At 38.6% G+C, this 144,179-nt stretch overlaps 3 protein-coding genes and 1 long non-coding RNA gene across 8 annotated transcripts; 1 reads left to right on the top strand and 3 right to left on the bottom strand.

Annotated features, from left to right (window-relative positions):
• The first annotated feature begins 782 nt into the window (after positions 1-782).
• LOC143172400 (uncharacterized) lies at positions 783-16,310 on the top strand. The gene is made up of 4 exons (XR_012997344.1): positions 783-935; positions 1,528-1,669; positions 9,891-10,120; positions 13,758-16,310. It is a non-coding gene; the product is annotated as an uncharacterized LOC143172400 (long non-coding RNA).
• A 5,831-nt stretch (positions 16,311-22,141) lies between these two features.
• Positions 22,142-38,461, bottom strand: ISOC1 (isochorismatase domain containing 1). Its single transcript, XM_076361820.1, has 5 exons — positions 38,116-38,461; positions 28,569-28,688; positions 28,194-28,397; positions 27,690-27,806; positions 22,142-23,630 (listed from the first exon to the last, which is right to left on the bottom strand). Exons 1-5 carry the CDS (start codon positions 38,413-38,415, stop codon positions 23,484-23,486), a joined length of 888 nt encoding a protein of 295 aa, XP_076217935.1. The 5' UTR covers positions 38,416-38,461; the 3' UTR covers positions 22,142-23,483.
• A 19,700-nt stretch (positions 38,462-58,161) lies between these two features.
• On the bottom strand, positions 58,162-96,244 carry SLC27A6 (solute carrier family 27 member 6). Of its 2 annotated transcripts, XM_076361937.1 has the most exons (10): positions 95,505-96,244; positions 86,647-86,853; positions 84,372-84,530; positions 83,213-83,337; positions 72,027-72,221; positions 64,520-64,610; positions 63,578-63,776; positions 62,886-62,983; positions 60,517-60,647; positions 58,162-58,400 (listed from the first exon to the last, which is right to left on the bottom strand). In XM_076361937.1, exons 1-10 carry the CDS (start codon positions 96,016-96,018, stop codon positions 58,224-58,226), a joined length of 1,896 nt encoding a protein of 631 aa, XP_076218052.1. In that variant the 5' UTR covers positions 96,019-96,244; the 3' UTR covers positions 58,162-58,223. The 2 variants fall into 2 exon arrangements, with proteins under 2 accessions (XP_076218052.1, XP_076218053.1); XM_076361938.1 differs by lacking the exon at positions 64,520-64,610 and having other exon boundaries at positions 63,679-63,776.
• A 19,535-nt stretch (positions 96,245-115,779) lies between these two features.
• Positions 115,780-137,996, bottom strand: LOC143172334 (long-chain fatty acid transport protein 6-like). 4 transcript variants are annotated; one of them, XM_076361641.1, is made up of 13 exons: positions 137,706-137,996; positions 137,075-137,115; positions 133,830-133,937; positions 132,829-133,307; positions 132,126-132,338; positions 131,155-131,313; positions 129,333-129,457; positions 125,752-125,946; positions 124,250-124,340; positions 121,823-121,889; positions 121,341-121,438; positions 119,416-119,546; positions 115,780-116,518 (listed from the first exon to the last, which is right to left on the bottom strand). In XM_076361641.1, the coding sequence occupies exons 3-13, from the start codon at positions 133,910-133,912 to the stop codon at positions 116,342-116,344; spliced, it is 1,818 nt and encodes a 605-aa protein (XP_076217756.1). In that variant the 5' UTR covers positions 133,913-133,937; positions 137,075-137,115; positions 137,706-137,996; the 3' UTR covers positions 115,780-116,341. The 4 variants fall into 4 exon arrangements, with proteins under 4 accessions (XP_076217756.1, XP_076217752.1, XP_076217753.1 ...); XM_076361637.1 differs by having other exon boundaries at positions 121,823-122,021; XM_076361638.1 differs by lacking the exon at positions 133,830-133,937 and having other exon boundaries at positions 121,823-122,021.
• Positions 137,997-144,179: the final 6,183 nt, after the last annotated feature.

A 144,179-nucleotide genomic window follows, 5' to 3' on the forward strand; every position in this document is an offset into this window, starting at 1 on the left:
CGCAGAGGGGGGGAAAGAAAGGAACCAAAATCCCCCCACCATTTAATTTCTACAAACGATTAAAAGTTCTGCTGAATAACTTCGTTTTCCAATTTGAGGAAAGAGTATTGCTGTGATCCAGTCGGTTGGCCCTAACTTGCTTATTCCCGAGGAAAGCGCAAAAAAAAGCAAGCGGGTAGAAGCGAAGCGGTTCCACCACCAGTGTTGCAGCACCACCTCTTGTCAGTGCGCGGCTGCACAGGCGGGGTGGTCGAGCTTTGACTCGTGCAAAAAGAAGCACTGCGGTTGTAGTAAGAGTATTTTTATTCTCTCAGTCGCACCCCCAAACCGAGTTCGCTGTAGTTTGGTTCTCCAGAAAATGTTGCTCAACTGTTTTACAATAATCAGAGGCAAAAAAAAGATAGATAACATTCCAGCTGTTATTTAATATTAATCCATTCTATATTAGTTCGTTGATATTTATTAAAATATTCTGTAATATTCAGAATAGCGGGAAATAAACTCCTTATAGGTGCGCCGTAATTTGTTTATTGTTACCTTTTAACGTGACTCCTGAATGAATCTTCGCTTTGACACTGTGGCCGACGGCAGCATTACGGAGAGTGTTGAAAGAGAGAGGATTTTGAAAAGGGTAGGCGAAGGGCAGGGAAATAGAACCCTTCCGTCGGCGGTTCAGTGGAGGCTCCGGAGGCTGCCCGGGAGGTGGGGTAAGGGAGGGGAGGCGGCCCCGGGCGCTGCCCGCGGCGGCAGCCGGGCCTCCCCCGCCCCGGCAGGGGCTGGGGCCGCCCGGCCGCTCCCGGCGGCAGCGGCGGTGGCTGGAGCCCTCCCGAAACGCTGTCAGCCCTGTCGCGTCCCAGGGCGCGCCCGTGGAAATCCCGTCCCAGGACAGCCATGTTGCTCATCGTGAGACTTGAGCATCCCTCTCAAATGCTGTGGTAGGTGATTTGATTTCGATCGTGTGACATTCGCATGTCCAGTTGTGTTTTGGGGAGGGAGGTTACCTAGCCTTGAAAGATGAGCATCCCTCTGAAGGCCAATTGGATGAGCCTGAAAGCACAGTATTCACCTGGAAAAGTTAATGAAGTGTTTATGTTTTGTTTGGTTAAATTTGTACTTAAAAACAAGAAGAGAGAAAGCGAAATTGTCTCGGATTACATGAAAATGAACGTAGTCTCTACATTATATACTCTCTGCTAGTATTCTCTCCTAGTACTTCCGTGGAGAGACTACCATTAGCCCACCCTAAGCCACGTAGAATCAGGGATCAGTATCTCGAACCTTTGGAAACTCGGGTTCAAGTCCCGACAGAGACATGCAGGAAAGGGAATTGTGCCAAAGACAGTGGGACTCAATGTGAAAGGCTCTGCCACCTCCTCCACTTCGTGGAACTAATTAAAAAAAAAAAAATTGCCAAAAAATTTGAGATGAGGTGGGGAGCTGTTTCTAGCTGACTGAAATTCTATTCCTCTTGGAAAGTATTATGCACAGAAGCACACACCTGTCAAGATATTTCTGCTTTTCCTCCAGAAAATAAACCTTGCCAATTACAGACCTCTGAGGAGAGAGTGACACACAGTGAGGAAGAAGAAAAGGCAACATGGATGCCCACTCCTGCCCCTTCTGCTTATTCTTGAGAAGGTGCTTGATATTCCATGGGCTTTCTGACAAGGTGGGATTTCTACTTCATTGATTGCACAGTTTTTATAGGAAAGAATTTCTTACCTTTCTCAAAAAATCAGTATAAAATGAAACTATGAACTTCTTAAATGCATCTGGGCAAGCTGGTTGCCTGTGATAATTAATAAGTGGTTCCTTGTCAGATCAGGGAATGGGAAAGCAGCTTATATCAATCCAACTCAATAATTGCACATCTTAAAGGGAACACAATTTTTTTTTTTTTTTAAAGATATGCCAGTCTGTAAAGGAAAAAAAAATACAGAAACACGCAGTTCTTAAGAATCCATGCTACCCTTACAAAGCAGTTTTGAAAGATTTCCCATGTTTACCTGGCCAAAACAGGACTGTTTTGATGAAGTATGTTAATTTGTTCATCACTTCTCATCTTTACTAGCAAATCATATCCCATCCTGTTCTTCCTAACTCTAATCTTACCAGCCGCTCTTAAAATAATTTTTCTCTCATACCATTTCATTTCTGAATGTTTTTATGAGCATCTACAAGCTTTCTGCCCCAACTTCCAGACTTCTCTCCAAAAATCTGGGTTTAAATGTACGTTCTTCTCACTCCTACAATTACTCCATCAACATATTCCATGCCGTGGTTTTGCTTTTTTAATTCTTTAATCCTGCGCATATCCTCTGTCTGCTGGACTACCATAGAGATGTCTTTTCAATCAAACACTTACCACGGAGACTGTCACTGAAGGAAGACATGTTGTATAAGTTGTTGCGTAAGGCACTTTATTTCAAAAAGACGTCTTCCAGATAATATTTGCTTCTTGGAAACTGTCATGTTTGGGAGTTTTTTAAATACATTTGAAATATAAATTCATAGTTCAGGGACCATGTCTTTCTCTAAGTTTTAAAACTTGTTCAGCCCTGTGTTCTCAGTAGTAAGAAAAGCAAATCAATAAGAGTGGGCACCAAAATGTGTCTCTTCACAGGTTCTTTTTATAGTAAAAGAAGGTTGCTTTTAGGGAAAAAAGTGCCTTATATAATACTACAGTAAAGTAATGAGAAAATGCATGTAAGTAACCTGTGCTGTGTAAGTAAAATAACCTGAAAAACCTGTGTAAGTTGACAGCTTACTGAATAAACTTAATAAATCTGTAAGGACAAGGGCCAACTGAAGAATGGCAGAAACACCTTACTAGATCCATTGAGTGGGCAACGAAACACAAGGTGAATGAAAGCCAGTGTTGGTAACAACAAGGTGATGTATACCGGCAAAACCAATCCCAGCTCCACTTACAAAAAGGGAGGCTCAGAAGTGACCATTACCACTCCTGGAGTAGGACCTTGGGGCCACAAATTCGGTGAAAGCATTATCTTCTGCTCAGGGCTCAAAACAAGCAAATAAAACAGAAAACATTATGGTGCCATCATATAAAGCCCTGGTTCACTGCCTCTTCGAACACTGTATGCAGTTCTGGATCCCTCATTCCAAGCAGAATACATTAATGCTGAAAAAGGTTCAAGAGGCAGTAACAGTGATCAAAGGCATGGAGCAGCTTCTGTGTGAGGAACTCTGGAGCAGTTTAGGATGCTTCAGATGGGAAAAGGGACATTTGGGGATGAGGGAATGTCACAGATGTCTAGAAAAATCAAGACAGCCTAGAGAGCATGCCTATGGAACTGCTGTTTACTGTCCTTTCTGATACAAGAAGTGGCTGGCAGCAAATAAAACAGGAAGAGAAGAGTTCGAAACCATGCAAGGAGGTGGTTCTTCCTGGTACAGAAGGAAATAAGAGAAGGACTTTTTTGATGCTATAATTTATGCAGTGTGAAAGGAAATTTGAACAAGCACTTGGAGGAAAATCTACTGAAGCTTTAATAAAGACAGAAAATCACATCCACCCCAGGAAATCCATTAAGCTGAGGAAAGCTGAAGATGGGGAAAGTACAACAAACACATACCTTGTTCTTATTCTTTTCTTGGCCTCCTAAGCATCTGTTTATGGCCACTGTTGGAGACTGGCTACCTTGCCCAGATAGACCGGTGGTCTGGCTTTGTACAGAATATTTTTATATTCTGTCTATGGGTCGGTAGATGCTACTACCAAAGTCCTACTGCTCCACCATGCCTTTAGGATATACATGCAGAAGAGAGAGTTCAAACTGAAGGTTTCCTTCCTCTCATAAACCAGGAGATACTTTCCTATCTGAACACTTTCTCACCCCACTTAACCGCGCAGAAGTGCAACTGATGTGGTTTTTTTTGTTAAGAAATAAACACACCTTCCTGTTTTCACTTTCAAGCAAGGATATTATCTAGTGCATTGGCAAGTGCTCTACTGTCTTACATGTTATAGCTGGCACATTGCATTTTGGATTACAAATGAAAAGTTTGTAAGCTTTTGTAAGATGTAAAATGAAAAACTGAAAAACTACAGGTTTCTAAAAAGTGACAGAAAGAACCTGGAAAGGATTTGAATTCAAGATTAAAAGAGAGTTTTAGAAGCTGGAATATGAGTTTCATCACCCAGTTCAGGGGGGTTGGGGTGTATGGAAATAACATTTCTTAAACTTAGCAGAAGTAGATCATACTGAGGCATGTATTAAGATGGGAAAGCAGCTTATTTTATACTCTCATCAAGTAGACGTGTTTGCTTACATTTTTTGCAGTGTTCAATATTTAATATAATTAAATGATGTAGAAAGAGTCTTCTCATGAGGGAAAGAGAGATATATATCATTCTCAGGATACTAAATCCCCAAACCTTTGATGCCGTGTATGAAACATATGGATTAAACAGACTTTCTAGTCTTTTCTGGTGATTGACTCTTCCTGATAAATGAGCAAAAGTGAAAGATCTTAGTAAAGACTGAGAATGTAAATCTGTGCTTATACACAATCCAACAGAATAATGAAATCAGGCATTTTGTAGGTTTTCCATTTGTTTTTTAGTGGGGTAGAAGAGTCTGGTAGGGTTTTCTTCCTCTGAGCACTTTGGTAGAGGTCACAGTTACACTCTTAAGACAGATCGTTCAGCATATAGTGAGATCTAGCTTAATATCAAACCTTCTTTAGAAAGTAGGTAAATATTCCTCATACATTTGTGCTTTGTACAACACGAAATGGGTTTATTCTTACGTTCTTGCAAGCACCAGCACACTCTTTTGCCAGAAGCCTTCACTGGGAGGTGACCTACTTTTTCTGAAGAGCAGCGCCCATCTTCCACTTCCCAATTTAAATGAAATTCATTATCAGATTCTACTACAGCAACTCTTTTTCTGACAGGTTACAATAATTGTGCATGTATTAAATTGGATCTTGGCTTACAAATGAAGAACAAATAGCTCTCTAAAGGAGACAGAAACTGAAAAGTAGCAGAACTCAAGATAAACTTATGAAATACCCCTAAGACCTCCCACGCCTTTAACTGCATTCCTTAGCAGACCCTTGAAACCCCCCTGAAAAACTGCAGTTCTTATTTCAGTGTAACATATAGCCAGTTACTGAATAAAAATAACCACCTTCTGGATATATTTCTCCTGAAACAAAAGAAGTATCAGACTATTACTGGAAGAGTATGCATCGAGTTTAATAGAAATTATTCAAAAACCAAAGCCAAGGAAAGTTTGGTTAACTTTGTGCCAATGAGTCCTTGGTAGTTACCATTAGAAAACTATTAATAATACAAAGCAGCAATAATCAATGTTCAAATATTTCTATGCTCTGTTATCTCATATTAGCAAAAATATACTTCTAATTTATAGTTTCCATTCTTTGGCCATTGAAGACCATGTGATTCGCATCAGTCCCTCATAACACTGCCTCTTTGTCATGTGTGCCTTTCGTTTAAACAGAACCCCAGAGCTCTCTTGCTGAAAACATTCAGGTATTTGACTTAACCTATATCAAGAAGTCATACCAGAGAAGGGGCAAGACAAAGCTCTTACTTACTGGAATAAGATATATCTGAGTGAAATAGCTTCTCACCCAACAGAAGCTCTGCAAATGCAAAATTTAAGTGTACTCAGTATCTCTAGCTAAATTTGGGGGATAATTTAAGCCTCTTTAAATGTAAAAATTAATTTTTTGCAGCAGAGTTTGCAAACAAAATTTTACTTCAAATCACTTTTTTACCAAAACTGGTAGAGGAAGGGTTAGAACACTCCCCTTTGAGCAACACTCGGAGAAAACATCCCCTAGACTCCTTTTTGCACCATTTCCCTCTTTCTGTGCTAGAAAATCCCTCCTAGGCTTCTGTCTGATTCATCTGTGTCACCGTGAAAGTATGGATAAGGCTTGTATTTCTTTTTTTCCTAGACAACATTAAAAGAGGAATTGCTGTCGCAGTGTGGATGGCCTGACCCTTGGCAGTGATTGCAAAGGAAATACGTACTGTAGGACCTAATGCCCAAAAGTCAAAACCATGGCAGACAGGCAGCTGACAGTACAAGGTACACTGCTAGTCAGGTCTCTTGTTCAACAGAGACCAGATACATAAATACAGATTGCACAACACACATTAAAAATGTCATGCCTTAAAGGATTTGTGGTATCTGATTGTTTCCCACAAACCTTTAGCACTCTCACAAGAACCCAAGCATAGTTGGCACCAGTCTATCAATTCAGGCACTATTCAAATGGAAAAACTTTAGACACCTTTGATACTCATTCTGAAAACACAGAGGAAGTAATCATCAAGGCAGTTTCATAAGAGTACTTGTTTTTATAGGCTAGCTTTTTCTTTAGGGGATGTCTCTATAGGGTCAGTAAGCCATGGTACACAAGTAGAATACTTATTTTAAATTGTTATCAAGGTTTTATTATCTGAAATACAGAGAGAAATCAAGGTGTTTCACATTTCTCCAGCCTGTGTTTACCAACACAGTAGACTGACTTCATCTTAGCAATGCATGTGTTGTTTACTACCAGTATTTCTTTGCTAGGTTAAAAGTTAAATGCTTCTCGGCTATATTTCCTTGTAACAAATTTCTCAGAAAGAACCTCAGCAATTTACTAGTGAAGGCCAAGCATGGTGGTAAGAAAAAGCAATTTTTTTCTGACTTTTTTTATTTCCAATATACAATAGGAAAAAGAGTACCTTTTTTTTTAAAAAAAAAGTCCTTGCAGAAACCCAAATCAGCACAAGATTATAGATAGAGCTCCTAAAAAATCTAAAAGTAAGATTTTCTCCAAAGATTAATCAAATCCTATTCCTTCAAATGAAGATGTGCTACCAGATTCTCCACCTTTTCTCAGGGGAAAAAAATATTAAAATATTCTAACATTACAGAGCAGAATTTAAGGACTGGACTTCTCTACATGTAGTCACTGTTTGATTGTGGATCCACTAGTCCTTAATCATAGAATATCAGAAATTATACTATTACATCAAAACCACTTGTGTTTTGATTACTGTATCTGACGTCAAAGCTCTGAATCTGGCCTTTTTGGCAGGGTCAGCTAAAAAGATGCCCAAACTGAGCTCCTAATGAGAACATCCAGAAATCACACTGGTTCATATGTAAATACAGATGCTTTGTAAGCCTGGGCTGGTTCTGCCTCTGAGGGTTAAATATATCCTGTAAAAGCATTGTCCTCTGAATCAAAATTTAGCTCTGAAGCATTGCCTGATTTAACTGTCTTGTACTTTGCTCCATCTCCTAACCTTTTCAGCATCTAATGTTTTCCAAAGTACCGCACGTGTCTGTTTCCACAGTGCTTGCTCTACCATTCACATGGTTACTAATTAACTTATGAGTGGAGTTAAAGGATTATCCTGAGACAAGACACTTTCGAGGCACTTGTGATTTTATTAACTGACTGCAGTCTTCCTTTGAGTATCATAATCCAACTGTAGTTAAGTATGCAGCTCTGAGCATGGGTTTTTTTACTTCAGTGTGTGAGGAATTGCTTTCTGATTGTCCAGTATATATATAGATTTCACTGTATCACAGCAACTGTTTGTTGAAGTAACTTCCGTTATCTTATTTTTAAGCACATAACACCCGCTTTTTAGACATGTGGGCAGCCTAGGTTTTCTTTATGAAGAGAACATCAAATGCTCATTAAATCTTAATGTCAAACCCTGTGCATTACAGACACAGCACGTACAATCCTTACAATTAAAGGATGTTCCTTAAATTGTTGTTTATGACCACTCCATCTGAATTTGGAGACATAACATTACTTAACAACTTGTTGAGCATCTATTAATCCGTGGTTTTGAAATCCCTGAGAGCACTGTCAATCAATGTCAATATATTGATAAAAAGAAATATCACCCTTAAATTCAAGAAGTTACGGTAAGCGAGTTGCAATGACTAACCGGAGCATTAACACAGTTGTTTGGTAGTGAGTTCAAGTGACTGTTTACAAAGTAATGAGCAGAATAACAAAACTGGGATCATGAGTCCTCCCTCCATTACCATATTTATCCGTATTTTGTGAAGTGGTAACCTCATGGCTACTGGCCTGCTAAACTGTGACTTAAACACAACAGCCATCTCTCCCGTATTAACTCCTCACATGCTCCCTCTGTCTGTGCTGTGGAAGCTGGCAATAGGGGCAACTGTGCATTCCTTGGTTTGCTTCTGCTATCCAATGCCCTTAAAAGATCATGTTTTCTTCAGGGTCAACACCAAAGCAGACCTCATGCAGCCTGGTGCGTATCTATGTCTTCCAGCTGCTACGCATCTGACTCGCAAGTATCTCCCCTATGTTGCTCCCTAGTGAAGAGAGTCAGAATGAGCTATTGTTAAAATCAGACTATGTGGACTCACATTTTCCTTGCTGTCACATTTTCCAATCTGTTGTGCTTCTGCAAAGTCAGTGGAAAATACTGTCATCCTCCGCGAGACCACAAAAGTCGCATTAGTTTGGAGGCTGCAGGCTACAATTGTGCAGAGAGGGTGAACTACTGTGAAGCACTGAGCTGTAAATTGTCCCCAGACTGTCTGCTGTCGTAGTGATACATGTAGTGTAATGCCGTGTTAGAACAGAACAAAGATGTCGTGAACTTGAACAGGATACGGAAAACAGAATGTGTGTGCATTTAAACATAAGATTTATAACAGACATTGAGGTTTTTAAAAGGTACTAAAGGCCATATCATTAAGTTGTTAAGAAGTAATTGTTATCACTCTCAAGATACTGTAATTGAAAGCTAAGCAATGCTAATGGGACCATCAATCATGCAAGTTAAGAGCAAACTACACCAGGGATGTGCAGCATCAAGGTCTTTGTGCAAAAAGCTATGGAGTTAAATGAATAATCTGTAAGTTGTTGGCATACTTGTGGAGGGACACTGGCTTCTGTTGCTGAGACGTTCTAGAAGTCATAAAACACTATGAAATGTCAGCAAAACTCCATAGTTAAGGCATGTGAGTGTGTGTGTGTGCTTGTGCGTGTGGTTGGGGGGATTTAAAAATAGAAGACATCGGAGTTTATATTTAATCTTGAACACTCAGAGGTTTCAATTCAGGACTGCCACAAGAAATAGTTTTAGCACTAAAGCAAGCTTTACCTATGCCAAGTATGCAAGGAAGTTAAGAATGAATGGAAAGAATAAATTAACTTTACACTTTCCTATGTGATAAACTACACTTGTCATGAGAAGTCCCAGAGAAACCCTAGTACTTACTGGAAGTGCTTAGACCTGAAATTTAATTGGCTTGCTTTAATATGACTGAAGCCACATTCTGCTGAAAATGAACACTTTTATCTAAGACGTCACAATGTGATACCTTGATTTTATGATTACATCTAAGATGTTTCTATTTCTATATGAAAAAATCAAAGATGTATAACTCTACAAAAAGTACCCCAGAGTCAGCATCATTGTAATGTTATGGGACAGAACATATTCAATATAATTCATTGTTATTCTTGTTGAAATACAGCTTTACTTTCAAAGATAACATTGTTAAACATAAAGATCCTAATTGAAATATTAATTAAAAGTCTTCATTACAAAGCAAGCACCAACCAAGCAAGCAAACTCTCTCCTCCTTTTATCTCAGATGCTTATAAAATAGAAGAAAAATTGAATGGAACAGAACTGTTTTCTGTTTTCCTGCATAGGCCTATAGGTACTAACGTGACTGAATTTGTCAAATGTCATTGTACTTTAATGATATACTTCAGTCTTTTATCAACCTTGCCAGTTTAACCCAGTTTTTCCAGTCTATAATTTCCTGTCATGCAGACATTTTTTCCCCAGGTTGAATATTTATTAATTTCCATTCTCTTCTTTTCAGACAACAGTAAAGGATGTCAAGAGACTCAATCATTAGTAATCAGTAATGGGACAGTATGGAGGAACTAATGGTAGACTTACTAGAGCTAATCACCCTGGGAAAAGGAAAGCATTACCACCTCCTTTTGCCATCGTTACTTGCTTTCTCACAAGCAAAGATGAGAGATCGCAATGCAAGAAGTCATTTGCCTGCACTACTACGTGGGTGTTCAAGGGCATGTGAGTTGGAAGGTAAAAGGCAATTTGTTGTCAAATTCCTTGTGTTTGGTACTTGCTTTCTGTATGTACAGTATGTTGTAAATGTCTGATTACTGAACTGGTTTTGTTAGGCTATGTGATGAAGCTTGTCTCCACACCCACCAAGGAGCACAGAGCGACGATGGCAGGAGGGGGACCCCAAATAATACCCTGCCCTGGCTGCTCCCAGGCCCACCCCAGGGCCACCAGCCCATCAAAGGCTCATCGCACAAGCCCTGAGGAGCCCAGGGGCAGGATGGCAGGTGGGAACCCAAATCAAGGGCTCCTGAGGACCGAGCAACCTTGCCATGGCCCTCCCAGGGCTGTCCCAGGAGAGCCCCAGCCCACACCCAGCATGAAACCCACCACCAGCAGCCATCGGGAGCACCCCCAGGTCACACTTCCAACTGAGGGGGGTTGCTGCCCAGGGCTGGGGGACACGTTGTGGGTGCAGGGGAAGAGCAGCTTGGGATCCCATAGGATTTATTATGGAACGTTTGGGGAGGAACCAAAGGTGTGAAAAAGGGGTTGAGGTGATCTGGGGAGGAACGGGAGTGGGAAAATGAGGGGCAAGGGGGCAAAAAGGGCTGGTGGCAGGTAAGTAGTTGGCTGGTGGGTACGCTTGTCAGCCATGCCTGCACCTGGCCAGTGCAGCCTGTCATGGCTGCTCGCCACAATCCTTCCTCACTCTGTCACCAACAGCTCTGTGTGTGTGTGTGCGCGTGCGTGCGCACATGTGTATGTGCACACTTGTGCCCATGTGTGTGCACACATATGGGGTCTGAGTGCAGCGGCTGGGGTCAGAGGGTGGGTGGGAGCCTGTGTCCGTGGTGCAGCGACCACAGTGGGTGTGGGTGTGTGAGTGAGTGTGCAAGTGCCAGCAATGATCGCACCAGACGGGGTGCCAGGCTGGTGAAGTGGCCAGGAGTAAGTGCGTGTGGGGGTCTCTGAGGGCGAGAGCGCAAGGGGTTTGTCTATGGGGACAGGGGAGTCCCAGCCAGCTCTGTGTGCATGCGTATGTGTGTGCATGCGTATGTGTGTGTATGTGTGTGCAACAGTCTGTCGCAGCAGCTGGCGTGGGGCTGCAGCCTCAGGGATTGTATGTCCCGGTGCCAGCAACTAGGCAGACTGGGATCCAGGGGCAGCTGCTGGTCAGGCTGAGGGTCTAGGCCGGCTGCCAGAGGGACCCACCTCGTCCATACATGTGTGTATTTTGTCACTTGTGGACCCCCACCCTGCTCCGCTGGAGAGGGGAGCAGGATGAGGCCTTCGGTGCTGCCTGTGTCCGTGTGAGTGCTCTGGGTGTCTGTATGATCCGTGTGTCCGGACACATGTATAGGTACATACACGGTGTATACATGTGCTCCGTATGCGTCTGCCTGCTGGGAATGCGTCCCCAGCCTCGCTGCGGGTTGGACCTGGGGACATGGAGCCGAGCAGCCCCGCCTCTCCCAGGCACTTGGATCCAGCAGGATATACTGTCCTGCAACCTATATATATATTTTTAAAAAGTGATAATAGAATTATTTCTGTGTAAACCGATTAATGACTTATCTATCCATAGAGAAACAAAAGCTTATTTATAAGTTTAATATTTATTCAAGGATAAATCTCAAGCCTATTAGGGGACTTGGATTCAGCTCCTGGACTGATTTTTTTCTCATAAAAGTCTTATAGCTTGTTGGTAGTTTTGTCTGAAACAGCACTGGCTGAGGGCTACAGTCTTGACCTACTGCTGATCTCAGTGCAACTGTGAGAAGGCCTGCCAGGCTCAGCTGGTCTGTGCAGACACAAAGTGCTCATCTCCATGAAGTGGCAAATATTCAGAGTTTGTCTCACCATTTAAATTTTAACCAGCTCCCTACTATTGGAAGCAACTATATCTTATATTCCTGTTTATTTACAGGATTTGATGTGCAGGTTACACATGCAGATTCCATCTGAAACTAGTCAGGGTTTGTGCCGCTATTTCCACTGGAGGAATATTTCAGAAACACATTCTTCTGATGATTTGCAATTGTCTTTAATTTCCAGTCTGAAGCCACTCCTGGCTGATCTATTTTTCTTTTGTGATTATAACTCTTAAGCTCTGATTTTTTTTTTTCCCTAGCATTTATTTCCCGATGCTCATATAGAGAGCAAATATATCCTTTCATTCCACTAGTTTAAAGAAGCCTACCGTTGAAAAATTATGTTCACACTGCATATTTGGCCTGTGCCCGAGACTCCTAAATTTTTACTGCATCCAAAATAACACACAGCCAGGCACCAGCCTCTCAGTTTGAAAATAACAGCTAACAACTGGGAAGCAGTAAGGAAAAGTTTTCTAAGCTGTCTCTCAGCTGTGACTGACTGAGCTCTCCATTTTAATACAGTTAAACCTAGCCAGACTGGACCCTTTACCATACTGCTGCATGTAAGAAAGAAATAATGCCTGTCCACCAATTTCCTGGGTTTCCTTTTCACTGATGCTTGAATAATATCGATCCTTTTCAAGGATGGGATCAAATGCAGTGTGGTAATGCACAGGTGACCTTTCTGTCTCACACAGCAGCAATAGGTAGCATTCTGTACAGAAGAGTTTACTCTATCAGGTATTGAAAAAGACTAAAAGTATAATCAAGTCTTTGCAAGGCTGCATGTAACAATGAAAAGAATGCAACTATCACTTTCAGAAAAAATGCTTTTGGTATTAATAATAATTACTAAACATTAATTATTATTCTGGTGGTGAGAATGTGCTTGCCTCTGTTTATCCCACACATTATTCAGACAAGTAAGGATTATTTACTCTCCCTAGGAAAAAAAGAAAAAGCTATATGTAATTTAATATAAACTGTGGAAGCACTGGAAGATCTCAAGGATTTGTGATGAGCAGTAGTAGAGTATTTTAGCTTGCTTTATGGAACATACGGTGAAACTATTGCATCCCATGAAACTGTTAATCTCTTTGTAATCAATGGGATTATTCATGAGTTTATCAGATCATTAACCTAAATAAACTGGGATCATAATCTGGATTCCAGAATATAATCTGCAAAGAAGCTAAGTATCAGCCTAGCTACGTCCAGCAGTTTCAATGGGATGTAAGTGGCCAACAGGGAGACATATTAACTGCCTCTTAGTTGCGGAACAAAAGATGACATGAAAAGAAGTCTACTTTAATAATACAGACATATACTTCTGAAAGGGCAAAGATTATCAAAAACATTTACTTGTGTGCATATGCCGGTAATAGACTTAGAATACTGATGACCTAGACAGGAACAGTCCAAAACTGAGTAGTTTGAAATATCCCATGTTTGTTAAACTACTGGTTGAATTTTTTAAAGCATCTAAATGAAGTGACTTTCCTCATCTGTAAAGTGGAGATTTTCAATAAGTTCTGGTATGTATTTGGACTCAAGTTACACTTGAAAATACTATCCTAATTATCTTTCACAACACTTATTCTATTAGTATTCAGAAACAGTGTTGTGGTGTGTGGTAAAGCAATAGGATGCTCTCCCATACTTTACCTGAATGCCTGCAAAAACCCTGCTGGGAAGAATTAGTCTCTGTGCACAATCACATTTTGTTTCCAAAATACCTTTTCATGCCCTCTGAAATTTTTTGTTTGTTTTTATTCCAGGAAAGAGTAATCCCTTATTGTTCCCTACACACACAAAGAAAAGAGAAGACGCATTCATGGAAAGTATTTATGGGGGCAGGGGGTTGCATCAGGCACCAACAATATTACAATGGGGTTTCATTAAGAACATTTATTTTGTGTGAATATCACTGTAAAGTCACCTTTACTTCATACCTTTTCCTCACTTCACAACAATTTCCTTCTGTGGACAAATTAGTCAAGTATGTAAGTAGTGCATTACACTGCTAATGCCTGTAAGACACCACTGGTACTTGGCTTTGAATCCTGCACTGCCCTTGTTCTACTCTATCTGATGTACACTTGCATATCCTGGATTTCCGACACTCAATGACAAAATTCCATTTAAGATTTAAAATATGAAATAAATAAGAATATAATACCAGAACTTCTTACCATTTCTATGCCAATAGATACTTTTAAGTTTTGGCTACAACAATTTCCACTGTGTATACTTGTTCCACCTGACCAGAAATGACAGCATTTCCTCTTTTGCGTATCACCGAAGTTTTGAAGGAGCTTAAAGTAGTGCAATACAATAAAAATCTGGTGCCGCACTTGACCCCCGAAATTCCACTTTGCCAGCAGATCCCATTTGGGAGCAGAACACATTTTTTTCAAACGTAGAATGTCAAGATGTAAGCAATGCATTTAGCAGTCATCTCCTGTGTATTATCTTGGGAGACCAGACAACAAGAGAACTTTTAGAACAATAAGAGGCTGAACAAATTCAGCCCCTAACCATCTTTTTCTATAGGCATATAATCCAGAGAGGCCCCATTGCTGACTCTTCTCAGTCAGCAGGATATGAGCTGTGTCATTTCAGAAGCTGCTCAGATGTCATAGCTTGGTCCACTTTACGCGGCATCTGTCTCAGACACACTTCTGCACCAGCGGCCGGACCAGAGCTACCTCAGAGCTCGCTGGCTCAGCTGTGCAGCACTGGTGCCTCTCGCCATGCTGTCAGCAAGTACATCATGTAAAGCTGCGATAGCCTGTGACAGCCCAGACCCGAGCGCCCAGGGATTGGGCAATCCGTCTGTCTCAAATCACAGCTGACCTTTGTGACTCTCGTTGGTATGCCAGTATAAAAGTGTACTGAAGGCACATGTTGAGAAAATTTGAAGTTTCTATTCAAAACTGGTGATGTTAAAAAACATGATCTAAACTCTAGTTGGAGCCCAAGTTATAAATGATGCAGAAATTATTTCCTGAATAATGGAAATTATTGATGATGAGCAATAGAAATACAGATGATCTAGTTGAGCTAACCTAGCTTGGAGAAAAAAGAGTCACCTTCAAAGGCTTATTTAAACCACCTTCAAATTATTGTACCTTCATTGCTACAATGTATATCCCTGCAGGGTGTTGTGTTTTGTTTTGTAACACACCCTAAACAGTTTCTTCTGCAATGCATTACAAGAAATACTTTCTATCATCACTCTTTGCATGCTTAGAACAGGTTTTTCACAGAGGAAATTACTTTAGCACAGCACTTCACCTTCTGTTAGTCAGTGTTCCACTAGGACTGCATAGATTTTAGTTAATGAATAATGTGGAACACAGCTACTGCCACATCTCTTACCATATGCAAAGTATGAAATAGAGAGGTTTTCTAATATGAAAATATATTTTTATAAGGAGACCACATTAGCTATCCTCACCAGAAAATCCACTATGTAAACCTGCTATATGTTACCCAATTGTTTTAAACTAATAATAATAGAAACATAATTTTTAATATTCAGAAATTAAAAAATATACTAAAATATGCCACTCTGAAAGAAATGATGACACTATTTATAGGAGAAATCATGTTTCATGGATATATGATTAAGGACAAGCATTTAATAGAATACAGTGACCCTTGCAAATCATGGCTTTTTAGGAAAATTGTCTAACCCTATCTCATTTTATAGACTGGAGCTTGGTAAATCTTCAATATTTCTCTAGTGTGGGACTTTGAATTGTCATGCACTGCTGGTTGCAACCCCTCCTGCAGATTGCTTGAGTATCCTCCTGGGTACTCATTAAAATAAAATAACTGTCTGAAACAATAAAACTGCTCTTCTTTAGTTTTTCAGTTTCAGCCTTTTGCTCGACCTCCACGTAATTGTGAGAGGAGATGTTTATCACTGAGGCAGGAAGAGTGGTTCCTTAGCAGACTTTAGCCTCTCTTCCCTTTAATGTTGCCCCAGTAGAGAGAAACACATCTAAGCATTCAACTACTTCTGCTTCCTAGGAGGAAATCTACTATTTTGCTCTCACAGGCTTCTTGCAATGTTTCCCTAGAGTGACTGATACAGTGCATTGCGAAGGTCTGTCTCCTGGAGCTGGCAAAGCCTGCTCTGAGCCTTTGGATGGTCCTGGCACTGATACTTCTTGTCACAGCCACCCATGGACACTGTCAAGTAGCTTACTATACTAGAGCAGGTTTACGATATATACTATTCAATGGTAACAGCAATGGCATGGATTCACGGCCTGAATCTGACCATGATGCAGATTAAATCAGATTCTTCTTCCTTTCCTGTTGTGCTTTAAGCAAAACCCTTCTACTTCTAACTTTGGGAGAGGAGGGGTGATTGTCAAAGTGGGGGAGGCAGGGGGAAGGATAAATCCTTAACTTTAGAGATACACTTTTCATTCTCAGTTTGCATCTGAAGTATATCCCACCTAGTTTCGTAACAGCAGACACTTCCTGTCAGCTCCTTGACACGGCAGGATACCAAATTCCTTTTTATTGTATGAAAACTTAAAACTTATTCCATCTAATACCTATTTGCAGCAGGCTACTCAGAATCCACCTCATCATTACTCACAGTTAATCAGTGTGTCAGGACTTACCAGAGAAACCAGAGCAGGGTGGAATTAGCAGCACCATCAGAGCCGGCTGCATCAGTCCCAGCAGAGCGCAGAACCCCGTCCTGGGCTTCAGCTCCATGCTACTACGCCAGAGCTCAGTAAACAGCTCATTTCCAATCAAACACAGAGACCGACAGCCTGGCCTGTTGAATCAAACAGTAAGACTCCCATATAGTATACCAGAGTGAGATTTTACCTTTTTAACTATTTACTTACCTTGGCATTTTTAATATACTAATCCTTGCACTAGAAGTTGCAGAAATACAAGTTACAATCTCTACAAAAGATTCTCTTTTGTGTAAGGAAACTTTATACAGCAACATAATAGTCTATTCTACCTGGTTAGCATGGTCTTAACAGATTATGAGTAATACATCTCCTGTGATGTGTTTTTCTAGTAATTTTAGTAATTTTAGTGAAACTGCTCATTTTAATCATACTTACCAGCCCAAACACGTCTATTAAACACTAATAGAACTGTGAGGGTACTTTATGTTATTTAGGGCATGGGATTCACAAGTGATGGCACCTTGAGTATTGAGTCAGTAGGCACCAAAAACATAAATCTATATTTACCATGTTTCAGTGATAACACTTTACTGTATGGCATTGTTAACCCAATTTTAGATTGCCTTTCTCCTGTAAGGGTCTTGAAATAGCCTTAAAGTTGCTGGCAGATGACAGGGTAATCCTTTGATTTCTTGGATAAATGGATTTTGACTAGGAAGACCCAGCAGGGTTACTCAACATGACAAATGCTCCAAGATTTTCAGTGCCTTGGTACACATATACCAAAACTAAACAATGCCACTATACATACACACACACACACAAAAAGATAATGTCTGAAAGGACTCTAAGTTTGTCTTTTTAAGTTAGCCAGAGACATAAAGTGGAAACACTGATGCCATAAATTGGGTAAACACTCCGATGAACAGTTAGCTTATTCCCTGGTTCTTCCCATCAGCAATGTTTCCTACTTTATGACTTGGGAGGAAATCTGGATGGAGTCTTCCCTGTCTGCAATACCTCAGTTCAAATCCCATTGAAATTACTAAGATACCCAATGAAATCTTTCAGTTCTGGATCAAAACCTGAAGGCCAGAATGTCTAATGTGTTTTATTGGGACACAAATAACACAAACAGGTACATATTGGAACCTCAAAATAATGGCAGCATTACACTTTATTTTAATAAGCTCCTACAAACTATGGAAACAACGTGGTAGCTGAACACCTGCTTTTCCAGATGCCTGAACAATATTTTAAAATCCAGCTTCAAGAGGTCAGCTAAACTAAGGTTTTATCAAGAGCTTTGTGAACCTGAACGGGCAAATCTTTCTGAAAAAATAGTTCAAATATTCTCATTTGGATTAATTGCAAATGTCTGCTTCCCTGTGGCAGCACAGCGAGAGGCTGTGGATTTTGGCTCAATCTAAAAATCCAGCCCTCTTGCTTTGGGGCGAGATGAGCGGCACCAACTTAGTTCTAACTTGCTTAATTACGGGTATACAAAGATCTTCTAGCTGTAAAAATCCATGTCCTAGACAGGTAAAATCATTCCAATTATGATGAGCTATCTTTGTTTTCAGAAAGCTTTTAGTTTGTCCAAGTCTCCGTTGTACATATTCCTGCTCTTGAAACCACAGTGCAGGTAACAGTTCATACCTGCCTCGGGGATGTCAGTGCCGAGTATGTGGTTATCTTCAGTCTTTGCTCCAACACCTTCCCCTTCTTTTTTATTTTGATAGCAGAATATTTACCCTTCCAGTTAGCAATTTTTGCAATACTCAGTGTCCTGGTTTCGGCAGGGATAGAGTTAATTTCCTTCGTAGTAGCTGGTACAGTGCTGTGTTCTGGATTTAGGAGAACAATGTTGGTAACACACCGATGTTCTAGTTGTTGCTAGGTAGTGCTTACACTAGTCAAGGGCTTTTCAGCTTCCCATGCCCTGCCAGCGAGAAGCTGGGAGGGGGCACAGCCAGGACAGCTGACCCAAACTGGCCAAAGGGACATTCCATACCATGTGACGTCATGCTCAGTACATAAACTGGGGGAAAGCTGGCCGGGGGGGCCGCTGCTCGGGGACTGGCTGGGCATCGGTCGGTGGGTGGTGAGCAACTGCATTGTGCATCACTTGCTTTGTGTATTATTATTATTACTTTACTATCATTATTATTATTAGGATTTTATTTTATTTCAATTATTAAACTGTCTTTATCTCAACCCACGAGTTTTCTCACTTCTACTCTTCTGATTCTCTCCCCCATCCCACCGGGGGAGGGAGGGGGAAGTGAGAGAGCGGCTGTGTAGCGCTCAGTTGCCGACTGAGGTTAAACCACGACACAGAGCCAAAAAGCTGCTTTTTGGACAGCTGTAAAGTAATGAAAACAAGGTAAAAACAGTCCAGGAAGGGAATAAAGTGCACAGCAAGACAGAGGCAAGGACTGCTGTGACCTACTCAGTTTTTGCAAACTTAAGGTATGAATTCTATGTTCATAAGTGTTCCAGCTTCTTAACATCCCCATGGAAAAAGAAAAACAGTAATAATTAGAAAACAAATTTTCTTTCCCATTTTGCCTTTGTACTTCACCATCTATTCTCTATTAACTGCTCTCTTCATTTGTTTGCTCAATCTTCTCTCTTGAGCAGATAAAAGGGTTTCATTAAAGCAAAGCCTAATGCTGTCAGTAGCAGGAAAGCTGCCAACCCTGGCGGTTTTAGTAAGTCTATTGAGCTGACCTAAGCATGCTAATACTTAATAAATTCCTTCTATTCACAGCAGTACTTTGCAAATATTCCTTTATCTCATATGAAAAACTAAGTTATGCAATTCAAATGAGTAATGAAAGACCAGACCCCACTCTCTACCTTATCTTTATCTCTCTCTCTCTCTCTAGCTCTGTCCCAAGAGAAGCAGCAGCATACTATCAATCATAACCTCTGCTGTACCAGAAGCACTTCTTGAGATTACAGAAAGGTCTAACAGCTTCATGAAAGTATTCCATTCAGAGACTAAGAAGAAACCAGCACTGAATAATCAAACCAGAACTTTTTTTTCAAGGATTTCCTGCCATAGCCCATATGCAGAGCAGATGTTCTAAACCTATCTGAAGGACATCTGTTACACCCATCTAGTATAGTTTATCTCTAATTTATTCCCAGAAGGGAAAAAAAAAACCAGATTCTAGAAATCACTGACATCTTCTGTCTCTGCCATAGCACTTAATATGGTAGAAAATACTCTGAAGTAAACTACATAACACTACTAGTTGGCATCACCGCTTATCAAAGTAAAAGTCTTTATCCTCCTTAATATCATTTGCCTTTCTTCAGGGCTCCACAGCTCCAGCTATTACTTCATGTTTAATTGAAACAAAGTTTTTAAAGCAACAAAGCATTGAAAGTTCATCTCTTACATAGCAGAACATATCTGTACCAGTAGAAGAGTTTCAGTTCAACAAAAATCTTGACCAAAAAAATCTATGAGGCTTCTAAAAGAAAAAACAAGAGTGCTCACATCAAAAAGAGAAGATTGATCTAAATTCTTCTCTCCTGAAAAATTAATGTCATTGTTCAGGTAATGTAATAAATATGGGGGGGCATGAGGGAGAGGGCACTATCCTGATGTCTAATAGGAAACTTAAATAAATCATGCTGCTTATTGAGTAAATGCACATTTGCCTGAGAACTACTGTCAGGCAAGTGCAGGAATGATGGTGAAGCAGTCCCATGGCATCATTTCTCCAGCCATTTGTGATGACCGTAACAGAAAACATTGGCTAGCAACAGCTGATTTTTGCATTCATTCCCCGTTTTCAGGTTTTGCAAAGGGTACTGGAGACGTTACTTGGTTTAGTTCATACAAAATTATCATATAGGTGGAAAAATAATAACAGGACCATGGTTCTGTGAATAGACAGGATCATATTTTAAACTCAAAACCCAAACTGTCCCAGTAAGAAAAAAAGCACTCATCTTTGTAAGGGTTTAGTAGATAGAAACTAATCACGCACATGCCTGTTATTATATTTAGTGTAGAATTTATACACCAGCTACTCTAGTGAGGCTAACAACACATCAGCAACTTTGCACCTACCAAGGAAAATAAACCAGCCTTCTCCATCAAGAACTGTCTTTCTGCTTCCCCAAGGAAAGAGAAATTATGCCGAAGCCACCTACAGCAGGTGGCAATTGTGTTGCTTACCCATAGCTGTGGTGAAGCCTTCAAATAAAGGACAGCTTGACACTTAGACAGTGATGAATTAGGCTTCCTCACAATCACCTGAGTATACTCCTAAGCAATTCTCCTCCGTGTTACTTCATTAATTTATTTCATATCCTTGCAGGGCAAAACAGTACTTACACTAGATAATGCAACAGCCTGCAGACCTCTTCTCACACAGCTCAGTTCTGCTGTTCTACTGCATGGGAACACCACTTGTCAGAGAACAGGAAATACAGATGAGTGAGAGCACGAAGAAGCAAAGGAAATTCTCTCCTGTGAATAAACTTACTTTATGTAAGAGAAATATGGCAACACTTTTTCTATTCTTTTTAAATAAACACACTTATCTCATCTGAATGATCCATGTGATGCTGATTAACACACCCATCTAATGAAGGAGAAAGACTTCAATCATGCTGCCCCTAAATTCACATCTAAGAGCTCAGTTTTATAGCATAACACTGGGTATTTCTGCAGTCTTATTTTTTAAGCTTATGGAAAAAAAACACAAATTAAGGACCTTGACAAAAATCTAGTTTGCCACAGAAGGCTATGCAAATACAAAAAAAAAAAAAAAATCATCACAGAGAGTATCAATGTATTTTAGAGATTTTTCCCTAGTGCCATCTTGCTACCAAATGATTCCTTGTGGTAAAAACCTTAACTAGGAAAGGACTGTGTGCAAAGTAACTTGTGACATCTGTCCTCCAATTTATGTTTGTATAAAAATCATAAATTTTTAGTTTATTTAATTTACAATTATCTCTTAAAAACCCATGTATTTGTTATTGAGGAAATTGATATTGTTCCAAAAATAAACACGTGTAAAAAAAACTGTTATCATTTTTCCTTCAATTACTAACTCTAGGTACCATCAACACATAAAGAAAACAAACTATTATTTCATAAGAAATTTATAGTATTTTTGTGCACAGCTGTTGATTTATGTAAGTGGTCTTTGTACTGCTAGGCAATGTGATTAATATACCAGAAAAGAAGGTAAAAAGTAGGTCAGTGATATAGGACAATGGTTCTTCCACTCAACTTGCCTCCCTGCCTCCAACTTGAAGTATAACATTCATTCCTCATTTTTTGGAGCACTAAATAACACTGTAACTGGATGCAGAAGACAGAATTATTAGACATTATCCACCCTTGATCTTTATACAAAATTCCCATGACATCTATAGAAATTCCACAGCTGCACAAAACAGAATAAGGTCCATGGCAAACACAGCTTTCAGGATTTGCTCTTCAGTAAATATCACAAGCGTAAGAGAGACAGCAAATGTTAACATTTATTTGTTTTGAACATATAAAGGTTATAACTTTCTGAAACAATTCTTCTAGAGCCATCTTGTGGGGAAAATAAGCAATTTAAAACAATACATGTACTATAATTGGTTTTCTACCAAAAAGATCAGTGTTCAGTATGACGTCTTCTAGTACTCTTTTAAAAAAAATAAATGTCTCAGTCACACTGTAAACTTTATACAACATTGTTTAAACCACTGGAATATGAAGGAAGAGTGCCTTTATGACAATCATGTGTTAAAAGATTGGTTCTAGATAGAAAATATATATAACATTAAGTTAAAGATGCTATTTTTCTGAAGAATGCTTTTAGGCCAGATTCCATTCAACCTCCATCCAACTGCAGCCCACAAAAAAAGCACAAAAACCTAGAGAAGTTGAGGTTTCTTTCAAAGCTCGCTTGGCCAAATGAGTAAATCAGATGGAATTATTCAGTCTAACTAAAATGGGGTAAAGAACCCCAAAATAAATCTAAATACAGCAGTAGATTCAGCACTCGAAGCTGAAAAGCTTTTGTTCTTTAACATCCTTAGCATTGACAATTTATTTAAAGTTTTGGTAATCGTCTGCTAGTTCTGAAGGACTTTACACCAGTTGTTTATAAAGAACTCACTACATGACAGTTTTCTGTTTGTCTACACTTAAGTGAAGTACAGGGTTGGGCAATTTCAGAATAATCGAAAGTCATGATGCAGGCTTCAGCTACCTAGAGCAATCAAACATCAGCTGCTGCTTGATCTTTGTGTCTTGTCTACGAAGCAAAGCACTTAAATTTTATCCTAGAGAAGAAAAGTGCACATGTAGTCCATATATCTTACTCAGTTTTAACTTATGCCCTATTAAAATACTTCATTTACGTAGAACATTAAAGCGTATCACATCACATTTATCCAATACGTAATTATCTTCTATTAATACAAAAGTAAAACAGAACATCACAGAACGCTTTTACAAAGTGCACAATCAAGAAGCGTCACAGAAATATGCACTTTTTGGAGCTGTTACAATCAGTGTATAGTACAGACTAGCAGGCACCTCTGTTAATTTTTTTTTTAAATAAATAAGGAAATTTGACAACAAAAGGGTTCTATGGTACCCAAAGCCTCTGACAGCTGTAACTAAACAGAACATACTGGCACCCAGATGTATAACCAGACAATTTTGCTAAGGCAAGCACGAGTATGTCAATTTTTAATTTTACACTTCTACAAAACTTTGACTGAAAGAAGGTGTACATGTGTGCTTACAGCTTTCCTTCCTCCTTAAAGATGACAATAAGATCTGCTTCCTCCACATCCTCTTTAAACTTTGGAAAGGAGCCCTGACTCAGGGGCACTCGCCTTAATGAGATTTTGGATTTCTTTGAATTTTGGATGTTCTTTATCAGCTACCAGCTGCAGCAATATAGCTTCGCTAGTAGTAACTATAATTCCAGTACGAGCAAGACGCTGAAAGAGAAAAGAGCAGAGAGAGAACAACGTGAGATACTTGCAAATGTGAACGAGTATACATTTTGTAAAAAAGATGGATGGCATTTTTAAAAATGTCTCCCATTAACAAAAGTATTGCCAATTCCATTCCAGCATTTCTTAGCAGTGCCATTTATAAAGCTAGGATTAAATTTGAGTGGTTTTAGACTTTACTGAGGAAAAAGGCTGCCCTGGATGACAAATAAGGCTTCCTACTTGGACTGGATTCTTTCCCCATGTCAGATTTAATATGTAGAAGACCCACCCCCTCTTATATTAACAACTCTTTCCCCTTGCATGGTCCCAAGCATAGCTTTCTTCACTCTCATGCAGATTTGAAAGGCCTGGGGAAAAAGAAAATAGCAAGGTCCAAGCTAAAGGTGTTAAGCAAGAAACTTAATTGTAACAATTTCTCTTTCAGGGCTTGTTATGTACTAGTACTTTGGTCTTTGGACTACATAGCGCGCTAGTACTAACAATCTCAGGAGACAGAACGAAAAGCTCCGCTACAGACCTTAGAAATCATACTGGCACAACAGCAGCTCCTTTTAAGCAACATCTCATTACAGCCTCAGTAACTCCCAAGTTAGTTCTCACAGGCTACAGAATAAAAAGCATCGCTGCACAGAAAGCAAACCTAAAAGAGGTCTGCTATATCTTTTAAGTGTACAACTAAACAGAGCAATGCCTCATGTAGCCCAAGCCACAGGACTTACTGCAAAGTTTCTGGACTTTCAAGACTGTGGTTGTTGCCTACGTAGCAAAGTTATCTTTTGTATAAATAAATAAATAAATAAATAAATAAAGGCTGACCACCCCCTGCCCCCCATCAGCTTTCCAGCAATCGTACAGATGCTTTGGCAGTAAAACTCTTCATGGATCCAGCTTTCCCTCCACCATCTGCTACTCAGCTGCATGCTCCACCAAATCTAATGGGGTCCTGAATGAGCTAAGGGAGGGCAAGAGGCAGAAAATAGAGATACATATGGCTTCAGACAGGTTTCAATTGTAGTTACTAAAGGAAAGAGAAGCTCCAAACTTTCTAGGGCAGACACAGATGCCTGCTGTTTAGTTGTTCAATTACAAAGCAATTGATCAGGGAAAGTTACTAATTTTAGGGACCAGTAAAGTATATGTAATTACAGTCTGTAGAATGATAAACTAACTAGGATAGATTTACTCAGGTCAATGCTTCCTGCTTGCAATAATGGCAGCAAGCCTTGCGATATTTTTAAGTTGAAACAAAGCTTCCCCAGCTCTCCTACTCTGTACAACAACACATTCGTTTAAACCACATACACATAAAAGAGAGAAAAATAGGAAAATCAAAATGAAATATTATGGCAATGTTTTCAAGATGTACTTCTCCAAGAATACTAAGTTTTTGCTTTTAACTAGTATGGATGACAGAAAAAACAGACTGTTAAAGAACCTTGCCTTCTGAGAAATGTTGATTGAAAAAAGAGAATGTCTTCTCTTCAGAAGCAAAACATACCATAACATGTCGAAGAGGCTGGCATTGGCTTATACTCTACTTCTAGGAATAAGTATAATTTATATAGTTTTGAGATTGGTAGGAATTAAGAGATGCATGTGCTAAGCATACTGGATGATTTTCAAGGAAAGGGAAAGGAAACGTTTTCTTAGAACATAGTCTTCCAGATGAAGGAAAGCAGCAAAAGCGTGCTGCATCCACACTGCAGGAACAAGTAGAACAGATGTAGAACAGAAAAGAAATTCAGCAGGAACAGACTAAGATGGCTCAATCCAAGACCAAGCAGTGACACAAGGCATCTTCAGCCGATAGGGCAAAGATTAAGAACAGCCACAACCTTGGCCATTTGGGTTGAATTATTTCATCAATGGAAATTTTGGGGTTTTTTTGGTTTCTGGGGGTTTTTTTGATTGCAAGTTTTTGCCTGCTGTCACTCTTAAGCGCACAACAGAAGTGGAGACAGTGACTCTTTAGGGTCATTCAGGAAGACATGAATGCTTTGGCTATGAATTAATTCAAACTGTACTTCCTAGTACACCTGTTCAGATATTTGCATGTTTGTCACCAGCACCATCAAAACACATGCTATGTGGAGAACTGAAGGGGCAGGTGGGACGAGATGGGATTTATTTGAGGTTGCTGAGGAAGCTAGTTGTTATCACTGCAAGGTCACTCTTTATCATCCTTGAAAGGTCACTGTGAACAGAGGAGGGCTGTGTTACTGCGAAAAGGTAAATGTTACACCCAGCTTCCCAGAAAGGTAAGGAGAATGATCCAGGGAACCCAGATGAATGAACCTCACCTCAGCTCAAGAGGTATGGAGCAAGTTTGCACAAGAGACAATGTCATACTAATTAAAACCATGACTAGGAACTGTCAGCTGTATGGTGAGACTAAAGCAGGATTACCTAATGCTTTGGTATTTTACCAGCTTCCCCAAGAAACGTATCGCCATGGTCAATCAGGATTACTGACATACCCAGTCAGTACATATGTCCCTTTCTACCGGTCTCCTGCTCACAAGCATGCCCACCTCGTGCCTGCTCTAGCCCACTGCCCTCAGTAGCATTTTTAAGAGAGGCTCTACAGCACAAAAAGGAGACAATGCTGGCATGCACAGCCACAGAGGAGGAGGAGGAGGAGTTACTGCTATATAACTGGCTGGCTCATCACTGCCAGCCAGCAAACATTCCCTGAATCATATTTTAATGATGACTACTCAAGGGACCACAGCAAAACATTTTCTTTGTGCTTGGTGAGAAAACATTGCAAAGACATACTAAAAAGTTACCTAAAACTGACAAATTTGCCTGGATTACAGCTTTTGCAACCAACTTTTGGTCATCTTTTAAGATGACCAATACCTTTTTGATTAGAAAGAAAATCAAAGCTAGCTAGTCACTGCTTTAACCTCTATTAGGCTAAACCAACTTCTACACCTGCAGACACAGTGTAGGTGATAATAAAATGTACAAAGACGCACAGAATAAGGCAAACAGATTTCAGTTTTTCTGTATTTATTCTGTCTGCTACTGCTGCTGCACCACATTGACTTGGGAAGTCCATGACTTCAGTCATTCCTGCACCCTGTGTGCGTCACTATGCTTTACATGACAGATGATATTAAACTTCCACTTAATCAAGTCATGGGTTTCATCAAACGCTATGTACTGGTGATTTCCCTTTAGCCTTTAATTCTCTTATTAATGAGAAACAGAAGAAATTAAAAGTCTTCTCCAAATCTATGAAAAAAGTATAAAATGCTGTAGTTATTACTAGTTTCAACTTCCAAATAATTGTTAGGGCCTGAGGCAAAAATTGCAATACTTAATGTATATATCAGGTTTTTATTTCCAACAGTGATGCCTGTAGGCAAGTTAGAGTACACTATCAAAAAATCGTTTGCATGAATTTGCTACCACATAGTTGTATGTGCTTTTAAATCTTCTTGTTACATTTATCTTCACTTTCTTAACATTTAGTTAGACTAAGCTCCTAGAAGGGCGGGGGGTGGGGGGAAGTCTTTATTATAATCACAGAGTCTTGAGATTAAGCTTTAATTTGCACTGATGAGGAAGAGCAGAGGGAGGGACAGACATACAAGGAGGAGCTTTGAACAGGATCACTTACTATATTCCATTGCATTTCAAGGAATTTCAACATCAGAACAAATACTCTTTGGAACAACAAAACCAAAAGCTCTGTAGCACTTTTACTCTGCTGTAGAGATAACACTCCATAAGAAAATATCCTAAAATGCTAATGGTTATATAAAGTAATGTAGATTGCACGAAACAATCATTTTTAAAAATCCAAGTGTCCCAAACTGGGTTCCACATATTAAATCATAATTTAGGGAGGAATAATAAGGCAGTAATCCTTCTCCATCCTGGAAGCTATTCTGAGAATCAGAGCATTCACCTCTTCTCAAGTCTGCATTTGTCCACTGCTTACTGTCCTTAGAAATTCCTTGTTAGCTTACAATAAGCAGGGAAATTAACATACAGACCCAAGGTGGAGAAAGCCTTGACTAAGAAACTTACCTCAAGAGCAAACATTCTGTCCATCATACTTCTCGATGAGGTGGCATCAGCTACGATATGAACTTCCAGACCTCTGCCGATTAATTCCAATGCTGTTTGCTGGATGCAGACATGAGTCTACAGGGGAGAAATCAAAGGCAAAAAACCCGTGAACCCATTATTATAAAGCATGAGTAGCACAATGCCAAATTAGAGTACATAATTAATTAGGGTTCAAACATGTATTTTTCTACCCCTGACATTACTAGGGAACTCAACGTGGGTTTTAAATGCCAACCAAACTTGATATAAGAGCCTGTAGTTTACAAATATCTCATTTCAAATTTTATTATGAGATAATATCAAGGACAAATAACACAAGAATAATTTAATCTGTAGAGGATATCTGAGCTCTAAGCAATATAAACTGATTTTTTTTTTTTTAATTACAGAAAGCAATGCTTAATACTATTGTGGCCCAACAGACATTACCATAAAACAGTACAAAAATGGCAAGGCACATACTTCTACTCCGAACAGGACAACGCTGCGGACTCCAGGGATCTCTGCTAATGCTGCTTCGACTTCTGGCAAGACCATTGAAAATTTTGTTTTGGGAAGCACAAGTTTAGCTCCTGTTAAATCAATTTCTTGCACAGTGCTGCCAAGACCTTTGGGATACTGTTCAGTTACAATAACTGGAATTCCTAAGAGCCGTGCACCTTGGAGCTGCAAGGGGGCAGGGAGGAAAGCATACAAGAAAAGAAATTATTAAAGAACGGTAACAGCAAAGACATTGTTACTACCAGAAACTGAATAACCAGTAAACTGGCTGTGCATACAGTAATAAATTACATGTGTGATCAAAACTCACTACAAGAAAAAAAGCAAAAACCATACCAGTCGTTGGCCCACGCTGATGATATCACCGAAGTACTTGATGGCAGGCCGGAATCGCTCTTGCATATCACAACAGAAAAACACAGTGCTTGAGGGTGTCAGGTTGCCCAAAGTAGTCATCTGAAAAACAAAGTAATGTTTTCAGTGGCAGTGAAGACCCTTTCAGAAAAGCAGCAGAATGAGAAAAAGTCTGCAGCGCCTCTGCCAGGTAACAGCTTTATGTTACTTTAAGTCAAAACGGGAGAAAGGTTTTTCAAGCCTGATTTTGGTTTGTTTCTAAATTCAAATGAATGGCTGATACTGAGCAGTATAGTACAGTCATCAATAGGTGATAAAGATTTTATTAGGTGGGAGGCACAAGTTAGTGTAAATGTACACGGAAACTTCTGAACTCTGAAGGAGGGTGGAGGAGCATACTGCCTGAAGTACTGTAAAAAAAAATAAAAAGTACCAATAGCAAAATTACATTTCTCAAATTCATTTTTAAATCCACAACTCTTGGAACTGACATAAAATCAGGATAAATTAAAGTTAAAAAAAGGTCAGACTTCCACTTGCTTTCAATACTGTATGTACACATATTTTCAATAGTTTCATTGTGTAGTTTGTCTATGACATCTTTTAGCACAAGTCTGGTGAAAGTCCAAAGGCTAGAACGAAAGCAGAGAAGCTTGTCAGTATTATGACCAGAAACCGAACTGAATACATTTTAATGATAAAAATAATCTCCCAGAGTTTCCCTCATACAGGCTACCAAGTGGGGTAGAAGGGGGTGGGGGGGTGGGGGGGGGTGGTGGTGGTGTAAGAAAAAAATAAATCAAAGACTGTATTTTCTTACACTTTGAAAGAGTGCTTTGTATTTGTATGAAATTACTTGCACTACGTGCAGAAGCAAAGGATAAGGCTTCAGCTGGAGGCTACAGGGAAAGAAAGCAGCTACATACTATCATTTACTTGTAAGGCAACTCAAGAGAAATTACATCCATTCAGGAGCTTTTCAGCAGACTGACAAATCAAATCGAATAAACTGCTCTGGGAGGTAGCCATTAATTGTAAACACTTCATTTTCTGCAAACTGAGGTTGTGATGTTTTAAACTAAAACAAAATTACAAAATCTGTAAAATAGTATATTTTGGAAGAGCAGGGATGTACTGGGTTTATGTGGCAAGGTTTTGGTAGAGGGGGGAGGCTGCAGGGGTGGCTTTTGCGAGAAGATGCCAGAAGCTGCCCCATGTCAGACAGGGCCAGTGCCAGCTGGCTCCAAGATGGATGCGCTGCTGACCAAAGCTGAGCCCATCAGTGATGCTGGTGGTGCCTCTGGGATAACATATTTAAGAAAGGGTAAAAACCCCACTGTGCAACAGCAGCTGGAAGAGAGGAGTGAGAACGTGCGAGAGAACCAACGATGCAGACAACAAGGTCAGTAAGAAGGAGAGGGAGGAGGTGTTCCAGGCGCCAGAGCAGAGATTCCCCTGCAGCCCGTGGTGAAGACCATGGTGAGGCAGGCTGTCCCCCTGCAGCCCACGGAGGTCCATGGTGGAGCAGTTATCCACCTACAGCTCACAGAAGAGGACCCCATGCCGGAGGCAGGTGGATGCACCCGAAGGAGGCTGTGACCCTGTGGAGAGCCTGCACTGGAGCAAGCTCCCAGCAGGACCTGTGACCCCATGAAGAGGAGCCCACACTGGAGCAGGTCTTCTGGTAGGACTTGTGACCACGCAGAGGACCCTCGCTACAGCAGTCCATTCCTGAAGGACTGCACCCTGTGGAAAGGACCCATGCTGGAGCAGTTTGTGAAGGACTGCAGCCCGTGGGAAGGACCCACACTAGAGAAGTTTGGGAAGGACTATCTTCCGTGGGAGGGACCCCATGCTGGAGCAGGGGAAGAGTGTGAGGCGGAAGGAATGGCAGAGACCAAGTGTTATGAACTGACCGCAAACCCCATTCCCCGTCGCCCCGTGCCACTGGAGGGGAGGAGGTAGATAAGTCAGAAATGAAGCTGAGCCTGGGAAGAAGTGAGGGGTGGGGGCAAGGTGTTTTTAACACTTGTTCTTATTTCTCATTATTCTACTCTGTTATTGATTGGCAATAAATTAAATTAATTTCCCCAAGTCGAGTCTGTTTTGCCTGTGACAATAATTGGTAAGTGATCTCCCTGTCCTTACCTTGACCCACAAGCTTTCTGTCATATTTTCTCCCCCTGCCCTGTTGAGGAGGGGGAGTGATGGAGCAGCTTGGTGGGCACCTGGCAGCCAGTCAAGGTCAACTCGCCTCAAGGGAATCAGGAATCCTTAAATATTAGTTCCAAATCTTTCATTGATTCACCACATATGTCCTGAGTAAACCACTTTTGATCTCAATTTCCAAGGCTAAAAAACTTCAGTAAAGGCCACACGCAATCGTACGGAATGGCCTGTTCAAACTGTTGTGAAAATTACTTGTATGCTACAATTGTAAACACCAAATTCCCACACCTCTCAGATTCAGTACACCACTATTGCCAAAACAGCAAATGTTCAAAACAGCAAACGTTCATACCAACAGTTCCTCCAGTCCTCGTGGGCAAAATGGCAATACCATTAATACAAGCAGTTACGAAGGCAAATGCAGTAATAACCGTAAAGCAGATGCTCTAACACTGGACCCACTGATGCCACAGGAAGACAGAAGAGCATCACAACAGGCATCAGGGAAATCTTTTTCACTAGGAAGGTACACTTGCACTGAAACTGGTTACCATGGATGGTGGGATCTCCATTCTTGAGGTTTTCAGCATTCAGCAAAGCGACAGCTGATTTGATCAAGAATTGGCTTTGCGTGGGAGTTAGGGAAGGCAGCCTTTAGATATCTCTTGCAAATCCCAGACACTTCTGTGATTCTACACCATGTAATAAATGAGGCCTGGGACCAAGAATGCTTGAAAATAAAATTAAATATTGAATAACTGCCTTGTTCTTGAACACCATCCATGTATGTGCTAGAACAATTCAGAAGCCAGTTGGTAGGAAGTACTAACGTACAATTCAACACCACAGTGAGCACCTACTGTGACCCGTTCTAACTCTGGCACTTACTACCATCAGAGCAGAGCTGCAAGCATCTGAGAGAGCAGAATTCAGGCTTTTCATGACAGGTTGAAGAAACAAGGTGAAATAAGATGCAGTTCAAAATGGAAGCAACAAAGGTAGAAATAATTCCTACGCTAAGGTAGAAATAATGAACTATGCAAATAAAAGATGAGGGAGAGTTCAAGGGATGATTTTGAGGTTAAAATGCACCTCAGGAGTCTAAGTATCATCAATTATGAAAAGAGCAAATAGCACACTGGATACAAATAGTGTACAAATTGAACAGGGCCTGCAAGGGCAGTGAATTGACTGATCTTCTTTGAGGCTCTACTAGTGCTGAGAAGTATTATGGGCAGAGAAATACTACTGTTATAGTAGTATTGGGTGCCTCACTGTAGACTGCAATTTGAAAAGCACCACACAGAGAGCAATAAAAATGATTTGAATTGCAGGAGGAAAGATTGAAAGTATTTAGAATACGGGAGGGGAGAGGAAGGACTAAAGGGAGACCAGGTCTGAGTCTTGAGGTGTGGTAATAGGTGTTTGTGCATGGTTATTCATGTGAAGAAGGATGGTAATGCTCTGGCGTTTCAAATCCACCATGGACAGAACTGGAAATAACACTCTTAAATGGCAACAAAGGAGCTGTGGGTGAGAAAACACTGCAAGGTAAAGATAACAGAGCTGTGGGATGGATTGTATAGGAGCTCAGTAAATTTGTATCCAGTATGCTATTTGCTCTTTTCATAATTGATGATACTTAGACTCCTGAGGTGCATTTTAACCTCAAAATCATCCCTTGAACTCTCCCTCATCTTTTATTTGCATAGTTCATTATTTCTACCTTAGCATAGGAATTATTTCTACCTTTGTTGCTTCCATTTTGAACTGCATCTTATTTCACCTTGTTTCTTCAACCTGTCATGAAAAGCCTGAATTCTGCTCTCTCAGATGCTTGCAGGTCCTCCCAGCTTGACACCTTCTGCAAAAACAGTATTCACCCTAAGTTTTGGCAATGACATGGATGACGGAATATTTACAAACAGTGGATTCGCAACAGATCTTATAGAGCCCCATTCAGTATTATTCTGATTCGATAGTGAAGCACGGAAGAAAACCAAATGCCTTTCCAGCCAGGGAGCATCCTCATTACAAACTTCCACTGAATCCGTAATCCCATGTGTTTATGACAAACATCACAGGGAGCCGGAGCAAAAGCCTTATATCTGCTTTCCTCTATTATCAAGTTGGTTTAATATGATTTAATTTAGGCTTTCAGTTTAATACGAGTGGCACTCTAAAATAAAGTTGGGTCAACTATATATTTCCTAAATAAAAGCTTTGACAAAATCTAACACAAATAATTCCTATATTGATTTTCATATTTCTTTCTGATTAACTTGCAGTCTGAATCGAACCATGCAACACGTGGCAGAACAAGAAGAAACCAGAAGAAATAGATGGCAAGATCAAAAAAATCAACACTTGCTGGTGTTACTTGGAATAGCAGATGTGGGAAGGACAGAGTGCAGCAGAAAGCAGTTTGAAATTAAGTTTCATAAATAGTAGCTAATGCAGTCCATAAATAAATTCACAGAAGTATCTGCTATGTATAAAGGAAAGTTTCCCTTTACTGGTTCTTCAGTGTGCCATGTAAGTCCTTACCACTCACTTGCTCTCAAAGCCGTCCTCCCCTTCCACAGCCACACCTCATCTGGGACATGGGACACCTCCACCTCACACATCCCCTGACAGTGAAAACCACGACTGCCCACACCGCTCCAGCACCGCACCCTACCAGTGAGCTGGGGTGGGGGCAAACCTGCACCCAAACATCAAACCCTGGGCTGGCACGCCAGCACCTGTTTGCTTTCACTCCAAGGAGAGGCAGGCTGGGCAAGGATGGTGAGCCACTGCAGCCACACAGTACGGGTCCGAATCCACCCTGAATATAACATCTACTCAGCCATGATATCATTAAACAACCTAAATTTAAAAGCAAAAAAACCCCAACCCCAAATCACCTGAAGTTCTCACACACAGTACACAAGCTTTTCCATTTGTTTTGCTTCACCCCTCTCAGTTAGTCACCAGGACTTTTTTCCCTCCAGCTGAAAGTTATCCACAGCACAACCAGAATAGGTATGTCAGATGGACACGTAACCTGATGCAGCTCTTTCACCCAGCTAGAGAAGTCATCTCTAGGACCTTGTCCAGACCAGGATTTAAAGGTATGCTGTCACGAGTTACATACAGCTTTAAATCCTACTCTAGAAAAGGCCTAGGTGGAAAAGGACAGGTGTTTTTTCACATCTGTTTAATCTCTGCTGATTGTTATTAATCATACAAAATGTGACTGTGATGAAGTACTGTTAATTACAGAATCAGCTTTACAAAAATATTCACATATACTGGCTCTTTATCTGTACTTTCCCTGTTGAAACTTCAGGGAACCATTACACATACAAAATGCTATTTCCCTCCAGTATTTGTAATGAACAAGAAAATGGAAGCAGAGAAATAACCCTATGCGACATAACTAGTCACCTCATAAATCTCTTGCCAAGGTTACCCACTAAAAAGGCAGAGCGGAGGACCTTGCAGTCTTGGTATTTCAAGGATGGCATAAAAAGACAACAACGAAAAGAAGCTGACTATCATATTTTCTTCTCCTTTATTTCTAAAAGGCAATCTGTAAGATTCAGTTTTACTTTGCTGCTTATCTTTCAAAGGAAAAAAAAATTAAGAAATCCAGTTTAATGTATTTCAAGGTAAAAATAGGTTATAAGTGTTTCAACTTAGGAATGTAAATATTTATTTTATGCTAAGCCAAAGTGCAGCCTTTTATATGCAATTCAGCATTTAAAGAGGACAGATTTAAATAAGCACATGATGTACATATAATTAAGACAGTAAAAAATTCTTCATCAAAATCCAAAATGATCAAAATGCTTGCTGCAGAGTAATGATACACAAACAAGGAGTCTGGATTTGAAGAAACCTCTCAATATTTTCAGTCCTTTTTTTTCCTTCTTTAAGGTTCCAAGTGCTGCCTTTTTTAAAAAATTTAGTTAGAAACATTGTATCTAATTGTAGCACTAATGTATCAGAATTTATAATTGCACCTTTTAAAAAAGCCCAACAAACAACTCCCCTCACCTGACTGATATCCTACAATTTATGCTTTGGCTTTTCCTGGTCTTCAGAAAATGCACTTAGGCCCCTGAGTTAATGTTACTTCTATTTCCAAAGCATCTGAATGTAGCAATACTATATACATGTGAAATGAGTGAAAATCTTGTATAAATAGTTCTATTTTATTTACGTTATCTTTCAGCAACAATTAAGTATTATTCTGCAAGCAGCTTTCTGCAAGAAAGACACACCTGAGACGTCAACATGTCTTTTAAAAAACCACCCTGAAGTAGAGCTGCTTTATGCAATGATTTCAACAATAATTTTACCCTTTTAGTTCTAGCATCTTCAGGTTACAAGTTTGTAAACACAGAGCACAAGTACTGCTGAAGAGAAGTCACCTTGAAGTTATGACAGCAACAGTGAAATAGCCTCTCTCAGGCATATATTCGAATGCTGCCTGAAGTCCTCTATTACACAGCTGTAACGAGCATAGCTGTCTTGTTTTCTGGTACCTCCAAAGTGTCCTTCCTTACTGCTTCTCTCCTCCAAAGGCAGCTACAACAGTTACCGCAAAACACAATAGTTTTAGTAGCACTTTTTGACTGCATTTAGAGCTAGAAGAGGTTGAAGTGGTCCTGCATTCCCCCACCCCGACTATAAATACTATTGTTAAAACTTTTAAAACATGTAAATCCATGAAAAGCAGATGGCTCCTTTCTGCTAGTACTCAGTCCCTGAAGCTGCAAGCAAATGCCCTCCTCACCAGTTGGGAGAGGCCAAAGGAAAAGTCCCTCCTCACTGCAAGTCTGTGGTTGAGGAGTTTCAAGAGCGGCAGCCAGGCTGAACATCAGGGTTTACTGCATCCCACCAGCCTGCCTAACACTGGGTGGCCATTAAAAGTTCAAGTGGCTGTTTTGCGCCAGGACAGCTAAACTAAACAAACGTACATATGTGAGCACAGTACAAAGGCATGAATACCACTGGAGAGCAAATGTCCCTGTACAGATTGAGCCTTGAATTGAGCTGTGTGGAGTTGCTTTCCGAGGGCAGCATATGGTGATTTCTCTGCGAGATTACCGCCCCCCTCAACTGCAGGGACAGGAAACTGAAACAGCCCAAACACCATTTGATGCTGACATTTCTTGAGCTACTGCAACAAAAGGCGTCCTTCCATGACAGGAATCAAAATGGGAGGATATTGTTCCAGAGCTCATGGGCGCTACCACCCTAGGGGTTAAAATGCCATCCCTAACTAAATGCATACATATATTCTATAAAGCACGCACATAAAAATACTGAAATTACTGTGTAGGATACGGATGCTAGTATCTGTGAATCTTAATTTTAAACAAAGTATATCTTTCCAAATATGCAAGTCTAATCACATCAGTGAGCAAAGGTTGTCCCTCTTGAAAGACATGTTCAAAATGGTATTTCAACTGACTATGCCACGTGCAGAGTTGACAAACCTGTCATGTGTAACCGCAGATAAAACATCGTGGGGGGGACAGAGAAGGTCACACAATAGTGGCAGTGCATGAACCAACATAGAGAAAGAAAGTACAATCTTTCCATCAGTAAATCCTAAAGGTCTTAAAAAGCGCAGCTGTGACTGTATCAGACCAAATGTTCCCCAAACAAGTGATCTCTGAGCCGGTGGCTTAAGGCAAGCTGACTGACATCATTGTGATATCTCCAGCTCATTCTCAGCTGCTGAAGCACATCAAGGAGGCAACTAAAATAATAATCAAGTACCATCCTTTTCATATCAACAGTTGCTGTTGTCACAGAATTGCAACAGTATCGGTGAAAGCAGCTAATCAATTAGACAATTCATGCATTAAATATTGGTTCATCCTGAATACCTGCAGTCAAAGCTGCATAGTGCATCTGCACCCTGGGAATGACGAATCCTTCCATGTCTCAACAGTGACCTTTTACACCGAGATGTACGTCCTGCTACGAATGCTTGGGCTGCGTTTATGGTTTCAGTGCAGAAGCCATCTGCAAAAGAGTCTTTGCAGAGCCATGATCTGCACGCACAAGTAAGAAACAAAATTCTGACCTGCACCACTGTTACACACCCAGATTACAAAAATTCTGTTTTTAAAATCCTTGCTTGAATTAACACTCATACTAACTCTTTTTGCAAGTTGGAGAGACTACCCTTTCCAGTTTCTCCGGCTGGGCCCCCATCCATTCTGTTTCCAACACATGAAGGAGAAAGGTTTTAAACTGAATACGATGAGTGACAAATGACGAAATGAATAATAAATGACAAAATAAGTTATTAAACTAGTTTGGTCTTCTTAACCACTCTTTCCATACATAGGGATAAGGAAAGGACAAAGGACTGCAAAGGCATCCTTGATGTACAGTCTAAGCGAACAGGCCACCTTGAGAGTTTACGGGTCCAAGACACTACAATTAAGCAGCGTTTACCAACAGTGTGAATTAGGCCGTTTCTGGAAACATAAAGAGAAGACGAGCAATGTTTCAGTTTTTATGACATCACTTTTTCAACTTATTAGTAATGTTGGCTCCACAAACTAAGACTTCTTAATTATAAATTAAGCAGAATGTTCTGAATGAAAACAATAACTATGTGATTTTTTTTTTTTTTTTTTTTTTACTTCTTTGATGCTGGAGAAAGGAAAAAGCAATTTCGCTTTGAGTGTAACTATTACAGCACGACTGGCATGAATCTCCAGTGTGCATAAAGATATCTTGGTATGAAACACACGTACCATTATCTGTCTGGCAGTCTGGTTTCCTCGTTTACGACCACAAAACTAGTGAGTTATGAACCTATGAACCAGAAAGAGCTTTTTGGGGCAAGAAGGGATACCGAAATCCTAGGGACCTACAAGCCATGAGACCGAGCTTTGGCAAACCCTCTTTACCGGCACCCTTTGAGTTTCCACCTAGCAGCCTTACCTCCGGTTAAGGCTGGGTAGCACCAGACGCCTGTTTTAAAGGAGAAGTATTGATTATTTCAGCCACCAGGCTATTTTCCCATTCATGGGGCCAAGTAAGTTCTGACTCACTGAAGGCAAAGCCCGATTACCAAATGCATGTGGCGCGGAGCGCACCTGCCTCCCCGCCTTAGTAAAACAAAAGTTTCCACGGAGAAGTAAGTCAACGCGGGCTTGCGGGGTTCTGCCCACGGCTCCAGCCCGCTCCGGGTTCCCCCGGCCGCCGCCGCCCCCCCCAAGTCACTGCCGCTTCTCCCCGGAAGGGTCCGGGGGAGGCCGGGCAGCCGCAGCCGGCGGCGGGACGGGCTGCCCGCCCACACACACACACCTGTGGCGGCCGGCGCTGCCCTGCCGTCGGGTCTCACCTGTATCTGCAGCGGCACCAGGCGCACCTTGCAGCGCTCGCTGACCAGGAAGCCCTTGGGCAGGTCTATGTACTGGCTCCACTCCTCGGCAAAGAGCTGCACCACGAACTTGCGGTGCATGTCTATCTGGTCCCCGTAGAGGCTGAGGAACTTCTGGATCAGCAGCTCGTAGCCGGCGCCGTGGGGCACGCTGGAGGGCCGCGCGAAGACGGAGAAGCAGAAGAGGACCGGTACCGAGCCGCCGCCCGCCGGCGAGCAGCCCCCGCCGCCCGGAGCAGCGGCCGCCTCCACCGCCGCCATCTTCAGGGGCAGCCGCGCCGAACCCAGCTAGCTCGCTGCGGCCGGCGCCGCCGCTCCTCCTCCTGCCGCCTCCTCCCCGCGGCCGGGCGGGCGGTGTCGGCGGCCCCCAATCCCGGCTGCGACTGCTCCTGCTCCTCCCCCCCGCCATGGGGCCCGGCCCTGCCCCGCGAGCCCTCGAGGGTGGGCGCGACTCCGGGGCGCGACGCCGGGGCGCTTCCGCCGGGCGGGCCCCGGCTCTCCGGCCGGCGCGGCCGCCTCTCCTCCTTGGAGGGCGGGTGCTTCCCCCTCAGGCGGACGGCGGGAGGAGCAGCCCCTCGCCCAAACGTCTGCCCTCGTCCGGGCCGACGGGGAGAGCCCGAGTCCCCCAAAGAGGGGCAGGCGGTGGCAGGCATGGGCGCCTTCCGCTGGGGCGGCCCCGTCGTGGCCTCGGCGCGGCCGGCAGGCAGGTCGTCCCTCGCCGGCGCGGACCCCCACCGCCGCCGAGTTGGCGGCAGAGCCCGCTGCGGTGAAGGGGCGGGGGCGTGGTGCCGGGAGCCGCGGCGCCCCGTCGGGCAGGCGCGGCGGCGGGGAGCGGCGCACCGAGTGGGGAAGGCGGCCCTGGCGGCGCGGCCGGCAGGGAGGGAAGGAGGGAGGGCTGCCGGGCGGCGTGCCGGTCCGCGGCGGGGACGGGCGCGGCCGCGCCCCGCAGAAGCTGGGGAGGAACCTGTTGATAGAGCCTGAAAAATGCCCGGTTTCTTTCAAGCATGATCCAGCCCGATCTTAGGTCTAGATGGGGAACAGTTTTAGCTCTCCCGGTGCCGAAACCGGTTGTAGAGTTTAACACGAGGCTTTCTTCAGAAACGTCAGTTTCTGAACAGCGGGAGGTGCCTGAGCTGCTGCACGCCAAGGCTCTGAACCTGCAATTGCATCCACAGATGAGGAGAAGTGAGCAGGATGCAACGCAGTGCATCCCCAGCTTCGTGTTCTCTACAAAATTTCCGGATTCATTAGCCTTTTTTGGTTTTGTTTGTTTGTTTTTTTGCCAGGACTGACTGGCAGCTGGAAATGTTGCCCATATTTTTGCCATAATTACCAAATTTTCGGTTGTACTTCAGTGTGCTTGGGGGAAAGGATCTGAGTAGTGTGTTACACTCACAGAAAGAAAATACTCTCCGTTAAAACCAAGTGAATGTTTTCATGTGCTATCCAATGCAGTGACACCACCACCATCAAGGTTAACGGATGTCTGCCTGGCTAAATACCAACAAGCCAAAACTCAAAGTCATTCTTGTGCTTTACTGATGTCGGAAATCTGGAGCTGTCATGTTAAATGACAATATTATATTTTCCCTAGATTTTTTCTTTTCCAGAAAATACATTGCTGATATGAATTGATTTAAAACTTGCAAGCGTGAGGAGCCTTTCACAATTACATATTTACACACTTGTGTACTCACTAGGCACTGAAGCAGCCTGAACTGATTATTTTATACACTACCCAAGAAGCAAATGTGCAATGGCTTCTGCATATTACAGGGAAAACATACAAATTTTATTGTGTCTAGACAGAAATTACACAAAGTAAGATTTTAAAAGGACTCAACTGCAAGTCTAAAATATACGTTAATTCTGCCTTTTACTGCCAGTGAATTCAGTGGATTCATACAGAGTTTGCACCTTCTTTCCAAAGGAGGTAGCGTCAATCTGTTTGTATTCAGTCTAGCAGAACATATCTCTCTGATTAAAAAATACTTTTTAAGGAGTGAAAACGCAAGAGATCCTGTCCATCTGGGCTCTGTTTAAACATTTGATCCCATCCCATGTGTGATGATATTTAGCTAGGAAAAAAAGCAATTTTCACCTCTAGAAATACATATATGAGTGTTCAGTGAAGTACATACAACTCTATTCCACCTGCCAATTATAAAAATATCCAGCAGCCAGGGTTCAGGGCTTATTTTAATTATTTGTCCATGCTTACTGTTCTGCTGATTTAATTTATGAATATAGCCGGTCATTAATGCTGTTACAGTAGAGGCATACAGGGTGAACAATTTTATGGCCCAGTCATTAGCTGACTTGAATCGGTTCCAGTTTTCCAAAAGAAAGGGTGACAAATTGAATACTTAGTGAATTCTATTTATTTTCTGTGACTTAAATTGGTTTCCAGTTCTTAATTGGTACTTTATTTTAATTGAGTGCGGTTCTAGAATTCAATATAATTTTAAAACATAGCATGGGTAGTGGTTTTGTTGATTAATGGTGTCTGAAATGGGCTTCCTTTTTCCATTATAGCAAGATAGGGCTATCTGTATTAACAAAATACACCACAGCAAGTTCCTACCTTTCTACAATTGCTGTCTACAATGAATACATTTGAATACAAATTACTCAGTTATTATGCAGAATACATAACTGATATTTTAGTAAGTTGGCCAGATTCAAGCTTATTTAAATAACAGAAAAAAATTTGCTAACAGGGTTAGATTTATGCAATGGTAAGGAAGCAGTACTCGGAGCCATCCAAAATCTGGACGAGGAGGGGCTCCTCTAATACAGCTGACCACTGCCCCCCCTCAATCTCAGGTCAAGGAACAAACAGGGAGATGGAGCCAGACATGCAGAGCAGGGGCTGCTCCTCCCTCCCTCCCTGTCCAAGGTCTCGCAGGCAGAGGAGCACAACCGCCGGATTCCTGCGCACGTATGAAGGTAAAGGCTGGTAGCTGCTTTCTTCACCATACAACCCATCTGTCCTTACCAAGTGACACCTAACCTTGGCCTTTATCTGCATCTTAACTCCGCTCGTATCCTACTATACCACCTTGGATCTTTTTGCATTTCGAATTCTCTCTCTTCCCCCAGCAACTCCACAGTCAGTCTTTTCACATGTAGTTTAATTTTTCCTCTGAAAGCACTTAAGTCGTCTTGAGTAGCTGCCTGTGCTTGGATGGTACTGTCCCATAGAGGAAGACATTTCTGATGGAAGCAGATCTAAGACTACGAATTTCTCCTCCCACAACTCTGGTTATCTTCAGTTTTCAAAGTATCACCCTGAGACACAAACTCATGAGGGAACACTTTTCAAGCATCACCAGCTGGATGTAAGTTAGATTCACTGACCTTTCATGTGTCTTTTAATCATACAGCTCCTGTGGCAGTGGCAGATGAGGCTGCTTTTAATTAAGTTGCAGAGGTGTGGCACCATCACAAATATGAGGCCCTAGCCCACCTAGAAAATCCAGCATAGCATTTTTTGCTTCACAGGGAGAAAAGAGGGTATGATGTGCTATACAGGGAAAATGTCCAATGATCCACATTACATTGGCATAAAACAAAGATGTACTTTTTACCCAGTTTGAACAGCAGAAGTGTGTAAGAGCATTTGTAACACATCTTTTTGGCACTTCACATTGCAAGTAATGTGTGATCGGTCCTCATACACAATAAAGAAAAATATAACTTCTACTAGAAAGTCAGTGTTACTGATCTCCAACCATGTTTTTTTAAGATGCTGCCAGTCTCACACTTAGAAGCTCAGCGCATGCCAAAGTCATAAAAAAGGGCGTATAATCACAGCGAATACTTCTCTTGGGTGGTACATAAAACAGCACACTATAAAGAAATTTATTGAAAACTACTGAAGTATCAAAGATTTTAAGTGAAGGCCAAATTTCCTTAGCCCAATTCTGAAACATTTCTGTCTACATCAAGTCTTCCTACTAACAAGTCCATTGGCATTCCGCTCGGACACAAGGCTCTGCCTGCCACATGGGACCTTCCTTTCCTGCAGCGGAACTGAACAAGGTCATCTGATCTGTAGCCTCTGGAAAGCATCTTTTTGTTTGTTTGTTTATTTTCAGCAGTTAAGAAGCACTTAGATCAAGAGCTAAGATGGATAAGGTGAGAGAGATGGAAGCTTCTGCTATGTCCACTTTAAAAATAGAGGCATGCATTAGGTTTCAGATCGAAGGTTGACATTCAGGGCATTAAAATATAAACTTCTTAGTATGTAAAGAGAAAAGTTTTGTAACTTTGTAACAGTTTTGTAAGACAAAACCAGTTCAGTATACTAACTTTTGGATGAGGGTTTATCAATTTCTCAATTCAAAGTTTCAGAAGTATGTTTTCTGCCTGATTCATTTCACTTGTTTATTTCAGTCTGCCTGAAAGCCTATTATATGGTCATCTTCTGTAGAACAAAACACAATGTTGAACTGAATCTACTAGAATTATACACTCCCTAAAGTACTCCGTTGAAAATTACAGTACAGTCATGTATAGAGTAAGCCTTAGAGAAAAATATTTACTGCTCTGGTGATGCCCCCTCTATCAGTGAGAAAAATGTGAACGGTGAGGCATGTCCTGCAGTTAACAGTTTTGTGCTTTCAAAGTCCAAAGTGAGCGGGTAGCTTTAAAATCGGAGAGAGCTGACAGATTTCTTATGGTTCAAAATCCTTTTTGGCATAGCAACTGCCTGAAACTTACACATCTGCAATAGGAAGGAAGTCAAGGAAAAGGGAACAGCCATACTACTGTACTTCATAAACTGGCATGCATAAATACACTGCCTTTGTGCAGTTTCATTCATTTTCTATTATTTCAGTGTTACTCAGTTCCCCTGTGATATTTCAGAATTATTTTCATCTCATGTCCAAACTGCTGCTTTTATTCTCTATGAGAGCATGTCAGAGATGACATTGCTAAAGCAATAGTGTTACCACATAAACCTTTGTTGGATCTTGCATCTTGTCCTGCAAACCTGTATTAAGCTACCTCGTTTTAGTAATGTAACCACATTATCAGGCAGCTCAGCACAGATAGCTTAGTTTTGCAGTCTTGGCTTTGCAGTCCCAGCTGAACTCTCTGTTGACTTTAGTATAGCTGGCTAGATCTGCATTGTATTTTAAAACTACCCTTGACGCTGGGCTTACAGCCAGATTTACTTGCTATCTATGCTACATACCTGAGATAATGTCCATTGCACTGGCTCTGTAGTAATTCTGCTGATACTGCTGGGGGGAGGACTTTGCAGGTGCATACCTTGCACTTCAGAGTCATGCCAACTGCAGTGTGGACTTGCCTCATACTTGTCACAGCCACTTCTATTTATCTCATCCGCAGGAACACTGTATTAACATCACACAAAATCCTTTCTAAGAGACGTCTATATTTCTGCTGCAGTTACCTATAATGGTAATCTGTGTATGGAGTGGTGGAGTCTTTGGGCATTCTGGATGTCAAATTGACCCTGAGATCAGACAACCCAACGTTGCCCATGTGTGAGCTAATTAGCTTACAATTGTGTTGATGCTGTATGTTCAAATGACAGATAGGTTTTTGCAGCAGTATGGATAGAAATAGGTGTGGCTGGCAAAGAGCTCCTGGAATTTCCTGGAAGAATAAAAACACTCTTCACCTGGTTGGTTTTGCTTCCTTGCAAGCTTTGGAAATGAGTTAATACTAATAATGTTTTTAGCTTTACTTCTACTGTCATCTGCCAATTTTATCAAGAATTATCAATTATCAAACTATTTTATTTCTTTGTTTTTAAGTTTGCCCACTACATAATGATACCTCAAAGTAAAAAGTGCATTATTGGGACAAATCTCTGACCAACATCTGATTTTGCAGCTTGATAGGTGTTTTAAAGCTCCACTGTTAATAATCAATTCAATACCATGTCACTTAGGCTGTATTTTGATATCGTAAATTCCTTTCCTGTATAACAGCAGTTGGAACAGGATAGTAAAATGTGACAATAGTAACCATATTGATAAAATATACAAATATTAAAAAAAAAAAAAGCTTACTCACTGAATAATCGTATAATTGGTTTCACTGTGATATGTGAAAATAAAATGTCTGCAATCTTTTTTCAGATGTGGTAGCCCTCACATTTCTACCGATATTAATAATTGCATCCTTCTTCATTACTGGCATTAAATGTGGTATGGTAATTCTGTTAAAGCACATACTTAATGATCTGATTATCTTTTACCTTTGTCTGAATCACAAAGTACAACAGACAAAGTTGTCAACATTTAGCAATTATTTCTTCAAGATAAGTATTGCCGCCATATCTTTTCAGGGCACAGAATTACTTGGAATTACACCAGCTGTTGGTCCAAAATTTCAGCTGTTTCCTTTTGAGACAGTTTTATTACCAAAAATTTTTTTTATTGCTAATGTAAATGTACAAACATATGCTTTGCCAGTGAGACAGAATCTCACCAAATAGGAGAGGGCTTTTTTCATACCCTGGCTTCAGGCTGGCTAATGACAGTGGTAGAGACGTTAAGTTGTACCTGGTTGAATCTGTTTTGTTAACTGAAGGTTCATGAACCTGAAAACTTACAGCATTTCCTTTATGATATAATTGATCTGCATTTTTTGCAGTCACTCTTCCATCATCTGTATATGCATCAGGTTTTGTGGGTTATTTAAGGTTTCTACTTAATTTTTCCTTTGAATCAATAAAGTTTGGTCACATGGGGCACCAGTTGCCAAGATGAAGACAGTTTTGAGTGTTGTCTGTACTGTGCCTTTTGCTTGACCCACAGTTTATTTTTATGTCTTTGATGACTTGCACATTTTTGGATCAAATAAGCATTAGTCACAAGCTACTCTTGAAAGAATTCTCTGTGCAAGTCCTTCTTTGGATTGTGTAGTTTCTCTCCAGTTCAGGAGAACTCTTCTAGTTCCTGTAATTCTGTCATATATTCAGAAGTCACTTAATTTGTTTTTTTTATTTTGTTTATAAGGCAGAAATGTTTTATAAACTGTTGCATTTGTGGGATCTGTAGAGTTTCCACAATCTCAAAAAACCTTTTGCGTTCATACTTGGAAGAGTTCATACACTACCCAGCAGGCATGTCATGGTTTAACCCCAGTCGGCAACTGAGCACCATGCAGCCGCTCGCTCACCCTGCGCCCCCCCGGTGGGATGGGGGAGAGAATTGGAAGAGTAAAAGTAAGAAAACTTGTGGGTTGAGATAAAAACAGTTTAATAATTGAAATATAATAATAATAATAATAGTAGTAGTAGTAGTAGTAGTAGTAGTAGTAGTAGTAGTAGTAATGAAAAGGAAAACAACAAAACCCAGGAACTGCTCACCTCCTGCTGACCGATGCCCAGCCAATCCCCAAGCAGCAATCGCCCCCTGGCCAACTCCCCCCCCAATTTATATGCTGAGCATGACGTCACATGGTATGGAATGTCCCTTTGGCCAGTTTGGGTCAGCTGTCCTGGCTGTGCCCCCTCCCAGCTTCTCGCTGGCAGGGCATGAGAAGCTGAAAAGCCCTTGACTAGTGTAAGCACTGCTTAGCCATAACTAAAACATCGGTGTGTTATCAACATTATTCTCCTCCTAAATCCAGAACACAGCACTGTACCAGCTACTGGGAAGAAAATTAATTCTATCCCAGCTGAAACCAGGACAAGGCAATATCTTTTCATCTAGTCACATGTCTAAAGTGGTACCTTTTTCTCTTCATTCATGCTGTTAGCAGTTATGGATCTTTCCAGTTTGTCTAATTGGTTGGACAAAGATCTAGGGAGCTATTGGCCAAGTCTAGGTTCCCCAAGTAACCAGGTTTTTCAAAGTTCGAACATTTTTTCTTCCACAAATGAGCTATTTATTCACGAATGAGTGGCTGCCAGTTCAGCTTGCTTCCCAATTTTGTTGCCATCTCTGCCGTTACACTCTGCTTTGTTGACTTCATGCTTTGGTATCCTGTCTTTGTCCCCAGCTATTGTGGCTCTTGCTTTTTTGCACAATAGCTGTAATAAATTTATACATGTGTGTTCATATTACTAATATCTTATAGTACACACTTGATGTAATGTTATATATATATAGCTGATTGTAGCTGTGGTAGGATGGGCAAGATTTTCTGAGCAGTCGTTTGTGTGGAATGTGCAAGCCATGAACACATAGAAGTTCACCCATGACTCGCAGAGGTGCTAAAGCATCACCCTGGAGGAGGGGCTTCCCCCATCAGGAGGAAGGATTGCAGAGAGAGCAGGTCCCATTTAGGGGTGGAAGAGAAGAGTTATGGTGAGATGCCTGGCTCCTTGCAGAAGGACTGGCCTTTCCCCATCAGTACACTGTGGTAGCCTTTTCCACACTGGAAGATGTACATTGTGCTTGAGGACTTTTGGTAGGATGTGACACTTCTTCCACAAATGGGAGTAGTTCAATTTTTTGAACTGTACTGTCTGGTTTGTTCTTTGTAACTGATGTGCATGGAATCACAAATGCTATTCATTTTCTCAGACGATCACTATTTTATTATGTTAAGGCCTACTTTGCTTCTAATTGTAAACTGTGTGACCTTTTTGTAATAACTAAAGCAGCAGTTTACATTTACTGATAAAAAAGGAAAGCATTTGATGCATTTTAATAGTCAGGACAATAAAACACTTCTTCAGCTATCAACGATGAGTTGAAATCATCTCTGTTGTCATATTTGGAGAACAGAACTGAGCTTGCAGTAACTGTCCTTTTTCTCTCCTGTTTTACATAGTCCTTAGCTCCTTGAAGATATTAAATTCAGCCAATGGCAGTATTTAAATTGAAAGAAGCCTCAAGGAATAGTAACTAACATTATTTTTCTTAATGCACCTGTCTTTATGGGCTGTAAAACCCTCTGAGCTGTCTGTTTCAGGATCCTTGAAATAACTGAACGCGTGTGAAGGGTTTGCTCTGTAGAAGTGGGCTATGCCACTGGGGAAATATTGCCTGGGAACTGGGGGTGGTGGCAAGCCAGCCGGAGGCAATGCTTTCACCATCAAGGACACGGTCCTGCAGCTGTCAGACCAGAAAAGCAGTGTAGTTCAGGAACAGCCAAGTCTCTAGCGATGAGGAAGATCCAAGGTCAAGCCAGGAAAGCTGGGACAGCAGGTCAGGGTTAGGATCAGCAAGGTATCTGGGTTCTGGGCTTAGTGATACCCGTAACATAGCTCAAAGGCCTGAGGTTAGAAGCAGCTCCCTGGCAAAGGCGGGAAGGGCCCTGGCAAGGCACCTTGCAGCTCTTCCCCCGTAGCCTGGTGCAAGCCCTGGCGGCTGCAGTGTGCCAGGGCTGGCTGCCAGCACAGGCAGCCAGACCCCCGGGGGGGCAGCTTGCGGAGCCTGTTGGTGCACACAGGGTTTTGGCACAAGGTCTGTAGCTCTGTAGCATGAAGTATGATGCCTAGCTTCGGCAGATATATCATCAGGTGAACAAATCAGCCTTTAACCTTTAAAAATACGAATAGATTATTTAGAGCTAAACTCTGTAGTATTAATTTAAATACAACAGAATTCTTGCCCTGTCTGCTCCTTTCTCCATGTGAATAGCTACCTGAATCAACAAGGTGCTTCTATCACATTTTGCCTTTGCAGTTTCTTTTGACATGCTTTTCTCTTTGGCATGTTTTCTGACCTACGTTGGCAAGTGTAGTTCCACTCTTAGGAGGTGTATTAGCAAACTGTAACACAGGGGAAACTATTAGAGATTTTTAAGGAGAAAAGAAATATCTTCTGTCTGCTCTTTCACTGTCAGCATTCATCTCCATTGTATCTATTTTTAAATCAATCACCCCAGTCCTCAGTTTCCCAGTTCTAAATATTTTATTTTGAGGATGTAATTTACTAACTCAAGAGCTCTTTCAAAAGCTTTCTAACTTGATTACTGTCATTTGGAACATCTGCTTGACAAACTTCTGCATTAGCAGCAGCTGCTGAATGAAATGTGGTTTTCGTTCCTCAGGAGATTCGTAGGTTTAATTCCAGGAATCATTAATCCATGAGTGATTTTGCATTAACTAAAGAATTATCCCCTGCCTCCTGTTTCCTTAAAATTAACAACTTTTTTTTTTTTTCTTAATGGAAAAACAGAATATAAGAGAAAGAAGAGGTCCAGAGCACAGATATTTTTAGCTAGAATCTATTGTCAGTATCTTTGAGAGACCCGAATGAATAGCCTCATTGTCACTCCAGGTCTGGTGACACCTGCACAATTAATAGATTATATTCATAACAGCAAAGCTGAGTGGCAGTTGACCCATTTTGCAAACAAATACATAAATGTGTCTGACACATTTAGTTGTTACAAAACTATTTCTTGAGTCAGGCTTTAGTGCTGTAGCATCCAAAGAAAAGCAAAAGATGAAAAAAGGCTGAAGCAAGAAAAAAAGGTGCTTCTACTTTTCCTTAAAGTTCTTTGTCTTTTGGGGGATTTCTACTACTAGGAGTAGGGTTTGTGTGACTATTTGTTCAATGATGGGCTGTAAAATGAATAGTTGTTGAAAGCTAGGGCTAAAAAATCAGTAATTTGAACAGGGTTTTATTAATAAAGAATGATGCAATGGAATAGGCAGGGCCAAAACTATTCCCTGTGCATTTTCAGTGGTTTCAACTGAATGGCACTGGCAGTGTTACTAAGAGTTTCACTAGCTGAAATCCTTTCCCTTTTTCCTAATAATCCTTGGGGGTTACTTCAAAGTGGAATGACCATATGCATTATTTGGGGTTTAGAAAAGGAAAGGGAAAGCAGAACTCCAGTGCCGACCGCAGGATTATGGCTTTGAGCTGTCTGTGTTGCTAGGTGCAATGTCCTATCCTCTCCAAGAATTCACAGTGAGAGAAGCTCTGTGATGACCAGCAGCTGCCAGATGTGTGAATTAGCAGTTGTAATACAAATTCTAATTGTTCAGAAAAACTTGTAGTAAGATGAAAAAAACCTGCAGTTTTGGAAACTGGACATAAATTTTTCAAATAACTGCTTCTGGGTGACTCCAAGCTTAATGTCACAGCAAATATATAATTCTCTTGCAGCTCAAGAAACATCCATGTAGAACTATTTTTTTCAACAGAATGACATCAAAACGAGTCATACATTTGTGTTTTAATATTTTATTAAATGCAGCAGGCCCTATGCTATCTAGCGTATTGCTTCAGTTGATTTCACTGTACAGTTTCAAGGTCCTACAGGCTCCTATACTGAGGATACCTAACAGCTTTATTTATTAAACAGAGACAGGATGGTGGTGACACAAGGCAAGATACTGCGATTTATGGGATGCAGAAAGAATGATTTCCATTTAAATTCTCCAGATAACTGAATATACAGGTTCTGAATTTAATTTTGGGAATTGCTAACAGAACATGTACAGTGCGGCTAACATGAAGGTAATCGTCACCCAGTGCCTGGCTGTGTAACTAGAGACTCATCTGAAAAAGCTACTGGTGATTCACTGATGGTCCTCATTCAGTCCTGGAAACTGTTTCCCTCTAGAAACAGTTTTTAGAAACTCCTTTTCTGACACTGGTCTTTGTCTACCAAATGCAAGGCAGAGATTATCTTAACTAGGTCACATGTTGTCTAAGAAGAACAATACTTGTACTGAATATCATATAGAGACGTTCAAGGAAAACACAGACTATAGGATCAACATTTTCGTTAGGGAGGGCTTCTTTTAATTTAATGCTATGAGCTAGCTGAACAAAGTGAGTGATCTCAAAAATGTTTGGCAATATTTTGCTTTCTTCTACGCCACATTTCTCTAAAGAAATTTAGTTTTAATATAGCACAAGAGGAAGCCAAAAGGTCTTTAAAAATAATCCGTATATCTGGAGAAAACTTACTACCTCAAGCTAGTTCAGAACATACCTAACAAATGGCATAGGGACTCCTCATTGTAGCAGAGATATGCCAGTATAAAAACGGACTAAGACAATGGTGAGTCACACAATGTAATTTTGAACTATGGATTTCCCAACAAAACCAGTTTGTTAATGGCAGATTACAGGTATTTGGGTAGATGTAAGCTTCTCTTCAGAAAAATTGGATTTTTGTGGCCAGCAAAATGGAAATGGAGTCATATTGCTTATACTCCAAAAGAGGTTTTCCTCGTCTTATGACAGAATATGTTACTGCAGTGATATAGGACTGATTACAATGCTTTCACATGCCATCAATAAATAGTTTCCTCTCCTATCTTTAATTATAAGTCTAATGAAATGCTTGGATAGAAACTGAGCTGAATACATATGTCTATCTTTTTGCTGGCAATCTGTAGAATTACAAGCATTTGCAAAAAAATTGGTTTTGTGTAATTCCAGGAGAGAGCTCAAATACCTCTGTGCTCCCAGCAAATGAGAATTAGATTCCTACGTGCTGGCAGGAGACGGATTTAAAACGTAATCCTCCTCTCACTGTTCTCCACTAGTCGATTTAGGCAGTTCTTGCTCTCTGAGCTGACTTTTGTGGATCCTGTTCTCAGGCATATAACTCTTCCCTTACATTTTTAAGGCGCTGTCATCCAACATGATGTCTGTGAATTTCACTCAGCATTTGAGCTCTTGAGCTAGGCACTGAAACAATGCCTGTAGCAACTCTGTTTCCTTCAGCTATTCAGCTTCAAAGATGAGCAACATTTGCTCCTAAGCATGATGGCTTCAAATGAAGCAGAAACTTAGATATCTCTTGGGTTTTTATATATGTATATTTTTTTATATATATATCGTAAAGTAAAGATATATATATATAAAATAAAGAGATATATATGTAAAGATAGAGATATGGTTAAAACAATAAAAAAGATGATAAAGGTGGAAGGTTATAAGTGGAAGGGCTCCAAGTAGTAGGACTTCAAAATGTGCCGCACCCTTGGAATTTAATCCAGACTTTTCCAAAATGATAGCCTCTTAGTCTCTTTCTATCTAGGTTTTTGATTTGGATTATTACAGAAATAAGGATCCACTTACAAATCTGGAGTACAGTCCAAATTTTCATAGCTAGTTTTGATTCTTGTTTTTTTAAAGAATTTTCACAGGCTAAGGACTTTCTTATGAAACCTTACATAGCCAGGAGTAAGTGCTAGCCTCTACCAGAAAATGGTAAGGGGTTTGAAACCTTCTCTTTCTTCCCTGTATCTCACTCTATCTGATTGGCTTAATCACCTCCAGTTCCATAAATTGCAGTGGCTAATTTGGGATATACCGTGTTTACTGCCAATCTGCAGTTTCTTTAACAACTTTATTTTTAAAAATGTAGGAAAGGTATCAGAAGTTTGCACCATGAAATGCAGATAATGGAGATATTTAAGAGGTGTCTTTTTCAGCTACACACATGGTGTTCATTTAATTAGAAACACAATAGAATTATACACCAGAAGTATTGAATTTCATTGTAATCTTAGTGAAGTAGAAAGCAATCTACAGTTCCTGCATGCTGTTTTTTAGAAGCTGACAGACATAAATACCTTTTAATTTTAAAGCTCTACTTTGGCATTTGAATGAATGACATCATTAGCTTTTTGCGCATCCACTAAAGATGATAGCTGGTAGTTTTCCTTGATAAAAAAGTTAAATGTCAGAAGACAATTTTGATGTTCATGTCAGTTTTTCTGTCTATGAATATTCTTAACTTACTGAGAAATCTTATCATTCAAAAGTAACTGAAATATAGACCTGAGAGGGCTCTTATTTACTAACACAAATGTGTATGTGTAGCATCCTGTTCCTACATACCTTTAGGACAAGAAGATGGTAGAATGAGCTAATGCTCAGGCATCTGCTCTCCAGAGATCTCTGTTCAAATCAATGCTTTTACAATACCAGTAAAAATGAATCCTCACACATGGAGAATATAGTTTGGCACAAATTAATTCCTCTTCACAGTTTGCTCATGAGCTAGGACTGGTATAGCACAGGTGCCTGAGCAGGAAAAGCTGTGTAGAAAAGCATGTCCAGTGGAAAAAAAAAAAAAAAAAGCAGTAGTATAGGTCAAGTCTTTTACTATTAAAGTGCAGTCCACTCAGTGGAGAAAACCATTAGCATATAATAGAAGACAGGTGTGTTAATACATTGTTAGAAAAGTACTGCAAGGTGTCTAGTAGCAATGAATTTGGAAAAAAAACTGGTTTGGAAATACCTGGGTAGCTAGGCAAGTGTTTAATTATCTCATAGCTACCTGTATTTTATCTAATTATGTTGGCATTCAATACCATTTTTTAAAATTAGTATGGTTATGTCCTGCGTTTGGAGAAAAATTAAGTATTCACCAGATTTTCAAAGGCAGCTACCTGGTAAAGACTGTGTGTTTAATTTCTGTGCTTTCAGTGAGGCCATGAACCTAACTAGTCAACTTTTTTTAAAAAACCCGAGTACATTTTCACATATCCAGTATAAAAATGTGTCCAGATTACTAAAGTCAGTACTCATTATTGGGTCCCACAGAATTCCCATGTAACATGACCAGTTTCAGCATTAGTATGTTCTGTTCCTAACTTACTATTACCAATTTTTAAAAAAATTAAGAATGCAAGTATAGTTTGTTATTAGCAAGGAGAAAAGAATGAATGAGAAAGGAAGAATAAAAAGAAAATTGAATGGAAATTGTGCTAATCACTACAACATGCTTTTTCTTGAATGACAAGTAACACTCCAGTTGGCATAACTCACAAAGTCATCAGTCAGTTTCTCTGCCATCTATCATTCCGTACAGGCACCTTTTGCTCTTTACACTTGTATTTGTTTAGGTTGAGTAACTTTAATCAGAAAATATTATCTTAATGTCCATGAACACTTTCATTTTTAAAACTGTAAAGATCTGCACCTGTATATAACCATCTGATTAACTACTGTTAACACAAATAGTGTTGATGTCAGAGTTTGCCAATTACAGATAACCTTCCATGTAAACTAGATTAAATGAGCTTGTCTGGTTTGGAAACCTGTGAGTATATTTTGGCCACATATAGTTAACAAAGATGCACAAATACCTGGCAAGAACAGATGAGTAATGAATTTTACCAGACAAATAACTCTATACCAAAATAACTTCTCTGGTTTTGGATCAAATCTGCTTTTTTAGACAGTATTTTAAAACCAAAGATATCTCCTTCCATACAGTAAGCACTGTAAAAGACTGACAACTCTGTTTATCTGTACTCAGCAGGTTGCACTGAATGAGCAGGACTCTTTTCATGTTAGAATTCCCATCAAGGCATTTACTCCTTTCTTGCAAAATATGCTTCAAATAATTGAGTACTCAGTACTCAACTTGCTATAATTTTTGTTTGTTTGGTTTTTGTTGGTTTCTGTTTTGTTTTGGTTTTTTTGTTATTTAAGTGAACCGAGCCATTTAGTTGAGTTCTAAATGCAGAACCACCACGAACAGAAACTTACCAGGCTTGGCCAGTCCTATACTGGTAACACTGTCCATACATACCTGCAAGAACTATTAGTTTTGTCAGCATAGCAGTATCAGTTACTTGAAGAAAGGGAGACAACAACAAGAAGTAGTGTTTTTTTGCCAATCTAAGTGCCCTTTTTATAATTAAGAATTATTTCTGTATATGGTACAGCTAACATAATGCAAAACCCCCCACTTCTAATGCAGGACTATGTAATAACAGGAACTATGCAAACCTCATGGTGCCAGGAACAGCTCCAGGTGGAAACAGGTCAGTGTATCTCCTGCTGCAAGGCAGCAATGAAGACTGCTTTGTTATATTGCAAAAGCAATTCCTGACTGTTTGATTTGAATGGTGTCTGATGCAGTCTTTGGAGAAACTGAATGAAGACTATTTTGGTAAAAGATTCGCAGACTGTGGAGAACTTGCGGATTTGTTAGTGACACGGGAATTTCATTTCACACTCATAATGACCTAGTTTATTTAAAACTAGCATTGCCATCTACATCATATATTCTATTTGTCTAATTAAGGGTATAAGGTGTAAGGTATTATGTCCTGAATACCAGGACACAGTCTGATGATCTTCTGATGTAACCCTTATGGCGAAATTAATTATCAGACTATACTGTCAGTTATTGACAGTACTGCTAATAATATACACCACATTAAATTTATTCCTAAAATTACTCCTATTCATGTGCAACTTACTTTGGCTGTCTGCTGAATCTTTGCATCTAATTTTACTGTAAATAGCATTTTTTGAGATAGTCAAATTCTAAACAGAAGGACATTATTTCATTGAAATCAGTTTTGACCTAATGAATAAATTTCGTAAATGCTGGTATGTGTCTTGTAATTTCTGCTGTGTGTGAGAATGCACATCAGATTACTAGTTGCATTGTTAGCTGGGGACAGGCTACTAAAAATGAATCATCACTTTTTTTTTTTAGTAGAGGGTCTTTTTTGTCTTTCTTCCCATAGCCATCCAGTATTTTTTAATTTTAAAAATGCAAACAAGACTGCTCCTTCCTTTACCTCTTTTTTCCTCCACAAAAGAAAAAAAATGCAAAGCCAACAGTAGAAGATGTTTCCTGTATGTCGTCTGCAGGGAATTTGTGGGTCAATCGAAATACATTCTTTATGGCAGCTGTTACAGGTATGGGAATGCTGGTGGGAGTGTGAGGGACAGTTTAGATGCTTCGTCTCTTGAAAAGCTGTATCTACCTGATTTGGGTGAGGAGGATAAAATTCAGGCCATGATCTGCTTAGGGACTTTGTATTTTTTTACCGTCTCCTGGGGATCCTGAGAAAGATTTATGAAAACTAATCCAGACTATAACTGTATTAACTGTACCAGATTCACTAGGACAAGTGAATGGATATGTGCTTACCCTTGCAGAATTTTATCTTCCCTAAATGATAATTCCAATCTCTTTTTTTTAAAATAAACATTTCTTTCATCATTGACCATCCCCAGTTGCAGAGGAAAACTTAAGATATATACGCTAAATCTCTAAAGTAATTACCTTCATTTATTTTAATCTCTCTCTCTCTTCTTTTTTTTTTAATACATGAGGTTAGCAGTGCAGCTCTCCATCCACACCCCAGCCACCCTCAGCTGCTTCTTTACCCCTGCTACGTGAAATGAAACTTCCCAGGCAAATACTGGGGTATAATTTTGCAGGGACACTCAAGCCCTCAGCCCTCAGCCATTCCACATGTTGATCTGGGTATGAGGGTAGGAAACAAACAGGTTGGTACAAATATTCTCTCATTCTGAAAGGAAGGCCCTTCCTGGTGTTTGACACGAACATCATTATCATTCAGCCTAACTTCAGTGCCAGTTTAACGATTTACATATCCATGGGAAATGTGACATTTTGCTGCAACATGCTTCAGTGCGTCTGCTGGCACCTAACCTGCTGGCTAAAAGAAAGAAAACTACTGGATTGAAAATAATACACTGTTTCCCCCTTAGGAAATACAGAGCCTGTGATTCTGTAGATTTTCCCTTTATTATTTTCTTGATGTCATAAGCATCCTATCTCTTGAGATGGTGCATGGGACAGGGCTCTTTTACTAGCCTTTGAAAACAGGCAGGTTGCCCAGGCTGTCTTCATTACACTAAGGAATACAGGGGAGTAGCTGGAATTCTGTATTTCTCTAGTGGTCACAGCTGGGAAACAAACACCTGTAGGCTGCTCATGCCAGCTAAGTTAGAAGAGTCCTGCTGCTGCTGCTGAAAGAAACCGCAGAGCTCAGAAACACCAACTGGCTGCCCTAGTAGTGGACAGAGCACGGAAGTTAGCACACATGCATTTTTCTTCCTCTAATGCTCTCTCCGCCCTAACCACTCCACACAGAAACAATCTATCTTCTTCGTCTTAGATACTTCACAAAATAAGCCACCAAATGGTGACACTCACGAACAGGGTTTTGCTTCCTTTTTTTTTTAAAAATGGAAAAGTATTTACTTGTTTCCTTATCTTCTTTTTCATGTTTTTTTTTCCCTCTCATTTCTCTTGCATCTAAATGGTAGAACCTTTTCACTAGTCATAAATAGTATCAAATATTGTAAAGCAAAATAAATCAAAAAAGTGGTAAATCTGATACCAAAGCTAAGCATTTGATTTCATTATATTCATTTATAATCTACTACAAGATTAAACATGCTACTGTGGATCTCAGGGTACATTTTTTTTTTTTATTAAAAAAATGTGTTATTTGCCATAGGAACTGCATAATTTTTACTGTTGTAATAAAAGAAAAGGGATCCTGAAGTATATTCAGCACACACTTATGGTAAGACGGGTGTAAGAGATCAAATAGTTTTGTTTTCAACAACCAATCCTTTGCTCAAAATTATAACTTGACTTGCAAAGTTGGGTTTAACTTTATGGTAAATACTTGATTCTTAAATTTGCAGTTCTTGACTAGGAAAGTGCAACTATCTGCAGAACAGAGCAATGGTACTTCCATCTGTTTGAATAAGCAGCACCTCCCCCCCACCCCAGCTTTCTGTTATTGACAGCCATTTTGGGAACTACATAAAGAAACAAATATAAAAAGTGGCACTGCTCAGGAAGTGCTAGACTGTAGTGACCCCTTCCATTATTAAAGACCCAGCAGTCTTCTCCTTTCCCCATTAGGTACTTAACAATTACATTAAACATCTACCATAAAGCATGATGTTGGTGTAAGTATTGTTTGGTCTTGCTGCTTTGTAAATTGCAAAATTGCAAACTTGTTTATTTCTACTGGCAGTCCCATAAAGAATATGGTATTCAGAAATATAAGCAAGCTATGAATTATGAATCTTCATATATTTTTTACTGCATCCTTGGTTTGGATTTTTAAGGAAAATCAATGAAAGTGGTAATCAGAGAATCAAAAGTTTACACAAGTTCTAACGTCTTGTTAGATGAACAAAGTAGAAAGAAACAAGAATAAGATAGTTAATTTTTTAAGTGTGTTACATCCTACTCTTTTATGAGAGTCTGGTTTCATACCACAGTTATGACAGAAGAGAGACTTACGATGCCCAGAGTTGAAGAGAGTCGCCCTTTCAGTATTCTATGATACTGCTTCTGGCTAATCAAAGCTGGCCTCACGATCCATTAGAGGAGGACACTGCGCAAGTACTGTATCAAAACAGACTTTACGCAACCAGACTTAAATCAAACTAAGACAGTACGGAATTTGGTTTAAATATTCTTATACTTTATTTTAAAACTTTTAAAAAGCAATGCATTAGAACATATGATTTAGAGTTTTAAAATGTCTGCTATATTTTATACTCATAAGAATCTCTGGCAGTCATTAATAAGAGTAAGGAAGCTATTTGTTAGTCAATATGCATGACAAAGTGCTGTAATAATTCTTTTTATGCAATATAACCAATTTTCACCATTAAGTGTGCACATTTTCTCTGCCTATTGTTGATCTGCTGCTAAACATTTCACAAAAGTTTGCTCTGCCTTCAGAATTTGGCACTCCAAACAGCCAGTTTAACAAATGAAAGAGCATGGATTATGACAAAAAATCTCAGCAGTGATGTTAGTATAAAACTCTTTGTTTTGGGTTTGTTTGGAGGGCTTTCTTCTGCTTCACTGTTTTTCATCTTATGTTCCATCAGAAAAGTCCTCTGCAGAAGAGTTGTTTTTTCTTCCAACCACTGTCAAGTCTTCATTTCTTAAAATATATATTCAGAAGTATATATGAAATGTAAACTACATTAAAAAAAAAGATGTTACTGGCATATTTTCTCTCTCGAGAAACAACTTGTGTCACAATATCTTTATATGTTGAATCTTTTTTTACTATGTTTCATACCACATATCATTCATGTTCCTTTAGTACTAAGAAAAATGATCAGACTCAGCATTTATATTCCAAAATTAAGATAAAATAGATTTCTGTCATGTTTTACAGGTCACTTACTTAGAAATTGGTCTGAAGAGGTAAAAAATGATTAGTGAACAATAATGATCAAGTGAGGAAAGATACAAGACATACCTGAACGTAAATATCAACTATATAAAATATTATTCTGGATAACTATGTATAAATACTGGTAATTAGTGTTACTGTTTTCTCATATGGTAGCTCATATAGACTGTCCCTTAATAGCCTATTATTAGGTTAATTAAAGTTTCATTTTCCCAGATAAGATCATCTCATGTACTTCTTTGGTTAACAAGACATATGCTTTCTTAGAATTATCTAAAAAATAAAGAGGATCAGTAATTGTAGATGGATTAAAACCTTCATCAACCAGTCGAAATTTTTGTTGTTTGAATGTTCCAGTCATTTCCATTTTTTCCTATAGAAGAGAGAAAGATCTATTATTCAATAGAAGAGCTTATTTTCTTTTGCTCACGTTCATGTTTGTTTTTGAAAATCTTACCTGATGTAAGGTTAATACTATTTATTCTCATTACGCTGGAAAACTAGAACTTTTGTGCTGCTATGGACAAACACCCAGAGATACAGCGGAAAAAAATTACAGCCCATTGCTTTCTGCATCACTGTGCAGTGTCTCATCACAGTGTCTCATTTGGCCTAACCCCAGCCTGCCTGCGACAATCCAGCTTCTTCATTTGTGCACATTATAAAACTAGACATCATAAAGAATCTGAGAGTAAAAACTGTCATTATCAAGAACTTATTATAAAAACTGTCATTATCAAGAACTTCTTACTGATAAAACTCAGTAAATTCTCTATATCTATGATTATTGTCACCTTAAATAAAGGGTTGAAAGAACCACATACTAAATCAGCCATACTCATACTCAGCCAGGTCCAAATAAAGGTGGATCTTTATCATACATTTTATAATGTTTTCAAGCTTCTTTTCAGTGTCACTGTATTCCTTGGAAAAAGTAGTGGGAGGCATCTCTTGTGAACATCTTTTCTCTATCCTCCCCACCTCTTCTCAGCCCCACTTTATGACCTCTCTTCCATTATCTTTACATTTTTATGTATATGCAAACAATCTCCAAAAACTAAAAATTAAGTACTATCTCCAACAACTCAGAGAGCTATTGTATCTACTCCAGATCTACCTCCAGATTGTATCTACCTGCTTTGGTTGGTCTAAGAAACATTCTGACATCTTCTAAAGTATGATTAGATGTCAGATCAAGCTCAATAGGTTTTTAATTTTTTCCCTTGAAGTTCCACCCACTACCTTATTTCTTGGTTAACGACAGCAGTACCAACAGCAATTCATCTGTAATGTAGGCATTTAAATTCTAATCGAAGTTCCAGATACTTGATATCCAGGCTATGTCCAAGATTCAGATTCCTTCTGCCCAGCATAAAGGCTTTTTTGTACATCTGTAGAGCAATAAATCTAGACTAGGTTCTCATCATTTCATAAACTGACTGTTGCAACATTCTCAAGTCTAATCTTGCTTGCTCGTATCAGAATGCTGCTGCAAAAGGTATCTTCCTGGACTTAGGAGATAGATAAATATACATATATTTCAATTTCAAGGTCCTTCATAGCCTTTTCCTTTCCCCCCCTTTATTTTGAATCAGTATTCAATCTCTGATTGGCCCAGGGAACAAACTTCCATAATTTAACTTCTCTTTTCAAACAATGATTATTTTTTTCATCCCCTCCTCAGACTTAGGAGACTTCCTTCATAAACATCTTCAAAAACATTTTTCTGTTTGCCTTTGTCATGGTGTTTTCAAAACACTTACCAGAAATGAAGATGCTCATCAGACTTCATTTATCATGATGATCAGTATTGTATGTTTTCTATACTCTCCCATTTTTTCTAGCCATATGTAGTCCATTGTATTACATTTACGTTTTTAATGCTTTGGGGGAGAGACTATTTTTTTTCCCAAATTGGACAGTTACTACAGCAAAGTACTAGTACACAAATAGGGATGACTTTGATGACTATGGTGGTGACAATAGTAACGTACATTTTTAATTCACCTTTTCAATTTACCTACTACCTTTTCAAATGCTTTAACTTTTGTCATTATGTTACACAGCAAATAACATTTCATTTATTGTGCACCATCAGTGTCTCCTGCTTTAGCTCTACTTCTCCCTTCTCTCATTTCCACTGAATAAAATGGATTTTGGATTATTTTCTCCAGATGCAATTGTTCACATTTTACTAATCTGAATCTTTTTGTTTTCCCATGTTCATGCTTCTAATCTCCCTAAATCCTTTTGTATGATCTCTATCCTTACTTATTTACACAATCCCTCCCGTTTTAACATAATCTGCAAATTTTATTTACTTTTTCTGTAATTCCTTTCCCAGAACTCCATTAATGAAGACAGCAAATAGGACCAGTTCTAAAACTAATCAAGTGACATATGAACAAGTACTTTCTGTTATTCATTTAGCCATCTCTGTGTTCAAATGATGTAGATGTTTGTACACACTGTGCAATAATGCAGCTTACCTGGACTCTTAAAAAAAGAGGACAAGCATAACTTGGTAGATAGGTCACTACTTGCTTATACATTTGCTCCAAGTCTAATGATGTATTCTGCTTTAAAATAAGAGAGGCCATTCCTGCTCTTCCTTCATGATCTGAGGGAAAGGAAGTAAGATAAGAATTTTGAAACATGAATAAAGTTGACATTTTAGTGATGAACCTTACAAAAAAGAATTGTAGTGCATTAATAAACTGGCAGTCATATATCATCTTCCGAGTTTCAGTAAAGCTGGAAGATTACATTCATATTTTATATTGTATTACATACATTTGAGGATCACTCATGTGATCAATTAAACAATAATGCTGTAAATGAGTTTGGCACGTAAAAGTAAATGGAGTCCCATGCTCAGTATTAATCAATAAATGTGGATAAACATCAACACCATTCCTCTCTCAAAAACAAGAGTGCTGAGCCTCTTTGCCAGATTAGCCAATTATATCTTCTCTTCAGTTTTAGCCTTTCTCTCTTGCCAGCATCTTCTCTCAAAACTATGGATCTGAATGTTGTTAACAGAGAGAGATATATTAAAAGTTCTTACTGCCTTGTCTGCAAAGGGAGAGCACTGTGGGTCTATGAGAAAGACCAAAATGGGTAAAATATAAAAGCAATGAACTTCAGCAATCAAAAATAACTGCACACTTTAACCATCAGCTAGTAATAACAGCAGAGACATTCTGCCAATCTTCTGTCTCCTTTCCATTTTTTTTTTGCTAATGCCACAAAATCTGTGAGAAACTTGATTTATTTATGTTTAAGTGCAATTATCAAGACAGTCGCATAAACTGGGTAGGAATCTGCAGGTAAATGTTGTATAAGAAATGAGACGGAATCATATTTTTGAGTCTGATTTTCAGTCAGTCTTCTTTATTATGATCTTTCTTGTGTGGCTTTAAACTAGAGGTAAGTGACACCTTTTTCACATTTTAAACTCTTATAATTTTGTGGTGGGTTCACTCTAGCCAACAACTAAACATCCAGCCAGCTTCTCACTCACTCCCTTCTCCCATGGGATGGGACGGGAATAGAAGGAAAGCAAGACTCATGTATAAAGATAACGGAAGTTTAATAAGGAAAGCAAAAGCTCTATGCACAAGCAAAGCAAAACCAGGACTTCATTCACTACTTCCCATCATCAGACAGATGTCCAACTACTTCCTGCAGGGCAGGCCCTCACTCAGCACATGCAGTGGTTGCTTGGGAAGACAAATGCCATAACCACAAACATCTCACCCTCTTCCCTTCTCCAAGCTTTTATTACTCAGCATGTCATCATATGATATGGAATATCCCTTTGGTCAGTTTGGGCCCGCTGTCCCATCTACATCTGCTCCCAACTTCTTGCCCGCCCCCAGCATACTCGCTGCAGGGAGGAAGCCTTGATACTGTGCAAGCTTCGTTCAGCGATAGCCAGATGTTGGTAAGTTATCAACACTGTTTTAGCCACCAATGCAAAGCACAGCACCATACGGACTCCTGTAAAGAAACTTATCTCTATCCCAGCCAGACTTAGTACACATTTTAAAAAAAGATTTAGCTTGAATGGGAATCAAGCCCAGATGATCTCATGAAAATTAACAAAAAAAATTATTAAAAAGAGATTAATGTATCTTCTTTCTTAATAATTTTTTTCTCTTCATTTTCTTCTTCACCTTGTCCTTTGTTTTATAATATATCTGTTTACAGATGGTTTATTAGGCTAAATGAAAAGTGAAATAAGACAGAATAATGTCTTCATACATTTTCCTTTAGAGTTACTTTCTTACCTTGTTGACATTTTATTTTGACACATTGTAAGGGACGAGGCCCACGTGGCTGTGCTGTAAGCACAGACAATGCCCCAGGGAAAGCTCCAGAAGCCAGCCATGGGGAGGGGCCCGGTGTCACTCTCCTTAACTGACTAATGTCTCAACCACTCCTGGAGCTGGGGTAAGAGAAGACTCTAGAAACCTTGGGCTGGAGCCAATACATGGGGGCGCGTGGGAGCCCCCTTGGGGCACTCTCCACACTGACACCCCCCGTTGGCGGGGTAATTAATAATTAATTAATTAATTATTAATTAATACTTTAATTTAGATTATGTAGCTATCACAAATTCATGAAAGATAACTTTTCAAAAATACACATCACTGCATACACATAAAAATGCATGATTCACTGGCTCATTCACAATCTGGTGGTATTTTCATTATCTACATCTACATTTTAACTACGTATTAAACAGATGACTCAATCAGAAGTGATTCATAGGTTAAAAACATGGAATAAAAGAGTTATGAGGGTTGACAACTAACTTAGGGGAAGAAAAACATACAGCTAAAGCTTCTTTTACCTGGCACAGATACACCATACACATTTGTTTCTTGTATGAAGTCCAACATTACAATGACATCGGAAACTTCTGTAGTTGCAACATTCTCCCCTTTCCATCTAAAATGTGAAAAAATTTAATCCCATGAAAACGTATGGACACCTCCTCTTTAAAAAACATTAATAGGAACTCCACTCATTTCCACTAACAACACCTCAAATTTTTTCCCACTTGTCACGTTGGTATATTGATCTGATCACCAGAAGACAACGCTTGCAATTCAAATGGTACTGGATATTAGCTATCACTATAAAGCACAATGAAAGCTTATCATAATCTGATAAAATGGCTTTCAAAATTTTGACGTATCTAAACGTATCAAATGTGACCAGTCTTTACTATATGATACATTTTTCTCCACTTCAGTATCCAACTTCCTTGCTTGCAGCAAAACCATCACTAGTTACTATGCTTATTGGAATGACTGTTCAAAGAGCTGTAATTCTGACAAAACATTCTGGAAACGAGCTATCCAGCTCCATGGGAACACTTTTTACAAAATTAAGCCCCTATCATCCACTTCAAGATCATAAACTACATCACAATAGTAATAAACTGAACACTTCTGGTTGAAAACAAATAGAACAGTATTATTCTATTCTGCATGTCCATGTTTTTTAATGAAGAAATGTGAAAAGAAACAATTATTATACCTGAAGGTATCTCCAATCCTGTCCCAAAAATAAAGAAAATTCTCATGGTCTTGAACCATTAGATCTCCAGTATTAAAATAAAGATCTCCCTTATTAAATACCTCACAGAGTAATTTCTTTTCTGTGTGTCTCTTATTGCCAGCGTAACCAAAGAAGGGGTTCTTCGCATTGACTTTGGAAATGAGAAGACCAGCCTCACCTATACAGAGAAGTTGAAAGAATGTAAACCTAAGGTATCATTGCACATTTCCTGTACTTTACATTAATATTAATTTGCTACATACAATTTTACAAGACCAGGAACCAAGCTCCCTGTTAAAGCTGTCTGCCTGACCTTTGAAATGAGTTTTTCTTGCTTCAGCTTCCAGGCATTAATTACAGCTGTTACCTTCCTACAATACAACTGAGATGCTTCAGTATCTGATAAACACTTTGAAAATAGGTATGATCAAGAGATACTAGATATTTGATAAGTATTTTGAAGACAGCTATAATCAAGCAACCTCTTTTAAAAAAAAAAAAGAATTGATAAGCTTAATGACTAACTTAGTCAGGAACACTTAATCTCTCACCAAAAAGCATTTGCTCTAATCCACCAGTCTTTCTTGTAGATCTCTTAGGCAACCATCTCACTATGTTAACCTCCTTTAAAAAATACAGATGTCATTATCTACATATTCAGAGATAATATCACATCATCACTTTTGAACATTGCTCTTCTGTGAATATGTCCAAGGATCTCCTCAGTTCTTCTGGTGTCAGCATTGGTATGTTTAATAATGTTCTGTCTTAGATCAAAAATCATATTGCTTTTGTCAAGGCAAAGAGTAATAGTTGATGTTGGCATAGTACAGTAACACAACAGCAAGGCTTCTTAAAAAAATTCTCGAGTATTTGTATTACAATCAAAAGGCCATTATATCCTATGAAATACATACTTACCTTTCTTAACTTTTTCACACCAACCATGCTTATTTCTAATTGGTTCATCTTTTTGGAAATCATACTTGATTAAATCAAATGGGAAAAAAAGCTAAAAAAGGGAAAAAGGGTCATCAGTTATTCATCTACACAGTGACATCTGGTGGCAGCAAATATAAGCAAAGAAACCTTTACTCCAGTCTTGCTTATCTAAAAGAAGAATGTAGTTTCATTTAAAACTGAAAATACTCTGTATGTAAACTTACACCATTTCCTGGAGGTAAGCAACATCAAAACATTTTTATAATCTTGTAACTTTCAAAAATACTTGGTGAAGACATAAAGCCATAATTTTGTTAATTTTCTTACAAATAAGTTATGGGATCCATATATCAGTTGAAAAGCCTACATAAGTCAGGATAATACAAGCGTATCTGGAATTTAACTGACATTTAATGGTGGTGGCTATTATGAAAAGTGTTCTTGGGGTCTTCTGGCACCTAAAACAACTGGCAAAGCAAAGGCCTAAATCTCCTTACAAAGGGAAACCTACTTCCTGTTGGGCTTTACTCTTGCTTAACTAGCCTCAGTTCTTCCCTCAAGTTTTCTCAGGCTGGTGTATGGTGGAAAGTCTTATCGTGAGCACCAGCAGAAGGAGACGTACTCCCATGTCATTTGACATGGTTGTGTAGCTGTGCATGTTCCACAGTTATGTCAGAGTTAGTTCTGCATTTTTCCAAAATACTGTGAACCCTTGAGTCCTGACACTGCCGACCTAACTGACCTCCTAGTTATGTTTTACAACTAACCTTCCTCTTGTGTAAGGACCACAGAGAATGTGGCTCTGAGTAAGCTGAAGGAGAGGGCAAGATACTCTTATCAAAACTAGAAATTGCAATACTTTTTTTTCTCCAATATACAGGGTCTGATTCTTATTTCACTTCATTTTTCTACTGTGATATAAATCCAAATTAGACCTTTGAGAGACATTGACAGATGTCATATGCCTGATACTATATGGACCACTGTGTTTGCAGTTATTATCCTGAGGCTTCAGTTTGTCCAGCTTGGGATTCTGATTTCCCTTTTCATAAAGAAGTGTATCAGAAATCTATTTAACAACTAGTCAAACCAAAGATATACAGTTATCTTCTCCTGGAGAAATCTTGGCAAGCAGAGAAAACAATTTTAAAAACATATGAACATACACCTCCACTCTTCACAGTAAAGAAATGCAATATAATTTAAGGATGGTATTATGAAAGCGACTGAAGTAAAGGGTAGGATGCTAAAACATAAACCCCTTTGCTCTTCTGCAACTAATTTGGATGAAGAGTTGCATAATTATTTTATCCTAACTTGAAACGTTGCTGTAGCTATATCACATCATTTTGTTTTCAAGAAAGTCTGAATAAATACCAGCTTGAATCAAACATCAAGCACACAATTTCAGCCTCATATGGACAAACTTGTTTCACCAAGTCTTTTCAATGTTCACCACTGTGTTTTCCTTCTACCTTAGGCCTGAAACAAAAAGGTATTTTTAACAGTTGATCAAAGGAACAAGGTCATAGCGTGCAAAATCAAGTCATGAACTAAGGAATGGACACTTTTTGAATAAAGCGAAGCGGGTTTTTTTTAATAACTACAGACTACAGCATTTATCAAAGTCAAGAATTTGAGAGCCAAAAAGTTCAACTTAATTAGAATAAAGAATTGTATTATTCTTGATGAACAGAATGGGAGGTATTCATAATAAACACAAGTAATTTTTTCTTAGAGTCTTTTGGCTGTCTACGTTTAACTGCTGTTCTTTTTCACTTTCTTTTTTACATTTATATTTGCTACTTTAATAAGTTTCATATGACAGACCAAATGCAATGAATAATATAAATAATAATGGTATAAAATGAAATGTTATTCTGCTTTTTCTGTGTTTGATTAGAACAGTGGTGTGCCCTGTTCAGTTCCATTTTTATCTGTTCATTCCCTCAGAGCTCAATAGCTGTATCTTGTCAACATATTAGTCTGCATGACTAATGTATGCATTATTTTAAGCTGTTATAAATACTCAGAAACTTTAATTTAGTATCCGAGATCATCTAAAAATTGTTGAGACTTTTACTATTTATGTTGCTGCATACATCTTTTAGTGCCTGCAACTTTAGAGTATTAACTATGACTATTCCAGTTAGCTTTTTGAAATAATAGTCATGCAAATACATAATTACAAGGAAAAAAACCCACATATTGCATTAGACATGCATAATGGAACTATGCCAATATACATTCTGTGCAAACAGCTTTCTTTTCGTATTAAATACTAGAAAATGAAAGCTCCAGAGCAAAGCATTTAGTGTGGGTACAGGCCTACATTTGTTTTATCTCATTATTTAAAATTTATTGGAAAAGAGGGCCTGAGCTGTTGAAGCATTACCATATGATTTTCACAGAGTACTGCATGCAGGATTCATCATTTTAATCTACATTTTACTCGCTAAAGCACCACATAAATGTACCAAACAAAAAGCATCCTTTATCTAGCTGAAACTTAAAATGAGTTAAACTGCAGCATTATTGTCTGTTACTATGCTGCCTGGATGTTATCTAATAACAGCATCGCACACCCGTCTTTTTTTTTTAATTGACTGGAAATATGTGAGTTTAAATATTGTTTTCAAAATAGTTTTGAAATTCCTAAAGTTTCAACTTATAGTGAATGCTCACAGAACCTTCATCAGAGAAAAAAGATCACAAGCTATTGCTTTTTATTTAATTATTTGTTTTAGAGATGAGATATTGTTGAATTCTGTAGGACAATATATGTTTATAAAACAAAGCATTACATTTAATAGATTTAGTTCTAAGCATCTTAAAAAAGTGAAATGTAAGGAAAAAAAAATTCTGGAGCATAGTATTGTCATATCTTGTAAGTGTTTTAAAAATATACTTGTAATGCCTTCTTTATGCTGTAAAGAGTAGATGTATAGGTCCTCTGCACAGTTTTGTTAGCCAAAGTAAACAAAGCCAAGAAAAAAACCTTTTAAAGCAGTGCTTGATATTAATTGATTACCACATATTATAATAGAATACTTTGGAATACACTTGAAGTACCTTAGATTATTTTAGCTCAAAACTAGTCAAAAGAGCAGAAACAACACTAATTTTCATTGGCCAATGAACTTAAGAGCTTCCATTGCTTGGATTAACACATGCCAACATTCCTCCTGTGAATCCAGTTTTCCAGGGTCTTAAGATTTGCTTACACCTAACTTTGTTTACTTTTAAACTAAAAAGTATCACTTCTGCCACTTAAGTTCTATGACTGTATGAAAAAAGTGCATAATACTAATTCTGTGTTGCTGTGTGAAAGACAAAATATTTTATATGTTGAAATGATTTATGATTTGTTATAAGATTTAAATGTTTCTCAGCTCAAAGCTGATTTTGATCCATACAGTTTTGAGCAAAAGAGATTTAGATTCCTGTAATAGTTGGAATACTTATGCTTAAAATAATGAAAAAATACATTTATAAATAAAGTTTGGAATATTTTTTTTACATGTTGTTTTTTCAGATGGACTTGCCATGGGTCATTTTTAGCCCTTCTTACAAGCTTCCTTGGATCTCATCAGTCTCACTCTCCCATTGCATGTTCTCTGCCATCACTCAGAATTTATTTCAGTGTAAGAAAGCGATTTTTATATATATTTGATAGACACAACTGAGAGTCTTACAGATTTTTCCCATATCACATGTATATACACACACATAATATATGTCATATATAATAAAATTAATCATTAATATTAACCACATACATAAGTATGCCAGATGTAAATATTAAACAGTAATTCATTATATTACTATGTTAATCTATACACTATCTTCTTTGTAAAACATTTTTAGTTTTACCAGCTAAAAAGCCATTCAGAGGCTTCTACTTTCTGTTCATGGACTCTAAATGAACATCCTTATTGAAGGATTTATTCATATACCACAGTGATGCTTTCAAGCGCATGAACCAGTCCCTCTTATATAAAGAGTATAGCGTGAAAATAAACAAGTGCAAACAAGAGCACTGCTTCGAGTTAACATCTCACACACAGTGGCTTCTTGGATGTCTGGCAACTGCTATAACATTCATCTGTTTCTTCCTATTAACTTGTGTCTTCCAAATTATTTATGAAAATAAATGTGTTATGTAGAACCTTAATATTTATCACAAGTATTTGACCCCAACCCTTGGCAGTGACTGACAGAAAAGTTACTTTGCTCATTCTGAGAGCTCAAATTGTCTTTTAAAGCTGTAACTTTTGTCTGCATTCCACCTTTAGAAACTGTGCCATTGCCATTACCTACAACAGAAATGCATTCCTATTTCTTTTCCTTTTTCCTTGCTAAAAATATTATACTTTGAACCTATCTGCTATTATTCCCACTATACTCTCAATATCTGTAGGTATAGGTTTTCATACTGCATTTACTTCATTCCAACTGTGCAATTATGCCAGTAGAAAGAAAGTTTCTTCCCTCTCCTTTACTGTATCATCACATATATGAACACACAAGCCTCTTTTCCCCTTTCTCAGTTCTCTTTCTTTGTATTCCTAGTTTAAGAAATGGATGTTTAGGAAATCCCTAGAGAGTATGTCTAAGGGTATCTCCTCATATCGTCCCATGTGTCAAGAGAATAATGAAAAACCTCCTGATGGAGCTTTGGAGTAGTCTCTGAAACCTTGATTTGGAAGAGATTTGGGGCAGTTCTATTTCCACATAAAATGCGTCATATAATCCACCCACTGACCTGGCTAGACATACCATGCCTGTGTAACCAAGACGAGGTAGTTTGTCTCTGCACTGAATCTGGTTTTCAGTGACAACCTTTATTCTTCCCTCAAACTCTACAGTCATAGAATGCCAAATGTATATACACTGGGGGAAGGGCTGGGAGCCAATACACCTCAAGCCCCTTGGAGAATGGTAGTAGCTAAATACTGAGTCTGCTCACAAATAATGTGCTTTAGCTACTTTCCTTATGACAGAAACTATGGAAATAACTGAAGACTTGACTTACTGTAGATTTATTTCTAGGGAAAAAAGAGTATTGAAAAAGACAGAATAAAATTGATTTCAAGCCAAGCCAAATGGAATGAATGGCTTTTTCCAGTTCATAAAATATCTTACGGTCTTTCTATATTCATACTGAGTAAGCAAGGGGACAATCCATAATTATCTTAGCAGACTATACTGATGTTTCCATAGACCATAACAGTTCCAACTTGGAATAGTATATAAATTATAGAAAAGATGTCTAATGAGATCAAGTATTCAGTCAGAACTGCGTTTATTTTTTAATTGCAGTTTGCATGAGCTATTTTTTCTCCTAATCTGCAGTGACTAACTCAAATTGTAAGTCCAATCATTAAAGAGGAAAAAGTAGCATGTTTCATGTGCAAAAAACCCCAAAATACTAATCTTCCTTTTGGAAACACAAACAACATGTTATTGACATATGAAGTGCCACTATTAATACATGCAAACCCCCCACACTACTTGTTTAAAAATACAGATAATTAAATCAATAAATAGGTAGTTTCAAGTCTAATCCTTTATCTGCTGTGACCTTTACATGGTATTTCCAAAAGGTTAATGACTTATGACAAAACTCTGTCAAAAGTTCTGAAATACTGAAAACAAGTTTACTCAGGTTTGAAACAAATGCAAAATTTCGTAAGATTGGGAAAAAAAAGGTTTAAAATAATTGAAGCATGTGGCTTTGAAGAGTCTGAAACAAAAGTTAACATCAGCTGTAAGGTTCCTGGTTCATCTACGACTCCCTAAATTCCAGATTCCTGATTTCCTGTCGTGGATCTGTACCCTTATAGAGACTTCCATCAGCACCAGATGTCCGCCATGCATACTACAGAGCATCAGTCATGTAGAACAGAGAATCAGCAGAGTCAGTCTGCTTAAATTCCCGAGCCCTCAACAGTTTCTGAAAAACACACTAGCTCTTGTGGTGTTTTTCTGAGTGTTTCCAGGTTCCTCCCTGCAGTCTGGGTTCCTATCCCAGAAGGGAAGAATTCCTCTGGCCCCAAGTTGTGAAGTAGTCTGCGGTGATGATAATTTTTTTTTTGAAGTTGTGGACCCTGGAACATACACTGCCTAGAAACCTATTTGCACATCATCAGAAGATACTTCTGATTTATTTCCAAACAATATTTTTACATCTTTCTCTGAAAAAAAGTTTTGTCAGGACATTTTACTCCTCAGGAGCACAAATGCCACTTAAGTCAGCAGGATTTGTATAGATACATAGATAGGTATCCCAGTATAGATAGGTATCTCAATTAATTTGCACATTCTAGGCAATGTGTGTAGTCCTATTTATTTCAAGAAGAGTAAAAATTGGCATAAATAACAGCATAATGTTAAATATCTATTCTCCTTGCTACAAAGCCTTGCTAAATAATCTTTCATATTATTAGCTAAAGCTTGGGACACATGTTACTTAATGATGTCTCAAACCATTTAAGAGATGGCATTAATAGGACCCAAAGGGAAAAATCTATCTGTGAATTTTAAGCGGAAATAAATTCTTCATTTACTCGGAAGGATGAAGTAAAAGCCACCATGTTTGATATAAACAATATGTATTCTTCTTCCCCAAGACATATAACTTCCATTGTCAAAGCTGATGAAATACAAAACAGAGACTATCAAATAAGCAGTGAAAAAAAATGTTTGTTTTTTCTAGTTTTAGTAACCTAGAACAAACCAAATAAATATAGCAGACTTGGTAGATAAAGGGGCATAGAATTTTGAAATTGATATCCTTGGCAAGTATTATCTGTCACAATTACTCAACAGTGATTATATTTGTATTGTATTATCTTTGACATTTCTGAATAATGATACAGACTAGATGTAGAGTAGTTCAATTGAGTTATATATGTTTAATTGCATCTAGGTATAAAATATCTCTTAAAGTTGTATCTGCCTATATTTTAATCTGCCTACTTTATTTTAATTACTATTAATTCCCATTTATGCCAAATATTTACATGGTAATGTGCAATACAGATATACTCTTTTAAAACAGCTCTAAATATAATCTGTAGAACACTAAGTCAGAACAGGACACTTGTATGTTTATTTCACAGATGATGATTTCATAGGTATTAAATCCGACTTCCTCTTTTGTCCTTTAATATAGTAGAGATTTGAAATCATACTCGGAACCTATTCAAAACTGTCAGAAGAGAGGCAAGGCCTTTCTGACTCTTATGAACTTAAAGAAAAATCTAAGTGTTACTGCTGAAAGTATAACTGGGTTGGGTGCTAAGCTCTATCTGCAATACTTTGGCAGCCAGGATTTTACAGAGGCTCAATTAAACTTGCAATAACTAAGTTAGAAAACTTACCTTGGACTTATGACTGCAGCCCCATGTCCTGTGGTCAAACTGAGAAACACATTTACCTTCAGCACTCCCTTTTACAAAGTACAATGTAAATAAATAATCACCTTATAAAAGAAATTGGTGCGTCCAACAGATCCAATTTTTCCTGTGTGGTTCATGAAACAAATGTTTCCTTCAGTAGCACCATAAAACTCACAGATCTTAACAGCACCAAATCTGTCTAAAAATTCTCTCCATACATCATTTCTTACTCCATTTCCAACTGCTAGTCGGACTTTGTGATTTTTCTCTCCTTCCTTCTGTTAAAAAAAGAAAAAAATAATTTAAAATAATATACTGATAACTGCGTTTGATTGTTGCATAAATTGTGGGGAAAAGGTACCTTCCTTAAATACATCAAGTATAAACAACAACAAAAAAAAGAAAAACAACAATTAAGAAGTTAAAGCTGGCATAGCTCACCTACGGCTACAATGTAGCAAACTGCAATCAAAAACCTATTATCTTGTCGCACAAGCAAATTATTTCCTGAATAATGGCTACAATAATTTATATAAATGCTTCCATATTTTAGAAGTTGTATCGTCTCAGTCTGTTTCCTCTCAGAGGAATTAGAAAACTGGGAAGAACAGAGAAAGGCAGGAATTATTTCTGTCAAGGGATTAAAGTCAGCAGAGATTTATAGTTACTTTCTTGTGTCTTCAGACTGATTATAAGAAACAATGAGATTTCACACACTTGTAATATCTGTTCATTCCCACACATTGCGTATGAGTCATCTTCTGTATTTCTTTCAATATTAAGACTTGCAAGGTTTTGTTCAAGGTTACTTGGAATACATTATTTCTTGGTGGTCTTGAGTCTTTACTGTTGCCAACTCCCATGTTTTATTACAAGAAACACAGTAGTACATGTTCATCCAGTTCAGTGAGACTCTCTAATTTTATGAATACATTCCCAAACCTTGAGATTGCATGGAGCACCTTTAAAATACAGATTGAAGTTGAAGAATCAGAAGGCAAAAGATCTAAAATGTTGTGGGTTTTTTTTTTTTTTAATTTCACCTATTTTAATAGAAGACTCCCTTTTTATTCATTGCAGGTGGCAATACAGAATGCCCTAGAAGTGAGACAGCACGAAATAGATAGAGGTACAGTTTGTTACCACATACCTTTAGAACTGCATAGCACTCTGGTACTGCAACACAGTCTGTATATACCTCTATATATGTACACTTATACAAATGTATACAAACACCTCTCTATATACATATGCACATATATGCACGTATTCACACTTTTTATATATATGTGTGTGTGTATACATATACACACATCCACATACCTATGCTAAATGAAGTAGATAGTCCCCATTTTCTGTTCTTCTATTCTAGTTTCCTTTTCCCCTCCCAACTCTAATCCAATATGAATTCGGTATATCTTCAGAGTGAAAATCCATTTTAGCACCTTTAATCTGGCATAAAAGCACAGCAAATTATTTCTGTGGAGAGATCTGGTCAGCTGACTGAAACAATAATCTTTAAATATCGTGGATGTTAAAAACAGTGAAGCTTCTACTGAGTACATAGACAGCAGTATTCCTCAGAGGCTTATGTCTTGGCCAAATTAAATTTTTCATGAGCATCATGAATTCTCACTTCTGTAACAAAAACTGCAAGCACAGTGAAATTTTAAGGTCCTCCTCTAAATCACAAAGACTGACCAAGTTTTTTTCTTCCCTTTTCAAAACCAGTAACTCTCTAGAAAGATAAAAAATTCCTTTATTGAGCTTCAGAGTCTTTCTTCTGGAAATTAAGTCCTCTTGAATTATTCAGCAAGGAACTCACCTATTTCACTAGATGCAGGTAGCTCTTGGCAGATTACAGTCTGAGGCATTATCCTGCTATTTTACCTCAAAACTACATCACTCACCAGCCTCCCTCGGTCACTAACCATTCTGTTTTTACAACCCAGTTCTTCCCTTTTCCCTTCTCCTCTCTTACGTTACTTCAGATGAAAATGTCATTTCTAAACACACAAGCACATACTTCACTGCCTTCACGCTAAATCATTATTAACAAGTGCTGCGTTACATAGTACAATGAAACTGACCATGGACATAGCCTGGAACAAAGGGTCTAAAAAAATTGCCCATAGATGTAATTTTTGGAGTGGTTTGTTTTTTCAACTTCAGATGCAATATCACAATGCAACAGTGTAGATTTTCATATAGCTGAAATAATGAGGTCTGTTATATCACACACTCAAAATCATTATCCTGTCAACGAACAAAAAAAGTATTCCTTTTTTTAAGAGGAAGTGTTTCAGTGCTACTTTGAACTTTGTCAGGAAAGCTTTTAACTCTTCCCCCCCCCAAAAAAAACCAAACAATTGTCCACCATCTTTAGAATATCCCAGTCAGCTCAACTTAAAACTTTTCCAAGTGGGTATTTTCCTTACAGTTTCATTGCTAAACCAAATTAATGTGTCAGTAACTGAACTGCAGTTACCCCTTGCTGACACCACTGAATTATTCAAATGTACTGCCTCTGCTAAGATATGAAAAATAGCACAAGAGATTCTTCCACAGAAATTTTTTGTTCCACAATGAACAGAAGAGACAAATAACGTGTGCATATATACACATACTAATTAAGTGGGTCATTCATCAGGCTAGGAACATTCAAAATCTCTAGAGACCAAGTTAATAAGCAGGTGAGTTTGCTTCTATTATTTCTACTTTAAGAAACATAAAAGCATTGATGGCTGTTTGCTGAAAAGACACAAACTAGGATGAACTAGAAAACAAGAGCCTACATGGATTATGTTTTTTTTCCAAAAGGACAAATACAGCATCATTTATAAATGCAGTTACTTCAATACCTTCAATTCCTCATGTTATTTTGTCTGGTTTATATTACTACAGCACAACATTGTTTCTCTAGTGGAAAAGACACAGAGTAAACCTGACAGGTCAGCATTCTACTGTGCTTGCAATGTTAACACCTATCAATAATACAATGCATGGCTATCTCACTTTAAGTAGTATTCTCCTAAGGCATTCAGCCCTTCTGCAAAAATACAAAGAAGGTGTATGATGTCATCAGGAACTGATCGCAGAAAGCAAATTTTCTTAAAAGAGAGGGCAGTAATTCACTACTTCACAACCAAGGTAAATTTTCTGTTAGACTGCCTTGCTGCAACTGCCATATTTGTGATTTAGTCAGCTCCATCACAGTTCTACCTGTACCCATCTGTTGATACAAGACTCCCTGAAGAGTACTGCAGGGCTTTCTGGGAAAAAGGCATTAAAACTGTCATGCATTTAGCACCTTTTCAACTGTAAGAATGGAAACTATATGTAATTTAATCTCCCAGCAGGTTAGTAAGTATGAAGAGAATCATTATAATGAGGGAAATTTTAAACAGTGATAATTCACATTAGTTTTACATGTGAGTAAATTCATATAGCTATTTTTTACATATTTTTACCTAAACTTTTGTATAACTAATATATGACATTAATTCATGTTAGCTTTACATGTAACTAACTTTCAATGGAAAGTGAACCACAGTAAATAAAATGGAGTTAGCCATTTTAACATCTTTTTCATGACTCAATCTATGTATTCATCATCTGTATTATTGTCCAGATCACTGCCAGAGTCCAGCTCTAGGGCAATGCATGTTGGTACCCATGGGCACAGTGGCCGAAAACTTATGCAGTAAGTAAAATGCAATAAATAAGAGAAGGGAAGGAAAAAGGATGATAATTCCAACAAATTCTAGAAACATGGTTGAGTGATGCACACTTAGGATGTCCTAATGTATGAAAATTAAAATAAATTAAATATGCAGGAACTTATGCTTTAAACAGACTATGGCACCAAACAGTCATGCTTGGAATTTCTGCCATATTCAGATGGCATTTCATCAACTAGCTTCCCTTCAGAACAGTAGATAGAATTATAGGAGTAGGAGGAATTCCAAGGAGTCACCTAGTACACATCTCTTCTGGGAGATAAAGCTGTGCTATCCCTGTGCCATTCTTGACACCTGAACCTGCACGTCAGCGGGTTACTGTGCAACAGATGGTATGCAGCCATTGTCTGCACCTGTATTCTTAGCCTGCTGCAACAGCATAGTACCTAGTTAACACTTCCTTCACTAAAAGCTGTATTTCCTCACAATATCTCATGTACGAAGGACTCAGTGCCTTGCCCTGGTCAAGTATCACAAATAAGTTCAAATAATGTGTGTCCTGTGATAATGTGCTCATGCTTTGTGTTTCTGAATGTGATTAATAGTTCTCTACAGATAATTAGGAAGACAGATTTTAGAATAACAGAATGTTAGAACATCTTTCCAAGATTTTTAAAAATGTGTATTTATTTATTTTCCTGCACTGTGATTTTCTTTTCTTACAGAGTGATTCTGAAATAAAATGGGGATTCAGTCTACATCCACTTATTTCTAACAGTAAAGGTGAAACATTTTTTTCAATGCCTTTTTGAAGCATTAATAAGCAAGAACTGTTCTTACCTTACACCTGGACTTTTCTTCAGTTCATTCTGCTAAGATCTTTGAACCGTGTACCAAATATCTGCATACATCATAAATCAGTTTCTGACACACTATTTCTCCATTTTGAGTGCTTGTTTCATTTGTATAGTAATTAAATGACAAGTCAAGATCTGCCTATTACACTAAATACTACATACCTGGGATTTTTCATCTGCCAGTCTTTCCTCCTTAAGTGTTCTTTGTAAACTATGTGGACTATCTACATGATTAAGTTGTTGATAAAACAAATGCCTTTTAAAGCGCCACCAACAGTGTATTAATTGGTGTGGGAAGGATTCATGACTGCAGCTATACAAAAATGTACTTAGCAGTTGCTTTAAAAGAATACAAGAAAACAGGTCAATTGTCCTCCGTTTACCATTTCTGCAGCAGGAAAAGCCAAATGGAGAGAAGCAAAGACAACTTCAAGCAAAGGAGGCATGAAATGTTTCCCGTATTATGGCCTTGAAACTAAAAGCAATCTCAGGGCCTGAGAAATGCAAACATCTGTTAAGTAGAAAACATGATGGACAGACCACACAGGATTTACACTCATGTATTTACAAGGAACGTGTGTAACAACACATTCACCAGTTTTCTATTGACACATTAGCCCTGAAAAAAGGGGCATCAGGTAGTTGGTAGAGAGACTGTAAGATGAGAGATAACCTACTGCCATTATGATGACAGATGTAATAAATTCTTCAAGATGCATGCTTACATTCACTTTCCAGTAATGCCTAATTATAAATTGCAACTAGATTTTTTGAGCAAAATACATACCCCAATTTAAAAATACAAGTAAAAGAAAACAGGAAGGTTACTGAAGAGATGCACCATAAGAAAGGAACAGGAATTCTAGGAACAGGACACATCCTTCCAGTTCAGGAACTAGTTGTTTGCTATTTGGTGTAGTTCACTCTCACCACACTTTCATTAATCGATCTTCTGATAATCTAATAGGATTCGATTCTAACCGGAGTTTTCTTCCTTTAGCTGTTCTAATAGGAAGTGTTTTCTTTAGCTGTACTTCTATTTCCTCAGAAAATATCTACCAACAAAAAAAAAGGCACTTTTGTCTGTGTTCCACCCAGTAATATGAAGTAGATCATTGTATTTTTGGTGATTGCCCTAGGAGCCTACAAGTCAAAACAAATTACACAAAACTTTCCAAAGGTCAATTGAGACAATTAAAGCACGCACAGATTATTTCTTGTGCTCATTATTCTGTGAGCAATATGAAGCTTCCCTTTGTAAAAGTATGATTGCGATTTCTAGGCTTCACTATTTTCTGCATGACTCCACTAGCTTAACCCAAAAGATGAGTATCTAGGAAAGGAAGCTGGAAGGAAGAAAATTGGTCAAGTTATATGACCTCTTAAAGACTCAGGGAAGTCTTGAGCTATCATGCTAGAACTAGTAGCTGACATCGCAACTAGCCTTTAGTGCTGTTTTGGGTATGGAAAACCAATGCTTCCTAAGGCCAAAGAAACTCTACGAACATTACAGAAGACTTTTTCAGGAACAAAACCTGAAAACCTTTACCATTATTAGTGGGAAGAATGAGAAAACAGACACAGAATCATCATGTGGGTGGAGTCCAAGAGAGGTATGCCAGTACATTTAAATATCAGAAGGCAGTTGCCAAATTGGACTGGATTATAATCTGCTTTTAAGCCCACTTTTAAAAAATAACACTGTTGTAGTCATGGCAGTTTAAAGCACAGACAAAGTTTGTTGTGAGATACAGTATATTTTTTATTAGATCAACTGATATAGTCTGGAGGGAAAAAATACAAGCTTCCAAATCCCAGGTCCATTTCCAAGCTTCACTTCAGATGTCCTGAATGTGTTCTTAGTCTAAAAATTCTAGTTTCTCTAACTGCATGTACAAACAGTGTTCAATTCTCCTTTTAGGCACTGTTAATAATTTACTGTAGTAAATCAGTAACAACTTGGATTAAGAATGATGTCTGCTTACAACATACACAAGTGTTCGCAGATTTTTTTTTAAAAAACACAGGTTACTAGAAGAATAAATAAATTGCAAAATTCCCCCCAGTAAATAAAATTGTAATGACATATAGAGATTATTCAGAGACTTCAAATGGAAGGTACAGATGTGGTTGTCTGTAACTGTGACACATTATTGCTTTGGGGTATTTAATAAAATGTTTATGCTGAAAACCTGCAAAGGGCTTGACAAATTTCCATTCCACATTTTAATGATAAGCGAAAGAACAATTTCCAGTACTAAACATAAATTGAGCTAAACTTTAATGGGGAATAAAATGTGATGTGAAGTAAAACCTGCATTGTAGAGAAGTGCCTGCTGATTCATTTTTCCTTCCCTACCTGGCTATCAAATTCCCTTCCTTCAAAGAAACCTGTTTCTAGGTGGGAGACAGTGCTATCCAACATATATAAACCCCGTTCATACACCCCTTCCCACAACACTTGAGTCAACAGCAGGGAAAAAAGTGTTCATTCTGTTTGCTTATCCCAGCAGCATCGACCTCCTTGTTTTCTCCTTCTAAATTACTATTGTTCTAACACAGAAGAGTTTTAATAAAATAAATCCTTAGGCATCTTTTCTAAAGTCACTTCAGAGAGCTTAATCCCATCCAGAGAAACCTTGGCCAAACTGGATCTAGTAGAGAGCTTGGCTTGCTTCAGCTTAACAAAATAAAGTCTGAAAGCTGATATACATGGTCTTATACACTTGAGGTAATCCCAAGAAAATAGCAAATGTTACTGATGCCAAAGGATAACGTTGGCTCAATACCAAATGGACATAAAACAGGACAGATATTGAAAGAAAATTTCTAAGCAATGATATAATTAATTGTGAAATAGACTTTGAATACAAGTAGAAGTGAACTCTGGTTTTAATAGACAGCTTACCAAGTTCATGCAAGGTATCATAAATCATACAATTAATGTCATAATGTATGACAGCTTATGAGAGTAGAAGACATAATGATCAAGAAAACTGATTTCTAGCCTCTGTTTCTAAACCACTTCAGGATTCAGGTCTCCTTTGCAGAAAAGCAGGAAAGAGATGCTGCATTACCATTCATATATTTCCAAAAGCTTCAGGACACAATGTATTATTTAAATAGCTCATTACTTCAAACATGAAATAAATCTGCAAGTGCATTAGGAAGGTTTTGTATACACTTTAAATGTTAAATGTGTTGCAATCCTCTAAGGAAAATATATCCACAGATTAGAAGAGAAGTATTTCCAAGGCCTTTGCTTAGAGAGGAAGTAGGGAGCTATGCTATGCAATACTTCTGAAATTTCATAGATCACTGTTAACAGAGACTTTGAGCAATGTCAGCCAGCAAGACCAAGTTATTAATTTGCTGAATATTCTCTTTCACTGGAGTAGTCATGCTAGTATCTTAGAGCAGGATCCATTTTGTAGCTACTGATGGCTACTAGCCATCAATGCTGGCTCTTACACTTTCACTATGATCAAAAGACTCCAGAAAAAGAGCTTGGAAGAGGGCAGTCATGAGGATTACTCGCTTGTTTAGAAGCCCAGCAAAATCTATGAATGTCACATAATGCAAGGTCTTTGTACTCGTACTTAAGGAAAAAAGACAACTTCCTTTTCTAACAAATGTTCTTTCCAGACAACAGGTTACTAAACCAAACTGGATGCAGAACAGGTTTCAGAAAAATTCTACTGCAAAAGAGTCTTCAAGAGCTGTTGCAGATGTGAGTGGGAGGCAGAAAGATCATACAAGACAAAACTAATAAGGAAAGCTAAGCCAAGAGTCTATATGCTACCACAGAGACTTGCCAAAAGTTCTGTTCAAAATCTATGAAATAAGAGGCCACACTGTGGCCTCCAACTGTTAGAAATATACCGTTTATTCCAAGTTTAGTGTTAAAGAAACAAATTAAGCACTTAGATTAAAACCATAGCAATTATCTTATGTTCATTAGAAGGGCTTTATAGTAAGCCTTGAGAACACTGCCCACATATCTTCAGAGAGCTTTAAAACTTGTATTAGCCATATCTTTCTCATGCTGCTAGTATATACAGTGCTTCTAAGTTAATGAAACTTTGAGAGATAACAACTTGGCAAACTATTTCACCTACTTGAAAAATAATAATGGATTGCATAACATATTTAAAATCCTTCCACTTATTTGTGTGAACATGTTTCTCTTCCAGTTTTAACATGACACATACTTACTATCTTTCTTCCAGTACCTAGCTGTCAAACTGATTCATTTTATAATTTTAATTTTTCTTTATAAGGTACATTTGGTTTCTCTTTAGTCAACTAGCAAAAAAAACCAAAACCAAAAAAACCCCATAGCCTCACAGAGCAAAGAGTTTAGACATGCCAGCTCCTAGAAAGTATGCACATGAATTAATAAATAGAATAGTTATATAGTTAATGAGTAGTTAATGATGGTATAAATATAGAATATAGTATATAAATAGTAAATGATGGTATAAATATCTTTATTTGCAAAATTTAAAACTCCTTTAACTTTATGATGGCTTGGTAAGGATTTGAAAATGAGATCGTTTGTTTTAGAAAATTAAGTATATTAATCTATCATTCTTGCTTTAAAATACTGAACAGGATAAAATGAGTAAAACAAAATGCCATGCTCTAACTGTACAGTTAAAGGACAGAAAAGGGGAACAATTAATATCTGAGGCTGCAAAAAAGTTGGGAAGTGTTGGAGAGAAAGGAGATGACTTTGGGGAAAATCATGTTAGCCTACAATGAAGAAAAATCACAATTTATAAAAGCTAGGCCCTTCATATGTTTTGATTTTCCTTATGGTCTCTAACTTGATTTTTTGTTATCCTGTAACTTTTTGTTTATTTTATTATAAAGTTAAAGACCAAACAAACAAACAAAAAAACCACACCAAAAAAAAAGAAACAGAGAAAGAAAGGTATCACTATTCTGGTTTCACATCACAGCCAGTGGTGGTCACCAGGACATCAGCCATGCCTTCTAATTCAAGAACATTCTCTTTGCTGAGGCGTGCATGGATAGTGCTGTAGGATCTATGACCCACTGCTACATTAGTTAACCATACTTCTGAAAATTTTCAGGAGAAAAAAAAATCCACTGCCTTATGAACACCGACCTTTTCCATTCTTTGGTCAGCAACTTGAGATATTAATGCAAATTGTTATTCTGCTGGAAAACAAGACTGATTTGTATTCTCTTCGAAGTATTAGAACGCTGCTTAAGGAGGAGGTTATTCTTGGGACTTGGTTTATTATTTATTCTTGGTAAAATGAGGACTTGGATTAGAAAAGAATTGTCAGATTAATTAATTTGAATTATTGGCAACATTTCCTAAGAGATGAGTAATTTCAATAAAATTCACTGAAAAGGATATGAACCACTGATTATTTTTTTGAAATCACAATTGAAATTATGATAGAGGCAAAGGGAGAATGTTCAAAGAGACAACAGTTGCATTGCATCCAACTTCTGTACGTTTTCAGAAATCTCTTTGTGTTCTCCTAAACCTTTTGTTAAATTTGAAGAGGATACAGTTCTTTTTGCTTAATGTTATACAGGTGCTTGGAAGCTGTTATTTATTTTTATTCAATATTCAAACTAAGTGGTTTATGATCATAAGTAACCGTGTAAAGTCATTTATTAAAATGCTTAACCAGGTAAGATAATGTATGATGTAACATTTAGGATTTATTATTGAAACACAATAGGACAACCTTCAGCTCATAAATGGATGGAAGTTGCCAGCATTAGCAAGATGAATTTTAGTGTATACTGGACTAAGAACATTTGTTTCATATTCATTTTAACACATTTAGCACAAGCACTTGAGGATAGAAAGTCAGTTGGGTTTGCTATGCAACAGGTTATACCTGTTCCATCTATATCACTCTATACATCTTGAATTAATACCAACAAATTTTAGGCATTTAGCTTAGCCTAAACATCTTGGTCTCTCTGTCGTCAATGGGTAGATACAGAAACATACCAGAAAACAGCAAGATCGAGAGTTAATTCAGTTAACCTGAGTCAGCTATACTTGGTAATTACAACAGGTTCAGCCTGCTTCGCACTTGATACCATGTAGATAGACCATCACACCACTGACTGCCAAGGGAAAAGAAGTATTTTCAAGTTAGGGCTAACACAGTTTCAGAGAGGAATGTCACTTTAACAAAACTAGCTTTGCTGCCTGGAACAGCTTTCTAATTGGAACAAAAGGCATTCTTCCTTTGAGCTGCTAACCTAGACCAAACCCCTTCCAAATTTTAAAATATGATTTATATGGTCTCAAAACAAGCACATTCCACAAGCCAAAACAGTGCTAAAACATGACCTACAAAACTTGAGACCTCTGATATACTTATGTCGCAAGAAACAAAGTTCTGAAAATTTTGAAAAGACATTGAACAGTAATCCTGGTTTCCTGAACTTAAATTGTGAAACTTCGTGAAATACCATTTTTTCAACAAATGATACTGAATAAGTTTTTAGTCTCAAAATCTTTTCTTTTAATACTTTAACATCTTCCTGATTCAAGCCATTTGGTTTTTTTAGAGTCTACAGATCACCAAATATTTGAAGAACCTCACATAAAAAGAAGGGCAGAGGGACAGGTTCAGTACAGTTTTATTTCCCTTTTAACATAACCACATTAAGAACAATAAATGTACATATCACTTACAGATGAATAGCCGTAATTTTGGTTCCACTTACCACTGGCTGGCTGCAAAGGTAACGGCAAAGTTCTCCAATGTACTGGATGACAGTCACATTGTACTTTTTGCAGTCACTCCAAAACTGACTAGCTGAGAACTTCTTTTTTAACACACAGGTTGCACCTTTATGGAAACAGTAGAAAAGAAAATGAAGCATTTTCTCTATATGGCAGCTTATGTTCACTATTTCTGCAAAACAGAACATAAGAGGAACTAAGAGCAGCCTCGTTCAGAGAACTATATGGTATTTCAGCTGTTTTATTAGAAGACGTGTGTTCAAACCTGGTAGACAGAGAGAGATGAACCCAGTCTCCTCCTTGGTGAGAAAGTAAACAGATAGATAAGAGTTAAAAGCAAGAAGACAGCTTCTCTTTGTTGGTGTTGTAACATTATTCAAAAGAGTTTAACTGAAAATATCCAGAAAAGTCAGCCTGAATTAGCAAATCATTTGTGTATCACTAAAACCTCATTCTTCAATGAAGAAAGTATTCATTGATGCAGATTCAGACAGAATTAATCCATAATCCAGTGATCTCTCCCTTGCTCTGACTTGTCCTTGATGCTTCAGGAAACAGGAAATATTTGCCATCAAGTTCCAAATAAATCTTTTATAAGAGTGTCATTGAGGACACCTACATTGTCTCAGTAAAATAAGTATTTTATTGTCCATGCCAAAACAGTACACAAATCAAGTGGAAAAAAATTATATATCATCTAATGATATATGACAAAGCTGGATGTTTACTGTAAATATATTTGTCAGTCTTTTTAAATTCACCAAAATACATTTTAGTTCTATTCCACCGTACAATGCTTAGTCTGTACACATACTAATGCACTATATACACTGCCAAAATATTACATGTCCTTAAATTCCTTTTTACCTAAATATAAAAGAAAGTAAAAACATTTGTTGCACAAATGACTATAACTAATTCTTCTCCAGTACCAAAAAGATAGCTTGTGAGAGATCCTTCGCTATTACAACACCCCCCTATCCCCAAAATATAGAAATATAAAGCTATTCCGAAAAGACTATTCATTTGATTTCAGCAAAACATTAGTTTCCCTAATGGCAGTGAACCTAAGTGCGTTTTATACATTTTTATAATAATTAATTCTCTATTAACAACACAATTAAATGAAATGAGCCCTACCCAATTCAATGCATCCACCGATGCCAAGAAGAGATGCTGCACTGTGATAAAGAGGCAGAGTAATATAAATTATGTCTTCTGCAGTAGCACCAAAAGCCCACAGTCCAGCAGCTCCTTTAAGAACCTGCATGTGACTGATGACTGCAGCCTTTGGAAGACCTGTAATTAAAACACAAAACCATGCATAAAGCTTCTCTTAAAGAGAACTCTTTTTTTTTTTTTTTTCCCTGTGTAAGATCTCTAAAATCATAAAAGAATCAATACTTTCTTCTGTAACCAAATTTTCAGCCATCTGTTTAGGTGCCCATTAATAGACAACTATCTGTTTAACACAGTATTGCATGTTTGTTCTGTACACACAAAGATACATAAGCCAGTTTGTAACCTCGGCTGTTAGTTATTTAATCTGATGTCAAGTCAATTCAAATAGGTGGAAACATGAAGAAACTCCACAGTTAGCACGCTATCAAATTATATAGAGCCAACAAAGGGCCATGAGTATTTACTGTACATATGGACTTCCTTTAACATAAAGAAGCATCACACTAGATCTCTTTCAGGCAAGAGTCATAGTGACTATAAAGTAATTAAGAAAGGTATGGGAACTACACGAAGTAGATCATGTAGAGGGTGCTTATCTAAGATGTGTACATCTAAGTCTACCTATTTGTTTTAGAACACTGTGAAGACTATGTACAATAAAAAAACAGTCCAGCAGAAAGTCCACTCCAGTTAGGTTCTTAATGAGTTTCTTCCGGTTCAGCACAGAATTTCTGCTCAGCAACATGCAGACTCACATGCAAGAGCTTCTTGGGCTACTACTCTGGTACCCATTATTTTGAGTAGGGTATGTGTTCTTGCTTCATATATGTTCTCACGTACACACACAAATTTCAGGCTGAGTCCTGATGATGAACAGTGAGAACTGTTAAAAATATAAAAAAATTTAATGGTTCAGAAAGTTTCCTCACCTAGTCTAGCAAAGCTACCGTTCATTTGAAGACTTAACTATAGCTGTTAACTGGAAGTGTAATCTATGGAGATTCTAGCTACAGTTCAAAGTTATTCCAAAACCCATCACACTAAAGAGAAAAGGCAATAAGCCTATGCTGCAAATGAACCACTTATAGCAAGAAGTGCTCTACCAAGTTTTGAGTTTTTTCCTTCTGCCTTTACAGATAGCTGGCTACAGACCGTGCAAGATGCTTCTTTCTTTTAATTAAGTTTACCAGTCATTGATTTTAGGAGCAACACTATGCTCTTGCTTTATCAGAAAGCGTGAAAATGCTCACTTACTTTAGATTAGGCTTGGTTATTCCATACTCCTCAGACTAAATAACCTTATTCTTTTAGTTACATGGTACATAAAAGAAATCCAATGTAAATTAATGTAATACATACAAGCATTCAAAAATATTTTAAATTCTACATAACTAAAATTTGACACTTCACACAGATATTCTGTCCACATTTATATTAGTAGTATTACAAACATACTTGACCTCTTGACAATATTTATATCTTTCTAATTTTTTTTTCTAGACTGACATTTTTATTTCCTAATTTTTCTCCAGAACCCGAAGCAAATAAATTAAATAATTACTTGTATGAGGGAACAAAGCCATAAAACACATCTTCATTTTAAATATTCTTGCAACTAAAACTGTTGTGTTCAGCTGAATGAGAATGCCAATCTGCTTATCTTAACAACATCATGCTGCTTTTCATGTCAGTGATCAGTTTTTTTAAAGTCTTAGCTTCTTAGCTGCTGGAGCACTGGTAATAAATTCAGCCATCTGTTTCTAAACTAAAAGGCTAGTAACTTAATCCTATTTTCTGTCTCTACAGTGACCTGCATAGAACATGACTTAATGAAGAAAAGTCAAATGTCTATTTGCTTGTTTGAAGATAGTTTTTTGAAGTTCTAGATACAATGTTAGCTAGGCAGTGGTATGCGATCACAAAATAATATTTATTATCATTGTAAACCCACCAAAAAAGCAAATCGTTTTATAAACACCTTAGCTGTGAAGTAGTAAGACATAAAGCTTCTCATAGTATTTGCACAATGTGGCAGGAAAAAAAAGAAAAGTCCATAAACCACTGAATATAAACAGTCACTGCCAAGAAACATGCTTATTTTCTACCATAATGCTTCTAGATAAGAAATATGATATTCGACTATGAAAAGATGAACCAAAAGATTAGAGTCTTGGAAAATCAAGTTTCCAGATGAAAGCTGAAGGAAAATGTAGACTCTTTAGCAGACCTGTACCTGTTGTTCCTGAAGTAAATATATATAAAACAGATGACTTGAGGTTGTTGGCAGAGCGTCGATTAACTGGAACAGGGTCTTCAGATGCAGCTTCTATTTTGTCTAAAAGGGTATGCACACTTGGAAAAGTGGAGTCTTTGGTCATTATCCAAACACTAACGTCTTTTTGGAGGCTAGGAAGAATTTCTTCCAGTGTCCCAAGCAAATCTTAAAAATTAACATAAAATAATGTTACTTACATTATGTCTTCACAAAACTAGCGAATAAAGTATTTTTCCTCTGAAAGTTTTACTTTTCATAATAGAAAGAGGAATGAAAGTCACTTCCATGGACATAAATAAATTCAATAAAATAATGATGAACTAGAATGAAAATTCACTGAAAACAGGATATAATGTAGTAAAAATACTGCTGACCCTACAAGGTCTAATTGTCAACTAGCCCTCAAGGCAAAATGATGAGCCTTGATTATTAGCTCCTGCTTCCCACCTCATTTTGGATAACCCTTGGTCATTGCTAAGGCCAGAATGAAGTGCTGTTAAGCTTCCACTTCAAATAAATCATGAAGAAATCTGTTGAAGATGCAAGGCAAATATATACATAGCTGGTAATTACAGTGCAGGTTTCCCTGGATGCCCTCAACAGCAATCTCTCGTCGAGCAGTATTTTTTTTCAAAAGCACAGAAGTGACTAATTTAAAAACAAACACACAAACAAAAACTATTTCATGTATGTAGGTACCTGAATTTCACAGAATAGAAATATGATACAGGCCTGTGGCTTATTCAGACACTGCCAAAGAACCATGTAGCTATTTATGTAGTGCTTTGAGTGTTTTAGATACTTTAATGCATCTGATTTTAGGTATATCAGAGAATTTTATTTTCTTACAATCACATGTTCATTCACTGAAAGCCATTCCTTCTATTGGCTTTTACCTGAATATAAATACAAACTCATTTTTATAAAATAAAAACAGCAGCATAACTAAGTTCTATTTTGTTAGCTTATCAGGAAAGAAACCATGAGAGTGAGCCCCAGATTAAACAAAAAGAAAAAATATAAATAGAGGCCAATCCTTAAGTAATACATTTAGTATTTATATTTCTAAGCATTTTTACAATCTGTCACTTTCTCAGAACACTGAACAGGCATTAAAGTACTAATCCAGGAAAATTCTCAAGAATAGGAATAATATTGCTTTCAATAGAACTATTCATATACTTAAAGACTCATTTACACTTAAGTGCTTTGCTGGATATCAGCCTATGTAATTAATCTTGCAAATATCCCTGTAGGTATGAATTTATGTTATTATCTCAGTTTTTATAGATGAATAAACAAACAAAGTTGACATGACTCACCCAGAACCTCATAATGAGGCATTGCCAGAGCCAGCATTTGAAATCCTGATGTCAACTCCAAGCTCATTTCACAAATATTAAATATGGATACCATTAATAGAATCCCCTTGCATAAATTTTACACCAAAATAACTGGATTTATAATCTTTCAGAAAACTACTTTCCTAATGACAGACTGCTGTATATATTTTAATGAATGACATACTAATCTTTATTACTGTAACAGAGATGTAGCCTACTGTTGCCAACTAAACGTCTTACAAACCTAAAGCCTACAGAGTACAAGTTCTATATATTTTATGAATGCTTAGCAAATAGATCTGATGGAGTGTGACATTAAAATTTTTGTGTTCTAACTTCCTTGCACTGCAGAATGATTTCAGGAAGGAATCACCCAAATTATTATGAAAATGCAAAAGATAGATAGCCTCCTGTTTGAATCATTGGACTACAGTCCCCTTCCACTATACACAGCAACAGAATGAAAAAAAGTGAATAAAAAGTAACGTTAACGACAATAGTGTTAACTGCAGGAAACCTGATGCACTGAAAGTCAAGGTTCACTGGCATATTAATTCTGTTTTGCTGTCATATTATAAAATTAGGGTATATTTTTCAAGTAATAAATATGAAAATACAATAGTATTTCTAATGAAAAACAGCTATTAATAAACCAAGTGTGACAGAATAACTATATACTTATTACCTTCTAATACTGATTTTTGTCTTCCTATTATGCATATATATACATATATGTCTCCTAAATATACTAATGATAGTTTGCATAGATACAAGTTAGGCTGAGAACCTAGCAAAAGAAACACAGGTGTTAGAAATGGTTGGAGCTCCTGTTCTCAAAAATAGTAAGAGAATATAGCATTCTCTGTCATTCTTTATTGGTGCACTGGCTCCAACTACAGTGCCACCAAAGATGTTAAGGATTGTTAATTGTTAAGGATTGTTAAGAATTTCTTGGCTCCTCCAGCTTCCAGTAATCATTTGAACCAGACTCAGCTGTCCATCCTCTGTAGTGTCCTTAAGAGATAACAAACATGATGTACAAATATTGAGAAAAACTGCTCAATAAAAGTAATCATGCAAAATTATCCTGTGTAACTAAAGTGTAATTGTAAATGAAATTTCACCTATTGTTTAATTGGAAACTATCCTCTTGCAGAAGGCCTGGCAAAAAAAACCTCAGTGAGTATCACCCTTTTTAAGTACTGCAGATACCAAAGGGATCATTGCAGCATTTCCTTATTTTCCAGAGATAAATTCATTCCTTCTTGCATTTCCTTAAATTGTTTTGCTTTTTACATTTTTGAAAGTGATGAAGATAAAGCTGTATCACCTACCAACTCTTAACTTCTCTACAGAAGACATTTTTGTTTGGGACTGCACGACATGAAGAAATTCACAAATATTTCTAATTTTTTAGTATTCAGAGGTTCTAGATAAGACATGCACCAAGTTCTTTGTGTATTTGAGTAACATGAAGTGCAAGTCTGTCAAAAAGAAGAGGACTTACCTCTTCTTTTTCTTTTTCCCTCTTTTCTTTCCTTCCTTCAAAGGAAGAAAGATGGCAACCATTAATTTCAACTCTACAGACACAATCATTTAAGATTCAGGAATGACAGGAGGGCATAGCTCCCTTTTAGTAGACTGAAACATATTTACTCTAAATAATTAAGATCAATCTTCAAATTAAACATACACACTGTTTATTGTTTCTCCAAACACTCACTCATAAAACCTATGGTTTTTGTTCTTGCACAGAGGCTTGCTTGTTTTTTTAACTACTATTGAACTATGAATCAGTTATACAATAGAATTTTTCTTCTGTGCTCAGGTATCTAGTACTTGGAACAATATGTGAACAGCTTGTAATGATAAATTATCTTGAAAGAAACTTCTGGTTAGATAGCAGAGAACAGCAGAAACAGTAAGTGATTTCCTGAATAAGAAAGGGTAATTTAAAACAGCTGTATTCAAAGTGCCAGAAACTGAAAATTACTTCTGGAACACACAGGAGCATGGGGTGTTTGAAGATAACTCTCAGTTGTACTAACGTATTTCCAAAGAATAATTCTGATGATAGTCAACTAATGTTTTGTTCCATGAACGAAGAACTTCAGTGCCAGGTGTTGTGTAGGGCTTATTGGTCTTAACCTATAATCTTGTTCACGTGTCAGGAAAAAACAGCCCTCTTGGAGGAGCTGTAGTTTGAGTATTTCTAGAGGTACCTGGTATGTGTACTTCAACATATAGGAAAGCAATTACAGTAAAGCAATTTCGCTATTTAAGCTTGTGGTTTCTCTCAGTTACTTGTTTGCTTTTTACACTACAAAAGTATATTCAGGTTTTGGTTTATTTATTTTGGAAGAAATGACTGCTTATCTAAAGTTTGGCAATGTAGTTAGCAGTTCTGTGCGCATTGTTTACATAGTTTGTATATGAATATTCATAATTTGCTAACTATTTAGCTTCTACTGGGAAAAAAAAATCTGTAATTGGTCAAGATGAATATGCTTTTCCACTTTTTTTGCCTTTTTTTTCCCTCTTGCATTTAAAGCATTTCATTATTCAACAAAAAGTTTGTGAAACTGTTACATTAAATTCACATGAATACATAACTCAGTTACTTCTTTTGAGAAAGCAAGGAAAATAAGTTTTGGTTTTGAACTACTGTCCTAGGCTTCAAGTTGCACAAAAGTTTTTTTATGTTATTTTCTAGCAAATAAACAATGCAGCCTGTTGGCAAGGACACAGTCCTACACTGATAAAAGGAATACATCAGATTATGAGATCAACTTGTACTGAACAGAAAGTTACTAGGAAGGAAAACTGTATGAAATGGTTCTTACATAACTTTGATGTGTACCCTGGTTGATATGCTCAGTAAGCTATGGCAAGTCCAAACTCTTCCCCACACTGCCTGGCCTCAGAAAATAATTGTTACTTGTATTTGATCCCCCAAGTGACTTCTTACACTCAGCACTTATTCTCACTAATAATAATAACAGAAATTACAAGTCAGTTGTGGCTCAGGATCAATGTTGGTATCTTGAAACACCACTGAAGACAGTAAAGGTAGTAAAACAGAAACCGGCTTGGGAATCACAGTTGGCACTGTTTTCCACTCAAAGGCCATCTGTGACAGAGACACAGACTAAGTAAAAGCAAGTGATCAAAGAGATACCATGTCTAACAGAGCAGATAAGAGTGTCTTCTGCAGGTCTTCTATGGTTTCCTTGCCCTAAATGTTTAGGTCTCAATAGCTTTTTATTCCAAATAGTTACGAAAAGATGGTTTTGATAAAACCCATCATTTTTTTCACTCAGTGACTAACATATGAGTGATGATACTGCTACTTGTATATAATACCATATGACCTTAATTCACAAATACCAAAAAAGACTTTGTTTACTCTCTTCCTCCAGGATGTAGACACACTTCTATCTGAACTTTACTCCTGCCAGCATAAACCCTGGTTCTGAGCTCAGATGGCGAGAAGTTCAGAATATACTCAGCAGCAGCAGAAAGCACTGCTGGTGCCTCGAGAGTAAAGAATCCTGGCCAGGAAAATGCTATACTTGCACAGCTGGGAGATGTAATTCTGTACAGAATCACAGAATGGCTGTGGTTGGAAGGGACCTCTGGAGGTCATCTTGGTCCAACACCCCTGCTCAAGCAGGCCCATGTTGAGCAGGCTGCCCATGTGTATCCACGTGGCGTGTACGTTCTCTGAAGAGCCTTTGCTGTCAGGACTGATGTAAACCAATCTCATGGAGTTTAGTAAAGCAATCCTTTCACAGTTCAATCCTTGCATCAGAAGTCATGATGGCAATCTGGGATGTCCTACTAAGAGCTGAACTCTGCCAGTTCAAGTACAGTTCAAGAACTGCAACACACTACAGGTCAGATTGCTGTCAAAGTAAGCTAATGCTGGCAGTCTGATAGAAGGTCATACAGCTTCTTTTTTTCTCCTTTACAAGTTCCTTGTTTACTTACATGTTAGTTAACTGCTGTTTTATTAAAAATGCAGTTTTAAACTCCAACTTTTGAATCTCTTTCAACAAACATTCCCCAGAAAGGGAGTGGTGGTAGACAGAGTTTCTGGGAATGGAAGTGTGATTGTTACATAACAAATTAAAGCAAGAGGTAAATGCTCTGGGAAGACAGCAGACAAATGAAAGTAGCTAAAGCAAAACCTCTCTCTCTGCCACAAAGGCAAATGGAAATACTGGAAAGGAACACAAAGTCTAAATATTGGCAAATCAGAGAATCTATATTTGCCGTACAGCCTGTGGTTGGATGAGAAGGAAAAAACCAAGTTACTAGATTGTACTAAATGAATTAAAAGAACATTGCTGTCATAGAAAAAAATCAACCTTTTAGACATAACCATTTCATGTAAGAAACCGACAAGGGAGGTTTTGAAGAGGGAGAAGTTTTGAAGTTTTTATAACATATCTGAGGCTTAAGAATAAAACATTCAATTACAGAGAGTTCGTAGAATACGTAAGTCAAACCCAAACCCCCAAAGCTTAAGTATTAATGGAAGACTCCCATCTAAAGTTAGAAAAAGCAACCAAAATATCAGAGAATTGTCAGACCAGAAGAAAGTATGACTGCAAGTGGTGAAGGAAAGACAAGATTATACTAATTGGACCGCGTTACCAAACCACAACCTCTGAAAAATATGCAGGCACAAAACAAAACTGAAGAGTACAAATTCCACAAATGAGAGTGATCTTGCAAGAGGCAGCATGAAAGACTGAACAAGGCGTGGAAGAAAATGCAACCATAAATAGTACCCAGCCTATTTGGACAGAGGTATCACATTTGTAAAAAAGCATTTTGGAAAAATTACAAGATGTACCAAAAGAAGCTGCAAGATGCAATCATTTCACGCAGAGGAAGGCTACACTACCATTCTGAGCAGGGAAGATTTAGCAATAAACAATTATCTGTGGGAACTGTTCCAGATATCAGCAGAAGGTGAAAGGTTCCCTTCAGCACAAATGAAACCTTAATATTAAATGGATTTGAATACAGGTTCCTGATTTAATGTGCCATTACAGACAAGAATTTCAACAGTAAATTTCGTCTTGCTGAGCACAGACAGTTAATGGTCAAATTGCTAAGGGGATGATTTCTGCTGTGCTGCAGTATATGAACAAGATTGAAGGTCATCCAAAATATTGAAAAGATAGTTTTGTTACTGTTACAAGAAATGGAATTGCTAAGTCAAGCCTATATTTGTTTGTAGAAAGTGAAAAACCTACATATTTTTGAAAATTAGAATTTCCACTGTCCAGAAATAATACCATTACATACTAATCTCTGATTAAAAAAAACAATCTTAGTTGCCAAACATTATGCCTATGACAATGATAGATATTGGACCACAGGTTGATTGGTTTTAGTGTAAATATTTTGAAAAAAAAAAATACTGTGTTCAAGCTATGCACAATCCTGTGGAAAATCATGCCACAGGAGCAAAACACACATGAAAGTTCAAGTTATGCCTACTGATAAGGAAGACTCTCTTGAAACACACAATAACACTGGCTGAAAAGATGTTTAACAGACCTTTGAGAATTATCTGACTGTTTAACCTCAGTGTTAAACACTGCCCTGCGATTTTTATAAACATTAGGGGGAAATTATTACGTACAATAATTATGTATAATATGTTTTTGCTTCAAGAGTGGTATGAGTTAGCCCACACAACTTTTTTCACAGATAAAGATAAAGAAGAGCTTCTAAGTCCCAAGGAAGAATACTGTGAAGCCTTGCAGGCTCAAGGGACTGACAACCTTAATGAAGAGACTAAAACCCATGAATAAAGTAAGAAGACCAACACATGAAAGACCAGCTCACAGACTAATTTATTGATATCTTTGTTGTATTATCTGTCTGCACATAGCTCTTTTGTGAGCAGAGGCAGACTCCTAGAACAAGTTAGTTCAACATAAGTAGCTCTTACTATCAGCTGCTGGTAAATTAAGAGTGGAGAAACACGGACCCTGTTCCCACTTTGCAAATGCTTTTTTCATTCATTAGTTAACCTGTCATTTTAATAAAGACTACTCTTAGATACAAGTTTTGATCCAAAGTTCTCCTTCACCACAGTCAATGAGCAAGAATTTCCTGAACATTAATTCCATTCCTCAATCCATACACTCAAAAGCAGATATTCATGAGAGGGTGTTAAATGAGATTTTTTTTTTTATTAAGTAAGTAAGAAGGCAAAATTAAAACCTGTCAGTTCAGAAACATTGTTATCATGTGTTTTGGGACTATATTTAAATTGGCTTTTGTTTCCTTAGCTTGTTTTAATTACCAAGCATTCTTAAACCAGCATACCATATACAATCAGAATGAGAAAATTTATAATTAAAAAATATGCAAGGGAAAAATCTTAAATACATTTTTGAAAGCACAAATTTGCAGCAGCAGAGAACAGATGGAAGGAAATTCCTCCATTTAGGTGTCATGGATGCAAAACCCCACAATCTGTGTAATAGGAATAAGGCATGAAGTTGTGAAATAGAAATAAGGCAGAGTAGACTTGAAATAATAATTTTAGAGAGGCAGGACAACATTAATATTTAATATTTTGAAATACCCTCCTCCAACAAAATGTCAAGGTTCTGTGTCATTTTTTAGCATTGCAGGTTCACTTGCACTTGATCAAAAATGCTGAGGCAAGTTTAGGTTTTGGAACTGTCTTCAGTTCATACATCTCTATAATTGAAGCCCAATTTGAATATACAATGCACAGCATGCCTACATCAAGATTTTAAATTCTTTTGAAGCACTTAATAAAAACGTAATACTTTGGAAACTGACACAACACAATTATCTCCTATTCAAACACAGCAATTTCTTCTACAATCCAACGCCAACAGTAAGCTGGCTATTACAAATCAACCTCCTATGTGCTACACCTGTAAAAAAACCCAACCCTCTCCATTTTAGTCCCTGGAAGACTATCATACTTCCACAAACAGTTGTACAGCAGCGGTTGTACAGTCTGAGCTTAGACCTTCTAGTTTGCAGTGGTTTTGATCACTAGAAAGATGGAGAGATAATACAGGAGAAGAAAGTACATGACTTAAGATTAAAATTGACTATTTAAAAAGGAATGGGAAATCATTCTTACTAATTGTAATCTTTTCTGAAACACATTAAGCAACTACTGAAGCGATTAAACGCTTGGAACAGGCTGTACTTAGATGTTGCAAACTTTCCTGCAATGCACATTTTTTAAGAAAGGGTTAAATGGATACCCCTAAAGCATGGATATACTTGATTCTGCCCGAGATGCTTAAGCTTTATGATCTCTTGAAGCCCTTTCTAGCCCTAGGTTTCTTTCATTTTGTGAACATCTGAAAATCATGTTTTCAATAAAGGAGCTGGAGAGACATACACTGGGGAGATGTGACATTAAAAGCTTTGGGTGTACAAATCAGGTGCATACTCTACCTGCTCCCACAACGAGTATCTTGGGCTCACAGCTACTGACACAGTGCAGGAGAGACCTGGAGCGGACATTGAAGTTGAGGAAAGCCACCACGCAGCCCAGCTTGGCCAGTCCGAGCCACACATGGATGAAGTCTGGCTCGTTGCCCATCAGCAAGGCCACCGTGTCGCCCTTCTTCAGAGCCCCATGGTGTAGGAAGACCTGCGCTACCCTGTTACTCCTCCTGTCCACATCCCGGTAGGTGTGCACCTTCCCTTCGTAGATGAGGAACGGCTTGTGGGGCTGCTTCTCAGCCAGCTTCACAAACTTGTCCAGGACTGTGACAATCCTCCCTTGCAGCCGGTACATCTCCACTCTCAGCCCATACACCAATACTTTCAGCAGGTATCTCAGGTCAGCCCAGAAGTAGGGGAAGAGTAGTTTCTGGATGAGGTGCAAGGAGACAATCCCGGCGGCAGCGCCCGGTACCCAGGAGGGCAGCATTGGGAGAGGATAAAAGTCGTCCCAGCCACTCATTTCCCTACAGCCAGGCGGCTTGACACAGGGAGTCCGGTCGCAGGGAGCGGCCAGGCAAGGGTGCGGAGTCTGAGAAAGCCGGTAAGGGCTGAGGCTTTTCCCGCCCTCTCCTTCTCCAGAGAGGTGCGCCGCCGCCCTGGGCAGCCCGCACCAACTCCCGGGTCAGGCAGCAGCAGGGCAGGGGTACCCGAGCAGTCGACGGCGACCGCCAGCCGCACACCTCGGCCCCGCCGCCCGCCTCAGTCCCGGCACGGCCGCCGCCCGGAACCGCCTGCCTGCCTCAGCGCCCCCCCTGCTACGACAGGCCCCGCACCTGCGTGACGGCACGCCCCGGCGGGAGAGGCGAGAGCAGGCAGGGCGGGAGCTCCTGCCCTCACCACGCACGGCTGAGGCAAGACCCCCACTCCCCGCCCCCGGGACTCACGGACAGCACCGAGCTGCTGGCGGGGCGGCGGCGGCTGCTCCCTGAGCCGGTTGCATAAGGCGCGACCTGCTGCCTCACCCTACCCCTGGTGGCGGGAGCCCGGGAGGTTGGATCCTGGGTACGGCGGCGGCCGAGCGCAGGAAACTTCGCCCTGGGTTGACCCTCGCCGCGGCCGGCGGCGGCAGAGCGAGGCCCGGGACCGCGGTCCCTGGGAGGGCGGTGGGACGCGCCGGGGCGGACAGGTGCCCCCCGCCGGGCCTTTCACTCATTACTTGTAGCGGTTCGGCCCTGGGAAGTCGGTTATCGCTGCTGGTCCCTGGGGCTTGGCTCTGCACTGGGGTGTTGAGCAGGGCTTGGTGTCCAGGCCCTGTCACCACAGGGGCCCAGGCCAGCTCTCTGCCCACGCTTACACACCACCTGGGCCTCAGGAGCAGTTTTAGACTGAGGAGACCAGCGTTGCAACTATCCCAGGTCGGGGAAATACCTTCAGGACTGGTTCAGTCCACCTGGAAACTGGGTGCTGGGCCGAGGCTGGGTCAATGTACCATGCGAATGACTTCTTCGTGCTGAAGGGACGCTGCTGGCAAGAAGCAGTCACACCTGGGCACAGTGCTGATCCTGCTGCTGCTAAGGTCTGTCAACCCAAGCATTTAAACACACCGATGGCTCCTTGCCATCTAAAGGCATCCACTGCTGTTGCCCTTGGTGAGACGCATTAATGTGGTGTTCATGTGTTTTATTGCAGCTGAGTCTGGAGTTACATGGACTGTGAGAAGCTGAAGTCATTTTACGAGTGACACATTTTCTGCCCTTGTGTTGGCCACATACAATTTGAATTCATGACTCTAGTGCATCATGACAAAAAATCAGAAGGTACTTACGATTTAAAAACTGTAGCCTATAGTAAATGCATTTTTTTTACAGGATATGAATGTGCTTTTGAATAATTCTGAATTTTCTGAAGTCGTAAGACCGTAAGTACTGGTAGTTTACAGTATGAACTCCTCTGTCTGCCTGTTGCCAACATCACACCAGAATAATCTAGCCTCTTGTCATGTTCCACACCCCATTGTATTGTTTGCCTCATGTACTGTAACTTCTGTTATCTTGACTAGTGCTCCAGAGTGTTACTGCAAAATCTGCAAGAATGTACTTCTCATCCATCCAGTTGGCACTTGATATTCAAATCTTTTTCCTCCCCAAAATGGTATATCTTAATTGTGAGATCTGAAAGCTGACAGTATAGACCTTGTTTCCATTGTCTTCAGATACCAAGCCAGCCTGCTGCGTCATTTGTGCACTTTGGAGTCAGTGAGGGCTGTCTTCCTTCTCTGGACAAAGAAGAAATTTATATACCAGAGGATACTTCCTCCAGACTCATCTTGAATTTTATGAATAGCGTGGAGGGAATCCCGTATCTGAAATGATATGCTAACCTTCTTCTTGAGACTGTCTGGCGCAAGTGTTAGCAGAAGCCCTGAAGGGAGTAGTAAAGCCTGAACAGTAAAAGCAACTTGTCACTCAGTTCTTTCTAGAATCCTTCCTTAATACATCCAGACAACATCTTACAATTTCTGCTCTGCAGGTCTTCCGGCAACTGCTCGTGCTTCCACGTTCAGAGCGTAACAGCCCTGACACACCTTTGCTTCTCTAAAACACTTATCTGATATCCCATTCATCCAGCCTGCATCTGGTCCATTGGCCCTGTCTCCTGTTATGCTAAACTCCCGGCCATTCTCCTTTGCTACCAGTCTACAGCTTCTTCTCTTTTTTTTTTTTCCTTTCTTTTTTCCCCTTCTTTTCTTTTCTCTCCTGCCCTGAGTATCAGTCACTCTTTCAGCCTGTAAACCATCCTATACTATACAGCTTTTCTTTCTAGGGCAGAGGCAGTTTGCATATGGCAATTTAAAACGTTTCAATATTGGAAATAGGTGTGACAGTTATGATTTAAACATTTAATACATTAAGAAAATGGCCTAAATTTGTCCAGAGTCCTCCTTACAAAACTTACAACTTATTTTGAACCATGGCATTTTTCCTGCAAAGCTTGCTTTGTCTGACTTTGGTGGGTTTCTTAGCTAACCCAGGTCACCTCAGCAAGAAACTCCTGTCAGCTTCTTCCTCTTTTCTGCCTTATGTCTAAGGATCTCCTTAGCCTCTTCTAGAGCCTTGTGACAAAAGCAAGAAAATTAGTATCAATGAAGTGTGAATGGAAATGGGTGAGGAAGCAACATCTGCAAGAGAGCTGAAAAGATGATCTGTACTGATAATGAAGAACACAGTTTCCAGGCAATCAAATTGAGGAATGTATTGTTTCTGGCAAGCCCAGGAGGCCTGCACCCTGATTAAACCACAGCAGAAACGTCTGTGGGACAGGGACAAACCTGTCCTCTCACCAGAAGAGGATGACAACAAGGTTGCAGCATATCACATATGCGATTGCTCTCCTGTTACCCAATAGGTGGTAGGAAAACAAGGAACTAATAAAGAACTCAAAAGATGTAATTAAAATGCTGCAAATAGATTCCTCAAATTATTGTGTTATTACAAGAAGACTTTTCCCTCCACAGTAAATGTCATACAGATTTCTGTTCTACAAACTCAAAACCTCATAAATCACTAAATCACAGTGCACACTGCCTTCCTCAATGTTTGAAAAAATGGCTATGGAGGATAATAACAGAAACAATAGATCATCGATTTCTCAGGCTTTTTGGCATATGTTCAACATCATGCAGTTGGAGAATTGGTGCTTTATTGCCGAGAGAAAAGACTTGATTCAACCAGAGCTTTTGAAGGTAGATTTTGTAACAATTTTCCTCTAATCTTAACAGGAAAAGTTCAGTTTACTCTGTTTTTTTCTGCCCTTGAAACTGAGGAACACAAGGAATAATGGAAATTTAATTCTGGTCATTTACTCAAGCCAAAGCTCAGCTTCATGCTCATTTCTTCATGTCATGTGAAAAAACATTTTGGCTCTTGCCTTAAAACCCTGGGATTCATATGAACTGTCTTTCCTGTGGTCCCATATGCACTGAAAATTGAATGAGAGGATCAGGGAAAAAGGTGGGCTGAGGCAGCAACAAACACATTGAGAAGTGGCAGGCAACAGCTTCTTACACCGCTTTTCAATACTAAGAATGCTCCTTACTACTGGGACATCTCTCCTTTAGGTCACTGCATAGTCAAACTGTGTTAAATCATGAGTGGTCTTTGTTTGTCAGCTCCAACTGCAGAGACAATCAGTTTAGGTCAAAACTCTATGGTTTTGACTAATTTTTATTATAGAGGTTTTAATCTAGGCTAACTCATTTGGCTTTGTCCCAAAGGAATGGAGAGCAGACACTTGAAGAGTTGAGGTATGTTCTCAGGTGGCTCTAGTACTTTAATTTTCTTTTTTGCCACTAAGACTGAGGCCTGATTAGATTAAGAATATACAGACCCAGCTTTGTTATATGAGTGCTGACTGGACATCCATTGGAAACAAATTCAAGCAAATTACATAGTGCAAAACTAGATTACAAATAGATTTCATGGGTGTTTAAAGGCGATAGCGGCAGTAGGCTGACAGTCTTTTGTTGATATGGTAGTGTTCCTTACTTGTAAGGTGCAATGGATATTAATGGATAGATATATATCTATGTATGTTGTATCCTATATAGGTGTACATTTACAGGAAGACAGAAGTATCTAGTTTTTCAGCTGGTGAGCATCACTTCTTCCAGAAAGATGTTTTGTGAGGAGATAGAATTTTAGCTTGCTTTTCTTCGGTGAAGGTAATTTAATGGTCCAGTGTTTTAATTTTTTTTTTAAATAAATAATAAGTAAATTAAATGCTACAGTAACCTCTGCTTAAAGTAATGTAACAAAACCACTGTACAGTTATTTGGTTGACTACAATTGGCATTATTAACTGCTACGTAGATATGCATAAATAATGAATAAAGGGAAAGACTGTGAGCTTTAAGGAAGATGTATACTTACATGTTGATTTGAAAGAAGATAGAGGGAGGTTGAAAGATACTCTTGTTTGTAAGGATTGCTTTGAAGAAGGCAGAAAGAAAGCAGAAGGGGAGTCATTCTGCCATGTAGTGCAGACGTGACAAGAAATGAGAACAAAACTACTCGAAGAGTCAGATCTGTGAAAAGCTGATATAAAAAAGGTGTACTGATGAGAGTGAAAGGAAAAGCAATAGGTAATAGGTAATTGATAGAGCACAAAAGGGAGATAAATACAGAATGGCCTGTGGATGAGAGAGATATATTTTAAATATACTGTGCTGTGAGCTGAAAATCAGACAGGCAAGTGAGCAGGAGATTGCATTTGCTAAGGTGACTAATGACTAGCACATCACCAAAGACATTAGTCATGAGAACAGAGAGGAAGATTTTTGTGCTGTAGATCTTAGCAGTGCTGCTAATCCCAAAGAACAGAAATGATGAGCAAGATCCTAACATAAAAACTCTGATACTCTGAAATACTTAGTTTCAAGGGAAAATTGTGGTTTTGTGATCTCTGAATCGTCTCTGTTCCTCACAATGGTGCACAGAAATTATATCAATCCTCTGTACTCATTATCCAAGTTTCTTTGTAAAGTTAACATTAATTTACTTCTTGTCGTCCTCCCCAAGGGAGGAAGGAAATTTCTATAGTGTATGAGTTGTTTTTCAGTTGTTTTCTCATGTGTTATAAAAATGGATAAGCTGAGGCAAGAAATTTCAGTAGACAATGAAAGAGTCAGATGGAAGGAAGTGTAGACAAGGAAAGAATTCAGGTGAAGCAATACTGGAATTGGATTTGATCCCTGCCTGTGCCAGAATTCCTGTGTGATACTGGATTAATCACTTATGCCCTCCCCAAACTGGGTGATTTAGCCAAGCTATGTGCCTAACCTTTAAGACCCTCTTAGACTCTTGATTTGGTGGTTACTGAAACAACTATAGATTAAGACATGGGGAACCATGCTTTGTATGCTATGCTAAGAGGAATGGTGAAAAATTGAACCCTTAAAAATTATCAGATGCATTTGACTAATTTTTCTAAGTTGGATTCAGCTCATAGGTATCTGTGAGGTAGATGGCTGTCTACATGTGAGCATTGGTTATAATGGGAGCTTGCACCAAAGAAGACTGAGTATGACTAAGGGAATTTAGAGTCACTCATCTGACCAAATGCTGATATCTAATTTGGGATGAGTTGAATTGCTTGCTTGACTATCCTGACAAGGTCACGACTTAACTGGAACAGCAGTGTAAAAATATGGCTTATATGCAGACATTGTCTATACCTTGGGCTTGAATCAGTTGCCCATGATTAGGGATCTAGTGCTATTCCAGATTCCTTGGCAATAAATGCCTGATCTTTAGGTGCCTATGCAGAAGGTGCTGAGCTTTTGAGTCATAGTTGCCAGTCTCATGCATCCCAAGTGGCACTTACCAGGTAGCTGGTCTAGCCCTTAAAGTTAGGAGAGCTAAATTCACCTTCAGTATTTTTGCTCTCTACAGTTTCAGTTTTTTATCCAATGGAGATGTATGCACATTTATTAATATTTTTTAAAGTAAATAGCATAGGATTTGAAAGGCTCACAAAGAAATTAATAATTTTATTTCATGTTAACTAGTTAATATCAGCAGTGAAGATAAAATTTTCTGCGTGCATGGGTCAATGAGTGTAACACAAACTACTGAACTGTTAAGTAAATACGAGCTGCTGTGTGCATTGAATAAAGCAATAGTTGTCTGGGAAAAACTGAATGTTATTATGAGATTAAAATTACTAACATAACACACACTTGCAAGTGGTAAATTCATATTGTGAAGAAACCTTAATTAAGGTTATTCCAAAGCTTAACTCTAAAAACCCTCTAAAAACTCTTATATTTTAAATGGAGTGATATTATTTTTAAGTAAATAAACCCCCAAAAGTATAGCAAGAAATTTACCCATTAATCGCCTTCTTGTTACATATAATGAGCTGGAATCTATTTTACTCTTGGTGTTATGTAGAACTTATAAACTCATACCACAGACAAACCACTGAGCCCTGAATTATTTAGTACACTGTAATTATTCTGCTCAATTTCCCTTCAAAGAAAACATTTTGATGCCTGAGGCTATGGTATGACCCAATAATGAAATATAAAGGAGTTTAATTTTCTTCTGGTGGAACTCAGATGGAAGAAAAATTTCTTCTTGAAAAATGTGATTACATAAAACTAAAACATTTCCCTGTAACATCTCACTGTAGCAAGAAAAAATACATGAATTACTGAAATGCTTCTGTAGTGTGAAAAACATGTAGTTTTGATATTATCATTTTGACACGTTATGCCTTTTAATATCCAGATAACACAATATAGTGCTGCCTGTGTATTTGCATTAACTCTGAACCTGGCTAATATGCCTAAGGGAATTCGCTTGTGCTATTTTAGTAGCATAAGCATCAATAAAGTTAAATACTTCAGTTTTGAAAAAAAAGAAAAAGTTGTTTTAAATAGGGTATTTTATATGTATAAAGTTTTTTTCCCAGGGAAAATAATAGCATAAATTTTGAAGCGTCAGCTATTTATTTCAATTTTTCATTAAAATAATTTTAAAGTAGTGACTTTTCTTCTGGAATAGAAGTTTTGAATTTTACAGCAGAAAAAGGTGAAATAGAAATTCCTAGAAGAAAAGAGTGTCTATGACTAAAAATAGACACCTAGCTTTTCAGATTGTCAGAGAATGCTGTAATATGGAAAAGGAAGAAAATAGCTTCACAGTCTGAAGATTATCTTGCAGATTGTCCCCTAGTATTGAATTTGTCCTTAGTATCTGTTGAATCCTTTTCTATATTTTAAAAAATAGAAACATTATCTAGAAAATCTACATAAAAATAAACATACCTCGAAAATGCAATTCCCAGCTCTTCACATGTCACTATTCAGTTACATCCCCATTAAAGTAAAATAATTATATCTAAATAATTGTCTATTAATTTCCACAGTTTATCTGTGAAACTTATGCCTAGCAAAGTCTAAAATCTTAAATCTAAAACTAGACAAGTAATAAGACTGTAACAGCCGCACAAAACTAACTCTTGTCTAATAATGTCACATGGGGATTTGGGGAATGAGTGGTGTAGTCATACGAGAGTTATTGCAGGGACCTGAGGAGGTAAAGACTAAAGTTGTTGTGGTGACAGGGACAGGATATTATGGAAGTTTTTGATCATTGGAAAGCATTTAGGACTCAAATCCATAGGAAATGAAAAATCATTTTTATAATATTTTGGAATGCTTCTTTATTCTGTAGTTCTGTGAGGACATTAATTTAAAATACTTACATTACATGAAGTGTCTTGTCTCAAGTAATTCATTACAGCATGTCAACACTACAGACTTGTGTCAACCTTTCAAGGATGTAGAGAAATATCATCTCTGGTAGATGTAATTTTATTACAGAAAGCTTTACTATTAATGTAGTAAAGCATTAAAAAAAAAGGCACTTTATTGTTGTGTGTTAATTTGCTTTGAATAAGCTCTATGAGTAAATCTGTGGTTTTGCCTGAATTCATGGAACTGTGTTCATACTAGGAGACATCTGCCTATGTATTATGCCAATGTATTAGTACTGCAGTAAAATTTAGCCATAACCTCCTAGAGAAGCAAACTGAAATATTCAGATTTTCTCACTCCTTGAACAACTTTGTTGACTGCTGATGCAATAAGCTCACAACAGTGAGTTTTTTGGATCCTGCAAAGATAGAGTTGGGGTTCAGGCTCACTGTCATCCAGAAGTGATGTGAATTAAGAACCAATAGCAATCTGCAAATATAAACCCCACTTTTGAATTAAGAACCAATAGCAATCTGCAAATATAAAGCCCACTTTTTTTTTTTTTAAATTTATTTAGTTGCCAGTTTATACATTTGAGATGAAATATAATAATGGTATGGAAGAGTTTCACATTTTACTCTGATAGACTCAAGCCAATGTTTTTCACTTTACTCCTTACACAGCTCCTGCCTTGCTAATCAAGTATAGGAAATGGCACTGACCTGTCAAAGGGACGCTTACTTTACTTGACTCTTGAGGGTAGCTAATGGTTTGTAGAGAAAGATCAAAAGCACCTCTTAAGTAAGAGTCAGATGAAGATTTGAATTTGAGTAAATCCTTTAGAAAGGATATTCTGGTGCAATCTCAGGTGTAAGGTATGCAAGAAGACTTAAGTCTTTAAAGCATGGGGAAAACCCAGACAGGACGTGAACTGAACAGACTTCTCAGTATGAAGTGCCATCGTTTTCACATCTTTTAAAGAGGTAATTTATTGACTGCGAATTTAACTTGATTTAAGTTATGGGTGATTTGAAAGTACCTAACAAATAGGCATTCCATGCCTTAATTTTTCGTTATTCATATAATTGTTGTTCTAGACTACTAATGCAGAGCATAGTATCCCAATTCATTTTTAAGAGATGTCAAATAATAAAAACATACTTCTGTGTAATCTTGGCTTGGAGTAGGATAACAGGAGTCTAGCAGAAAGTCTTCCAGTGATCGCCAGGGAAGTTTTCTGGCATGTTGGCCTGTGTCAAAACAGCGTGAAGCACATCTGAGGCATGAAGATCTTGAGCAAAACTGCAACAATGAGTAAATACGACAAACTGGCTCTAAGAAATCATCTCTGAGCTAGATGCCTAGCATTTCCATTCTGTTTGCTTCTGCTTTGTGGATATGTGCTAGGGAGACCAAAGTTAATTTAAAATAAAATAAAAAAAAAATATATTTCTAATCAGGGTGTTTTGAATAGTTACCGGTTGGAAGTATTCAGTCTTTTTATTATCCTGTTGAATTTCTAGGTGAAAGGGCTGCTGGAATCATCCTTCAAAGGATTAGCACAGAGTGTTTGCCTTCTGTGCCTTCAGGCATGCCTAAGATAGTTTTCAACTTGCCTCTTTTCTGAGCTTTTATGTTTCCATCACAGAGTTAAACAGTATGCCAGAGAACATCTGTCTCTTATTTGTGCTTTCATTATTTTGTACTTTGATTATATTAGAAATTTTACCTGATGACTCTGAAGATAGTATTATCAATGTTAGCTGATATAACAGTTCGTTACTGTGGCCTCTTCTTGCTAGCAGTACTTCCCTGTACTTGTACTCCCATTTCTGAATCTGTCCGTATGTTTTAAAAAATTTTGTCTTCTATATGGAACACCACTTTCAGAAATACTCTGTCATCTTGTATAAGTGGGCTATATGCTAAAATACTGATTTCTTTAAATTTGGTAGCAAAAACTTTTGCTTATTTTCTGTTTTCTCCTCACATGCTCCTTTTCTGTTTTATGGAAATGAAGAGGGGGAAACAACTCTCTTGAAAGCCCAAGAACCAACTTACAACAGGCGAGGGAGAAAAGAATTTTAGGTGCTTAAGGGTTACAGGTACTTGTACTTCTCTGCACATGTTTGGGCCGTTTCTTCTGAATCCTGAAACCACAGTAATTTTGTGGTGCAAGAGACTCATTCCTCAAGCATCTTCTGCCTCGATCCTGGTAAATGTGATTGTAAAGCAAATTGTTCTTGTATTAAGCCTCCTGTATTGAGTTGGTGTCGTTTTTTACCGCTAATAACAGTTTCTGGCACACATGAATTTCAGTCTTGCTTGAAGCAATGTTTGACATGCTCTTTGTGCTCCCCTTTTTTTTCTGGTATTCTCCTTTCCCCCTTTACAAGGCAGCTTACTCTGAGAGATGACTGAAGAGAAAACTCACACTTCATAGTACAGTGGCTCCATTTCACATAGTCAGTGTCACCAGGTAGCAAAAGCAGGGCTACTCAACAAGCTGGGGGACAAAACAGGTGCTGAGGATGCCCACAACACAGGCATTAGTACCCTCCTTGACCAGAGGACAGTCCTGCTGCATCTGAACACACAGGAATCTGGGGTACTTCAACATAGGGGCTGTCAGCAGTTCCAGACAAGACATGGGGATGAATCAGGTCCAGGGTCCATCCAGTGAGTCCAGACAGGAGTTGAGGCTAGAGGCAGGACTAGAGACAAGGAGACAGTAAGGTCCATCCACAGGACAGGACAACATAGTCCAGGTAGGAATGGCTGCCCAGGCCTGAGCTTAAATAAAGCTCTTGGGGCCTTTGGTTGGAGGGGAGGTGATCCCAGGTGACTGTTGGTCAGGACCACTGAGGCTAATTAGTGGCACTTGCCCATTGTGGCACTGTCTGGGACTTGATTCTCACAGGTTCTGAGAAGCTGCAATGCCCTCTGACTCCAGCTGGAGCCTCATGTCTTTGTCTTCAGCAATTTTCTGAAAAGTGTTTCTGGAAAAAAAAAAAAATCCTTTATGTTCATTCAGGTAACTTGTCATATGAAATGTAGATGAGATATGTCATATTCAACCACCTTGACTGAGAAACCTCATGAAGTTAGAGGAACAAATAAGGTGACTCAATCAGATATTTTAATGTCATTAACTTTGCATTGTTTGATATAGTCAGTACCACATGCACAGAAAATATTTTTTGTATGTATCATTTATGGTGTTTCTAAGCTGTAAGCCATGAACATTTCAGATAAATTGGCCATTTTCCTAGTTTCTAACTGTCTGGGGTGTGTCTATGTTATTAAGTGGTTATCTTAAAAATGAGGACGTAAATATGTAGGTATCTTCAAATGCTAGCCTGGTAATAAAAGAAAAAAAGAAAGTGGTAACAACAAGGCAAGTATAGACACTTACAAAAAATCAGCACTATGTGCACAAATAACTATGCTTTTGTTTCTGAAAGGGATTTTCTTGCCAAAAACTTCAGCTGGATGCAGTTTAATAACTTCTTATATTTATATGAATGATCTTGTTGCAGAATGTAACTTTCATGCCAGGGTGTTGAAAAAGTAATTTTCAAGGATATGTCTGTGTGCAGTGGCCAATTTTTTTTTTTTTTAAAGGACTTACTGTAATGAACATTAGTAACCTGTACTGTACACTAGTCCATTAACCACTTAATAAGTGGCCTGTTGGCTAATGGCAGCTTCATAGTTCTGTCCCAACAGTGTTAACAATCCCCTTACAGCATGAGTGTTAGTGGTCAGTGAAGTACTAATACATGCTGAGGTAATCCCATTTTGTATTTTCTCGGCTAGCAAACTGTCCACTCAGGTGCCATTGTGTCAACAGCACTGAAAATTTCTTTAACATGAGGTAGTCAGTTCCACTTATGCCTGAAAGCAAAAGAAATTCTGGAAGCTTTCAGAAGATCAGCTGACCATGCAAAGATGTACAAAGATGACCGGCCAACATGGTCTGACTGGAGTAATTTGTGCTTAGTATGTCTTCCTATGTTGCCATCTGTCTGTAAACCATGATAGCTGAAAAATAACAGCTTGGGGAAATGAGCCTAAGAGTTGCTTTTGCAATTGCTACAGAATGCCAAGGCAGGAAAGTTTGTGCCTGATTAGTTTATGGAATAAGCAAAGCAGAGAATTGCCTAGCTGGAGGAAGAAAAAACACAGGCTGCAGGAGTTTCGCATTTTTGATAGCAGTGACTGCAGTATTTCGCCTAGACAGCATGGGCTCAGGCATGGGAATAAGTCACTTCTCTCATGCACTCTCTTCTTTAAGTAGCTTAGTGAAGAACTCTCACCCCAGTAAAACAGCAAGGGTTGTTTGGGTTTTTTTTTCCTTAGACTTCTGACAATGGGAGCAAGAAAGGATGAAGACGGACATGGGGAAAGGGGCAGGAGGAAGGATAAAGAGGCCAGTGACATGCTGCACTCCTTGGCTTGTCCCCTTCCTGTCCCCTGCCCCTCAACACTACATTGCCTTCCAAAGGTTGGGTATATGCTCTTTGCATTGTCAGAGATCGAGGAAGTGCAGTGGTGGTAAGGAGAGAAGCAACATGCCATAGTTATGTGTCATGAGACCTGATAGTTATTCCAACTTTCGGTACTGATTATTTATTTTTCAGAAGTCTTTGCTATCCCTATATATTTCAGAAATAAGAATCTTTGCTCATATCAGTTTTTCTGAAGGATTTTAGAACCTTATTACTCTCTTGGGGCTCTTACCTTTGAAAGTGATAAGGGCTCCATCTGGAAGTTGCTAAAAATCCTTTTCTGAGTGAGTGTTGAGTGGACTCACGATTTGGTTACTCCATATTTATTTGTGTTTATTTAATAACAAAATTACTTAATTTGTGTGCTTTGCAAATGCCATATTCGGAAATTACTGGTTAGTGAAGTATTTTGAGAAAAGCTGCCATAGTTGATTTTTAATAAAAATTCAAGAATCATCTCCTTGAAGTTTCGAAAGCAGATCAGAAAAATTATGAGAGCTATCCCTAACTATAATCTAGGTAAAAGAACAACCATTTAATAGGCTTCTCTATTAAGGGTTCCACTGTCAAAAGTTATGTAACTTTTAAGCTGTTTTTCAACACAGAACATAACAATTTTTTAAAAGTGGTGTCAGTTGAAGTTGTTAAATACTGCTGTATGTGTAGAAAAGCTGTTTGACAGGGCTGGGAGAAAATAATTAATATAAAGACCTATTGCTACACAATACCTTTTTCCATTCCTGCTCTCAACAGGCAGACTCCAAATGTTAATTTACTGTTTCTAACGTTCAGAAGCAGAATACCCCACATATTGTCATCCCTTCCAGCTCTCTCACAAACCCCACTGTAAGGCTGCATAAGTATCTCTGTCTCTGAAAGTCCTTAATACCTTTGCCGTATTGTTGTTGCTCTTCTTTCTGAAAAAAAGGCCCAGACCTCAAGGCATACTATAGAATGTTTAGGGTTTTTTACAATGGAAGTGGTACTTGTGTTAAGATTATCTAACTCTGTTCATTTTTGCTGTGTCCTTGTCAATACCATATATTTCTCATTTTTGGGGGAAGGTGGCTGAGACTCCTAATTTATTTTCCTCATTATTGTTTTCTTATTTTCCTGATTTTCTTACTGAGGTAAGTAGATCAGTCCTGTGGCTTTCGCTTTCTTTTTCTTTATGTTCTGAAGTAAAAGTATAGAGAATTTTTGATAAGGATTCTCTATATTGTAATTCACATAAAATGCATATGTATTGTTAGTATGTATGTGGCAGTGTAGATGTCCCCTTAACAGAAAGAAAAAAGTATCTAAAAAAATAAGCATACATACAGAGTGAGAATAGGTGAAAATTTTATATCATCTACTTTGTACAAGTAAATAACAGTATTTTTTTTTAAATATAGGGAGTTTTGGACTACTAATTCTTGTGATTCCATTTATTATTTAAAGTTCAGTTGTGGACTGTAGCATATTATGTGTCTTAGAGCAAGAAGCAGCCTACACTGGAGATTATTTTAGAACATAATCTAGATTTCTTCAGTACTTTTACTTCAAGAGCTACAACTGTCACCATATGCAGGAATGAATGAGCTCTAAGATGCAGACAATATAAAAGACAGTACCAATATCTGTTATTAAATAGGCCCGTAACTTCATACGGCAATTGTTATTATGATAATGGTCAAGACAAAAATTGAAATTAATTTGGTTATTTTGGAAGAATTTCTTAATTTGGCACCAATGTTGCTTTCAGAAAGTCACTGTTTTGGGAAAATTTTGTAATTCCTATGTGAAGGATAAATGCATATGTCAATATACCTGTGTAGTAAAAAGTAATAGGAGCTATGTTGTTGTTATCAGATTTCTGTTATTAAAAATTCCTTAATAAACACTTTGCTTCATTCATTGCTCCAAATTCCAGGGTGATCTAGTTTAAAGACTACTGTATATGTAGTTATTTACAGTACAGCATGCCAACATTGTTTAATTTAGATATATTCCTTCAAGGTTTTCAAAAGAAATCTTTAGTGAGTTATACTGAATTTGATAAAATTCAAGCAAATACTTGCACATTAAAACAAACAGTAAAGCAAGCATTATCTGATAGTAAACACACTGTGATATTTAAAATATTGTCACGTTTTTTAATTTTTGAGAGATATGTTATTTAAGTCCAGATCCCAAGAAACACGGAACAGTTTAAAACTCACACTTAGTCGTTTTTGTAACCACCTTCCCTTTTCCTTGACTTGAGGCCTCTCAGAATTTTGGTTTATCTGTAGGACCTCTGAAGATAGTATAAATATGATTCTTGAATAGAAGTCATAGGAAAATAAAGCAATATCAAACACTTCACTCTGAAAGATTTTTCTTTATGTCCATTTGGGATTAGCCTGTCTTTCCTGCAATTAAGGAAAGATGATCCCTCATCTTAGAACTTTTATTTCTCTCTTTTGTCCAATTTCAGTGTGTTTAGGTACCAAACTCTGGTCTTCATGTTGCTTTATTGCAATATGAATGAGGACTCATCAACAGCTCAGAATACTTGGACTGAAATTTCCTCACCCCTAATCCTCTCTGCTGTGTGTGAAGGATATTAGCATATCTTCAGCAGCTGTGACTTCCCTTTGGTGTTGACTGTCAAAATTTAATCATGATGCGAGTGGTAAAATGTGCCTTATTTGTATATTTAAAAAAAGCAGTTATAGATTCTTTTGAACAAGATGCAAAGGAACCTTTTAGTTTTTTCTTCTCAATATAAATACATTTTTCTGCTAACGAGATTTATGTTTTCTTTTAAGCTTGTAAAATGATCTGTATTTGTGTTGCTGTTGACTTAAAGCAGGGTATTTTGTGCAATACGCCCAAAGTTACAGAGTTCTCTCATTTGATTTCTGTAGGTGTTCTTTTAATTAGAACCCCTATTTGTAGAAAATGTTGGAAGATGTCAAACCTGTTTGACGTGTAAAAATTTTTTAGTTAATCTAGTCCTATCAAAGAAAACAGACAAACAAGTGTTTTTAAGCCTAAGAGAACATTAGCAATGCCAGATAAAATTAGCAATGCCATGTAAAACCATTGGGATATTTTAAAATCAGCATGTAGAATATGAATTAGAATGCCATGCAATGCTTCAGTTGCCCCACAACTTTTAATAACTTTAGCCTGCTTTCTGGCAGTTTGTTCACCTGCCTGCCTGAGGCTTGGAGCTCCTGCACCGCCTGATATCTGCACTGGGTAAAAACTTGCCAGGTTTTTGGATGTACGAGGTTTCCAGGTTCCTGTGCTTCTTAGCTGTCAAGACTCCAAAGATTTGTGGCTGGATATTAAGAAACTTCTGCTTTTATTTCTTAAAAAAAAGGCAGTGGAGGGTTGGTTTTTCTTTTTAATGCCTTCCCTCCCTTACGTATTTTCTTGTTGAGTTGGTCTCCCAGGGAATATTTTGAATATTTAACTTGCTTTTCAACTCAAAAAAACAGATTTATTCATAGGTAGGGATGGTTCTTGCACAAGTTAAATCATTTATAGGAACAGCAGAATGATGAATTTGTGGTGCTGCACATCAGCCCAGATAGAAGGATTCTCTGGAGGCTGCAGGACTGTTATATGCATGACCCTGACATGGGCAGGAGCCTTGGTGGTAGGAAATATATTCAGCTGCTGTGTGGAACAGACTGCAGAACCTGATCAGCACTCAAGTGTTGTATTGGAAAAAATGATCAGTGACAATAACAAGCTCTAAATCTCAAAAGTATAAATCTCAAAAGTTTCTTGACAAAAATGATGAGGCATGTCTTTGCCAAATAGTTTGCTTACTTACAAATCATAGATATCTCTTTCTGTCCTTTTTACTGGTACATAAACTTAACACAAGGCAACATCAAGCCTATACAAACTTAATCACTTGTAGTATGTATGTACACTTCTATGTAATTACAGCTGTAGCACATATATTCATATATAAACGCATTTTCTTCTGAACTTCTTTCCAGAGGTGATTTCTTTCTGCTTCTAGCATGACAAAAGCATGTAAGTATCACCTACTTTCTTCAGATCTTAAAAAAAAAAAGGCAGCATTATCAGCAAATAAATGTCGTGGTATCCTTGCAGCTAAAAGGATTCCAGGTTTTGAATGAAGAAATTAGTGCCCTCTCTATTTATTGTTGAAATCGTTAATGTGTTAAGGATTTTTTTGTCTTTTATAGGACTTTTTTCCTATTGCCAGAAACATTTTGGTCTGCATATGAAATATTCAGTTCCTCAATCTCTTTAAGGGTCTTCTTCTTCTATAGGTCACTGTTGTTTCACACCTGTCTGTGACATAGGTTAATAAATTATATATTTAAAAGCATTTCTATACTAAAAATTCTTATTAAAATATTTAAAATTAATTTTTATGATGGTGGTTTGACTCTGGTTTAAACACTAAGTTTCAACTGTTGTAATTTGTTTAAGGTGTGGAGTCTCCCTCCTTGGAGATATTCAAAAGCCATCTGGGCAGCTGGCTCTAGGCATCTCTGCTGGAGTAGAGGGTTGGACCAGAAGACCTCCAGAGGGCCCCTTCCAACCTTAACCATTCTGTGATTAAAAATCAAACTACTGCTCTTTTGTAAAATTCTGTGCGTTGAAATACTAGAGAAGAAAGCAAGTACCAGTAATGTTCAGAAATGCTACCATCTTGTGGTGCCTGAAATGACCGAATATACTGATAGCACTCTTACAGTAAACTCTTTACCCACATAGTATATAATTACATGTAGTGTCTACATGCCTGCTAAAACAAGCTTTCAAATTAGTTTTGCGATTCCTTAGTCCTATTGTAGAAACTTCTTTCAGTAGATTAGGTTGTTTTGGTTTTGAAATGAAATACCTTTTAATTACTTTGCAGCAATTTATTATTAAAGATTATAAATGATCTATGGCTTAGTGGCATGTAAAAGATTTGTTTATGAAACAGAAGGCTGTTTTGAAGCGTTCTACAACCCTCAGAAAGACCCTCAAATCAGAATAAAAGGATTCTTTGCTGTGGAGAGCTTACAATTGATGTGCTCTTTTTAAGGTTATATGGTAACATGAATGTAGAGACTTCATAGCAGCTTATGTCTTTTATAATGCTTGGTAAAGATTTTATACTTCCATTAGCATGCCTTGGTGTCATATGATATTTAACCTCTCTAAGTATCACTTCCCCGGCACTAAGTATTATGCCTTTATCTGTTTATATTATTGTTCTTAGTTACTGGAGAGATTTTCTTTATTTCATTAGAGGAGATACATTAAAAATATATTTTACAAAAAATGTATATATAGTTTGGGGTTCTTGATTATGATGTATAGAAAATTAAGCAAAAGCTTCTATTATTACAGCTAAATATGGTTTATAGTTAATATAAAATTATTGTGCTGGCAATTTTTTTCACTTGATTTAATGTGCAGTATAGTTTATTGAAAGCAGTATTCTATATTAGGTGCAGTATTTGTCATTTAAGTGCATTATTATATCTACAAAACTCTGTTATATTAGAAGCTTTTTCCATAGCTTCATAAACACAAAATGATACCTACTTTCTAAAAATGACTGTCACCTGTAGACCTTGAAGTATATTTCTTGAGATCAGTAAATGATGATAGCAAGTTTATATGAATAATGTAACAAATATTAGTTATTTTAAAATCAGGCTATGAATAAGCTATAGGGCTTCAAGTGTCTCTCTGTGACACATTTCTTTGATACATTGTATGAATACTTCCAGTTATATTTTATGCTTATGGTCAGTTCTATTACATAAATTTTTTCTGGTTGGCCTATGTGGAAGTGAGTAAGACTGACTTTTAATTGTGCAGCTAGGGATAGAATTGTTGTCTTGCGCTTTTCATTATTTTAACTTTTTTTCTGAAGAATGAATGTTGGGAAGGAATTTAATGTAGAGAGTAAAAGGGTGAGGGAGAGAGGAAGAAATAACAGACAGACAGACAGTGTTCTGTAGTACATCTCCATAATAAAAATAAAGCCAGATAGGTGACCAGACTTTTGCCTGAGCTTTTGGGAGCTCTCTAAATGTTGCAAACTTAATTGAGTGTATTGGTATCAGCAGTTATATAGAGATAGTCCTCATAAAGCTTAATGGTATACATGTTTAGGGGGTGCATGTGTGTGTATTTATATAAAACCTTAGGTGGTAGGAAAAATACAAATATTTTGATTGCAGTAGCCAATTCAGAGCTGTCTCAATACCATGTCATCATCTGAAAATTGTTGATGTTTTGTACATACTTATAAGATGAGCTCTAGGTGAGCCCTATTGTTTCGTGTGTTAGAAGACCACAGTAAAAGTAGCTGGAGGAACCTCTATATTCAAGAGTCATGAGTAATTGATCCCTTCCTTTCTTGACACTAGGATGCCCAGAAATTGAGAGCTCTTAGCAAGCCATAAGAAGTTCATTGCCTCAGTCAAAGGAGATTTTTGGGTGATCTACAGTCACATGTTGAATTCAGACCATTGGAATTCCTTGGGCCCTCCTCAAACCCATATTGTTCTCAGTATTCTTCCTAGTCCACAAACGGCCAATTCTTAAGAGTAAGAACTTGGGAGACTGTTTTTTTCATGGAGCTCTGCTTATCTCACTCAAAGCTCAGAAACCTTGTGTCTCATGGGAGATGTCAATGTGCCATAGGTGTTTGTAGTATGCTGGATATAGTATGCGGTCCAGTTCTGTACACTTGTTTTATTTAACAGCTTCTAGATCTCAAGCAGCCCATTTCCAGTGGCTGTGGTAGGTCTTGTCACACACATTTTTCCTAATTTGGAATGGCAGAGGCACCATGATGGGTCTTGAGAAATACAGTGCTTCATCAAGGGTTGCAGGCCTTTATGATCATAACCAAGTTTGTTTGTTAGTCAAATTGTTTCTTATGTTGGATAACGAGCTTTTGTGGGGTGCAGCCAGCTTCTGTTCGGTGCTTCTACAACAGACTAATAGTGTTTCGGTCAGTTACCTGGTTTCAGTGCATTACAGCAGTAGTAGCAGTAGTAGCAATGGTAGTAATAGCATACTGAAAACCAAGAAAGGGCTCCAAATGGGGCAAGAATTAGCTTAATACAATAGCTATTTTATTCATCCAGACAAAAGATCATGTGAATTCAGGGAAATATACAGTAGAGAGGTTTTCCTTCACGTAAGTGTGGACTTGTTTGATTTTTAAATGTAATCATATATGTACAGTCAAGGAAAGTACATCCAACAGGTGTGCTAATACTATATTCTCTGATCTGCTTCTGCCTGCAAAGCTTTATAGCAGCTTTTAACAGGTTCTAGGTGTTCACTTCCAGCAAAAGGTGGAAGTTAGTTACAGTTGTTTCTGTCCTGTTTTCATGAGAACTCTATTTCAGGAATATGACAGTTGGTAAGTAAAGGAAGAGGTCGTGTGCCAGCAGGCATGAATTTTTGCAAATAGTTTAATCTGTGTTAGTTCTGATGTAAGTTGTGAAAAATAATGACCACTAAATACTACAACTGTATTTTGACACTGAATGTTTATTTTCCATAAAAATCTGAAATTGAGCATCACATAAAATATTGCAATTAAATATTACATAATATAATTAACAAATATTGAACTGAAGTCTAATGCAGTGCTTGTGCAGTATTTTGCTGATGTTTCTGACTGCCCATTTTATATTTTATTAATGCCTCTGACATTATTCCTCTAATAATTTATGCATTCTAAAAGCAGAATCAGTATTATGATCTAAAGGAGTAAGATATTCAACTAAGTTAAGATGCTGGTGGCTTATACAAAAATAATTTGAATCAGTGAGAAATGTAAAATTAAAATTTGCATGTGTGAGTCCTGGAAGTAATATGAGCCCTAGAAGTAATATGAGCAGATGTAGTGCAGCTTACACAATGCACTAACTATTGTGGCTCTGTCTTATGAAGAGACAGATTCTATCACAGTAAGACTAATTTGATTATCTTATGTTTTTAGAACAAATATTGCATACTGGCTTTTGTTGAAATAATTGCAGGAGTATATTTGAAATCTGCTTTCTGTATTGTAATTTTATTTGTATGCTTTATAAACGTATTTCACCAGAAACCACATTCTTGTATATCTCTCTTGTCAAAGGAATATAGGAATGTGCAGGTTCATGCATGAAATACAGAGGTTCAGATATAATTTCTGGATTAAATCCTTCATTCACAAGATGCATTTTCTGATGCTTGAAAGTTGCAGTAATTTGCATAACATCCTAAAAAAGAAATAATTCAACTGCAATATCAGCCTATATCAGTGAAAATATGATGCAATTACTGAATAAAATGGATCATACAATTTTACTATAGAATGTCTTCAGTTAGACAGAATGATCTGATTCACAGGTGCAGCGAAATCTAAATCTAAATGCAGCTTTTATTTCTTACTCATTATCAAAGCCACATGCAAGCTTGCAAGTTTCTGTTTCGAAATAAGCATTTTCTTTAACTTTCGTTAGTGCAGCTGATCACAAAATCTGTAGTTTATGGGACACTTGGTGATGCTCTGCAGAGAGCTGGTTGATTTTATGGTACTGGCTCTCCCCTGATTTCCAACTGCTAAACTTCATTTAAAAGATTAAATACAAACATGTTAAATGCCTTCCTGTGTTATTTTTCTGTGTAAGCAGCTACTGTACAGCAGTTATTCAAATGCCAATTCATGAACAAGTTGGTCTGCCCACAATAGTCAGTGTATAAGAGCAGAAGTGGTATATAAAATAATATCATTTAAAATGTGGCTGACATGAAGGGAAAAGTTTAAACCACACCATTCTCAAGCATTGTTATTACTTGCATGGTGTTTTTCAACGTAGCCAACATTTTCTTTTAGTTCTCATGCTGAAACAGGCCACTTTTCAGTTCTTACTTGTTTTTCTCTCTTGATCTGTAACATACCTGATTTCCTCTTCACACTGCTACTCGATTTCCACAACTCCCAGATCATTTAGTCTTTGGCTCCTGAGCCGAGACTGCTAATAAGTTTGCAAGTTCATTCTCTGTTTTGGCAGCACTTATGATAGGAACCACGCTTAGACCACCAAGTCATTTCACACAGGCACTGAATAGCTGCCAGATGGTAATAATGTTCAATCATTACCAAGCGGGATTTCTTCAAATTGAATAGCTAGCACGAATTTGTCTTGGTAATTATTTAAAAAGTTGCAATGATAAGATTAAAAGTTTAATAAAGACAGGTATTAAATATTTTAAATGTGTATTATGAATACAGATTGCTGAGATTTTCTGTTTAAATGATCCCCTGATGTTATTTTAATAAAGTCAGATTTTTCTACATGGAAATACAAGTTTTGAAAAAAAACCCCAAACCAAAAACAAAACCAAAAAACCCAAAACAAAACAGAGCACAAATAATGCAAAACTGAAATCACTCCCTGAATGCTCTTAGAAACCTCTTTCTGCAAACAAGAAATGAAGTTAGCAAAAGTCAAGTGAAAAAACTACTATCTCAGAGCCTCGGAGTACCCTGGTTCTTTGCATCACTGTCCCTGGGCCTCTGCTGTTCTTCTAGAGTCAAGTCAGAGAGGTTGAGAAGAGCAATTCTCAGTCTGTCTTTTTTTTTCACAAAATCAGTCAACCGCGGTTGCAAGTCATATTAGAAAGAGCCTACTTATGGACTGCTGAAAAATTGTCAAGATTGATTTTATCTTAAATCCAATTTTGCCTGAGAATTTCATATTTTTGTTTGTCACTGTTGATTAGGATGAAGACACTTTTTTTTCAGAACGGACTTCATTTTCTGTCCACTCAGAAAATTGTGAGTTCAGCATTCATCCTATTATCCTCCCCTAAGATGTTTTTTAAAGTAATAACATTTTTTATCATTTTGATTTTTTTATAAAATTGGTTTTATCTCGTTTAATAAGAATTTACACGTGTAAATATTAATTAATTATTACTGATAGTATCTTTGGTAGTAAGCTCTCTTCAATTAGCTAAAAAAAGCTTTAGTCAGAGAACACATAAATGCAAACAGGTTTAATCAGTTCCACATATATAGACCCTAGAGCTCCGTATAAATTTTCTCCATCTAATGGAATCATAAACACAAGTCTGTTCCAAAGGTTTTTGCCGGAAGAGGGCACTGCTGTCCTGAGGCACCATAGATAGTATAACCTACGCTAACTGCGTTTGAAGAGACATTTAGTTAGTACAGTAACCTATTAGTGAAAAAACAGCTTTCTTCAATTCTTAAAAATTACACTTCTCTCTAAATGTGTACATGCTTTTTCTCTTCTTCCTTTCCAGTCTCACTCACTCTGTTACGTTCCCATCTCGTTCTCAATTAAAATTCTGCCTTTCAGGCAATTTGTCAATATTTAGGCAGAGGCAAAACTGCCGAATGTCTCTCAGCATCCCCTAACAGCAGAAAACTGTCTGCTACAAATTTTCAGAAGATGTAATATGGGGCCCTTTCCTGCTCTTTGCAGTTCATGCTCTCCTGTCCTGTTGCAGAAGGTCATCCTGTGGGGAGTACACAAGGGGTGTAATCCTTGCACTTTTAAGGTGCACGTTTAAAAAGAATTGTATCCCAGTTCTGCTTTTATACTCTAAAGCATGTGGGTACATTTTAGTTCTCAGATTATGAGATCTTCACTGTAAAGTATTTATCTTACTATCTGTTGCAAAGAACTAGATATTTCTTTGATGCTTTGTCAGTAACAAAGAATAATAATCGCTTCAAGAACAACCATATTAGGAAAAGGTTTTAAATGGATCATGTCATTCTTTTGTAAGAGGACACTGTTATGTGTAATATTACCCATGTGCATCTGCTTAGTCTTCCATTGGCTAGAAGAACACCTTAGTTAAAGGTGAAGAGCTTTGAAACATAATCCAACTTTGCCAAGTTATTAATCACGTCTAGGATTTTTAGGTATGAATGGATCCTTAAAGTAAAATATAAGTTTAATTCATCAAATATTTGTTTAATTTCATAATAATAATAGCAACAATAATTCAGACGAGTATTACCTTTTGTGTTTCAATTCTTGAAACTGTTTGTAAATTAATTCTTGTATTCCATGATTGTAGAGACCAATTTTCATGTCAAACAAGATAAATACAAGTAGGAGGCAACTGATCGTCTTACCATGATTCTCACAAAGCGTGGTTGGGCATAACTTGGAAGGAAGTCCACAACATGCTTATAAAGTCTTTCTCCATTAAAGGGTTGGTCAGGTTTAAGCACGATAGCTGCCATCCCTGTTCTTCCTTCATAGTCTAAAAAAAATTGAAAAATATTATGACAAGTAAGAGTGTATGTGAGTCTTGTATGACATTTGGAGGGATTTAGTATTGATCACAGAAATATCTGCCCTATCCTCTCAGACATCGAGTATAAGATACAGGATATGTTATATTGGAAGACTTAAAGTTACTTTCAGTGTTTTTATTCAATTAAAAAAATGTCACTGACCTCTTTTTATTAGGAATTCTGTATGGCTGGCAGCTGGCTGCTAGGTTTTCTTCCTACCTTGATCAATCTTAACATTGGTAACATAGTGGCCTAACAAAATCAGAGTGTCATTAGTTCAATAAAAAGCTGAATGCACTTCCACAAAGACTAGTGCAAAAGATGGACATAGGCATGTATGAGACTGTACTTGGTCTATATAAAGTCTAGTGGCTATTGTACGTTGTATAAGCAGTGGTGAGTGTTTTCTGCTCTATTCCACAGACAGATTAGTGACAAATAGGGGAAGTGCCTCTTAATTACAAGCAGCAAATTATGTTTGATGTGAAAACAGAAAAAAAAACCCTTTTAAAAAAGATATAACACAGTTCCTGATTTCTTTTTATTCAAACACAAGTAAAAATTCCAAATGGAGGAAACATCTAAATTAGAAGAAATGAGCTGCCACGGTTAAATCTGTACAGAATGAAAAAGCAGCTTTGAGGTGTGGCCAAAGGCACTGGAAGGATAAAATATGGGTGTTCCCTTTTCATGAAAATTAACTTGCAGTTGTTTAATTGGTAATATACTATAAAGTTTGTTTTGGCAATATTTGAGACTCAAGTTGATTCAGAAATATGAAAGACTATGCTATCTAGATTTTATTCTTAAACTCTTGAGGTTTTATTTTGATGTGCTATTCACTGCCTGAGATAGCAGTAGCCCTTCGAAGAGTTCTTGTCAGCTCCAACTGTAGATGAAAATGAGATATGCTTTCCAAGTTAGGTTACCGTTTTATTTGCATGCACTTGAGGATGCCATCTCTCACAAATGAGCATATTGGCATTTGACAGCCATCTGCTGATCAACCATTCAGATTATGGCCTTTTGTTAATTTTATTTTCATATATCCTCTTTCTTTGAATCCATTGTGTCTCCCATCTCTCAGTGCTAAGTAGTAGCTTGTCTTTTGATAGCTTCTTCTTCATGTGACTAGTTTCTTTTAACACTAGTCTTTGTTTGCCTTCATCCAAAGGAAACAGAACAGCTATTCAGCACCACAAGAAAGTTTGCCTTCCTCAGCCTGGTCATTCAATGGATGTATCTTCTGAGCAATTTTCCACCTCATCTTGTAATTTAGTTGCCTACAGTTTTTCAGCATGGTATTGTATATTTTTATGAAGCACTGTATGTGATTGGGAACATTCCAATTATGAAAAAATATATATCTTCTAGGACTGTACTTACAAGATAGTGACAGGTGTTTTCAGACACGTCATCTTCTAATATGCCCCCTGTTTTACCATTTTTCAGATGAAAGCCTGTGGCCTAAGAGAGGTCTTCTGTAGTTTATAACTTTGTACTGCTCACATCTGTGTTACAAGTTTTAATTCATTCCAATGTTTCTGCCATTCATTACAAAATTTCAGCATGTCATGTTTATTAAATACAGCATTTTATTGAAACTGAAATTTCAAAGCACTGTAGGAAAGCCTGAATTGCTGAGTTGACACCATTTATTTCCTAACATATAAGTATGCATTCTGTTGCAAGAACAGCAAGGATAGAGTAGGAAATTATTATTTTCATTTTGTATTCTGAAACTATAGGGAATGTCTTACTTTTTATGCTTACACCGTAAACATTAACTTCTTGGACAAAATCCATCATACCAATGATCTCTGCGACTTCTACAGTGGCAACATTTTCTCCTTTCCACCTGTTGAAAATATTTTTTAAAATAACGTAGATATTAGCTAACAAATTTTTATTCTATACATGGCTCTATGTGATGGAGCACTACTTATAATGTGGATGACTGTTATTCTTAACTGAAGAGTGTAGACAGATAAATCCTTTTGTGATCTAGCGCCATCTTATTTGAGACCCCAAACTTAAAAGAAATAGAAGTGCCATTTGACTTAAATTTGAAAAATTCTACTGTGTTGGCGTGAACTTTGGTGCACTTTGATTGTGATCATTACTGTTTCTGTTAAAACACAATTGATATTCATCAGGTTCAAGTCTGACGTGTGTCATCCAGTCCTGCATGTGTATGATTTCTTCCAAGCTCACTGGATTTACTGTTAACTCTGTACTATACCTGAAAGTGTCTCCCACCCGGTCAGTGAAGTAGAGGAAGCCATCCTCATCCATCACTAGGAGGTCTCCTGTGTTAAAATACACATCTCCATTCACAAACAAATTACGCAGGAGTTTCTTCTCTGAGGCTTCGTTATTTCCAGCATATCCAGAAAATGGGGCATCCTGAGTGACTTGAACAACTAGAAGACCAGGCTTACCTGCAGGCCATGAAAAGGGGATGCAAAACCCATATTTACAGTGAGTTATTTAGAACATAAAGTATCATTAAAAATCTTTTGGAAAGTCACATCTGTTCTGCTCATCTTATTGCTACATTTCCATAACTATTTCCTGAACAGCAGAAATAGGTGAGTGGAAGAGGGAACATAATTTTGCTTCCTTCTGTTCTGAAAAGCTAGACCTTAGGGAAGAGCTTTTTGGAGTACAGTGTACATCACTTACCCTGGCAAAGCATTTGCCCAATGAAAGAATGACTATTCTGTCATTTGAAAAGGGTGCTGGTAGTTCAACAATACACATGGGGGCAAAACATAGCACCTAACCTCTTGTGCTTTATGTTTTTCTGGAGGACAGGGTTGCTACTGCTCTCAGCACTGTACTGGTGTGGAAACACACGTAAGCCATAACGTGCCTGGGCCTCTGAACATCAGGGAGTCCCTGGAGTCTGCAGCCTATCCCTACTGAGCATCACTCCTTGCTGCTGACTGTATAAGTCCCATTTATATCAAGGGCAAAAATTCCATTGACTTCACTGGAATTGGCTCAGAATACCCTTTTAAAATGCTTTTTTATTATTCTTTATCTGTGATAGGTACTGGCTTATTTCTCAGTCTGTCCCTGAGGTTAAAAGACATTTCTATCTTCTAAAGGTTTTCATTGTTTTTCCTTCAATAGATGTATGGAGATGTTTTCAAACAAATAGTTTTCTTCATAGCTGCATATCTGCCTCTTATATTAAATCCTCTTTATTGTTTTGAACTCTAAATGTGGAAAGTGGAATGAAAACTGTTATTACCGTTCAGAAGAGGAGCTGGCATCACTGCAAATAGGATGCGTGCTTTATAACAACAGAAAAAAAAACCCAAAAATGTTGAATTTAAACAAAGTTTTCCTAAGCCCCAGTCAATTTTACAGGATGATTCTCTATTCCAATTTGGGAATTCACTGTCATTACTGTCCTACATTACATTGAGTGATGGCTTCAGAGTTAATGGAAAAATATGTGTAACAATCTGCAAAATTTTTCTAGTTGTGTCATGAAACTGGGCATTTTATCAATTTCACTGGGAAACCAAGAATTTTTGTCCAGTTTATAATGTAACTGTAGTGAGGAAGCAAGCTCTTTTCAAGAAAAAAAAAATCATTCTATTGCTTGATTTAGATATTATCAGCAAATAATGTATTATCAGAAATAATTAATAATTGGTACTTTGGTTTCCAGTACTACTACCAGAATATAATATATTATCAGAAGTAACTAATAATAATTGCTGCTTTGATGACCAGTACTACTATGCGTCATTGAGATCTGACATTAGCATGACAAATATTATCATTTAGGTCAGCTGTACAAGCCTCTTTTTTGCCTTCTGGAATTTTATCTCAATGATAGTTAAATCTACATACTAAAACTAGTGATGTTAAATAGTGATGTTGGAAACCTTTTTGCCAGAACTGTTAACTTTGACACTCATGGATTCATGCGTGTGTACACAGACACACAGATATTTAATGTGACTTTAGTAAAATGCAGTGCTATGTCTTTTGTGAGAGTCAGTTTTCAGGATTTTTCTTGAAGATATTCTCAGCTGTGAGTCCATCCTGTTTTCAGCCTGGGAGCTTCAGCATTTTGAGTAGGAGTATTCCAATCTAAGTAGATGTTTGGAGATTCTATGCAACTCTAGGTACTAAATAGTTAATTCTGTTTTGGTCACTAAATGTAAAAATATGAAAAATATTATCCAGATTTTGAAATGGTACTGTTCTTCCTCAGAACTTTAAATTTGGAAATTAGAAAGCATCTGTAAACATCTGGTCTCAGAACACAGCATATCTAGGAATTACTGTGTCCATTTTATTTGGAAAAAAAGCAGCACTAAGAAATCTGATTTGTTCAGGAATATGAACAAATTTTTGCAGGTGAGAATAAAAACATTCTGAGCCCAGAATATTGATTATGTTATTATATTATTGTATTTTTTGATATTTGGGTATATTATAAATATCTGGATATGTTATTAGGTATATTAGCAATAGATCCTCATATGGACCTATTGATAATATATTTTTCCTGTGTCATTTTCAAGTTCTGAGTGTATGTCAATAACCTGTTGCTCACAGAACAGAGAGTTAATCCCTGCCTCAAAATATCACCATCTAAATTGAGGTATCTGTTAGTTAATAGATAACTAGTATTTTTCCTTACCTATGGGTGCTTTCTTACACCTTCCATTTTCATCCTTCATGAGTTCTTGTTTCCAGACATCATATTTCAACAACTCAAAAGAATGTAGGAACTAAATAAAAAAAGTGCATATGCAAACTTGAAAGCCTCACTGTCTTACTTTCCAGTTGGTCTGATAAAAATTGCTTTGAATTAATGGGTAGTACCCTATTGACTTTGGAAGATTTGGAACAGCCTGAAATATATTGACAGTATTCTGAGAAGCAATTGTCAGAAAGTGTTTGTATCATGGTAAGCAACATTAAGTATACATATACAGATGGAAGTGTTCATCTCCTTTATCGATAAAAAGAAATCCATTCTTTTAGAGTATGGTCAGATTCAAGTCATTTATATAAAGTAAAGTGAAACAGTGCTTTTGATCAAATTGTGAATTTTGCTTTAAAAATACCATCCATTTCTATGTAGAGGCTTAACATTACTGGAATGCAAATCAAGAAGATTCTCTGACAAAAAATCAAAATTCAATTTACAGACATCTCAAAAATTACTCCAGCCAGATCCAAGTGGAAACTTACAGCTCAATGGCTTGATTTAGGCTTTCCTGCCTTCATCGCCTGTCCACATAGTTAAGCTTGCTAAAATATCAGAAGCATTGCAGAGTTGTTATTATGGCCATGGGAAGGCATTTTCAGCATCTCAGATTAAAAGCATAAATAATTTGAAAGTCATTAATCTGGTTTTGATGTTTACTGATCTGAATCTTTAGTATCATTTGAACAGTATTTTATTGTAGTATAATGTTCATGATTCACCAAGAGTCTGTACAAATAGGAAAAGCATTTGAGACTGTCAAGGCATTTTTATGGGTGGAAGATGTGTATCTCCAATGGGAGTTTCAACAGTAGTCATCTATATAAAGTTTATAGTTCCGATATCTTGAGATTTATATTTCTCTCCTTTATTTGCTAAGAATTTTAATTTTTTTTTTGTTTTGCTTATCTTCTTTCAGAGAAGAAAGTGTGACGCTGGTTTTAATGAGTGAAGATGCAGTCAAAGAGTAAATTTGTGTACGTTTGCTCTGGAACATGTATCTCCTGATTCATACCAAAAGTCAAATCAAAACTAATTTCTGCCTCATCACTTAATATCTGTGGGTTTTCAGGATGATAAGTAAACTGCAACAAAAAACATCATTAAGCAGTCCTGTGGATAGGCACTTCTATACAGTCAGGCGTTTTTTTTATATTCTGAGGAAAAAGTTGGATACATGAAACAGTAGCTTCAGCTTGTGTGGACTTGTTCTGTATATTTATTCTTCACAATATATGTACAGAGAACAGAGTCAAGTAAGGGGCTAAGAATAAGGTTTCTGTTTCTATGAACCAAATTTTGCTACATCTGGACTGTAGTAAGCAGGTTCTTCCTTGTACACTTTTGTGCTCTTTATAATTTCTGCCTTTCATCTGCTTTTTTCTGGTTGACTGGTTAATTGGTTCGTTGGTTGATTTGATTACATTTACCTTTGAGAAGATACCAGCACGGCCCACAGCTCCTATTTTATTAGTATAGTTCAAGAAACCAAGATTTCCTTCTGTGGATCCATAGAATTCAAATATTTTAATTGGGCCAAACCTCATCAGAAATTCTTTCCAGACAGCAGGTCTGATACCATTTCCTAGAGCAATGCGCACTTTGTGAACTCTGTCCTCTTCTTTCTGTGAAAAGCCAAACAGAAACATTCTGCAGCTGAGAAAAGTGGGTCTAAATACCTAGAGCTGATCTAAAATGTTTTAATAGAACAATTTTCCATTAGAAACTGCCACTTTGACTAAAATACAGAAGGGTATTCATTTTGTAAAAATCAAACAGAAAATCATCAGAATTCTTGTTGGTCTGAGGTTGAAGGATTTTCGTAAGGTGAAAACTTTATTTCTGAAGTTCTTCTTTGTATTTTCACTTACAAATTCTATAACTGAGATGTATATTACAAAGTTTAAAAGAATTATTTTATCTTGAAAATGTAAATAAATAGGTTTTAAGTAAATGCCATTTCCCATAGAATGGAAATTCCTTTCTGAACCAAAGAAAGGAATTTTTCTGCATAAATAAAATTGTGTCTTAGAAAACACTTGTGACATGCTATGGTCAGTTCTACATGTAATGATATTTGGTAGTAAATTTTACACATCTGTCATGTTGCCTAAGGAACCTGAAAAAGTAGCAGAATGACCTAAAGCTCCTTACCACGTCTCATATGATTAGGTGCAGTTTTTAATCTTAAATCCAAATTCAGAAAAGATGGTAATCAAATCTGCAGTCAAAATATAGTTGTTAACGTGTCATTGTTACATGTCAATTATGCCATTATTGCGGCAAACTACTCAAATGCTTGCTTACGTAAATGTTTTCTGTATTGGGCCAGACTGCTCAGCACCCTATATATAATGCTATAGTCAAGATTCTGCCTATGGAAAAGTCCCCTACTTTTTTGGGAGATGTAGTTGGGATTGAGTGATTAAGTTACTGCCATGGCTGAATAACAGCAGAAAATAAAATTATTTCAGGTCCACAGAAAAGGTTTCTTCAAACCAAATAAATGCATTTTATTTCCACTTCAGTGTTATTTTAAACTTTAAAAATTGTAAAAATGTATTTGATTTCTAAATAATATTAAGGTGATTTCAAAATGGAACATTGTCTAAAAATTACACTGAAATATTTTAGCAGAATCAGTGTTTCGTCTTTTTCACCTTTAAAAATATTCACATAAAATTGTTCTGTGAACTCTGGATTAACAGACAATTTCATTTGATCCAGAGCTGCATTTTATGGCAGATAAATTATTTCCCACAATAGGATCAGCTGTAATGCAGACTAAACTCCACTTGTTAAAAACAGGAATGGAGGCTTCCCTGCTTCTGCTTAACAAGCTCTGTTTTCTTTTGCAGTTTTAATGGTAAACCTGAAGGAATAGCATGGTTTGATCGCATGTATGTGATCAAACCCAATTATGAACCGGTTGGCAGGCTGATTGGGAGAGTTACTTCATGCCTAATATTGTCCCTTCTTCAGCACTTGGTCTTCAGGATGAAATAATGGATTTTTTTTTTTTTTCTTTTCAAAATAGCTGGTGAAACTCTAGGACTTAGAGTAAATCTCAGGAGCTTCAGAGATTATAAGCATAGGAGAAACTGTTACACTTACCTTGTTTCATCCCTGGTATAACAATCTGCAGGACTTCCCTGCATTACCTTGAATTTTAAAATATCTTTATTTTAAATGTTGTATGGTTCTCTTTAAAAACATTCCTCAACATATATTTGTTTTGTTTGTTACCTTCTATGGGGTACCGTGTTTAAAATTTAATTCCAATAGGTACATGGATCCTGGGTAAGATTGCTGTAGACATATTTGGTGAGAGAGTAGCGTCTAGAGTCTCTGTCTGTATCAAGAAATCCTCCTAGTTTGCAAATCCATGTTCTTTCCCAATTTCAGTGTGAGACCTAGGCATGCTTTGTGAAAGGAGGGAAGGACAGACTGGGTATGACCTAGCGCATACTCCAAACAGGTCCCTCATCTAGGTAGGACTAGTCCTGGGTAACACCAGGACTTCTGTGCTCTGGCAGGCCACACCACGAGGAGTCTAGGTGAAATGTAGCTGGCTGGCTTATTAGCCTGCACAGGTTTCTTTCATTGTGGAAGAACCTGTGTGGTACACTAGAGGTTATATGTATTACACTTCGATAAGATACCCGATCTTGACAGGACTCTGCATTTACCCTGATCCATTTCTGTTGGCATCCTCAGCTTCCTCAACTCAGCTAGGCTGTCTTTCTGTTTTTCCCTCGTTTTACCAGTTGCCAGTTAAATATCAATATCTTCTCTGTTAAATTCTTGTGATTGAGCCAAGTAAAGAAAGTTCTTCCTGCCTTTTCTGCATGAGAGACCTTTACACAACTAGTTTGGCCTAGCTAATTCTTTGGTTTTTTTGATCCATGGACTACTGACATAATGTTTGTACAGACTTGAGTTCTGGCCAACAGCTTTCCTGGCTTGTTCCCTCTAACACGTTTTTGTCTTTGACCCCTCTCCTACATCCGGACCACACAATAATAAGTCTCTGTTCAAACCATCTGGTGGGTTCTCTCAGATGTTCCCTTGTTGCTAGTTCTTGCACCAATCTCTGACCAATGCAGTTGGAGATCATTTGAACCTTGTGCTTGTACATGGTGTTTTCTGTGGTAGGTAAGAATACTTCTTGTCACCTCCCTTCAGTAACTTCCTAACTCCCAAGTATAAAATTAAGAGAATTAACCAATCTTTTCCACCATCATTGAGAAACAAGCATTGCAATATAATAAATATTTTCAGACTTGCTTTTCTGCTGCTGCTCTGTTTGCTGACATCTTACTTTTGTCCTAAATCTGATCATGATTTAGCTCCTATGTTCGTCAGGACTGTTATCCCAGGGGCGACCAAGATTTTGCACCACACTATTAGTACTATGGCTTTATACAGATAAGTTTGTCATCATATACACAGCTGTGGAACAAAATGTGCCTTTGGAACACCTCTTCAGAAAAAAATTTAAACAAAACCCCCTCATTCAGCAGTTTCAAAGCCATACAAAAATTAATTATCAGCTACTAAATACTGAACTAAGTAGCCTTCTCTTAATAAGTAACTACTTTGGAGCAGTGCAGTGCAGCTGGTTATTGATTTAATCTGGTTCATGCTCTCATTTGATCATTGAGTCCAATAAAGCATTTACTGCTTATTCCTTTTCCTTACTGACCTGCCACTTGCCTATCACTCAGATAAAAAGCTAACAAACTTGTCTTTACAGAGGAATTTCTGTTAGTGTCTGGGCATAACTGTGCCATCCTGACAGGCTTGTTTCTGTGTAACCACTACATTTGCTGTTATAAACTTGATTGCTATCGTAGAACTACAAGGAACACAAGACCCAAATTTTGTATACGCTGGAAAAAACCTATCAAACATTAAAAATACTATACCATTGAGAAATGGGTAAATCTATATGACTTATAAAATACAGATTTGCTATATTTTAGAGCTGCATTTGCAAACAAGAACTTACACTGGGCTGGTTACAGAGGTAGCGACAGAGTTCTCCTATGTACAAGAACAGTGTCACATTGTATTTTCTACAGTCACTCCAAAACTGGCTTGCAGAAAATTTCTTCTTCAAAACACATGTTGCTCCTAGGTGATGAAAACAGACAAGAAAATTCAAAATAACCTTTAAAAATTGATCTTATTTTCTACCACTGTTGTTAAAAAAAAAGTTGTCATTCTCTTAATTCAACTAATGATAAATTCAGCTATTTAAATAAACTGTAAGCTATTTCCAGCATGATCTTTCTGTTAAATGTGACTAGCACAATGGAGCCTTGCTTCTTTTTCTGAGTAGTAACTAAAAGCTTACAGTATCAGAAGCACTAGAAGTGAACCTTTTAGTTGTCTCCAGTTGTTAGGAATAGGTCAAAGCCTAAAGGTTTTGTTTCTGTCAAGATGGTGACTGGTGTAACTCTGAAAAAAGAGGGCTTGGGATGGGGGATAAGATAGGTCGCAGATTCTCTATTTGTGTGAGAAGTGGTGGAAGGGAAACCGGCTCAGAGTCTCTATTATTTCTGTCTCACTCCCCTTCTCCTGTTTCTTGTCAACTCATCATCCTCATTTTTTTGTTTCTGTGGCCCTAAAGTTCCTTCAGAGATTTCCATTCCAAAAGCCACCTCATCCTAGACCTCTCATGTCTGCCACCCCATCCCTTTTTTCACAGTTTTTTCTAAGTGTTGTCAGGCAAGAATTTACAAATTTCCCTGTTCCTATCCTTTCCAAAATTCCTTTCTTTGTTTGTCCCACATAAAGCTTTCCTGTGCCTTCCAAGTTCTGAATCCCTTCTAGTCCACTTGCTCCTCACTTGCCAGTTCCTCCGTGACCCAGGTACCATCTCATGCAAGACTTGAAGCCCTCTCAGAGCTCTTCAGCCTTACTCACCTCAAAGCCTTGTCATTCAAATCCCAGGCCACCCAGAGTCCCCGTCTGAACGGCCCACCTAAGAAAGTTGTTACCCTACTTTTTCTGTTCCAAGACAAATCATAGCTTCAAAACTTTTTATACACTACTTTTCCCATCCCTTTTGTGTTTCTGTTAGGCAGCAGCAGTCTTGTTATCAGTTGCTGTAGCCCAGCATGCCTGCCCATGCTGTTCCTGAAGAAACAAAGCATTGAAATGGCTTTTAAAACAGTCTAGACATATACTTATCATACCAAAAACCAGTATGTGGGCAAGACTCTAAGGATAGGAAAGGAGGACATATCTGAAAAAATATCTGATTGCTAGCCCTCTACAAATAACTCCCAGTATCAGAATCAAAAGGGGAGGCTCTGTCATTCTTCTTTTCTTTCACTTTAATATCATGAATCTAGTTCTGTAGGTGTTACTCAAACACGTGACTCAGAAAGCTCCAAAACACGTTTAGTTGACCTTATTCTGAAGGTTAGTTAAAGCTTCCACAAAGCATTTGTACCTTTTGACACTAAAAATCAAGCCTGACTTCTCAGATGCCTATGTGAATGCCCTTTTAGACTTAAGGTGTAGGATACAAATATAATTTCAGGTTAAACCTATATATATGCGGTGGTATTAGCGATACACAGACCTCAAGTCATGTCATGTTGGATCTATGCAACAGTTGGTGTCTGTTCTAAGCTTCAAAAACTATGCATGTATCTTAGATATTGTTTGCAGACTAGAGAAGGTGATAAAAATGAGAAAATGACAAAAGTCTATTGGTAGACATAATATTTGAGTTACTCACCAAACAGAGTGACTCACCAAGTAATAAAATGTTACAGCATTCTCAAGTTAATGAAACTTCACTAGAAGTTAAATATTACCTAATTCAATGCATCCACCGATGCCAAGAAGAGAAGCACTGATGTGGTACAAGGGAAGAGTGAGATACATAATATCCTGAGAAACTGCACCGCACTGAGTAAATGCTAAGCAGGCAGATAGAGCTCTTAGATGAGTGATGATAGCAGCTTTTGGGAAACCTGTCAAAGGGAGAAGAGCAAATAATTATAAATGTACTGCTTGCATTGACAATTTTGCTGCATACAGAATTATGTTTGGAATGTACAGGGAGAATAGTCTTTTCTTCTGAGCCTTTGTCTGTCCTGTCCTTCAGTCTTTAGCTCATGAGTATATCTTCTTAGTCTCTCAGCTTCTTCAGTCTTTTTGCCTGTAAGGCTGTTTAATCCTCTTGTCTGCTTTGTCTGGGGCGGAAAGTCCATAGCCTTCACAGGCGAGTGCAGGCCAACTGCACACAGTGTTCCGTCACCACAAAGTGAGAATGGGAGAGCTTCTGAAGAGTCACTGTGCCACTCAACTGCTGTTTGCAATAGGAATAACTTTTACAAAGTTGTTTGTCTTGACAAAAGGAAGGATTCCCCCTTCCTTCCCAGTGAAGTAAGGTGAAGCTTCATTATTCAGGCCAGTCTCAGAGGAAAAGTTTTCTCCCAAGGCGCAAGCACTTGTGCTGACCATTTTTCTTTTTAGGATAGACCTGTGAAATTCTGTCACTATGGAATCTGAGCAGCTGTTAGAGACTGACTTTATTTGCCTTATAGTTAAGTAATAAAGTTCAGCCATGGAATAGCTATGTGAAAGTTCACTAACTGGAAGTATGCCCTTGTTATGCCAAGGCAAAAATGGTTTAAAGTGTACTATGCTTTTAAATAAATTAAATCCTCCCTATCTTGACTTAAAAATTCAAGTTCTTTTTGTGTGCCTGTCTTGTTGCTAAATTTATACCACCTTAATTTGCAGAGTGCTGCAGTTGTACTTTGTTAGTACGCATCCTCACCTGTACTTCCCGATGTGAAGATATACATAGCTGTGTTTCTTGTGTTAGCGACAATTTTAAGGTGAGATGGAACAGGGTGATCTGGCACCTTGTCTAGTTTGTCTGGTATAGTGTGAACATGCTGGAAAGGAGAACTGGTGCTCATCAGCCAGATAGCAACATTATTTTTCCAGAGATGAAAAACAAATTCTTTCTCTATTGATCCCAAACAATCTGCCAAATTAAAAAAAATTATATGCTTATTATTAAAATAGTTACAACTACAGACCTGATTACATGTATTGGAATTATATACCCTACCACTGCGTACAGTGAACCTACCACAGCCCACAGCAGGACTAACCCACCTGTTGGACAGTGAAAAAAAACCCATGATGTTTAATTTCCATATACTTCTCACATGGCTTTAATTGTAATAGGTAAAACTCCCTAATCTTACTTGGTGACGCTAATATATAGGACTTAAGTTAATTGGTATGTTATAACATTTGTTTTAAAGCTTGGTACATATACCATATGTATATTTTTGGTGCTTATACACTTTAAAATTAAACAAGACTGTCTTTCACCTCTTTTTTAGCCAGCACATGTGTAGGTATAAATGAAGTGCTTGCAGCTTCGAATGGCTCTGATTTTCTATTTTTGATAAAAAGGATAAAGCAGTAGAAAGTCAGCAGTAAGTCAAACACAATACAGAACTTACCTTCTCCTATCACCAGTGCTTTTGCTGCACATGTATTAACACAGTGCAGGAGAGATCTAGACTGGACATTGAAGTTGAGAAAAGCCACCACGCAGCCCAGCTTGGCCAGCCCAAACCAGACATGGATGAAGTCAGGTCCGTTACCCATCAGCAGGGCCACAGTGTCGCCTTTTTTCAGATTCCCATAGTGTAGGAAGACCTGTGCTACCCTGTTACTCCTCCTGTCCACATCCTGATAGGTGTGCACCTTCCCTTCGTAGATGAGGAACGGCTTGTGGGGAATCTTTCCCGCTCTCTGCATGAAAAGGTCAATTACGGAGAGAATTCCATTGCTTGCCCATTTCTTTACCATTGCTTTTAATCTCTTCCGCCTCAAGAAGTAGATCAGATCTTCCCAGAAATATGGGAAGAAGATCTTCAGAGAGACACACAGCACCACTATTCCTCCAGCAATTGTTGAAAGCCACGTGCATAGCATGCTTCGGGGGGGAAATAATAGATTAGCTATTTCAGAGATATAAAATACAATACATTAATATAATTAATAATGAGTTTTAAGACAGAGACTGGAAGTTAATAAGCTAATTACAATTCCACCAATTAATTTGAGAACTTCTTAAAATACCATATTGGAGTTTACTAGAATACAAAGGCCCAGAACAGTATAAAAAAGAAAAAGGGAGTAAAGAGTAAAAAAGATTGTGCGGTTTATAAGGACAGAGGAGTTCATTCGGAGTAAAGAATGTGGCCAGGGTGACAGCAGAATGAAAAAGACATTGACAATTAAATAGAAGATGGAAATGTAGAACTTTAAAAAGTATCCGAAGAACAAATAAAAGAAGTTATAAACTCAAGAAACAATCTGACACTTCTTTTTGTTTTAACTTGGAGTCAAAATTTTGTCTAGATTGTTTATTGTAGCATGGCAAATCCTAAAAAAGAAGGAAACAAACAGTTAAATCTATAGTATCATATGTATATTATGAAAGTATGTTAAGTACCATGCATGTGTAAGATGCACCAAATATGTTCTTCTTTGCTGTCTGAGTTGTTTTTTTGGTCCAATAGAATTTGAGACCATCATCTAATCCTCCACAGGTTTGGACAGTCTGATGAACATACACAAATTTCAGGCAATATACTGTGAACCTTCTGCATCTTCTGAAAAAGCCAGTTTTCGCCTTAGGACTTTCTGGCATTTGCAATAAATGGCAATTAATAACTTTGCATTCTTTATATTATTTTCTTTATTTATAATAGTACCCTGAAGTCTCAAACAAAATCATGCATAAGCACATACTAAGATTTGGAAAAAAACCTTTATAGCATAACAGTTATTGACTTGTATTTCAGGCAACCATTAATTGCCCTATTTTCAAATGGTCATAGAGGAGGACTTGTGAAGATTATGCAAGATGCCTGCAACTTAATATGTGTAACATCGACCAGTCTCCTTTTTAAAGTTTCAGCCATGATTACTACAAATAGTTGAAACTCCTTATGTGACAATCTAGGATTCAGGAGCACTTCAGCAGTCTGGGAGGCTTTTCTAAATGATGTGACCTTCATCCTGTAGTTCAGAAATAGTTTACTGACAGGCTGTACTTTTGGTACATTCATCAAGCTTGTTTACATTTTTAACAATATTCAGTGAATATACTAACTTGTGGATTTTTTGCAGCAAGCAGGATCTTGTATGTACTGTAAAGCATATGTAATGTTGTATAGGTGAAAGAGCAGTTTAAAAATGAAAGCATTGTGGCATTAATTGCATACAAACATATAAACCAAGTTAAAGTATGTAATGCATGACATTTTAAAGTTCTAAACAAAATTTTTAAACCCATCACTTTCTGAACTCTCTAATTTGTAAAGTGACATTCTTAGTTATCCTGAAGTCTGCTGATTTATTATGTCATGTCACATATCAGGCCAATTTTTTTTTTCTTTAATATATTAAAAAAATGAAAGTAGCTACAAATTTACTCTTACAATAGATGTGCCATTAAAACACCTTGTGTTTCACTTCATATGGCTCCCTCATTGACTTTCTGGCTTTCTCAGAATGTTGTTATTTACTGGCCAAGAGCACTAACAGAAGACCTCATGACTTTCATGGCTATTAAGTTCTCCTCGACTATGACTTGCAAACGTTTGCTAATTTTTCTTTGCCATATGTACAAGCATGCAAGATTCACTATAGCTCCAGACAGTAAATTTAGCTCTGGGGGAAGTCTAAATGGCAGAGTTTATAAACTGAACCAATAAACACATAGATACAATCTTAAGAGAAAATAAATAAAAGGGATGATGATGTAAGACTAGACTCAGCCCTAGTTTTCTTTTAGGCAAGATCAGAAGTAAACATAATAAATAATAGGCTGGCTATAGCATTCTTATATTACTTCTATTGCCAAATATAGCCATGGTGTATAAGTGAGAACTCATAGTAGAATAAAACAGACAAAAGACTAAACAGGCTACATGAAACAATTTTGGTCTTCAGAGTTGTTTCAGGATTAATTTAGGTTCACCCTTTTCACGTTTGAATGTGCGTGGAAAGGCCCACCAATCTCTTGTTTTAAATTGTTCGAGCAAAACACTGTTTATGGAGCAGAAAAATTAAATATAAGTTAAACAAAGGAAACGAAAGGGAAAATGTAGAATATATAAATGGAGAAGAAAAAGAGTGAATATTAGGAAAGAGTGACTATTAAGAAAGAGTATGCACCTCTCTGAGTGAGACTACAGTCATACAGTCAGCTGCAGTCCAGAACCCATACTGCCATGACCTGCCCTATGCCTGGAATGACAAGCCTGATACCTGCTTTTGGCTGCAGTATCCTAGCGGTACCACCTAGCTTGCTTTTGATTACTGGACTTTAGGATTCTCCAAAACATTCACAAAAGGTACACGCACAGGAATTTAATCCACAATCCAAATGAAGGAGCTGCTCAGGACAGTGAAATATTTTCTTAAATCTAGACAAACTCAAGGCACTTTAGAAAAAATAATTATTCATACACTGTGATGGATAACTTACTATTTAGCTGTAAATGCAAACAACTCGGTTGTTCCCGATCTTTTCAAATGCATGCTTAATTTGCAGTCTAAGCAAAACCTTTGTATTCTTCTTACAATATCATCTACTGTTGAGTTTTGGCATGGTTGGGTTTGGGGTTTTTTTTGTGAAGGCCCTCTGTCAGAGTAAGAGATAAGTGCTTGAAATTTGACTGTGTTATCTCTCCTTTGCGTTCTTTTCACCAAGTTTCACACAGTGGAATTTTGCTGCATGTGTACCCAGATTTGTATCTCTTCATGGTCAGAAATAAATGTACTTATTCCAATGAGTCAGTATGCTCCAGGATATTTTCCCTGAGGTCTTGGAAAGGGCATTTGAGCAAATAGCTTGAAATCACTGAGTAATTCCTTCAGCCTTGTTTTAATTAATGGGCAATCAGGTACTTCTAGTCCTTAGTCTTCATTTGTTTATCTGAAGAGAGTCATTCTATGCCAAAAAGTATTACTCTAATGAATAGAGTAGGCTATCTAGTAGGCTAGATTAGGCTAGCTCTTCTCAGTCTGAACTCCCTTCCTCTTTGCCTGGCTCTGGTCTGGGGTTGTTCTCTTAGAAAAGGGAAAACAAAACAATGGAGCTGCCACCTCAGACACAGGGCTACTACATGTCCACAGCTTTGTGGGCACATGCAGACTAGCTCTGGAAGGCAGGGGACTTACTGGAGAGAGAGAGAAAGAACACAGGAAGCATGCAGTCAGTAAAAGAACAGGTAAGACTATCCAGAAATGTTCTCCAGTCCCAGGGGAAAGTAAACAGCCCTGTGTGTTGCCTCCAATGCCAAGTTCATGTCCTAGTTCTCTGAGGTATCTGAGATGTCTCTGAGACACATAGCCTTTATGTAATTGCCCTTATAGTTAATATTAACAACGACCCTGGAAGTGCGTACAAGACTAAGCGTCTCGCATAGAAACTTTAAATAATGGTCCATCTAGTTGCCCAAATTTCTGCTGTGGAAAAAATGTATTTTCAAGACAGAAATAGCCTTTTAATAGCCTTTTAATAGACTTAGTGTTTTGAACAGTTGCTACATAGCCTCTGCTTTGAAATTTGGAAATACAAAATTGCAACTGAATTCAAGAAAATTGGTCACCAAACTTACTGGTTTTGGTTTGTCGGGGTTTTTTTGTGCTATAGTCAGAAAGTGGGGAAACGTGGAGTTTACTTACTTGTCTCTGCTTTGTTCCTCTGTTTCTTTTCAGCTTTTCCTCTGCAATCACAAGGATTGAAAACATTTCTTTTAATGAAAACTGAGATTCTTAAATATTTCTGGGTATTTAAAGCTTGAGCTTGAAGTAAAACACAAAAGACTAAGAAAGTAGTCAACGGTATCGAAATGCACAATTAACTATTTTTCAGTATTTAGGCAACCACATGAATAATGACAAACAGGAAAGGTTTTCAAATACAGTGAGCCCAAACATTCACTAAGAATTCAAGTGAATATTCTGTTTTCCAAGTAACCTGCCAGCTTTTTCAGTAAAACAACATGCTACCTTTGCTAAAAGTAATCTAATCAATAGTCAGCAAAAGTTCAGTTTTGAAGCTCACCGTACTGTTTAATTAATAGGAATAGATTAAGATGTTTATCTGGTTGAGACAGAGAGACAGAGAAGACAACTTTAGAAAAGTGTAATGCAAGCAAATAACGGAATGAGTCTTATCTGTCTTCAGATACATACAGTGGACATTTTTTTGTGTAAATAATAAGAAATTACCTATAAAAGGAATGCAAACATTGTAATTTAGCTAAGTGCTTTTTCCAACATCTGAACGATAAGTAAACAAATATTTTCTTACCAACTTTTTGATTTTATATTTTGATTAGTGTCCTGTATTCAGTTAGATCCTTTCTGCCTCCATGTATCACTCATAGGAAGGTTGCATGGGTAATCTGAATATGTTCATTTTATCCAAGCAGATGTTCTTTTGAAGCTCCAAACCGATAGTGTTTCACTGGTGACTGCCTGCCTAGGCATACAGCTAAGGACTCCTTTCTGTCTTGTGGATGTCTCAGGTCTCCTGTTCTGCAGTTCCTCAGCTTTGCAACTATCTTCAAGCATGTGAGTGAAAGGGAATTGGACATTGTATCTTGGAACACTGTGTTTGCTGACTGTATCGAGAGTTAATTATTAAAAGAGAAAGAAGTCAATTATGCTTGGCTAGTTTATGCGCTTAAAAGGACCATAAGCAGCAAGACATAGAGTTATACCAAAGGAAAGGACTAATCTGTTGAAATGACTGTCTTGGTGTAATAGAAGCAGCTTAGTGATGTTTCTGTACACTCCTAAATACAATACATTCAGTATACAGCAAACATTTCTATAGCATTTGTCTCATGTTGTCATATATTCTCTGCAATAGATACAAAAGCCTTATTAGGTAGAATAATATTTTCTGATTAACACAATTTTTAAGCTTAGTCCTACAAACCTCAGAGGAAATTCTTGTTATAGAATGTAAATGCTGAAAAAGGACACTATAATATAAGTCACTGGATGCCTAATTGGTTGAAGAAGTAGGTAAGATTACATGAATACAAGAAGGCGTATACACTGTTGTCTAACAATTTAAATCATATGGACCAAGCCTTTCATTTCTGAAACTTGGGAGTTACAAGCTGAATAGCTTTTGAAAAAGGTTTCTAAATACACATGGGTTGGCTGCATTCCTGTTTGTGTACTTTTTAATTTTTTATAAGAAATGTCTTCTATATTTGTATTAATGTTTTCTGAGGCATAATTATGGTATTCTGCTTTCAGAAATATTATTGAATAATTAATAGATTACATTATTTAATTACATTTGAGTATATTATTTAAGCTTCCAGCCTTTGTTCCATTCACGTAATAAATTTTTTATTTTATTTACTATGTTTGGGATGGTTGTATGGTATACTGGCTTATTATGGAAGGATTGGATTGTAATCGTGACTGGAGGAAAAGATTAAAGATGCTGTAAAGGAGAGAGCATGACTATGGAGCAGATTGCCTGAAAACATGAATGATCTCTAAGAGAGCAAGAAGAACATGAACCAAAAGGCTAGGAGCAAGGGTCAGACAGAGGAATGGTTTGGTTTCTTTCTCATAATGGAATTAGAGATGTGTGATTTTGTTGTTGTTCCCTTCTGAATAATTTATTTTAAAGGAGTTTTATTTATTAATAATAATTAACATTATGAATGTACATAACATTCTAGGAGGCTCCTGGAGTCTGTGGAAGATAAATTACTGACACAGCTGGTGAGTGAGCCAACTAGGGAAGGCGCCCCACTGGACCTGTTGTTTGTGAACAGAGAAGGACTTGTGGGAGATGTCCAGACTACTCTTCAGTATCCCTTCTCCTGTCACCGGGCACCACCGCAAAAGAGCCTGGCTTCATCTTCTTTGCAGCCTCCCTTCAGGCCTTTTCATACATTGAGCAGATCCCCTCTGAGCCTTCTCTTCACCAGGCCAAACAGTCCCAGCTCGCCCAGCCTTTCCCCCTCCGAGGAGAGATGCTCCAGCGCGCTAATCATCTTCATGGCCCTTTGCTGGACCCTCTCCGCTATGTGCATCTCTCACTTGCACTGGGGAGCCCAGAACCCAACGCAGTGCTCCAGGTGTGGCATCACCAGTGCCAAGTAGAGAGGAAGGATCGCCTTCCTCGACCTGCTGGCAAAACTCCTCCTAATGCAGCCCAGGACACCGTTAGTGTTCCTTGTGGCAAGGGCACATTGTTGGCTCGTGATCAGCTTGGTGCCTACCAGGACCTGCAGGGCTTTTTCTGCAAAGCTGCTTTCCAGCCGGGCAGCCCGCGGCCTGTGCTGGTGCCTGGGGTTGTCCCTCCCCAGGTGCAGGACTTTGCGTTTCCTCTTGTTGAACTTCTTGGGGCTCCTGCCTCGGCAGGGTACGACCCGAGGGTGATGCAGAGAGCAGCACCAAGTCGTGACTCCGCGCAGGAGGAGGGACTTGGGCGCCGCCGTAGCGAGGCTGCACCGGGCAGTGCAGGCTGGTAGGAGAGCAGAGCCCCGGGACGTGGGGGCAGAGGGTGCGGTGAGGAGGAGGCCGGGCCTGAGGTGATGGGCGGTGGGGCACGGGCTGGCCCTGGAGACCCCCCGGCTGGAAACATCTGCCCCGGGACCAGCTGCAGAGGTGCAGGCCTGGAGCTGGGCAGCGCTTGCCTTGGTGCAACTTATGTTCTTTGGTAGATCTAGGCTACTGAGAGCCTTCTGGTTGACCTGCGGGCCGGCACGTGCCCCAGCTGCTGGCCCGGCCCTGGTTTTGGCAGTTCCTGGGGCCTGGTTCTACTTTTGCCGGCGGGGTGGCCTCTTGGGGGGCTGGGAAGAGTCCTGGGAGCTGCCGGCCCTCCTCTTCGGGGGTCGCCGTGGCCTGCGCCGGCTGGGAGTGGAGGGACCTGCCACAGCCTCCCCCGGATCCTCGTGCAGCTCCTCCTGCTCCCCGTGGGTGGGAACGGGGGCGTCGGGGGGGCTGTTGGGACCCCCACGAAGAGCAGCGGTTGAGGTGCCGGGCCGCTGCTCTTCGTCGGCTCCAGCAGGGCTGCCGGCGGGGGCTGGGCCAGGGCCAGGAGAGCCCCTTGGGGAGGCAGCAGGACGGGGGGCAGCCGCGGGGCTGCCCTCCCGCTCCCCGGCAGCATGGCCGTCCTCGAGGCCCAGCAGACGGTGGGCCTCCCCGCTGCAGCGTTGCACGGCGACATTGATAAGCTGCTGCACAAATGTCGCCGCGCGATTCTGGAGGCTGACCTGCAGCAGCCGGACCAGGACCTCTTCGTCCAGCCCAAAGAGGCCCAGGACGGACAGGATGAGGTCCTCCATCACGGCTGCCGTTGAAGGCTCCTCCGCAAAGAGCAGCCCCAGCTGCTGTTGCAGCCAGGGCAGAAAGCGTTGGAGGAGAGCTGGGTGGTCGTCAAAAAGGGACGCCCAGGTGTCGGGTTGGAGGCCGCCCACTGGAGCCCTGGGCACCGACTCCACGGCCAGCGGCTGGGGTGTTACAGGGCGAGGGGGGCTGTGGGTGGCTGGGTGCCTGGGCGCTCCTCCTGCCTGGCGGGTGCCAGCCGGCGCTGATGCCAACCCAGGCGCTCTGATGACGACCTCTTCAAAGTCATTGTCTGCCCGCACCGAGTGCACGATGGATTGCACTCTCCTCTTGCAGAGGGGGCACTCGGGCTTGCTGTCAGCCCACCGCAGGATGCACCGGTAACAGAACTGGTGGAGGCATGGCATCACGTAGGCAGCATCGTCCCAGCTGTCCAGGCATACCGGACAGCGGCTGTCCAGCTCTGTGGCCATGCTCTCCACTCGCTGCGGTGGGCTGGGGGGAGCTGGGGATGAAGAACTGCTCCCTCTCTTTGGCGCTGCAGCAGCGGGTGTCGCGCTAGGAAAGGGAGAGAGGCCACGGTCATGGGCTGGCCTGGGGAGGGGTGGAAGAAATGCCCTGGTCCCTCCCAGCTCCCCAGGGTGAGGTTTCCCCGCACAGCTCACCTCTGCTGCTGCGAGCGCGCCTCCTGGATGCCCCGGCTGCCTGAACCTGGCAGGGCCGGGGAAAATCCTCCAGTGGCTCTGGGGTCGGGCCCGGAGAGCTGCAAGGAACAACTCTCCGGTCAGGGCACCAGCACCAAGGCCTCGCTCAACACTCCAGCCTCACAAACTGCTCAGCTGGAGTGCGGGCACGAACCAGCTGGGTGGGGCTCGGCACCCGGATATAAGCAGCGAGGGGCGCCTGGTCACAATCCATCGCTAGGTGACATCACAGCCCATCCCTCGGTGACAACAGAACCCATCACTCGGGGACTCGGTGACAACAGAACCCATCGCTCAGGGACTCGGTGACAACAGAACCCACCACTCGGGGACTCAGTGACAACAGAACCCACCACTTGGGGACTCGGTGACATCAGAATCCATCGCTCAGGGATTCGGTGACATCAGAACCCATTGCTCAGGGATGTCACGGTGGGCTGTCCTCGCCCGTGGCGCTCTCCCCAGCAGCGCTGCGGCCTCAGCACACGCGTCTGGGGTTACCGCAGCGCCGCTGCCCGCTCCATCCCCCCACCTCTTGTCTTGTGCTCGGCATCGGTGTTTCACGCCAGGCCCCGAGGCCTCGGCCGTGCCTTCCCAGGGCCCCGTCAGGTCTCTCCGGCCGTGGCAGATGTCTCCAGGCACACATGGCAAGAGGGTTCACTCGGTAACACCTCGTGCCTCCCTGGGAGGCTGCAGGACAAAGTCCCACAGGCTCTCCCCACACCCCAGCACTGCCGGCCAGCCCTCTGGGCTCCCCGGCTTCCTCCCACGGGGGGGTCACAGGCAGCACTTGGCTCGCTCTGGTGGGTCTTCTCCCGTCTTTCTCCCCTAGCCAGAGGGCACAAAGGTGATCCCCTCTGCTCTGCACCCACCAGGCCTCATCCGGGCACTACGTCCTCTTTGGGGCCCTGGACAGGAGGGAGGTCGACAAAGCAGAGGGGCTCAGGGGAGGCAAGGAGGGTCTGTGGGGCTGTGGCTGGTTCAGCACGGAGCAGAGGAGGCGTCGGGGCACCTCACAGCACACCCCGGTGCCTATGGGGAAGGCATCAAGGGGGTGGGGACAGGCTCTTCCCAGCACTGCCTGGTGGGAGGGTGAGAGACGGTGGCATCTCCTGACGCTAGAGAGGTTCAGGCTGGAGATAAGGAATCAAAACCAAAATCCCTGTGAGGATCATGAAGCACTGGAGCGGGCTGCCCAGAGAGGTTGTGAGATCCCTGAGCCTGGAGGTCAGCCTTCAAGACCTGAGTGGTCACAACCCAGAGCACCCCGGTCTGTCTTCATTGCTGACCCTGCCCTGAGCCAGTGCAATTCTGTTCTGAACGTGGCGTCAGATGAAATGCCAGGAGACCAAGTGTTGGTTTTCAATACTGTTCCTCTCTGGTTTCAGGGGAGCTGCCACAAGCAGCCATGTGCCATCATGATATGTGCCATCAGCTCATCCGGGCCCCATGGGACACTGTTGAGGGTGAATGTTGGCCTCTGAGAGTCTTAAAATAGCCAATAGTGGTCAGAACTTGAAAAGTTCTGAAGTTCAAAAATGAAAAATCGGGAAGCTGACATGTCCTTAAAGAATAAGACCTCCAGTTAAATTGCATGGCATATAGTTCAGGAATGGCCTTGGGAAACAGTGGCACTTTCTTCTTCCCATCTCCCCTAGCAGCTAGTGCTGGACTATTTTGTGGAATATTTCAGGCAGCCGCATGGATTCTACATATACGTTCCATAATTTAATGTCTCGGTATTCCAGTGTAGACTATAAGCATAGCAGCTCACGCCAAGATACAAAAGCAGAACTGAACTGATAGCATTTTTTTTTACCTTGACAGCATTTGGCCTCAAAACCTCTTTTTCATGGTTTTGCAACTAACCATTCTAACATGACATACAAGACCTTCTTAAGTGCCCACTTCATGAAGAAATGTAGCTAAGTGCGAGGTAGTATTTCTTCCTTGTAGGTCATATTAATAAATGAGTGTAGCAGTTACTGCAAGTGATCCCAACCATGCCCCTTAGGTTGGCTCCTTTGCAAGCGAGCTTTTATACCAAGCCGAGTCTAAAAATTCTGTGCTGTGGATTCTGCTCTCACTCACAACAGGGTACCTAAGGACAGAATGTAGCATGTAGCTCACCATGTTACTTGCCAAAAGTCTTCCTTTTTTTTTCTTTTTTTTTTTTTTTTTTAAAGTGTTGTCCTGGTTTCGGCAGGGATAGAGTTAATTTCCTTCGTAGTAGCTGGTACAGTGCTGTGTTCTGCATTTAGGAGGAGAACAATGTTGGTAACACACCGATGTTCTAGTTGTTGCTAGGCAGTGCTTACACTAGTCAAGGGCTTTTCAGCTTCCCGTGCTCTACCGACTGAGAAGGCTGGGGGTGCACAAGAAGCTGGGAGGGGGCACAGCCAGGACAGCTGACCCAAACTGGCCAGAGGGACATTCCATACCATGTGACGTCATGCTCAGTACATAAACTGGGGGAAAGCTGGCCGGGGGGGCCGCTGCTCGGGGACTGGCTGGGCATCGGTCGGCGGGTGGTGAGCAATTGCACTGTGCATCACTTGCTTTGTGTATTATTATTATTATTATTATTATTATTATTATTATTATTATTATAATATTGTATTTTATTATTGTTGTTATTATTGTATTTCAATTATTAAACTGTTTTTATCTCAACCCACGAGTTTTTCTCGCTTCTACTCTTCCAATTCTCTCCCCCATCCCACCGGGGGTGGGAGGGGGAGGAGTGAGCGAGCGGC

The sequence above is a fragment of the Aptenodytes patagonicus genome, chromosome Z, assembly GCF_965638725.1.
Source record: "Aptenodytes patagonicus chromosome Z, bAptPat1.pri.cur, whole genome shotgun sequence".
In the NCBI taxonomy this organism is placed as follows: domain Eukaryota; kingdom Metazoa; phylum Chordata; class Aves; order Sphenisciformes; family Spheniscidae; genus Aptenodytes; species Aptenodytes patagonicus.

What these genes read in the sequence shown, in the direction of transcription:
- ISOC1 (XM_076361820.1), bottom strand. Translation starts at nt 38,415, where the DNA reads ATGGCGGCGGTGGAGGCGGCCGCTGCTCCGGGCGGCGGGGGCTGCTCG. An exon ending in TCAGCGTGGGCCAACGACTG is followed by an intron (nt 28,398 to 28,568) that starts GTATGGTTTTTG and finishes GCCCCCTTGCAG; the next exon opens with CTCCAAGGTGCACGGCTCTT. An exon ending in TTGTCCTGTTCGGAGTAGAA is followed by an intron (nt 27,807 to 28,193) that starts GTATGTGCCTTG and finishes TCTCCCCTGTAG; the next exon opens with ACTCATGTCTGCATCCAGCA.
- SLC27A6 (XM_076361937.1), bottom strand. Translation starts at nt 96,018, where the DNA reads ATGAGTGGCTGGGACGACTTTTATCCTCTCCCAATGCTGCCCTCCTGG. An exon ending in ACCTTTGCAGCCAGCCAGTG is followed by an intron (nt 72,222 to 83,212) that starts GTAAGTGGAACC and finishes TTTTTTTAACAG; the next exon opens with AAGGAAGGAGAGAAAAATCA. An exon ending in AGGATTGGAGATACCTTCAG is followed by an intron (nt 62,984 to 63,577) that starts GTATAATAATTG and finishes TTCACATTTTAG; the next exon opens with ATGGAAAGGGGAGAATGTTG.
- LOC143172334 (XM_076361637.1), bottom strand. Translation starts at nt 133,912, where the DNA reads ATGATGGTCTCAAATTCTATTGGACCAAAAAAACAACTCAGACAGCAA. An exon ending in GTGCATCTTACACATGCATG is followed by an intron (nt 133,308 to 133,829) that starts GTACTTAACATA and finishes TCCCCCCCGAAG; the next exon opens with CATGCTATGCACGTGGCTTT. An exon ending in CGGGTGGGAGACACTTTCAG is followed by an intron (nt 121,439 to 121,822) that starts GTATAGTACAGA and finishes TATTTTCAACAG; the next exon opens with GTGGAAAGGAGAAAATGTTG.